General features: G+C 30.1%; 9 protein-coding genes across 12 annotated transcripts; 6 read left to right on the top strand and 3 right to left on the bottom strand.

Moving 5' to 3' along the window:
* Window positions 1-5,349: 5,349 nt before the first annotated feature.
* LOC137819454 (phospholipase A1 PLIP1, chloroplastic) lies at window positions 5,350-9,223 on the bottom strand. The gene is made up of 5 exons (XM_068623309.2): window positions 8,341-9,223; window positions 7,275-7,787; window positions 6,772-6,831; window positions 6,228-6,647; window positions 5,350-5,825 (listed from the first exon to the last, which is right to left on the bottom strand). Exons 1-5 carry the CDS (start codon window positions 9,013-9,015, stop codon window positions 5,478-5,480), a joined length of 2,016 nt encoding a protein of 671 aa, XP_068479410.1. The 5' UTR covers window positions 9,016-9,223; the 3' UTR covers window positions 5,350-5,477.
* A 28,526-nt stretch (window positions 9,224-37,749) lies between these two features.
* On the top strand, window positions 37,750-41,531 carry LOC137818640 (abscisic acid receptor PYL5). Of its 2 annotated transcripts, none has more exons than XM_068622175.1 (3): window positions 37,750-38,191; window positions 40,098-40,313; window positions 40,818-41,531. In XM_068622175.1, exons 1-3 carry the CDS (start codon window positions 38,066-38,068, stop codon window positions 41,031-41,033), a joined length of 558 nt encoding a protein of 185 aa, XP_068478276.1. In that variant the 5' UTR covers window positions 37,750-38,065; the 3' UTR covers window positions 41,034-41,531. The 2 variants fall into 2 exon arrangements, with proteins under 2 accessions (XP_068478276.1, XP_090152410.1); XM_090296284.1 differs by having other exon boundaries at window positions 37,864-38,257; window positions 38,437-40,313.
* Window positions 41,532-43,250: 1,719 nt separating this feature from the next.
* On the bottom strand, window positions 43,251-46,847 carry LOC137818639 (pentatricopeptide (PPR) repeat-containing protein). The gene has a single exon (XM_068622174.2). It carries the CDS (start codon window positions 46,619-46,621, stop codon window positions 43,781-43,783), a length of 2,841 nt encoding a protein of 946 aa, XP_068478275.2. The 5' UTR covers window positions 46,622-46,847; the 3' UTR covers window positions 43,251-43,780.
* A 3,678-nt stretch (window positions 46,848-50,525) lies between these two features.
* LOC137818650 (transcriptional regulator ATRX-like protein) lies at window positions 50,526-53,590 on the bottom strand. The gene is made up of 4 exons (XM_068622194.2): window positions 53,314-53,590; window positions 53,075-53,137; window positions 51,077-52,687; window positions 50,526-50,951 (listed from the first exon to the last, which is right to left on the bottom strand). The coding sequence occupies exons 2-4, from the start codon at window positions 53,126-53,128 to the stop codon at window positions 50,886-50,888; spliced, it is 1,731 nt and encodes a 576-aa protein (XP_068478295.1). The 5' UTR covers window positions 53,129-53,137; window positions 53,314-53,590; the 3' UTR covers window positions 50,526-50,885.
* Window positions 53,591-53,925: 335 nt separating this feature from the next.
* LOC137818888 (uncharacterized) lies at window positions 53,926-57,409 on the top strand. The gene is made up of 4 exons (XM_068622530.1): window positions 53,926-54,468; window positions 55,279-55,494; window positions 56,910-56,935; window positions 57,026-57,409. Exons 1-4 carry the CDS (start codon window positions 54,121-54,123, stop codon window positions 57,267-57,269), a joined length of 834 nt encoding a protein of 277 aa, XP_068478631.1. The 5' UTR covers window positions 53,926-54,120; the 3' UTR covers window positions 57,270-57,409.
* Window positions 57,410-59,917: 2,508 nt separating this feature from the next.
* TROL (thylakoid rhodanese-like protein) lies at window positions 59,918-65,326 on the top strand. The gene is made up of 8 exons (XM_068622649.2): window positions 59,918-60,850; window positions 61,330-61,432; window positions 61,542-61,622; window positions 62,026-62,103; window positions 62,221-62,295; window positions 63,986-64,066; window positions 64,244-64,498; window positions 64,957-65,326. Exons 1-8 carry the CDS (start codon window positions 60,216-60,218, stop codon window positions 65,002-65,004), a joined length of 1,356 nt encoding a protein of 451 aa, XP_068478750.1. The 5' UTR covers window positions 59,918-60,215; the 3' UTR covers window positions 65,005-65,326.
* A 13,094-nt stretch (window positions 65,327-78,420) lies between these two features.
* Window positions 78,421-83,338, top strand: LOC137819256 (histone H3). Of its 3 annotated transcripts, none has more exons than XM_068623049.2 (7): window positions 78,421-78,576; window positions 78,661-78,713; window positions 78,802-78,838; window positions 78,959-79,107; window positions 80,184-80,258; window positions 81,915-81,990; window positions 82,899-83,338. In XM_068623049.2, exons 1-7 carry the CDS (start codon window positions 78,537-78,539, stop codon window positions 82,952-82,954), a joined length of 486 nt encoding a protein of 161 aa, XP_068479150.1. In that variant the 5' UTR covers window positions 78,421-78,536; the 3' UTR covers window positions 82,955-83,338. The 3 variants fall into 3 exon arrangements, with proteins under 3 accessions (XP_068479150.1, XP_068479148.1, XP_068479149.1); XM_068623047.2 differs by having other exon boundaries at window positions 78,424-78,576; window positions 78,953-79,107; XM_068623048.2 differs by having other exon boundaries at window positions 78,440-78,576; window positions 78,956-79,107.
* An 18,805-nt stretch (window positions 83,339-102,143) lies between these two features.
* On the top strand, window positions 102,144-105,935 carry LOC150024798 (uncharacterized). Its single transcript, XM_090296167.1, has 7 exons — window positions 102,144-102,395; window positions 102,455-103,646; window positions 104,135-104,341; window positions 104,711-105,019; window positions 105,200-105,258; window positions 105,349-105,549; window positions 105,924-105,935. The coding sequence occupies exons 1-7, from the start codon at window positions 102,144-102,146 to the stop codon at window positions 105,933-105,935; spliced, it is 2,232 nt and encodes a 743-aa protein (XP_090152293.1).
* A 4,246-nt stretch (window positions 105,936-110,181) lies between these two features.
* LOC137818486 (putative WRKY transcription factor 53) lies at window positions 110,182-112,940 on the top strand. Its single transcript, XM_068621941.2, has 3 exons — window positions 110,182-110,929; window positions 111,027-111,152; window positions 111,990-112,940. Exons 1-3 carry the CDS (start codon window positions 110,589-110,591, stop codon window positions 112,630-112,632), a joined length of 1,110 nt encoding a protein of 369 aa, XP_068478042.1. The 5' UTR covers window positions 110,182-110,588; the 3' UTR covers window positions 112,633-112,940.
* Window positions 112,941-119,328: the final 6,388 nt, after the last annotated feature.

The following is a 119,328-nucleotide window of genomic DNA, read 5'->3' as shown; positions in this document are numbered from 1 at the left end:
ACAATTTGATTTTGACACTGGCTAAAAAATTTAATCTGCAGAAACTAATACCTTTTATTTTGTTATTACTATTAATTATTTATTTTATTATGAAATTATTTGAAAAGGAAAATAATTAATAACTTTTGCAAATAAGAAACAATTAGAGCAAATTGAGAAAGTGAGGAAGGAAAGCTTTTTTTTAACTATAAGTATGAAGCACAAGGGACATTTGGTAGAATTTTGTAGTTTTCTGGAATTTTTTACCTTTAAAACTATTTTTCCAGTTTTTTAGCTTCAAACAACTCATCCAAGAGAGAGAAATAAATGTACTTTGGGTTTTAGGCATACCCAAAATATTAAAATGTAACTTAGGTTTCTACTTTTAAGTGGGTGTATGGAAAAATTAGATTTTGAAATTATTCAAGATAAAGTTAAAGACAAAATTTGGATTGTGTTGAAAAAAAAAGGGGATAGAACAGTTGAATATGTCATTAATTATAAACAAAAATATTTTATAATATATAAATAATTTTAAATCTCATCTTACCAATAAATTTTATAAAATTAAATTAAACTTAAAGTTTATTTATTTAATAATATAATATTAAAATCATGAATTTATTATAATAAATTTTTTTATTTTATTAGATACTTATTATTTAACCATTATTAAACTACTCACAAGAGTTGGAGAATTTAAAAAAAAAAACATACTTTCTCGTAATCTGAAGTTGATTATGAGAGAATTTTTGTGAGATGATGATATGGAGATAAAATCATTTGAGCACTAACATTTAAGAGTATTTAGACAAATAAACTTAGATAAATGGAAAGTTTGTCAAATGATAGTTATATTTTTCTTTAGGAAAAGCCTTTTCAAGTCCCATCTATCTTCTCTCTTTTTTTTCTTTTCTTTTTCATACTTGACCACTCATTCTCTCTTTTTATAAGTTTAAAATATTTGTTTTTGATACTTTTCAGTATATTTGTTTTGATAAGCTACTAATTAGGATTTAACATCATGTATTTAGCTTATAAATTGTGTTCTTTTATATGTATATTTTTTTTTCATATTGGAATCTGATTGGCGTTATGAATTTTGAGATACTCTATCTAAGAATATTTCTATTTCGAATAACTTCAATTTTTGATTGGATTATGGTTCAAAACTATTTAAAAGGAAATTCTCACATTTTTTTATATATATTAGATGTATAAGTAACTTGACAGTTATTATCATATTTTTTTAATATTTTTATCTATCAATTAAGTCTTTTCAACTTTTATGTATTATTATATTATTCTACTCAAATCATTTGGGTTTACACTAGAATAGGTTACTACTAGTTTTTTCATATATTTTTTTAGAGAAACCAAGATTTGAAAACTTTAAAAGGGACAGATGACTCTTGAAATATTTCCTTTTATGATAGGGAAAGAAGATGCATTCTAAGCTTTGAATTTATTTACAAGATGACAATTTCATTTTCATTTAAGGAGATGTCAAATTTATTAAAAAAATATTCACTTTATGGATGAAGGATAACATATTTGTATTATTAAATAAAATGTTTGTATTATTATTATTCAAACCAAAATTAACTTGAATATAATTATAAATATTTATATCACCGACAATTTTTTGGACTGATAGGAAAAAAACATTTGATACTTGTATAGAATTTTTTATGAAGAAACTTTTTAACTTTTTTTAATATGAAGTTGAGAAAGAATATTTTTCACCTTAGGTTTTTCCTTTCAAAAATAGCATTATCAAGAAACATGTTTTGGGAAAATATTTTCAGACCAAGGTTTTTAAAACACATTGATATGGAAAGTTGATAAAAAAAATTACAAAAAAAAATATTAATTTTATAAAATAGTTTAAAACGATAAAAAAATAAAGATTTTAGTAAAACATATTACGATCAATAGATGAATAGTATTTGCCTGATGTGGTGTTTCAATGAAACGTACCTAATTGCACATAATCGCAATAGAGAAAGGGAGGTTCTGATGAACCTTAATTGCAAATGAAAAAGAAAAAATGACTTAAGCGTAAAAGAGAGAAAATAAAATATAAAGAAAATTTTTATTCACTTATGTATTAAAAAGTAAAATACATTGTGTATATATAACAAAAAGACTAAGACCTAACTGAAACAAAAAATGAAAGTTGAGTCAAACAAACAAAACTCAATAACTTAAAACAAAAAAACTAAATATGTTAACAAAACAGGTTAATAAAATGTTTATTTTATTTTATTTATAAAACTTTAATCCTGAAATTTGTGTGTGTAAAATGTTGATTATTCTCATAGGAATGAGATAGTGTTTAAAAGTGAATGCAAGTGAAATTTTTTCTAGTTCAAGTAAAGTCGTGAATTTGGCTAAAAAATAAGATTTCAAGGATATCTTTCTCTTTTTTAGATTGAATCCAAAGCTCAACTACTTGTATTATTATGACAACAAAACATTGATTTATGTTTGATTGATATCATTTTATTTTGTTTTGACATGTTTGTTTTACTGTAGGATGCTTAGAAAAATTGTTCAAAGTCTTTATTTATAAAAGTTAGAATGTCAATTTGTATTTTTTTTTATATTTTTTATATTCTTTTATTGTTTGATGATTAAAAAAAATATAACATTATTAATTTTGAGTTTAGATTTAACTTGAGTCAATGATGAAAATATAATGCATAAAAAATATAACAACATAATAAAGAAATAAACTTGTTATATTTAAATTTAAGTTTAAACTTAACTTGACAACGTCCAATCCTACATAATAATAGTTTTATTATCCAATTTTTCATGAAAACTTTGCATCAAATTGTGAATGGAAAAGCGTTATAATTGAATTAATTTTAAAATAAACAATAACTGAATTTAAATTCTCTCTAATCTCAAATAAGATTATAATGGAAAAGCGTAAGCTAGGTCAATCATCCAAATTTTCATGTTAATTCAATAAAAAAATATAAAAAATAATAATGATATCATTGAACAGGGACATAATTTAATCATACTGTATAATTTATTAATCTTGTAAGATGACTCAAACTTTTTGCATCAAATCAATTCTTATCCTAAAATAATAAACCAGTTGGAGGGATGAAATGGAATTGTAAATTCTGAAGAAAAATAAGAGAGATATGAATAAGGTTGTCTCAATATTAAATAAAAATTATAATAATATAAAAAAATAATAAATGAGATAATACCGTGCAGATACTATTTTATAAATCTCAATACTGATAATGTGATAAAAAAATAAATAATTTTTTTATAATTTTATAATTATTATTATATGAGAAATAAAACAGAGAAAAGTTGTGTTATTGATTTCAATAAAAAATTAATAATTAATAATAATGTTAATTCAAAAATAAATATTTTTTTTGGTTTTTATTAACAATCTATTTTTTATTTAAATGCATTAGACCCAACATTAAATACCAAAAAATATTAAATCCGTGAGTTTATTAAAAATATTTTAATGCTTATTTTTAAAAATAACATTTTATAAAATAAATTAAATTTCATCAAAAAGTTTAAACAAGCAAAACACATAAGACAAGTGAAATACATAACAATAAGAATAAATGATTTCATTGTATATTTATGATTTTTTTTCACTTGTTTAATAACAATAATGATGTAATTATGCATTATTATGTAGTTTTCATAAGAGTAACGTCTTATGAAAATTACTAGACTTAACTCCAAATTCACATTCACATTATAAAAAACTCTCTTTAAAATTCATTCAAGTATAATTCCCCTTCCTTGATTAGTTTTGGATAAATAACATACAATATAACAAGATAAAGTTGAAAGAGATTTACGTTAGGTATTATACTGTATAATTTGAACACTCAAATTAAGTCCAGCTCTTGATCAACACGATCAACAAACTAACATTATAAGATATAAAACAAGTATTATTTCTAAATAACAAGTATACTTTAGTCACAATCACTTTTGGCTGGATAACAAGTATTGTTTAGATACATTCACTCTTAGCTAAATAATAAGTATTTCTTAGACACAGACAATAAGTATTCTTTAGACACAATCACTTTTGACTAAACATAAGTATTTTGTGGACCTAACTATTATTGGTTAAAAACTTTGGTAAACAACGATGTGTGATCTAAAAAGATAACTTACTAAAGAGAATTAACGTCCTAAGACCCATATAATTTAAGAACACTTCTAGATTGTTACAAACATAAACAATGTTCTTCCTCACAAAAAGAAGGTTAAAGATTGCTTCAAAATACGATAGCATTAAGTTTCGTCAACCTTTCTTTTTCATAGAGATCTTCTTTATATAGAGTTTTGTCAACCTTATGGAGTTGTTTTGAGGTTATTCGATGTTCAACTTTCTTTGTCTATCGTTTGTTCAGCTCAAGCTTGAAGACACATTAAATGCTCTCATGCAACATTAAATGCGTTTACGCAACTCCTTTAAGGCATGTCATGACTTATAACTTCTTATTAGACTCAGGCTTGTGCGCAAATGATTGTAGCACTTATAAAAAAAATGCACTAGAGTTCAACCATAAAACTATGGTTGAGTCCACATGGGTGTGAAAGACACACTTGTGTAGAAAGAGATTCAACCACAAGACTATGACATTGTCCACGTGTGTCGTATGTGCACTAATGTAGAAAATTTTTCTTTTACTTAATAAATTTTGGATTTTTACATTGATAAGTGATTTGGAAGAGTAAAGATGTTATTATTCATGTGGTTGAGAAATGTTGTAACGAGGTCATATAGCAAGTGCCAAATGTTCTTACTAAAAAATAGATTGTCCTATATGGATTATTGAAAAAGTGAAACCCTAGTGTCGAATTGTAGATTTTAAGAAAATAAGTTTTAAATGAAGTCATTTGAGTATTGAAGAATAGTTCACCTGCAGAAAATTCTTCAATATTCAGTTAATAAGAAATTAAATAATGATAATAATAAATATGATATAATACTAATGGAGATGTTAATATATACATTTGCTTAGAATAATTTTTTATATATGATAAAATAAATAAATAATAATGTTTGTTATAATATTATATTGAAGATAAAAAAATTAAGTTATTGATATATAATAATAAGTAAATTGTTTAGTTTATGTATTTAAATATTATTGATCGATTTTGATTGATAATTATATGTAGATATTTTGAGTGATCGGCACAATATCTAATTCAAAGTTATAGTGTCACACAAATAATAAACTATTTTCTTTCTTTAATCTTTACTCATTTCAAAGTTTAAATTTTCATTTATTTTCTTTCCTTTTCAAAATAGTAAAATAAATATTACAAGTTGTTAAGTTTGCTCAATTCAATCAAAGCATAAGTAATTTAAATTTCTATCATTTTCTAGATGAAGATGGAGTTACACACAGATATCCCTATAGCATTTGCTTGCTGTAGGAATAAAAAGAATTTTAATATACGAAAAAAACTTTACCACAAGATTACTTTCTCATCTTTCTCTTAAATATTTTTCGTGGCTGCTGTGATCTCCTTGTCCTGACAACAATCTTTGAATTTTGTGCCAAAACTCCATTCACTGCTATAAGATAGTTGTTACAATCATGGTCTCTTAAAACTGTGCCATCTGAGCCATAAGCTTTTGGATTGCTTAGTGTTTCAATGGGGTGTGGTTGATTGAGAAATGTTCTTAGAACAATTGGAGAGTATCCACATCTGCTACTGTCTACAACATAGAATCCACTTCCTGATGGGAGTAAAGGATGTGGAGGAGATGTTTTCTCATCTGGTTGGAGAATGAATATTTTACCCAATGGCGAGTACAATAGCTTCTGCAAAACAAATAATTAAAATGACAAAAACAATCTGTTTTATAAAGTTGAGTGAGGCTTAAATTCAATTCTTAATATGATATCAGAAGAGTCATCCAGCCTATCATAATAAAAGTTTGTTGGACTTATCAGGTAATCCGTTATCGAACCACCGATAAATATATAGTCTCATGCACAAGTTAACTTGTCCTAACATGAAAAGGGTGTGTTGGAGATGCGATATCAACTAAAAAATAATTCAAAAATATATTAGTGGATGCAAATCTCACATGATAAGTCGATTTTATAAGGATGGGTTAGACTTAAAAGTCTAACTTCTTAATACATTATCGAACAGAAAAAATATATGTTGCAAGTTTTTCATAAGAGTTATGGAAGAACTTACACAATAATTATGCTTACCTTTTCCATCAGACAAGGATGTGATACAAATGAGCCTTTTATTAAGCGCTTAAGGACAGTTATAACATGGTTAGGGAAACTGCATGAGAAGATCCTGGGAACAATATCTCTATGCATCATTACACAGTGAATGAAGCTATCATCCAGGCCAAGCTCATTGAGTAATTTTTGGCCTCCACATAACACAAATGGTGAACCAAAAGTCACTACTGGTAGAAGAGTTGAGGGACTCACAACCTTCCTAGTCAATAGCATCAAATACACCAAAAGTGAGAGACTTCCCCCTAGGGAATGTCCAGTGAATTGAAGCTTTGCACTATCTCCATGTCTCTTTAAATGGTCCATTATTTCTGGCATGAATTGCTCATATATTCCCTTGGCAGCTTCATATATTCCACTGTGAACAAGAACATCTGTGTCCTGTAAAAGAATAGATATGAAGGACTTTTGGTAATTTTTATACTAAATCAAGTTATCAATATTTGAAGCTTGAATATGCATATAGTGAATGAAGATCACTCCTTAACATGAGGATGAATCTTACCTCAAATGTAGTTGGCTCAAATGAGAGGTTTGCCTGCCATGATGCCACGGAATAAGATCCCTACAAGCATGAAACAAATTGCATGGCAAACCTTTTAGATATGCTAGGACTACTCAGTAATGACCTAAAAGTGAATGTGGTGACATTATGCAGTTAGATGACACTTCATGTTAGATTTTTAAAGAACTAATGTATCTTCACCTAACAACTCAAGTTTATTAGATTGTTAGCAAGGTTTTAAAGAAGGGTCTGTTTGTGACTGTAATCCTAACTGCAATGTCAAGGTTTTGGGTCTCTGCAACCTTTATCACACCTCTATTGGTCTCATTTTACAGCAATTTCCTACAATATCCAAAAATGTGACTAAATCACAACCTCTACTACAGTTTAAAACCTCGATCATTGGTTCAAGTATAGAAGTGAATATAACATAGAGGTGTAACATAAAGCCATTCTTATGTTTTGAGACTGTTGGTTCGTGAGATTGTGTGGAGTAGTTTTACCTGAATGGCAAAGCATCGAGTGTGCGTGTTGGGATCATCACAAACAAACCATTCACAAGACGAGGAACGAAGTAACTGAAGGTCCATTGCTGATCCTGCTGCAGCCACAACAGTCATAGTTAATGCTGCAACATTAACTCCAAACTTGGACTTGTCAACCTGTGGAGTTTCATCAGCCTCCTCATGAGGTGAGTCTTCTCTTCCATTGAAGTCCTCATTGCCACTATTCTGCTTTGACTTAGAGGCAAGAGACAAAAGGTCCTTAGCACGTGATTGGAGATAAGAGGCAGCTGAGGCAGTAAGATCATATGCAAGCTTCATTTGATGCTTCTCTTCATTATGATCACCCTTCTCTGAACCATCTTGAGAAGCTACTGAAGCATCCATAGGCACACAAATGGAGTCCTGATCAAGTTTTGCTTTATTCTTAGTCACATCTCCTTTCTTTTTCTTTCTCTTTTTCAAAGATGATGTAACGAATTGAAGACCATAGTATCTCCCCAAGTCCTTAGCCTAGAAATTATTTCGTAGGGGTTACTTTTGTGTATATTTTTGAGATCATATAGAAAAGTGAGGAATAAAAATCCAAAATCCCATTACTAAGGTTCTGTTAGCTTCCCTTTCTAACATTTGTTATTCTAAAAACTGTTATACAAACAATACCACACTACTCAGAAATCAGTTGCTTTGTACAAAATCTATTGAGCTTTCAATATAGTTTCTGTTACTAGAGTGGACTTTAAGCCTAACTCAACCCCATAAAACCGGTTCAGGGTGAGGTTTGCACCCACTTATATACAATGAAAAGCTCTAATCTCTAGTCGATGACAACTGGGAATGTTTTCTCATCTTCATCGTTAGTTTTGATCATATTCAACATCTCCTTCAATTCCACACTCAATTATGTGTCTTGTACCCTCCTCCAACTACTTGAGCAACTTATTTACTTGCACATTAAAAACTAAAACCAGTTTTTGAAACAACAATTCAAATAGACAAATACACCTTAAATCTACATATATTGACAATGAGTTGATTAAGTACTCAACAACAATTCTCTGCATACCTTTATATGTGGTATGACATAAGCCATGTGGCAGAGGAAAGCCAGCTTCGAGAACAGTTTGGTATCAGACCAAGGAACAGGGACAAGATATTTTGAGAATGAGTCACGATCAAATGTCACTTCTTGTCCATCTTCCTCTTTTCCATTTCCTTCTTCATAACCTGCCACACAAACATTATCATCTTCATCACGATCACACTCATTATCGTGTTTAGATACTATATCTGAATCCATGCTCTCTTCAGGCCGTTTCCAATAAGTCTTAATTCCGGTTAATCTTTTTACCCAGTTGGCTCTATTTATAGTCACTTCTGCGGTGCTTGCCACCATGTTTTCCTTAAGATTGATACCCTTCTGCCCCATGTTCATTTCCCTCCTCGTTTCTGGGTCAAACAAGAAGGAGCGAAGTGGATTTGGAAGAATGGAGACTGAAAGTTGAAGTGGAAAAACTACTATGGAGTGCCTGCTTTTATGCTTTGGTTCCATTGACGTTCCTCTGAAGCGGTTAGAGGAGCAGCATAGAAGATTGCTAGAGTGAGACCTCGTGATTGTTGAATGGTTGCATAAGCCTTTGTTGGAGAGTGAGTGGAGAAACACTTTATTCTCTTTTGTGATATCCATTGTTGTGGAGGAAGTTGTAGAGGTCGTTGGAATGGAAACTGCAGAATAAGACATGGCTTGTAACTTCTGTGTAGACCACGCAAGACCCTTCACTGCACTTGTGTCTGTAACACATAGATCATCATCACTATAAGCTTTGATGTTTGCAAGTTTGGTTCTTGAGACTATACTTTCATAGGTTGATATTGATTTTAGAAGAAAACCGTGTTAGAGTTGGTTCTTGTTTTCATTTTTTCAACGAGAACGTAGTTGAAGATGTTACAAAGATTTCGTAGTTAAATTAGTATACCTATTAAAGCAAGCAACTCCTACATGGTATAGACAAAAAAACATCATTTGTTGTTTTTGTGTGTGTCTATGCCAAAGCCAAAAGATGGTTACATTCGGGACCACGTTTGGAGAAAAACAACAGGATTAAAACCATTGCGTGAGGTAAACTAACTTTGATCCAATAGACATTGATTAGTGACTACAGAGCATGACATTTTGACTTACATACTCTTTTCAGTATTTTCTACAACATGTTTTCTAATTCCTTTTCTTTTATACACTTTCTATTATTAAGTTTATTACAAAAGTTTTCAAATTTTTTATTTTTTTTAGTTTTTTTGTACTGGGACATTTTTTTTTCCAGTAACTATAATATTGGTACAAAAATATCTATCTATTTTGTTGATAACTAATCTGTGTCAAAAACATGTGTTTGATCATTTTGAATTTGATTTATTTTGATTTACTTTTTTTCTATCATAGACTCAGGATTAAATATTTATTTATCGAGAAACATTACAAAAAACTGTTTTCATCAAAAAATAAATTTATAAAGATGTTTTTAGTAGGTAATGGAAATATACGGGTGCAAATAGAAATGCCCATCTGATTTGATGCATTTTTTTTGTTCTTATAACCCTAAGTAGGCCTCTTATTACTCTGAGGAGATTTCTTTTGCACCCTCATCATTTTTTGCACACCAATAATTATGAAAAATATTATTTTGTCATGAAAAAATATTTTTGAATTGTAATTTATAAACTTTTTTGACTTACAAATTGTTTAATCTCACAGTTTTTATGAATTGAAAAATTCAGAAGTCATTTTTTATGAAGTTTTTGGATAGATGAAGATAATTTAACACTCAACACAATAAAAAAAAATATACTTAACAACATAAAATATTAATATTTTAATTATATTTATTTTATTTTTTAACTTAAAATATTATTATATTGTTATAATAGGTTCTCAATTTGAAAATCATTTTTAACTTTTGTATTGTATAATTTAAACTCTTCCCTTTTGAATTGTGTAATCTATAAGTATTTTTTTTTTCATGAAAAAACTTTCCTAATACATAATTGAAAGTTATTTTTTATATATAAAAAAAAGTTTCGGATCGTATAATTTGAGAGTATTCCATATTGCGAAATGTAGAATTTATTTTTTTACCTCCAGATGGTGTAATTCAAAAGTGTTTTCCAACTTACACAATTCATAAACTTTTTTATGCAAAAAATACTTATGAATTGCAAAATTCAAAATACTTTCTTCTTTGAGTCCTTTTTTGACACAATAATAAACAAGGGTGGTGACCGTAAAAGGGGGTGGTGGCGGTGGCGACAGCTAGGTGGCAGTTTGATCTTTTATTTTAACCACTCTAATGGGGTGCGCACGGAAACTCTAGGGGTGCAGAAAAAATGGCGTTATTTTGATTAGCAACACCTATTGGACTACCTGGACGTGGGATGCGTTGGGTCTATTAAAGGCCCAATAGAATACTTGGGCTTACCTGTAACAGTTTCTTTGTGGACTGTTTCTTCCTGCACCTCCATATATTCTTCTCCCACCTCCATACATTTTTATATTTCCAAAAATACCCCTCTATATTATTCCAGATTACGTAATCTGGAAGTTTTTTTTTAAATTCATAATTAACTTCCGGATTACATAATCCGGAAGTCTTTTTTCAGATGCATGATTAGTTTCCGAATTATGTAATCCGGAAGTCTCTTTTAAATGCATGTATGGATTACATAATCCAGAAATTATTTTATGGGGTGACACAATAAGGTTAAAAAGGTATTTTCATGTTGTGAATGGGGTGTCAGAAGAACCTATGGAGGTGCAGGAAGAAACAATCTTCTTTGTGTCCTCTTACTCTTACGCTTGTGATTTTTTTAAAAGGTAGCATTGAATCTCCAATGTTATATGTTTTTCATTTACCAGATAAAGAATTGTTGAGAATACAAATTGGGTCAATTTCACAAATTGTATCAAAATTCAGTTATCTAGAGTTTAATGAAGCTTATTCAGGTTTATCTAATTACCATAATTATGGAAAATAAATGTTTTATTTTTATTTTTACGTTATTATTTAGTGTTTAAAAACATATTTTTTTTTCCATTCCAATATGGCATCAGAGTTGAACTTTAAATGAGAACAAGTATGAACTTATGGTATTTAATTAATACTTTTTAATTATATAATTAAGTTTTTGTAGCATTTAATTGAGATTTTGTGGAAGTAAAAAAAATGAGATGATAATCAATTTTAATTTCTTACAATTTATAAAAAAAAATTATGGATATTTAAAAGTGTACAAATTTCAATGAACTTATTTTTTTACGAAGGATTTTGATAAACTTTACTTAAGTTTTTTAATAGATATATAAACCACACATCCATAAAAAAATCTCACTCAAAATCTTCTTTATTTGTTGAAAGCAACATAGACATGTGCAGTATTTGATAATTTTCTGGATGAACAATGTCATTTTGATGAGCTTTCAATTAAACAAATGTTATTAGATAGTGATGCCTTATTTTGAAATTTATTGTTCAAATACAAAAGTAAATGAGTATTCTAGTTACAATTTATTATAAAAGTACTAAATACAAATATTTCCACCAAATGATTGTTGTTATTTGGGGTGTCAGTTGAGATCTTAAGTTGCATAGTGATATCTAACATGAAAACTTTTATTTAAAAAAAAATATTTTCACCAAATAAGATTAATTATATTGATTGAAAAATAATCTCTACAAACATAAATAAAAAAAATACTATATACTTCAATTGAAAAATAAAATATATTGGTGTCTACCAAAAAAAATGTTATATTAATATTGATTGAGAAATTCTAGAAGTCAATTGATAAATTATAATGGACTATATTATCAAATAAATAATCTCAATCATTCAAACTTCAAAATAACTCATATTAACGTTGATTAAAAGACTTTGAATTGCAATGATCAAATAAAATAGTTTTATTGCATCCATAAAAAACTCTTGTTCACAATAAGAAGAAAATAACTTTGTTAATGTTAGTTAAGAAAACTTTAATTAATGTTTGTCAATTTTTTTTATTAATATTAGTCCGGGAATAACAATGACATATGTTCTTATCGATGTTGATAAAATATTAAAATCCTTAATATTTTAATAAAATTATAAAAAAACGAAATTTTTGGATGAGGTTTTACATCATTAGAATGAATAGAATAAGTTTCTGAAGCTAATTTAACCAAGGTTAATATAACCTACATTTTTTTAATTGAATTAAAATATTATTTGTGTGGTTTAATTATTATATATCCAACGTCTAATTCACCTTCTTGTTCTTTTCTAAATGCTTATGATTATAAAAAAGTAATCAATCGATTCACATAATCAAGCTCTATCAATAAAAAAAATAAAAAGAAACCAATTCACATGGAAAAACTTAATAGAAAAGAATTAAATATTTGTAGAGAGAAATATGAAATATATATTCATTAATTAATTATGAAGATGAAGGACTACACGAAATTCTAGAAATAAAAAACTACTCAAACATGAGATAAAACAAATGGTCTTCAATCATGGCTGCAAAGAGGTGAGAAAAAAACAAGTTGTTGATGGTGACAAATTTGGCTTTTCTTCTTTTTTTCTTTTGGTTCTCATTAGACTTTTTCCATTGGAGGAGTTTGAGGTGTATTTTTGTTTATTTATGGTCGTTGTAGAAGAGGTTGTGGTGGAGCATGATCCATAAGAAATGGTTGTGAGAGTTCTAGGTAAAATTAATGTGAGATAGTTACCTATTTATAATTTTACTATTTCATCTCTATTTTTCATTTTGTTAATTTAAATTTGTTTTTAATCATTCAAAGTATGTTTATGTTCCTTCAATAAAAAAATTTAATTTTTAATCTTTTGATTATGTAAGATGTTATTCTTAGTATATTGGATTAGACTAAGTTAATGACATTCCTTTTATATCATAATTATTTGAATTTACATTCAACCAACGGAATCACTTTGAAATACCAACATTATTTTTCACTTTATTCTCACATTTCAAAATTTCAATCGAATTTCAATAAAAATATCTTCATTAGAATCAAATTTTGTTCATTTTTTTTTTTTTAAATCTATATCTAAGAAATTGACTTTATCAAACCAATATATAGTCTCACATGCAGGTAGAAGATCAATATATAAGTGAATATAAACTTTATTTTATAAACTAATTTTATAAGTTTTTATTTTGTTTTTTTATAAAAAGCTTTCGTATTAGGCATCACTATGCCACTTGACATTTCAGCTAGGCTGACATCTCAAGTAACAACAATCATTTGCCATCCGATAAAAAAAAGTATTATTAAAAAAAGAAAAAAAAATACAAAAATATGGGGGGAATAGACCAAAACCCATATGTTAACAAAAACGATACATAGGTAGACTATACCTATTAATAAAGAATTATAAAAACAGACTAAATGAAAGTCTATTATACCAATAAAATGATTTTCTATGAATAAATCTTAAATTAATCAATTTATCCACACACGCATTCCCTTCACGAAATATATGAGTATCCCTAAACCTAATTTTTCCACAGTAATCAAGACAAGTATTCCATCAATTATGAAGCATCAAAGGAACATTTGTCCTAACAGAGGCACATTCCAGCCGAACATTAGTAAGTTCCAACTTAGTCTTAAAGTTCACTACTTAATAATCTATAATATTTAATTAAATAAATCTAACAAGTGTTAAATAGATTTATGATTGTGTCATCAACATCATTAATATCACTACTAGAAAATCATGAAATAAAAACTAATTTTAGATACCAAAAATATTTAGTTGCTATAGTGACTAAATTAGAGACAATTTTAAAGACTAAAAAAATGTTAGTTTCTAAATTAGTTTCTATTATTGTTAGATGGTTTATCTAATTAGCTACCAAGGTTTTTGCTACCAAATTTAGAATATAAATAATTGGTAATTAAAACATTGGTAGTTAATTAGATACCAATTTAGAAACCATTTAACACTAATATAAACTAATTTAGAAATCATTTTTTTTTAGTTTTTAAAATGGTCTCTAATTTAGTCACTATAACAACTAATTAATTATGATCTCTAAATTGGTTTCTATTTCATGATTTTCTTATCTATGGACAAAAAATTACATTAAGTAAAATTAAAGGAATAAAAAAAGAAAAATTGTTTTAATAAGAGGATCAAAAGAATAAATGTACCTAATTTGGAATACTAAAAAAAAAAATTAAGTTTTAATAAATCTTTAGAAAATTTTGTCACTGAATCCACATGTCAAATACTAAATGAATCATAATTTGTTAGATGAACAATGTCATTTACACTACCTTACCTAACCTAACCTGAAGAACTAAAAATAATTTTATACAAAATCAAAGAACTAAAAAAAAACCTAAAAGAAATTAATTAAAGAACCGAAAGAAGCGATATATTAAAAATATATGTAAACTTTCAATATATTTAAAAAAAAATCATATCATTTCATTAAATTCACGTAATAATGTCAATAATATAGTCTAACTCTATGAACCAAAAAAAAGATTTTGTAAAATTAAAAGATTAAAAAATAAGAATTTTTAATCGAAGAACTAAAATGAATAATATTCTCACTTTGAATGAGTAATAGTACATATTTATGAATGATGAAAATAACATATTTGGGAACAAATAAATTTTTGAAAGTAAAAAAATAATTGAAGAAGAGAACGGTTTAAGAAGGGATATAAATATTGTGAGATTTGAATAAAGTTTCTTAGTGGAAGAATGAGGTGAGTAATTATGAATGCTAAGAAAAATAGAACAACTTTGTCATCTTATGCCTTGAAAATAAGAAGTTAGTACAAGATAGGAAGAAAATAATCAAATAAATTTTGTTCACATGCATTATATCATAATTAAATAATTAATGATTGAATAATCAATTTAATGTAGTTGAAATAGGGATGTTTATGAGTTGTGACTAACCACCACCAAACTAAATAAGTTAATTATTTTAAATTTTTAGTTTAATTGAATAAACTAAATTAATTAAATCTAACAATGATTCATTTGAGAATCGGATTTCTGTACAAATCCAATTAATCTGAATTAAATTAATAATATATTTATATCTTTTAAATGATAAAATTACACGTACATTTTTTTAAATTATGTATATTTTTAAATAAAATTTTATATATTTCTATATAATTTAATCTAATTTATAGAATAACTTGTTTTCCTTTATCACATTGATTTGGGTTATATTTTAATTTTCTTTTTAGTCTAAACCAATCCAAATTAATAATAAAAAAAATATCGATCCAAAATCACTGTTATAGGATTTCATATGATCAACACAAATTTTAAAAACAAACACAAACAAGAAAATAAAGTATATGATTTTAGATTCAATTAATATAATAATAAACATCTAAATTATCACATGTCTTCTATTACAATGGACTAAACCATCAAGTGTCTACAAATGATCATATTTAATATCATTCATGTAAAAGATCCACTGACATACATACATAGACATTTGACTCTATTTCTAGAAGACTTGTGCGTTGAATTTAACTAAGAGATGCATCTGTCATATTATATTTAGTGTGTTATCTCTTCACATAACTACATGAACATAGGAATTAAGTCAACTCATATGATAGGGTAAATCTACATGACCTTCTAGTTCAGTTATCTTTCAAATCGTAGACTCAATCATATGAATCTCCTTCGGCTCTCACTACCTGATGATCTTCATATGTATGATTTCAATATACTAGTAGAGTTAGGATATATTCTTCTAGACGAATATCTAATTCAATGCATATCCTAAACAATCTCAACACAATATTTTCTTTCTTGAAAATACTTTCTCTCGATCACACTTTCACATGATTCATAATTCATATCACACATATATAGACCATTTAGTCACACAAAAAAAATTAGATTTTTAAAAAAATTATAAAATATAAAAAAAACCACATAAAATAAATGTTTCATATACATGTATAATTAAAATTTACATATAATTCAATTAAAGCAATAAACAACCATCAAACAAACTTTCAAAAACAATTTTTAAATTTCTTTTAGCACGAGCAAAAATATTTTCGTTTGAGTGGAAATCGTTTGAGAAAAAATTGCTTCGTTTGAGCAAAGACAAGGTCAAGATAAGGTTCAGTTGTAGTATAATTTTTGCTTGAGCAAAAATTGGATAGAGATTATAGACTTAGTTGCAATACTATTTTCACTTGAGTGAAAATCTCTCCACTTTGAGCAAAAATAGGGTCGAGACTAGACTTTTAATTTTTGTTCTATTTTCTCGTAAGTGAAAATATCAGAATGTTTGTCTCTTTCAATAGACTCAACAAAATCTTAAAACCAATTTCAAAGTCTTTACCCTAAGTCAATATAAAATTTTGCAACTTTTAGACAATCAAAAGACTTTTATGGTTTTAAAGTGTTCAAATATAACTTATATTCTCATTGAAATCACAATACAAAATATAATCCCAAGACTATAAAACTTCAAAATTTAACTCAGATTCAAATTCAAACAATCAACTACTTTTCCAATTGTTTAAACTTCATCAATTTTCATCAATTAATATATATTTCACTCAACAAATCAAACCATGCAAGAGAATTTGAAACTTATGACTATGTCACCTTCACATCTAGATCCTCTAACCTAGAGTTCTATATATTGAAAGATAAAGGTAGTTTTCCTTACCTGATTAGAAGGATAAGTACCCACAAAGAGTTCTAACCTAAGAATGCGAACCTAACTTGCACAACATATCACATACAAATATTCTAACCTAGAGTTCTATTGAAAGATAAAAACTACTTTCCCTTACTTGATTATAAGGACGAGTACTCACAAAGAGCTCAAACTCTTAAAGAACACAGGATAACCTAACTTACACAATAGGATTTTGACCAACGATCTGAATACATCACTAGGATCCTGAACTTACAAAAACTATTCCTAGAACCACAAACACCACATGCAAAGCACGTCTACCTAGGTAAACAAGAAAACTCAAAACTGACTCAAAGGAAGAAGGAACACAAAGGAATTTACTCTAAATAAAAATTGATCGAGAAACTTTAAGCCGTTCACTATTAGGAGTACAAAAGTGACATCTGACCGTCAATTTGATGAATCATAGAGTCAAATTTCTAGAGAGAAGCTGGAGGAGAAAAAAAAAATTTCTAAAAAGATGATGATTATTTTAAAATGAAACTTGATAATTAATCTTCCCATTTATATAAATTTTTTATATTAATAATAAAATATTCATGCATGTCATTTTAATTATACAGCTTATAATCTAAAACTATTTTGTAGGTCCTTACATATATATTATAGAAACTAATTAAGTTTTTAAAAATATAAATTACATAAATACCTTCAATTTAAGCAGGGTACAAATATTCCTAATTATATATAGACAAAAAAATAATATTTATTGGTTCTTATAAAATGATCATTCTAATTACAATTTAACAAATAAATCTTAAAGTTATCCTTTTAAACATTTTAAGACCATTCGAAGTCCCATTATGTGTACTATACTTTTGAACCTTACAAAAATTTTAATTTCCATCTTCTAAGGTCATAGTCAGACTAGTGCCATCAGAGTCAGTATTATCTTCAGCTAAATATTGGGTTACTTCTAACCTTTTTCTGTTGACTCATATTTCTACTAAAAGACACACAATATTTCTTATATAGGCACCTATTTGGATAAATATCCAACCCAAAACTAGTTAACTAAAGTACTAATGTACCCTTCAAAGCATTTAGGTTAATTATTACAATCCTAGGGCAAAGAATGTTTCTTTTTTCTAAATTGTAACAAGATAAAACAACAAACTCAAACCAATATGCTTTTTTTTATTCTTGGGATTTTATTTTTTTCAAATGGCAATAAGAGAAAACAACAAACTCATAGCATGCCAAGGGGAATCTCAAGAAGAATTACCCTTGATAGCTCAGTGTATGTGCTCAAAAGAGTTCAAAATAAGAGTTATTTTTTTCATGTGCACCATCATGAGATCTACCTTATTATTGACAATGAATTTTGCAAAACCCTCCAATCAAAAGCAAACACCTTTGAACTTCTTGTGCTTGAGGTGATCATATTGTTGCATGCCTTATAAATATCGATTACTACTTTATGCATTAAAGCACAAAATTGAAGGTGGTCCAAAGATAAGGATTTGAGTTCTTACTAGCTAGACACTTATTAATGCAAAGGGGTCCCTATCCAAATCTGTTGATAAACTATTGGTTTTCTCACTCTTTTTTCTCTAAGGGTCTATGGTAAAAAGTAGCTTTGATTTTTTTATCACTACAAATTAAACCCTATTTGCCAATGATAACTTTTGATGTTAATCCCAAAAGGTTGATGGGGAAGTTGACAGAGCCAAGTAAAATGGATTTTCTATGTACTATCACATGCATGACTTTGGCTGCATGCATTGCTATCATTTTCATTATTTTACACAGTCTTGCTGAGATATATACCAATGAATCGAGTCAAAAAAACTATTGAAAAACCTAAGTGTAGATTTTGAGTGTACATAGTGGCCAATAACCTGAATTACCACTCACAACTAATTAGGGTTCATCATTCCATGCAAGATTGCACTAAGTTTCTTATTATATACCAACCAAAAAAAAATACAATAATCAAAATCCCTCTTTATTATATATACATCATTACCTCACAGAAGTTCTTGAGCAAGAATCCACCCATTGTTAATATATTCTCTCACGATTCCCAATGCTGAAATTTGGCTCATGCATGAAGGAATAATGCTTGATGGGGACCAATTTATCGAAAAACGTTATATTTGATTTTGCTCGATTAAGTCAAACACTATTATTTACATTTAGGTCAAAAATATTTTAAATATGTAAGATATTTTTTTAATGGAGAGATCTCATATACCTTACTGTAAACAGAGAAAAAGGAAAAGAAATTATTGATTCTGAATATCAACAGTTGTCCACCATGCAGCCTTCAAAAGTACACCAAGCACTTGCATAGAACAAATTCATTATACCAATTCCAATTGAATACCTAGAATGTCTTTGATTGCTACAATGAGGACATAACACAAACTTTGTTTTGTTCGTTAAATTTCCTGTTTGGATTTCAGAGCATCTTTTCAGTCCAGTTTGGTCCAGTCCCAGAAGAAATCATTATACTAAAATAACATTTTTGCCAAAAGACATTAGTGAACCAATAGCTTTTTTCTGCTCTTTTTATGGTAGCTGTACCGTCTAGGGTTGTGTGAAATTTACAGGGAAAACTTAGTAGATTCTGTGTGCAAGTTACAAAAAATATCAGTATAATATTTGATAGAGTAAAATATAATGGTATCTCATAACTTTTTTGGATTATATATATATTGTAATATTTTTGGAACGGTTAAGGAAGTGTAATATGTTAGTGTAGTTCAACTTAGATACTATTTTATATTTATATATAGAAATATTTTGACTTTGATCCCTATCAAAATTATCGTTTTTGCTTGTGTTAATTTTTTTGCCTTTATATTTTACCTTACACTTAACTGTACGGTAAAGTTATTGTTGGTCACATTACAAAAATTATTAAATCAGTAAATAAATACTAATGTTATTAGAAGTTTTACTTATGAAAATTATTAGGACTAAAATCAAAAGTAACATATTTTTAAAAAATAAAATAAAATATGTCGCTGTAAAAATAGTATTAAATAACAATTTAATATTTAGATACTAATTTATAAATTATTGTATAAATTTTTATTAATAATAGTTTTTTAGTTTTTAAAATATTATTTAACTTAATTAATATAATAATTATTTATTTATTGTTTTTAAAATTAGTTATTATTTAATTATTATTTTTGGTGTATTTAGAAACCAGAAGCAAAAATGATATAGTTATAAGGACAAAAAAAAAGTTGCACAGATAAAAAGTAAAATAAAATATTTATAAAGACTAAAAATAAAATATAATATTTATAAAGACTTAAAATAAAATATAATATTTATAAAGACTTAAAATAATAAAAATAACATATTTATAAGAATTGAAGAAAAAGTCACATATCACACAAAGGTATTTAAAGAGCAGACTAAATGGATCGATAAATTTAATTAATATCAATAATGCCCCCTACAATAACTAACCATTACTTCCCTTTTTAGCACTATTTAACTTAAAAAAGAATATTAAAACTCTTTTTTACTTAAATTTTTTTGGATTAGTTATTATTATTGGATACCTTAAATGTATTTGTATGGTGTCCTAACCACTTGTTTAAAAATGACTAAATCAATCATTTTAAGCATTAACCCAATTTTTTCTTTCATATCACTCAAATTTAATGATATCATTATCCAAAAGTTATAATAGTGAATTAAATTGGTTATTTTACTTAAATTTTTTTAGTTGCTAATTATCTTGTAGGAAAATAATCCTTTTTTCTTATAAAATATTATTTTTATTGTAGTTGATATTTTTTTAAGATTAAATATGTTTATCAAAACACGAAAATGATTTTTATTTTTAATTTAAACTTTAGACCATCTAATTGTCTCTAATATGAAAATGTTTGAAATAAGTTCTTTTGTACGTGAAATTGATTCAATCTGAGATTTCACTTTATAATCCATTAAAAGTAATTATAATAAACATTTGTAATCAAAACAATAAATTTTAAAAAAATAACAATTTTTCAAGAATTAACAATTATTTCAGATATAACAAGACTCATTTAAATCATTTTCATATTATATATATTTGGATAATCTAAAGAAATCAGAAACAAAAATAAATTAGATATTATAATACAAAGATAAAAAATATATAATTTTTTTTTCAATTACTATAAGTGTTTTATTTTAGTTTGTTCTAATAGCGTTTCAAAACATAAGATGATATAATATGTAATAACATTGTCGGCATTAGCTATAACGGAAAAACTCAATAATAAAAATTAAAAAAGAGATTAACAGACTAAAATAAGATGAACCAAAATCAAAGCTTCTCTCTCAACTAATACAAAAGTTCATGTAACTTAATCGAAGTGATATCACAAGATAAAAAGAAAAATAATTAATATATAAAATAAAAGGTCTAAATATCAATCAGCATTCTCACATGCACCATAAATTAAAGATAAAAAAGCATCCTCAAACCAGCACAAGAAAAGACATACATGTTCTCTTTTATTTCTCGTAAATCGATTCCAGAAACTGCATCACCTCATCCAGTTTCGTATACGATCCAATAAAATTGTTCCACTTTGTTTAAGGTTAGTGGCTTAAAACAACGTACTATAACATCATCTTGTCGGAAACTGAAGAAATGTAACATTCCAGTGCGATTACATCAGATGGAGATAAATTATCATTTGTTTTCTCCGAGAATTGATTTATGTGTTCTGTTATAGTAACACCTGTCAGTTTTTAGTTGGATAAATTTTCGGCACATAATGAAATAAAATAACAGTAACTTATAGAACATTATTTGATAATCGAGTGGGAACATAGTTTCGTTATGTGTAGCAGTTTAGTTAATTCTTAATTTCTATTGGATACATGCCCACCTAACTTAGAAATAGGTTAGCAAAAGGTTGGACCAAATTATTAACCCAATAAGTAAAGTTTGAAATAATGATAGAAAAACAATTAATCTTTATAGTTGAAAGTTGGAGTTGTGAGAATGGTAGTTGATCATGGACCCAACCCAATGGATAAGGTTCTAATTTCTCTACATGTCACAGTTGTTCTCTTTTGAGGTGCAAAGTGTTTCCTCTACTACAAGATATTATGATTGCTAAATTATTTTAACTATTTTTTTAGTGTTTTATTAATTTAATGTTATCAGTAATACTTACTAATCAACTTTTTCATAGTTTGTAGCATTGTTATATTATTATTTTAAATAGCACTTTTTCTCAATTTTGTTATATGAGGTTTGTTTTTGTTTTTTTTCTTCTTATCACCCTCAATTCATAATGTAGTGTTATATATTTTTTTACTTTAATAGAAGTTTATTATCATATGACAACTTTACTTTTTTTATCATATATATAATATGATAGATAGATTTAAAAATTAATAAATTAAACTATGTTGAGTAAGTTGTGTAAATGTTAAGATCTATTTGAAAAAAATTATAGCAACTTGTTTATTTCTCTAATCATATGGAGCTTTAAGCTTATACGGTTTTTTTTATTGTTGTGAGCTTCTATACGTCTAAAATCTTTTGCTCTGTTGCTTCTTTATGAATAATTTATTTTTTTTACTTGTCTAATCATTTAAGCATATACATCTATTTTTGCTTTGAGTTTTTATGTGTTTAGTGTGTTATTAGACTAAGTTTACTCTTGATCATGTAAGCTTGAGAAAACATTAACTGATTCACATTTAGTGAAATTGTTTAGACTTAAAATTTACTTTGAAGTCTATCATAATAAGATTTGTTAGACCTTTTGTACCATTTGCTATCAGATCACTCACAAATATTTAGTTTCGCACCTTGAGATGTATATGTCTCAACATGAGAGGTGTGTTAGAAATCACACATTGACTAGAGATTATAAAAATTTAGAGTATGTAAATGAGTACAAACTTCACTTTAACAAGCCAGTTTTATAAAGTGAAGTTAAATTAAACTCACTTGTTGATAAAAATCATTACATCAACAAATACTTAGTAGTAATTGTTATGATCAAAGCCTCAAGTAATTTTTAAGCAAATGTTCAAACTCAAACTTGCTTCTAGTTTTGAATAAACCATCCATGCCGTAACAAAAAAAAGTTGTATTCCTTTTGCACTCATTCACTTTCATGACCTTCTTCTTCACAACCCCAATCCATTTTCTTCTTCGTCTCCATCACGAACAACGCTCACTATTCACATCTTTCTCTGCCACCACTACTCCAATAACGTTCCTCAACAATCCTTCCATGTGAACGCTTACAAGTTCAACTTTGACTTCAATAATAATTTCCTAACATTATTTCATTTTCTATAATATCTTTAGTTTTCCTTCATTTCATTTCATTTACTCTATTAACAATAAGATGGTGTTTTTTTTAGCACATTAAAGTAAGGATCATGATTCATTAACACCACTTCTTTTCTTTCACCCTAGAACCATATAAATTATTATTTTATTAAGAAAAATAGTTGTAAAGTTTTAATAAGTAGTTGTGTCAAGATATATTTTTCCTTGAAATAATGTGGAGATTGATACCATTGCTTTTGAAGATTGATATAAGTGTGATATTTTCTACAACTTTATAATGTGACATGCTTTGATTTGGAGTGACAACTAAATTGTTGATAGATATGATGTGAAGTTTGATGTTTTAGTTAATACGAGAAAAGTATTGATGAAATATTAAATAGGATCATATAGAATTTTACATTATTGAATTTCGATTATATCATGTTGCAGATCTCATATCGATTAGAGATGAAAATATTTTATTGTATATAAGTGGGTGCAAACCTCATCCTGATAAGTCGTTTTATGGGGTTGAGTTAGACTTAAAACTCACTTCATAGTTTGGTATCAAAGCCATTTAAAGTTGCTCCTAGCAAGTGCTTGTTGGGCCTATCGTGTCACCCGCTATTAGGCCACTATCGGACCACCCATAATATGTTCTCACATGCACGACCTGTCACTCTTAACATGAGGTGGTTTTATGGGATTGAATTAGTCTTAAATTTCACTTCATAATTTATCAAAATTCAAAATAATAAATAAAATTTATTATATTAATTATATGACAATCAATATAGAAAATTCATATTTTTTATATCGTATGAGTAAAACATAAATGATATAAAAATGTTTTCAATATAATTTTTTTGTTAATTTTAAAAATAGTAAAAATATTTTAAATTGAGTTAAACAATTAACACCATTTTACTTAATTGTGTTTTTAGTTTGAAAATAACATTTAAAAGCCAAAATTTATAATCCAAAATGTATCTAGGTATTGGCATCCATTTCAACCTAGTATGAGATATTGATTAACAAAAGAAGTGAGTGAATATTATTATTAACAAAAGTGTAGTAGTGTATGTCATGAGTTAAAAAGTATCCTTGGTAATGGATATAAAAGAGAAATAAGGAGAGAAAAGTGGGTATAAAAGAGAGAGAAGAAGACAAATAAAAAAGAGAGATTATATAAACTTGACATCCAATTTTATTTTTTTTATATGATATTACAAATATATATAAGTTGAAGTTGGAATATTTTAAAGTTGTTGATATATATTATTATGTTAAGTTAATCTTAACCTAGATGTTTAGGTTAGGTGGATTCTTAGCCGTCCTTTTGAGGAGGTGATGTTAGGTTTAGGACCCACAAGCTATCTTTAGTGACTACCTTAAAATATTTCCTGAAATGCTATTTTTGACTTTATGACTTTAACATTGTGGAAGTGAAAAAGAAATGGTTTCTTAAGAGGTAGGAAATGGGAGTGGAACATTGAACATGACCGAAATATCTTGTAATCCACTGAGAAAAAGACAACATGGTCCTTTGCCTCTAGCTTTGGAACCCTAAGAAACAGCTGCTAACCACACATTATTAGACCTTGCTCCCCTACAATGGTGTCATAGAAAAGAATCTATGGTGTCCTTGCACTTTAGTTTTCCTCTACACTTGGTCTACGTTCTCAGAAGAATATATAAGGCAGCTCCACGTGACTCTTCATCTCTACGACTCATTCTTTCAATCAAAACTTAATGCTTTCCATAGCCTGCTATGCACTTAGGTACCATCTCCAAATACACCCTCAAATTTCAAATCACACAACACACAAAAATAAATCTACATATGAGCATAAACATTTTAAGATACATATTATTATTAGTTTAATTTTTTTAAAAGGGTAAAATTTTATGCATTTTTTATTTGATGAAATATATGATTTTGTAATTTACAATAACTATTTTAGAAAGAATTAAAATGTGATACAATACTTAAAAAAAATAGAAACCAACTTCAAAAACATAAAATAAAATAATTAATTATTATATTGATTAAATTAAATATTATTTTATATACTAAAATAATATTAGTATCTAAATAGTTTTTAATTTTATAAATTAATTTTTAGATTAATATTTAATTAGTTAACGGTATCTAATTAGATATTATTGTTTTAGTTACCATCAGTTGGTAGCGTTAGAAACTATTTTAAATACTAATAATTTTTTTTAATTTTTAAAATAGTATATAGTTTAATAATATAATGATTAATTATTTTTAGTTTATAAAATTAGTTTTTTAATAAATTTTTTTGTATTATATATATATATATATATATATTTATCTATGTTAAAATATTCTTTTATTATAGTAATGAATCTAATGTTTTGTAATCATAATGTATTTATAGATCAACATCTCTATCAGCATTTTATTTTTATTAAAGTTAAAAGTTAAAAATCAGAAAAATAGAAATAAATTTATTTTAATGAATTGCATGAGTATCCATAAATATAAGTGAATTATAAAATATATAGACATTTTGTCTAACATCATGAAAACTTTATTTAAAAAAAAATATATATAGACATTTAAAATGTTTACTTGGAAGTCCTCAGGAATAATTTTATAGATTAAAAAGTAATTTTTGTAGAATAATGCTAGTAAGTAGAGTTAGGTAAATTGATCAATCCATCTTATTCCAATTTTCTCTACATTTTTAATGAATTGGGTAGATAGGTGCACATAATAAATGATTTTTATTTCATAACTTGCTCTAGTTTCTACATAATTTAAAGGAGTTGACTTAGACAGAAATAATTTAAGAGCTTTAAAAAAAATAAATTCTATTCTTTTTGAATTATTACTCCTTAATAATATAATAAATATACTAATAAAGCACAAACACAATTAATAAAAGTTCTAAAAATTCAAAGTAAAAGAGTAAAAAGAAGAAGAAAATATTATCATTTACTCTAACTAATATAATCAAATGCTTTTAATATATCAACCAAATATTAAAAGTCTCAACAAAATAAGTCAAACCTATTTACTAGTTAACCCCTTTAGGAGCTCCTCCCTATACATTTAACCCTATATACTAGCAAAACAATACTTTTTTTCACAACTTTCTTTAATTTCTTTACTTAATCTTTCCCAAAATCATATTTTTCTTATCCAACTATAAAAGGGTGTATTGAAAATAATTTTTTGATTAATATTTTTTTGGCCAATGTTAATTTTGAGTATTAATTTAGAAAAGAAAAGTCTTATTCAATCAAGTAATTAACTAAAAGGGAAAAAGTTAATCATTAACTATAACACTATAAAAATTATCTTTAAACTAGAATCAGATTGGTTTAGGTGATTGAATTAACCATGAGAAAATAACTTTATAATACTAATTTAAAAGTGGAAATTGAACTCTTACAATTTATTTAAAGTAATAACAACTTGAGAAAATTGTATTAAATAATAAAATGCAAAACTAAAAAAGTTGTTATTTTGAATGGTATTCTAGGTGTGATTATCTCTATGTAATATGTATACATGGGAGGAACAACAAAACTATATTTTATTATTAGTCACACTTCATTAAAAGTAATCATGAGTAAAATTTATTAAATAAAATACTTAACAAAAAAATTGTTATTTTAATTGGTATTCTAAATGTGAGAGAAAGTACTTGTACCTTGTACCTGTTTGTGTGTGCTTCATAAAAGTTAAAACAAATGGTAAGTACTATCATTATCAATTATGTTGCTAACTACCCAAATAGAAAAGTGTTGTAACTACTTAGTTTGAATTAATAACTTTGTAAAGCAAAAAAAAGTGCTATTAACCACTGGATATCATTAATTATTTTGCTGATAGAAAAAACTAATTATTTCATCCTGAACTGTATACATAAGAACTGTAAATTCCATTTTCTAGAATAACAACTCTAATATTTCATATGTATAAATAATTATTTTTAATTATTTTTTCTCATTTAATTTTGGTTCTTAGATGGAATTATTCTAATTCTCAAATGGAATTATCTAAGCGACAATTATGCCTTCTTTTAATCAATGTTTTTTGTAAATGTTTAATGACTTTTATTAAAATGCTGAATAAAAAAAATCATGAAATAAAAATAAATTTTATAAATTAAAAATAATTAATTAATATAATGACTAAATTAGAGATTATTTTAAAGATTAAAAAAAATTGGTTTCTAAATTAGTTAAATAGTTTTTAATTTGATATCTAATTAGTTACAAAAATTTTAAATACTAATTATTTATATTTTAAATTTGATAACAGAAATCTAGTAACTAATTAAATATCAATTTAAAAATCACTTAATAATAATAGAAACTATTTTTTTATTTTTTTTATTTTAAAATATCTATAATTTAATCGATATAACAATTAATTATTTTTAGTATCTGAAATTAATTTTTATTTTATGATTAAATAAATAATAATATATGAAAACATAAGTTAAGTATATCTTTAGTATAAAAAATAAAAATCAAACAATAAAAAACACAACTAGAGAAAGTGGAGAAAAAAATTGATTGAATTATTTCTACTTTGTTTTAAGAGATTTAATTATACAATTATTCAATAAAAACATGTACTTTATTGTACAACTACAAACTTCTAAAGATCTTTTGTGTCATATTTTTTTTTATTGATAAAGCAAATACTTGAATGATTGCATCACTATTCAATATATATAACCTAAGTGGGTTAAAAGTTAAATAAAAGAATTAATAAAATGATAAAATATCACTGTGATATTATTTGAAAGAATCCATCTACACACAAAAAAAGGAGTTTAAACCAGTGTATATTCATAGTTTATAATCCTTGACAAAAACTAACCCTACAATTAAACTATTATTCTAAAGAATTAGGTAGCAAGATCAAGAAGCCCTAAGCACCTTTGACATCTAAGATGGTTTTTTAAATTGAGAAAAAACAGTTGGGTACGACATTAAAGTGCGTACCATATCATATATTAATATTATTTTTATAGTGAGTTTGTCATGTTCTCTCCACTTGTTCCAATAGCTAGGGTTTCAACAAAAGTTGTCCTCCCAAGTGACTGATAAAAAAGGTCATCTCATTTTAGCAAAAAGGATGGGAAGAATAAAACAAATAATTTTCAAGTTTTGGTCGGTGGGTTCTACAATTTAATAAATGAACCAACTTTAAATTGGTGAGAAAAATAAAATATTTAAATTCATCATTTTGATAATACGTGGCTTTATAAAACACTACATGCATGTTTGTGTGGTTTCTTATCCTATACTAGATCGAAACGTAACATTTTCATGTAGGACTTTGTGCTTTTTCGAAGGAATATATAAAACTGAAAAGAAATATTAATTATATTGAAATTCTTCTCACCTTTTATTGGTAAAAGTACTACTATTTATAGATAAACATGATTTAATATGCATGCAAAGAATATAACCAAAATGGGTTGTGAAATGAATAATTAGAGAAGGAAAAAATTTTCACAATGATCTAACTTCAACAGTCACCAATGTTTTTTTCCCTTTTATTACAAGGATGAGTCTTTTTCTCTAACACTAAATTGGATATGTTTGTAGCTAAAGTTAGTTTGGAAGGTACAGGATTTTAGTCAAATGCTTCAGTCTAAGATTTTTCTTTTGGAGATAAAGTTTTGAGATAAACATGGTGGAAAATGGATACAATAAAAAAAAATTCTACTAAATATTTGTTGGAATGTTGACTGGAATTTTATCATAAACTAAAATTACAAAACTATCGTTTTAGTTTTAATTTTACATAAAATAACAAATTGAAATTTCACTTTCAAAATCATTGTGATGTATAAAAAAATTGAATTTAAAAAACTAAAACATCTCCCTCTAAAAAGTTTGAATTATTATAATGGTTAAAGATATTTTTCTTATATGTAATTTTCTATTTTTCATCCTCAATCCAAACTTTATATCTCGAAAATACACTACAGAAAAATCATGAAATAAAAACCAATTTTAGAGATTAAAAATAATTAGTTGTCATAGTGACTAAATTAGAGATCATTTTAGATACTAAATAAATTTTTGGTTTCTAAATTAGTTTCTATTATTCTTAAATGGTTTATAAATTGGTATCTAATTAGCGACCAAGGTTTTTGCTACCAAATTTAGAATCTAAATAATTGGTAGTTAAAATTTTGGTAGTTAATTAAATACCAACTTAGACATTATTTAACAATAATAGAAACTAATTTAGAAACCAAAAGAAATTTTAGTCTCTAAATGATCTCTAATTTAGTCGCTATAGCAACTGATTATTTTTTATCTTTAAAATTAATTGATTTCTATTTCATGATTTTCTTGTAAAAGTAATATCAGTTTTTTTTACGTGGTAAACAAATTTTGAATGTTGATTAGTATGCTAAAATATTTCATGTTGATTCATTATTGACATGATGATATACTATTTAATATAATTCACGCTTAAAATTGATTTGATATGTAAAATAAAACACTGATCACTACAAGAAAATGATGAAATAGAAATCAATTTGTAGAAACTAAAATAATTAGTTGCAATAGTAACTAAAAATTAGAGACCATTTTAGAAACTAAAAATAAATTTGGTTTCTAAATTGGTTTCTAAATTAGTTTCTATTATTGTTAAATAGTTTCTAAATTGGTATCTAATTAGCAACCAAGATTTTTGCTACCAAATTTAGAAACTAAATAATTGGTTGTTAAAATCTTAGTTGCTAATTAGATACCAATTTAGAAACTATTTAACAATAATAGAAAATAATAGAAACTAATTTAGAAACCAATTTTTCTTTTAATTTATAAAATGGTCTCTATTTTAGTTTTTATTGTAACTAATTATTTTGGTCTCTAAAAATTGGTTTCTATTTGATGATTTTCTTGCCGTGTATAAAAACTCAGTTTTATTATTTTGTACAAAGTTGAATTTCATGTTACACAGTATTGGGACAACAATATTATAATTTAAAATATTGAAAAAATATATATGGTTATGATGGTTTAGGAAGTCAATCTAACATAAATAAAATATATTTTTTTATAAAGTAATTAGTTTTAGAAGTGTTATGTTATTTAGTTAATTGAAAATAAAGATTTTGAGGTATGATATATCATTTTCCTTCTAAAATGTTCTATGAGATGCAATGAAAAAGATTTAAAAAAAAGATTGATTGGTGCAGGTTTGTCTTTTTGTGAAGGGACACATCTCACCCACACATGTTTTGGAAAGAAAGATGCTGCAGGATATACCATTAAGAAACATGCATGAATATTAAATAGTCTTGTTCCCAAAACAAAATAAACATATCACTCAACTTCCATGGATGCTGACAAAACCAAACCATTCTAAAAAATTACAAATAATGTGAATCTCATTAAAAATAGCCCACTTTTTCTGTGTTCTTGCCTTTTCTTAAAAAGTAAAATATGGACTTTAAATTAACTTATTCCTAGATAATGTATTGCATTTATTGCACACCCAAGTGGATATACAGTGGCCACACCCAATTGCAATAATAAGTTATATGTCTTCATCTCATTCCATGTCTATACTATACTATTTTTTTCAATTATTTTATTTTAAAAACTTAATGAAACTTTGGAGTTTAAATACAATGTTATTCATTATTTTTATAATTTTTATCAAGTACTGAAATTTTAATTAATTTATTATTCTTCTAAAAGAATTTTAAAACATATTTTTTTATCCTTGCTTTAAATATTAAATGCAGTAATTCAATTTGTTAATATCATACTTTTTTAAATTTAAAATACTTCATAATCTAAAAGACCATCTCAAACTTGACATCTCATTTTATAAAAAAAATCATTTTGTGACAGTACAAACAAACACAACTCTCTTTAAATAGGAATATGGAAAGATTTTAGTATTGAAATTTTGTATATGAAATTTTCAAAGTTTATAGAGTTAACAAATATAATTAAACAGTTGAAATTATTTTTCAAACTGAAAGTAAAAACAAACCAAACATAAAATATTTACCCACTTAAAAAAATGTAAAAGAGTTGTTTGAGAATTTTAATATGAAAAACTGAAAATCTATGAAAACTCTTGTGCATTTATTCACCACTTTAACAATATACAAAGAAAAAGTTATACATGTAGATCGGATAGTTTTTAGAAGTATGATTGAATTTATATTCTATCTTATGTTTAATGTATGAAATACATTTTTTATTTTAACTAGGTCATATTTATATAACGGTTGGCTAAATATAAAAAGACAAAATTTTACAATGGTTTAAAAACTACCAAATACTATATTTATAAAATTGTTATTTATTTATATCATATTTTTATTTATAAAATTATTATTTATTTATATCATATTTTTTGTGAATGTTACATTTAGAATATATTAGTTAAACAATAAAACTCTGTAGCTAAAAACATCATAAATATGACTTAAAAGTGAAAATTATAACACTTGTTACTATAAATCTTATTTTTTGGGTTAGAAATATTTAAGCCACAGTTTGATGGCATGGTCTTTTAAAAATGAATAAACAACATAAAAAATAATGTAACCTAAAATAATAAAAAATGTGACAATTAACTTTTGAGAATTTTAAATCATATTTAATAATAATAATTAATATCAATAGTATTAATAATAATAATAATAATTAATATCAATAGTATTAATAATAATAATAATTAATATCAATAGTATTAATAATAATAATAATAATTAATATCAATAATATTAATAATAATAATAATTAATATCAATAGTATTATTAATAATAATAAAAGTAATAATAATTAATAATAATAGTAATGATAATAAGAAATTGTCACATTTAAACAAATGTGACCTAAACATAAATGCAACACTAACAAAAAATCATAGTTTTTACCATTTTTCTTGGGAATAAAACTTATGACCTTAACACTTAAGAGTGTAGTAGTCCAAACATCACAATTTGATTGTGAGTTGACCCACTTGGTTTCTACTACAAGGCAATTGATGTCACCTACAATAACTAGTATGAAAAATGTTACACAAGCATGAGAAATACAAAATTAATCCTAACATTTGATCTAAATCTATATTTAAAATTTATATTTGAATTTCCCACTTTTATTCTTGTAAAATTTTGACTAAAGCTTGGTCTTAAGTGACTATATATAATGATCCCTTCCATTGTACAAAACACTCAGTTATATGAAAATTGGAGAAATTCTCGTTGCTCCTGTAAGAGTAATCAAATTTCTTTAAAGTCTTATCTTGATTCCTAGGATTCAAGCGACAATTCATCTTTTGATGTTTATCTTGGAGGAGGAAATGTTTCTCTAGTGACACGTCATTGCTTCCATATTCTAAGTTTTTTATCCACTTTCTCTTTTAAGATTTGTTCTTGTAATTTTGAGTCCCTCTTTGTCTCTTTATTTCTATTCAATTAAAGTTTTTATCTCACAAAAAAGTTCATTAACGACGGTGAAAAAGGTCATTAAAAGACGGTTCCCGAACTCTCGTTATGCGGGTGTCATTATAACTCAGTTGTTTATAACGACAGTTTTAGAACCGTCGTTATAAAACCACATTAACGACAAATGTTAAAAACTGTCATTATTTTGCCAAACAAATAATTTTTTTTAAATACATTTTTAAAGATGGTTCTAGTGAGGAACTGTCGTTGCTTTTTAAAGACGGTTCCCAGATGGAACACGACGAAGCAGAACTAGAGCCGCGGAGGACTAGCGTTGCAAAGGACCAGTGCCGCGGAGGACCAACAACGCGACGCGAGAATAATGTCCTTCAGTGTAGAGAGCGGGTTTGAGGGAGGGAAGGAGGAGGGAGGAAGGCACAACCTTAGGGTTGGTCGCGCAATGCAGGGTTTAGGGTTTGAGGGCGCTTGACGGAGCAACGCTGGCATGGCGTAGGGACGTTTGGTTTGAGGGCGAAGGCATGGTGCGATGGGGTTGTGTGTGATGGGGAGGCAGGACATGCGATGAAGGTGAAGGTGTAGGTGAAGGGAGTGAGCGAATAAGTGAGAGTGAGGAAGGTCAAAAGAGTAAGAGGAAGAAGATGAAGTGAGTGGAGAGAGTGAAAGTGAAGAGCTCACGCAAAAAAAAGTCCCAAGAGCACATATATAACAACGATTCAACAAGTAATCATCGCAGTTTACACAAAAATAGACATATAACGACAGTTTAGGCGGGAACTATTGTTAAAAATAGAGAAATTTTGCGAAAAACTGCAAAAATGCCACCGCCTCTTTTACAACGACTGTGCTTTACGAACCGTCTTTATACGGAGTTGTTAAATTCATATTTTGTACTAGTGTATTGTTATGATGTTCATTTTCATCTCATTTCTTATAAGTTCTTGTTCTTTGTTTTTCACTCTAAAGTTGTTTATCCTCATCTTATGAATTTGTATTTGGAATCACTTACTCAAGTTTTCATTATTTGAAATATCGAGGAGATTCAACTCTACATAACTTTTATGTTTCATATGTTAAATGTTTCTTTTGCATATTTGACTTTTACTAGAAGGAGATTAAATATAGACCATCCCATATAATGATTCTAACTTTATCTAAAGGATTAAACACTTGTTGTGCCAACTTACACGCAGATTGAAAATAAGATGATATCAAAATTGTATGTGAATCTTTTATGCCCATGTTTGAAGGAAATTGGTCTCAACAAGCACAAGGACATTATCGAGGACTTTAAAGAGATAACAATACTAGCCTTACCAAGCCAATCTAATCAACCTTCCTTATGATTAAAGGATTGTCTTCAATGGGAGTAACTTCATGAGAGAGATCATTGAAGAAAATGTCAAAATCTTTTGGCAACGATGCATATAGAGGAACCATTTTGAGACCACGGCTGATAATAGAGTCATGAGTCTCCATGTTGGATCGTTAAAAACTGAAGTTAGGCTTCTATAATTATGAGCAAATATAAGAAATTGATCTCAATGATTTGACTCTCTATCTGTCTTGTCTCTTTATTTCTTTCTTTGTGTGTCTCACGACGTTAGAATAAATTGACTGTTCAAGAATTACAATGATGCTAATTTCTTACCATTTTGTTACCCCTTAAAGTACAAATAATAATAATAAAATAATATTGAGAAAGTTTTCCACTTTTTTCAAGTTGCAACTCAAATGGTGACACATGTTCAGGTTTATTTATGTTGAAAGATGGTCAAGTTATTATTATCTTCACATTTTTATATTTCTTAACAATTAAATTAAGATATAAAGTTAAGGAATAACTCAATCAAACCTACTTTAAAATTAGAAAGTGTTGGTTAACACTCAACATCCTTTCATTTGAAAGTAAAAAGAAAACATCATTTTTTTTCCAAGCACAAATTAACATTAACATGGTCTCAACCATATAGATAAAAAAAAATTAGGTTTTTCCCAAACTATAATTAGGTCTCTATCAAACTTTGTCACCCACAGGGATACCATAATTAGATTTCTACCAAACTTTATGATTAAGAAGCATAAAGTGATTTTTATTGTTACTTTTAAAATAATGATGAATTTCTTTTTCTTTTCTATAGTGTGTAAAGAATATTTACTTATTTTAAGTGTTATTTTGTTGACAAAATTAATCAAGAGGTAGTTAACATATTTATGTGTAAGATGACATCAAATTAGTGATACTAAGATAATATATTTAGTTTATTAGTTTATCTAACTCATTTCATATAAGCTTTATTAGTTTATCTAACTTATTTGGTCTAGGTTACAAGTGAAATGAGACAATTCATCATATCATTTCTATTTTTTATTTGATATTATATGTATAGAATATTAATATTATTTTATAAAAATTAAAATTTAATAACTTTAATTTTCATATTATGTTATTTAAAATATGTAAATATATAATAAGATTTTTAACTAATAAACTCTTCTAATTTCAATTGAAATAATAGAATATTATAATTTCAATTAATGATTGTAATATTTAGTAACTTAATATATAAAAAACAGTTTTTCCTTTTATTTCACCATAAAAATTATCTAATTAACTAGTTAAAATATATAAAATATTGACTTGATTAAGCATTATTTGAGAAAATATATATATTAGAAAATAATTTTTTTTAAAATGCTCAATATTTATACTCAAAATTTGTTAGTTAAATATTATTTATTGAATAAAATATAGAGCAACTATTTAAGACTAAAATAATTTAACTTACACTGTTTATATAGATTACATTTATATTAATATTTTACTAATAACTATTTTATTAATCTAATATATAATTTTTTTACTTATGATAAAAAATAAAGAATTATGTATTGGTAGACATTTAACTTATACCAGTTGATATTTTTTCAATTTTGTGTATATTAAACATATTCATACATCTGACAGAACATTTAAATGATCACAAAGTCTAATCATCATACTAAATCCAAATGACCTCCTATATAATTTTAATATTTAAAAATACACTAACTATATAAGTGATTAAGAAATATATGATTTTTAATTTTACCCTCACAGAACAAAATTAGAAACCAACCTATGTTCCTGTAATATATATTATATGAAACCTAGATATAATTATTTTAAAACTTAAATATAAACAATTAATTCACAGGTTCTAGCATCCAATATTTTGACTTAAATATTAAATTATCTAATGACCGATCAATAGTAGATGGTATGTTTGTGTAGTGAAATTATTAAAATATTTATATAAAAATAATGCTAAAATATTTTTTATTAATTTATAATATTATAATATATAAATATATATATATATAAGAAATGTGAGAGAAAAAAATAACTAAAAATACAATCAAAGATTTGTTTGATTAAAAAATAAAGTAAAAAATATTTTTTAAATATTTAATATACAATGAAAAGAAATATTACTAATTTTATTTCATTATTATTATTATAATAAAAATAGAAATACTAGGTACAAGAAAGTTATTTTAAGAATGGAATAGAACAAAAAATTAATATTTTAAACACAAATTTGTGTTCTATTGCACAATTTTTTTATATGAATTTTATAATTGTTAATTCTTGTTTATACTTGTATTCTTTCCAGCTGTAACATTGTTTTATTTGATGTATTTATTCCTCCTCCTGATCATTACCCAACCTTTTATACACACAAATATAAATATATATATATATATATATAATAGTAAGGATTAAGATAATATTAATTACACTATAAATAATAATATATTTGCGGATAAAAAATATTTTTAATAATGATAAATTAAATAATTGTTATCAAATTTATAATAAAATTAAAATTAAATTGATATATATATACATTATTTATTTTAAAATAAATATAAAAGTGTTTCAAAGGTAAATAAAAAATATTAAATTATTTTTATGAAATAATTATATTTTAAAAATTGATTTAAAAATTAAATTTTTTTATTACTGATAATTGAGATGTCATGTTCTATAGTGATGTATAGTCTGAAAATTTTCATTTAAAAATATTTAATGATACTAAAATAAATAAAACCCAGAGAACTTAACTAATCCGAAAAAACTTAAAAAAAAATACGATTTTCAAATATTTAAATAGTGTACATTGAAAGTTAATCCGATTGACATTAACCATTGTCAAATTGCAGAATTTTTTTTGAAAATTGAGTCAATCGGTTTTGTCGTTTGACTTTAACTCATACCAAATACAAAACCGGATTGGTTGTAACTCAGACCGAAGAAGCTATATAATTGGAGACTTGTCTGCACCCGTAATTTCTCTTCTTCCCTTCCAATTTTCTCACCAATGAAAACCGAGTTTTCTAACCAATCAAAACCGAATACTGAACCAAAGTTCTTCATTAACCCTATCTCTTATATCGATTATGATACTATGTATATATATATTAAACATTCCATCATTATATTATTTTAAAATACATCACAACATTAATCTTGTTGCTTTGAATTCTATTTTTTCTGTTAACCTTTAAGTACTAATTTCATAGTTTGAAAACATAACCTTTCATAATAAATACCTTATTAATGAAAAACCCTTTAACTCATTTCTTTTTTGATGAGTCACATATCTTCTTTCTTAAATTTACAGTTTTTAAATAAATTTTAACCAGTAGCAAAAAATTAGGTTAGAGAGTATACTTTTTATACTTTTTTTTTTTTGTACATATCTATTAATAAACTATTACATATAATAATAACATAGGTAGTGTTTTACAAGATGATGAAACAGTGTTTCAAACACAAGTATTTTTACAGCTAGTAAGGTAAAAAATTATGAATGAAGCATGAAGAGTTTAGGTCTGTAATGTGAAGCAGGATTTGTTTTGTCTTTGGATGTTTAAAGAGGTAATAATAATGGGGCAAAGAAGAAGAGTATGAAGAACATGAGATAAATAAAGTAATAAGACCCACTCATAATATGCTTAATGTTTGATATTGATGTGTGCCAAGCATTGTTGAAGAAAAACAATATAATAAAACATTGTCGGTGGATTCATGGATTTTTGATGTACTGCCAAGCTAAGCTAAGGTTGACACTTTATTACACCAACTCTTCTCTCTCTATCTCTCTGTACAGCCTAAGCTTAAGCTTATCCCTCCCCCACCCCACTTGTTGCCTCTCACCTATGTTATAGGCAGAAGGGTGAGAGAAAAAAGAAACACAAACAGCAAGCATCAAGAGAAGTTAGAGAGAGAAAGTTGAGTGAGTTTAGAGAGATATTGATAGGAAGAAGATGATGAACGGGGATTCTCGCGGTGCTCTTGAGGCACAGTACATAAGGAGGCATCACAGACATGAACCAAGGGAAAACCAGTGCACTTCTGCTCTTGTTAAACACATCAAAGCCCCTGTTCACCTTGTTAGTTAGCCTTTTCCACCTTTCCTTGTTGGACGGATTGTGTTGTAAATTGGGTGTGTTTGGTTGGTAGGTCTGATTTGCTTGATGGGGTGGGATGAGTTTCTTTCCTTTTTCTTTCTTCTTTTTTCTTTTTCTTTTTTGGAGATCTGTGAAGTTGTGCTTGTTTTGGGATGTTTTCTCTGAGTTTCTAATTTTGTATACTTATCTGGGTGTGTTTTCTTTTCTTTTTGTCTTTTTTCTTGCAGATGGGTGTTTAACTGGTTGTTCTAGATTTTGGGTTTGTCAAAGTTGGATTTTCAGTCCTGGAGTTGCTGGTTTTTCTTTTGGGTTTTGACAAGATTTTAAATTGCAGTTCAAGTTGCATATGATCACAATTGCAGTTGCGATGAGTTGTAGCCTCTTCAAAAACTGACTGTGGTCAAGATGCAATTGCAGTTGTGATGCAGTTGCAGTGACTCCTGCAAGAAGTTACTGCCATGCAGTGATTTAAAAAAAAAATTAAGTTGCAGCCAAAATTGAAGTTTTCTAAAACCCTTTATTTTGGTTATGAAATAAGCTTTTGTGAAGGGTATTTTCATTTTACTGGGAGGTTTTCCTTGAGTTTTATCTGTCATACTAATTTAATTGATTTTTGTTTTGTTTTGAGCATTTCTTTGTCAAGTCTTCTATGAGTTGGATTTTTCAGCTCATGAGATGTGAGTTTTTTGTTTGATTTTGGCAAGATTTTGAAAACAGTTGTCAGTGCCGCTTTGTCACCATCTTTGCTGTTGTGAAAAATATGACCAATGCTGCAGCAATTGCATTGGGTGATGGAGTTGCAGTGATTTCAAGAATCTTGATGCTGTGGCATAGACTGGAATTATAGTTGCATGTGGTTGCCATATCTCAAAAATCTTGATGCAGTGACATCATTGTAGTTGCATGTGGTTGCAATATCTCCAAAAACCTTGATGCTGCAGTATTGATCATAATTGCAGTCGAGATGTGGCCGAATTTGTAGTGTTTTTAAAACCTTCTATTTTGGTTGTAAAATCAGTTTTTGGTGAAGGGTAATCTTCCTCAAATCTGGTCTTGGTTGAGTTTTTCCAATCATGTTTAATTTTTGAAGATTGTGTCTTTTTTAGTGTGTGTGGATTTGTTTGTCAAGGTTTACAGAACAATTGGATTTTTCATCTCATGACGCTAGTTTTAAATTGTAGTTGCTGGTGCTGCTTTGTCACCTTCCTTGTTGTGGAAAATTGTGGACAACTAATTTTGCTGCTTCCGAAATTGTAACGATGATGCTGTTGTGGTGAATTAAAAAATTCTGGTTGGGATCCAAAATAACTCCAAAAACCTTGACACTGCAGTGTCAGCCGCAATTTCAGTCACAATGCTGTTGTAGTGACTCCAAAAGCCATGACACCAGTGCTGAAATTGCGGCTATTTAAAACCTTGTGTTTTGGATAAGCCTTTTGGGAGAAGGGTAGTCATCATTTTATTAGGAGGTTCTGTTTGAGGTTTTTCTGTCACTTTATTTCTGAAGATAAAAAAACACAGTAACCTAATTGGAGGTTTTTCTTTTGTGTGAGTGGATTTGTTTGTCAAGTTTTGCGAATGGTTAATAGAGGGTGTAAGTGGAAAAAGAAGGAAATTTGAAAATTTTGGATTGTGAATTTTACTCAGCAGCTGAAGAGAGATCTTTGCCCTTTAATTCTTTGTTTTTTTGCAGACTTGTTTTCAGTTCATCAAGTAATGTGTAACATTCTTAACTTTTACCAGATTATCAACCAATTTAATTCTTTTTATGGACTTCTGATGAAGGTTCAGTGTGATGAAATGTATCTGTGATGGCATGTTTTGTTATTTGGTGGATTTTAGCGGAAAAAAAATATTGACTGACTTGGTTCTTTGATTCCCTTCTCAGGTGTGGTCGCTGGTTAGAAGATTTGATCAACCCCAGAAATATAAGCCATTTGTTAGCAGATGTATCATGCAAGGGGACCTTGGCATTGGAAGTGTCAGAGAAGTGAATGTCAAATCTGGGCTTCCAGCCACAACAAGTACTGAGAGGTTGGAACAACTTGATGATGAGGAGCACATTCTTGGCATCAGGATTGTTGGAGGTGACCATAGGCTGAGGGTATGATCCTTTTTTGTTCCTTAATTTCTTTTTCTTTTGAGTAATGAACTGGGTAGTATAATTTTTGAGGATCCCACTTTTTTCTTTAATAATTATATATATTTTTTCTATATGAAAAACAAGTCTTTGACAAGTTCTCCTGTCATGTAAGAAAATAGTTGAAAGAATTGTGATTCCAGAGTCTCCTGTTTGTTCTGTGTATTCACTCTGTTTATGGTATATTTTTTAATCATTTCAGCCTTGTTTACCCAGTTTAACTTGCAGTTCTTTAATCAAAAGGAATATTTCATTGTGATAATTTTGGCCAGTTTTAGTCTCTGAGATGTAAGCAATGGTTACCAAGATGAAATGCCATTATTTGTTTGAGTTTGGATGATGTGCACTCAGGAGAAGCTAAACAATTAAGTTTGTCACTTCATTTCCTATGCTGTTATGTTGACACTAAGAGATGAATATGGTAGCTATATTACCAGTTGTAATAATCATGTTATGTGGAATTTGCAGAACTATTCTTCCATAATAACAGTTCATCCTGAGGTGATTGAGGGGAGACCTGGAACAATGGTGATTGAATCATTTGTGGTGGATGTGCCTGATGGGAACACCAAGGATGAAACTTGTTACTTTGTGGAGGCTTTGATCAGGTGCAACCTAAGCTCTCTGGCTGATGTCTCAGAGAGGATGGCAGTCCAAGGCCGAACCGATCCCATCAACCATTAAGCATGTCTAGGGGAGAATGAAGTTGGTTCATGGATCCATTGCTCTCTGATCCTAGTTCCAGTGTGAACATGGTTGGAGTATTCCTTCCATGTTCTCAGAAGTTTTGGAAGTTTTTTCCTCTGTATCTTGGATACAATTCCCTTACCATCCCTCAAAAGTTTTGTAAGAAGAGATTCTGGGCCTCATGAGCAGATGGGGATGGGTGGGGAAACTTTTTTACCTGCTCTTTTCTTCCTGGATTTTGTGAATGGTGGTTTGTTGCTACAGTTGTCTGTAAATATTTTTGTTGGGACCAAACCAGTTTCTGCAGTCTTTCAATTTCATGTTTAGTTGCAACTTTTGCCAGATTTCTGTGCTGGCACAAGAGAATTCCAAATAGTGGATACTGCCTTGTTATTTTCTTCCAAGTAGTGTAGCTTTTGTAAGTTATCTTTTCCACCTTCTCCCTGTTCAGGACTCTGTTTTGACAATCAATCAAGTCGTTTGTGCTTCTTGCTCTCTCTCGGTATCATGTATCCTTACTTTGAGGACCTTCTAAAATAACCTTTAGGGTCATGCACCTTGCTTTGAGCAACTTCAAAGATCTACTGTTTATTCATTGCAAGTGCTTTCCAATTCAACTTAAAATTTGCACTTTATGGGCTAGAAAAATGCTATTTATAAGAAAAAGGGTTTAAAGCAATAGGTGGATCAAGTAGGCTTCTCTAATCTTACATGAGCATACAGGGCACGCATAAAAAGGATTAAAGAGTTGAAATAAAATTCAATCATATCTGAAAACTGTGGAGAAAAATGATTGAATTTTGCAAGGAAATGAATTCTGTTGGTACTTTTTTCTCATGTTTGCATGTATTGGTACAATTATTTATGAATGTCACTTTCTTCATGAGATGATATAGCATTAAATACCCTGTGAAGTTTAACTGAATCACATTTATAAGTGTTGTGCCTGAACCTTGAGGATGAGGTAAGACACAACCAATCAATACTCTAGATGTTTTCTGTTGGGTAGGGAGGGGGTGGAGGAATTTAGGAAGGTATTTTAATGCTGAAGTCACTGTTTATGGTGGTGAAGTAACAGTGGTTAATAGCAGTAGATTGCATAATTGATGTGGCTTTAGTAGAAAAAGAGAGAGCAGAATAGTTGTGAATTTCATAACCACTTATGGAAGATAGGGTGTTGTATTGAGCTAAGAGACAAATTCTGCAGATTAAAGTGTCATAGAAGTAGTTGGCAAAAACATTAATCCATGGTTAACTGCTAGTATAACTGTACAACTCAATCTATTTATCTATTTGTAGCATAAAAGACACAAATTATGGTGTTGATGTCACATCTTGGTTTGATTCTTTGTTTTCTTTTTTAAGATTGACAATGTTTCCTTTAATAATTTATCTTCTGTTCTAGATCTGCTGTTTGGTATGTAATATTTCTTCTGTTATGGTACTTCAATTATTCAATTGAGTAAATGTTGATGACTTATTTTTCCCTTCCATTGACTATGTATTACAAAAATAGGAAAAAAAAGGGTAATAAGGTTTTCAAAGATTCCTCAAAGAAAGAAAAAAAAAGTTTACATAGATAACGAAACGTGTATCAGTTTTTTAGGTGGTGATTGAGTAGATGGAAACATTTAAACCAGTGGCAATCTATGGTTTGCATTAACCTTAACACACATGCAACTTTTTTAAGAAAAATGTTTTGTCGGTACATTAGCCATCAAGTGTTCATTTTCCCCTTCTTCTCTCACCTTTTGCATTATATTTATGATTTCAAATTGAATCACTTAATGATAAAATTTGTGGTTACAAAATTAAATATAAGAAGGAAATATATATATATATATATTCCCTTTTTCTTCTTATCTTTTATCTCTTCCTTTTCATTATCACACATACCATATTTTATCTCTACTTTTGCTTCTTGTTTTTTCTTATCACTCTTATCCGCCACCCAAAAGAAATAATATTAACAATTTTCAATATATTTTATTATTATTGACTGAAATTTGTTGAAAATTACATGTGTGTGGACGTTGATGATTATCTTTTATTATTTATACACACTACTCAAACTTGATTCCACACTCAATTTTCAGTGACTAACTTGAGCAAGTCTGAAAAATTTATGCCATAATCTGCTCTGAAAATTTCCTGCATATATATTATTTACTGGTGCACTCGAATAAAATAGTGTTTCTGATATCGAACTTTATGTGAAAGATGGAGAAGAGGATGTGAATTAAAATGATGTAATAATACACAAGATATTCTATGTAAGACAAGATTGTTTTGTGTCAAAATGGATTGTAAGTTGTTTGAATTTGAAAAATATATTTCATAAACAATCTCGACTTTTTTTCATATGCTGATGAAGCCAACAGATGCTACTCTTGCAAATGGTGAATCCTGGTAGAACAATAATTTGTTGGAGAAGTACACAAGGCTCAGAAATTTATCATCATACCAGGCGCATGTTGTGTCACTGTTCAGTAACTTGCATGGTATTTTTCATCACATTGTAATGTATCTGTTCTTCTAACTCTTTTCATACTGTGGCTTGCAAAAAAGAAACTATTTCAGGTGAAGATTGCAGCTTGCATAAAGGGCATTCAGTGATCCCCAAGTAACTTAGTCATTCGTTAATTTAGCACAAAGTTCCCTTCATGCGCATACTCCCTGTGCTGATATACAAGAGCATAATAGCTAGAGAAGAAAATGCTTCATGCTTTTGGTTGTGTATCTAATTACCAACGATCATTGCATGAGCATTCTCCATTCATGAAATGGTGGAAACGGCCACCGTCTCTGAGGAAAATCTCACGGTTTCGAGCCAGAGAAATGTACTTTGCTGCTGTGTGACAGTCTTGACAAATTCTTGTGTTCTTCACTACCCTGATGGGAGATCCATCCTTAATGCTCATCAGTCCATATGTCATTGCCAACTTCTCTGTGTGACTGAGCAGAACCTTTTCCTTCTCCTTCTCATCAATGTTCTGAAGTACACAATGTGTATCAGGTACATATCCCAGCTTTCTTATCTCAGAGACTAATTGATATAACTCAAAATATATTTCTCCTTCTTGTGGATGTGATTCCCCTTCTGTGGAGAACACATGAATAGTTTGCCTAACTTGTGTCCAACTCCAAACATTTGGAATTTTCACTCCCATGGCAGTCATTGAGTCTTTAAGACGCTCTACGTCCCCCCATCTATCAAAACTGGAATATATGTTCATCATCAATACATAGTTAGCAGAGTTATATGGTTCCAACCTGAAAAGATTCCTTGCTGCAACCTCTGCTATCTTAACATCTTTGTGAATTCTGCATGCTGAAAGAAGAGCACCCCAAATACTAGCATCTGCCTTATGTGGCATGGCGTGGATGAAATCCAAAGCTTCATCAAGAAAGCCAGCTTTTCCAAGAAGATCTACCATGCAAGAGTAATGCTCAATAGTTGGAGTAATATTGTACCTCTTCATGCTGTCAAAGTGCTTCCACCCTTCCATAACTAAACCTGAATTCTTGCAGCCAGATAGAAGAATGGTGAAGGTTATAGCATCAGGTATGATACCTGTTTTGCACATGCTGTCAAAAAGAGTGAATACCTCTTCACCACGGCCATAAGTAGCATATCCCATCATCATGCAATTCCAACATGGTAGTGTTTTCTCCTGTATTTTCCTGAAAACCTCATGGGCTACTCTTAGTTTTCCTCCCTTACTATACATGTCAATAAGGGCTGTGGCCACATATATGTCATCCACAAATCCATGTCTCATACAAAAGCAGTGTAACTCCTCACCTTTCTTTAGCAGTGACGGACCCGCACATGCACGGAGTAAGCTGCAAATGGTGGTAGAGTTAGGTTTTACATTTTCTTCTTGCATTTGGCTGAAAAACTGCAGGGCATCCATGAAGTTGTTATTTTGACAGCAACCTGATATCATAGCAGTCCAGGACACCACATTAGGAGTTAATCCCAAACTCTTGATCCTTTTCATCAAGGCCAAAGCTTCCTCTCTGTGGCCCCACATTGAATAACCTGAAATCAAACTATTCCATGTCACCAAATCAGGTTTTATCCCTTCCCCCTCCATCTGGTTCAATAGATTTTCCGCATTGTTAAACATGCCCTTGTAGGTGTAACCTGATATCAATGAATTCCAAGCACAAATATTTTTGTTCTTGGAATAATGAAACACAGCTTCAGCTTTATCTAAGGAAATATTCTTAATATACATATCCACTAAAGAAGTACAAACATAGGCATCATAGTCAAGGTTACTTCTCATTATGTAGCCATGGATTTCTTTCCCTAGATTAAAGCAACCCAATTCAATAACTGCTTGCAGAGCACTAGTTATTGAACATGAATCTGGCTTGAAATTGCCATTTTGCAGGCTCCGGAAATTGGTGAGAACCATTTCATATGATCCCTGAAGAAGATGGCCAGACAAAATAGAATTCCAAGTTATAATATCTGGTTTGATGCTGGAAGACTGCATTTTTTGGAAGATATCCCACGCACCATTCAAACGGCCATTGGCTGCATAACTCGAAATTATTGAGTTCCAAGATGCCTGGTTATGATCCTCCATCGAATCAAAAACTGTTCTAGCTAGGTCAAGTCTATTGTTCCTAGAGTACATGCTAACTACAGAATTGCAAATTGAAGTATTTGACACTCTTCCAAATTTTATAACATACCCATGAAGCTGCTTCCCTTCGTTGAGAGCTCTCAACTTTCCACATGCTTGCAGCAGTTTGACCATGGTGCCATCAGTGGCTTTGGCAGAAGCAGATTGCATTCGACGGAACAACTCTAAGGCCTTCTCCCACTTCTCACTCCTCAAGTTTGCCATAACACTTGTATTCCACAAGAAATCTTCTTGAAGTGGGGTCTCATCAAACACTCGATTTGCCATATCTATTCCCAAGCACTTCTCATAGAGATTGATCAATGCACAACTCAAGTGTACATCAACATGGAAGCCTCTCTTAACCAAACAAGCATGAACTTCCATCCCAAGCCACAAGTCCATCAAAGCCAAACAAATTTTCAGAACAACAGTGAGAGCTTTGCTGTCAAATTCTACTCCTTTATCATGCAATTCCTTGAACACCTCCAGAATCTCATGCGAGTCACCTCCAAAACTAGCAAACTCCTCCAGAAAAGCATTCCATAAAAGGTAATTCCTTGAAAAACCCACAAAGAAAACTTTTGTTGCAGACGCAAAGTCTCCAAATTCCAAGTAGTTCCTCATCATGCTTCCATCCATTGTCACTGAGTTCCCTCTTTTTGGCATTTTGACCATCTGGGCATGCAATTCCCTCACAGAACTCAAAGTCTTCAACTCTCCCAAGTTATCCAAAGGGTGAAAAAATGGAGAGAAGTTTTGTGAGGAAAATTGAGAAGAAACCAGCTGGGGTTCTGACATTCCTAGAGAAACTGAAGTGGGTGAAAGGCTTCTGGGTTGCATGTGGGTTTGTGGGTTCTGAACAACATATGGATTGAGAAGGTGAAAAGGTTGTACTAGGTTATCCATAAAACTATGGCTATGAAAGGCGATGCAAAGTGTCATTGGAGTGTAATTTCAGTGATGAATGGAAGGGACTTTAACATTCTAAGAGAGCTCTAGCTGAAGCATAAACTCCAATTATCTATTTACAAATCTTTTCATCTCTTATGTTAGAAAGTTGTGACCACGTGGGATGCAAAAAGAAGAAAAAAAATGTTGATAAGGTTTATCCTTATAAATGAACTTTTGAAAGGATAATGTTACCCTTCATTCCAAATAGTTGGTGCCACCCATCAAAGATAGTTTTCCCAGCACCCACTCCTTTGGGCCCCCACCAAACTACTAACTTTGGGCCACTAAATGCTTTCGGCCTCTTGAATTTTTGGGTTATCCTTTTCTGAGTGCTTTTTCCTGTACTCCTATATTTTGCTTTCTGCACCTCATAAAAAATGTGAATTGACAAAATTAACTCTAGAAGGTTTTAAGAACCCAAGCACGTCTCCTTCTCTACCATTTTCGTTGTTACCGTTCAGAGCAAGCGACGGTGAGTAATTTGAGCAATTTTGATGATTTTAATGCGCGTAGACAAACATGTGTGCTTTCTGGAGGCATTGTGGGGGTTAATGGGTGATTTTGGAAACGTTGTTATTCGGAGAACAAAGCTAAAGTTTGTTTTTTTTTTCTTCTAGGGTAATTCGTAATATTTGCAAAAATGGAAAATCTAAAATAAATTGGTGGAGTGCATGCATGTTACATTTTGTAAAGGGCAGTCCGTAACATGTTCCTGGAAAGGGCATTCCATAACCATATTGGAATACCCTTTCCATAACACGTTTTATAATTCTGAATTTATCATTTTGCAAGTCAAAAAATGTGTTTCGGAAAGGTATTTTGGAATTTTTTTGTCTTCTAGATTTCCTATTTCAGAAACATTTTTTTCTTACGGAACACCCTCTATTCTAGAACCACCCAAAATTTTCAAGGGTAATTTGGGTATTTTGAAAAATATAGGGGTGCAGAAAGAAAAATATTGGGTGTAAGAAGAAACATCCTCATTTTCTTAGGTTGCTTCTTCTTGCACCCATATTTTCTTCCGGCATCCCCATAAATTTCATAATTGCATAAATACCCTTCTGTAAAAAAAAATTAAAAACACGAGGCATTGGTCGTGGAGGTGTGGTAGTGTTGAAGTTGTTGGTTGTTGAATGAAAAGAGTGTGAATGCTAAAGGCGTTAATGGTTGTTGTAGTGGTGGTGAGTTGTGTTAAGCGTGGTTGTTGTAGTGGTAGTGAGTTGTGTTAAGTGTGGTTGTTGTAGTGGTGGTGAGTTGTGTTAACAGTGGTTGATGGTAGTTGACTTTATCCATGTTTTTCCACAACACAATGCACAGTTTAATTAATTACAAAATTACTAAGACATAATTTGTTTTGCAAAAATCAACTCCGGACTACGTAATATGAAATTCATTTTCGAATTCAATATTACATTATGGATCACGTAATATGGAAGCACCTATTCTAAAAAAAACATATCAGATTACATAATCCAGAGGCTAGAATCAGATCTAGGATTGAATACCATATTAGGTAAGGCAAAATTATTTTTTTCATATAACATATATCAAATTACATAAACTGAAAGCTAACACCGGATCCAAATTTTGCTTATGGATTATGTGATTCAGTATATGTTGTATAAAAAAATAATTCCGCAGTCCAATTTCAAATTTCCCTTCCAACTTACGTAATGCGTAAGGTTGTGAAAAAAAAAACACAACAACGAAATGGGTACCTTCAACCACACAGTGCAAGATAAGAAACAAAAAAAAAAAAAAAACTAACCTCTTCAAGCATACAATCACAAATGTACTCCAATACCTATGAATTTATGCCAAGAAGCATCACAAATCTCGTTAAGCACAACAAATGCGACCTTAGGGGTGCAATAGAGTGAAGGAAGTGCAAAATTGGTTAGGGGTGCCACGGGTGAGAGAACATAGAAGAAAAAGTGTTCAGGATTTTTACATTTTAATTATTTATTGAAGGACAAAAAAGTAATTTCATATCTACTATGTGGGTGCTGGAAGAACATATATGGGTGCAGGAAGAAGCAATCCTTTTCTTATGTTTCCAACTTAACTAGGCAAATTTTCCTTGTACCTTCATACCTTCTTCCTGCACATGCACCTTCATACTTTTTTTTTAATTCCAACAATACCTTTATGAGGTAACATGTCTTTATCCATGTGAGGATAAAAGTTCTATGCTTTTGGGAATAGAACAAAAACTTACCCTCCCATATTTCTTCTTTGTATAATTTTATATTATTTATGAACTAAATTTTGGATCAAATAATACACATGTTTGAATTATGATGATGTTATTTATTTTCGAGATATCTCAAAATGTTATTAATATCTTTCACGATATAACTAACACGAATCATGATTTTAACATGGATTAAATTTTAAGTATTACTTAATTGATAGTGTAACTAAGATTAATTTTGATCTCGCCACTCCCAAAACGCTCTCCTTGTTCCCTACTCTATTTTGCATCTATTTTTGTTGTATACTAATGCAAATTATATCATTGCAAGGTGAAAAGATGTCGTTATACTAATACAACAAAAATCCATATTAAACAACCCAAAAAGAAATCAATGAACTACAAAAATAAAAAATACAAAACCCAGAAAAAAAAAACCAACAATGTGCAAAAATGGATTACAAAACTAAAAAAAATTATCTTCCCACTAAGGAACGTCAAATACAACAAATCTTCTTGTCAACCCTACCACTTACACTCAAATGATGAAAATACTCTCTTTCAAATGTTGTAGTTGGAAGGAAGAAATAGGGTGTGGGGATGCAACAACGATTATTTAAAAAATGTGAGGTTATGCTTCATTTAGAATTATTTAAAATTTGTAAAAAGGTTAAAATCAACTTTTCACAATTAATATAGAGGTGCAGGGAGAATGTATGAAGGTGGAGGGAGAATTTACCCTTAACTATATTCACACATAATTGCTCTCTTGCACACAAAAAATTTGGACCTGGGACCCAACACTACAAGAAAATCATTAAAGAGACAAAAATAATAAATAATTATTATATTGACTAAATTATATACTACTTTAGAGACTAAAAAAATTATTAGTATCGAAAATATTTTTTATTATTAATAATTAATTTTTAAATTGGTATCTAATGAGTTATTAATAACTAGTATAACAACGAAGTTGCACCATAAAACTCTCATCATCATGAGAATTAATTATGAAATCATCAATTGAAAAATCATGTCCTTGACTTTCAAAATCAGTATTAAGGATTCCTTGGGATAGGATAGTTTAATTGTATTAAATATTTGTGAACTTAGTTACAATTAATGATTTATGAACCTATTTCCAGTTGTGTTATATGTTGAATATTATTTTTCATATGTTAGTAACTCTAACGAATCGAATTACGATCTTTTATCTTCTTTTCGATCCTCTTACGAGTTACGAGTTTAACAACATTCGTTCAGCACAACTCAGAAAAAAACACATTTAAATGAATAATTAGACAGATAGAGACATGTCTTTCTTAATGATGTTCATGTGGATTCTTCAGCCTTAAACCTGAATACACAATCATTATCTTATCTCCTGGATAAATCAGCAGCACAAATCATAATAATAACACCATAGTCCACCAGAAAGCTGGCTTAACATGCTTAATATTATTATTTCAACAAGAATTTTCTGAAAATTTAGATTAAATCTAGAATTACCAAAAATAGGCACTTATCATTTTGCAATCAATTTTTTTTACCAGATACCTAGGATTTTTTTTTCTGTTTACCCATTCTGCCTAGCTGACAGCATAAATTGCAAATATACACACGTCAAGAAATAAAGTTGTGATGGAAAAACAATTATGTCAAATAAATTATGTAAACTTTAATTAAAACAACAACATGAACAAAAAAACTGTAACTCAAGCTGCTAATACAGAAAAAAAACATTATGAACCGAAACAAGAACATTTTGAATGGTTCATGTTACCTGCGAACTGGCTAGGCAGGCTCAGTGATAGGTTTTCCAGTCAATGGAGATTTAAAAAATTATAGACTTGGTACTGGTCCTTACAATAATCTCTGTTACCAAAAACATAGCCAATAGAGACATTGATGTAGTTCTTAGAGTTCATTCACGGATGAATCCATAGATAATACCTTCCCTTCTACGCTTTCTTGCACATGTTTCTAACTTTTCATGTGCTAAACAAGATAAACACAGTTTCAGAAAACCTTTTCTTCACCAGAAGAACAAATAGTAGATCATCGCTTGAGTTGTCTTCTAGCCAAAGCAGGGACTTTATTAGGAATATAGACCTTATAGCTAACCTGCACGTATTGACAAATTACTAGTAATAAAAAAGACAAGCAAAGCAAAGGATTACGTACCATATTCTAGGGCTATCATTATGTCAGTAACATTCAAAATATTGGAAAGTTTGTCACACACTTACCTGTACCATTTCACCATCCCGCATCACATTCATTGTTTTCTTCTCAAACTGAGAGCCGTTGTTGGATTCAACTTGCAATTTGTTTGATTTGTTCTCTGCTGATGAAACATCATCATCTCTAATGTTATCAATACTTTGGATTGCAGCTTGAGGAGTCTTAGCTGCATTCCTTTCTACATCACCCTCAGTCCCGAGTAACTTTGCATTGCTAGATTTATGTGAAAGAAATGAATCATGGCATGGACTTTGTGTTTGTTTGATCAATTCTAAATTGGTTGTATTGCAATTAGTGGATTCAGTGATTGTTCCACTATGGTTATGTGAATCAATCACTTTGTCACGTGCACTGGCCAAATCACACTTCGCAGAAGTAGATATATCTTTATTCGTGTCTAAAATCACATCATTGTTTCCTAGGCAAGCAACTAAATTTTTCCTCCCAACAAACAAATTAGTTTCTTCCCCAGCAGCGGTTCGCTTAACAAATTTTGTTCCAACAACTGCATTGTTGACAACAGACTTACCTTGAACCAGTTCACGTTTATCAGCAATTGGTTGTTTCACCTGGCTAATAATTTTATTTTTCTGATCAGGAGCTTTGGCACTACACTGCATCTCACCGCGAAATTTTCTCAAATTTTCCAATGCTCTTTGTCTTAGAATTTTCTCCAAGTCATCATCATTCACATTAGCACCAAAAGTCTCGCTTGTTTCCTTAGCAGATTCACTTGTTCCGGCACTATATGCTTTAACATTACTGTTGTCACTGTAGCTCCTATCTCTAAGTCCAGGCTCTACAAAGTTAAGATCAACATTCATATCTCCTGCCTCATTGTCAACACTTAATTTTTCTTCTGATGCAAGATGCGTATAAAGATCCAACTGTCTCCTTGTGCCCCCATCATTATTGTCGTCACTTCTATACGGGTAATCAAGATCGTTAGCAATCTCCTCTCTGGTTTCATTTCCACACAATTCCCCATATTCTTCTGCTTCTTTTGTGACAGTAATAATTGATCGGAGCTGCCTGGATTTCTTCTCACCTGCATATTTCTCCTTAGTAGCTTCATCACTATTTTCACTACTACAAGAAGAACTTCTAGCCCTGTATCTACTACTTCTTTCACTTCTACTTCTTCTTCTCAATCTTCTGTCTTTCTCTTTCCTTTCCGATCTTCCCCTCTTTTTCTTATCTCGATTGTCATCACTGCTAGCACTCCCATCCTGGCATGTGGAGCAACTTTGTGATTTGTCGCTCATCAAATCAACACTTGCTTCTCTCCTAATATTTTTCTTCTTGGAGAGTTTCTTCCTCACCTCACCACGTTCCTTTTTCCTCTTCGCCTTTTTTTTCTTCCTAGCATAATGAGAGTCCTCACTGCTGTCACGGTGGTAAGAGGAAGATCGTCCATGAGACTTCCTCTTACGACCCTTCTCATCTTTTCTTGTACGAGACCTATCCCTTTTTCTTCTGTAACTATCATCAGAACTAGAGGATGCTGATGTATCCAAACTTCTCGAATCATCATAACTCGAAAGTGAGACCTCACGACGGAGAACCTTCTTGGATTTATTTTTCCTACTCTTCTTACTTCTACTGCTTACCTTGGCCTAAACCATCAAATTAGGCACAAAATCAAGACAAATTTAGATTTGCTATGACAAAAAATAGAAAAAAAAAATCCACACTCCGGTTAAATCCATCCACCCAACACACTACATAATACTCTTTTAACACTCAACAACCAAATCAAATATACATAATCAACACACTTACAATGAAGAAGAAAAAAATCCTATAACCACAGAAAAAAGCAAACATTGTAGTCAGTTTCATGATTTACACAAATTGAAAATTTCAGTTCACACACACAAGTAATAACAGAAACAAAATATCCGTTTATTTTTCCCAAAATTAATGAGATTGTCTTGAAATAAATCCGAAACATAAAATTAAATAGCTTAAAATCCGAACAATAATAAGAAATGTGAGAATACCTTGGATAATTTCTTAGAACGTTTCCTCTTGAGCGAAGAGGAGGACTTCTCCATTGGAGCGACCTGCAAAATCAAACTTCTAAAAAAAAGGAAGAGAAATTGGGGAGGAAGAAAAAGTGTTAATAGAAAAAGATGAATTTATAAAGGGAAATGCAGAAAAAGCATTCAAATTTGATGCTTTTTTGCTTAACCACCAAACCCAATTTCCCAATCTCTCTTTCTTGCAATCGAAAACTCACTGTCAATTTGTGCCCTCTTCAGGTAAAACCAACTCTTCCGCCAAATGGGTATTTTTTCGCTTTATATGGCAAGATTCATCTTCATCGTTATATAATAATTTAAATTCTACAAAAAAAAAGCAATATTTTTTTAAGTTGTGTGAAGATAAAAGAAAATTACTTTTAATAATAAAATTCACATGTTAAACCATCATTCACATTAGTTTTTTTTTATCATGATAAAACATGTTAAAGAGAATCTAAAAATATGTTCAAATTTTATAAAAACTAAAATAATATGATTTTTTGTGTGTGGAGGTATATTTAATATTTTAGAAATTCAACAAGGATACAAAAATTATTTTATCCCATGTTAAAAGTACATATAATTTTTCTTAAAAGTTGAGTTTTAATTTATATATCCTTAGAAGTTATAGAAATTATAACTTTTTTTAGTAAATTATATTTTATTTTATTTATAACTTAATTAGATTATAAGTATTTTTATAAGCTTTTATAAATTCCTATTTTAAATTGTGGTCACATTTCATTTTCAAATTGGTTTACAAATAAAACCTGTGATGATACAAAAATTTAGCTTATTTTAGAACCATTGGTTTTTCCTTTAATTCCACATACTAAACAAAAATGAAAATGAAAAAAAATTGTAATCGATGTGGGACAAGTTCTCTTTCGCCACAGGATATTTTCCAGAAAGAACCATCCATCTTCTTGCTTCTCTTGCATTCTGTACCTTAAACCACAGTGTCATATTATCAATATCATTCTTGAACTGAATCTGTGAACACTACTCAAAATCAGAATCAGATGTTGCATTCTCAGTGTCACCACTTTCTCTTCCCACTCCCACTCAGACCCACACTCACACACCATAAACCCCCTCACTCCCTTCTTCCACCCCTTCATCACAAACCCAACACTCTCCACTTTGTTTCGGTTTCAGCCCTTCCTCCTTGGCTAGCGCAACTCGCTGATGCAGCAGACGTTGTCACAGAGGGACCCGTTGAACTCCCCTTCAATTCCACCCCTTCCATTTTCGCCACCACCGACGACCCTTCTCCCATTCAAGTCGCTTCCAGTATTCTCCTTACCGGCGCCATCTCCGTCTTCCTCTTTCGCGCCCTCCGCCGCAGGGCTCAACGTGTCAAACAATCCGTAAGTGCACCCTTCTCTCTCTTTTTTCATTCCAAGCTTCTGGGCAAGAAAAATTACATTTTTTTATGGTGATTTTGTTTTATATGACCATCTGTTGTCACTTGAGTTTCAATTTGACTTCAAAGCATGTGTAATGTTTGTTCTTTGCTTAAAAAAGATTGAAAATGTCAATTTGACTACTTTTAAAGTGGTTATTATAATTTATAATTATATGGCAATGGGAGTGTGCATTTCAATTAAATTATAGATATTGGAGATTATATGGCCAAAAAATAGTGTATATAACATTTTAATACATAATGGGAATTGTGGTTTTTGGGATTGGGTTAATCAAAGTTCAAATTCTTAGATAGTATCAGAATATTTTTGAGTGGTTGTTGTTGGGCATATCAGAGCATTCTGAATCCATATATAGATGTCCAGTTTTACAGATTTCATGTTAGTGTATGGCTAAAATAATGTATAGAAGTAGTGAATAACCTTTAATCAGTGAGTTGGTATTTTGGGTTGATTTAGGCACAAGCCAAATTCTAATACTAGAAAGAAAATGATCTTTTAAAAGGTTATTTGATTTTTGCATAATGGTCACTACTCTTGGCATTTTCAATGTCTGTAGGATAATGTGCAAATTTATGATTTTCTTCATAATTTTTTTGGTGAAAAGTGATTTCAAAGAATGGATTTTTAGTTTTAAAAAAGGATATTGGATGTGCTGGGTTGTTTTTGTTGTTATGCAAAGTTGAATTTTGGAGTGATGTTACTTATTTGTGCTGTTATGTTGTTGTCTGTGTACATGGGTTTTGTGTTTAGCAATTCAGGTCTTCAGGAGTGAAGTCAATCAAGGAAGAAGCATTGGATAGCTTGAAAGCCTTGGGATCAGCTTCTGTAGATGCTAAGGGTCCACCTTCACCTGTTCAGGCATTGCTTGGGGGAATATCTGCTGGAGTTATTACTCTTATTCTCTATAAGTTTGCCACTACCGTAGATGCAGGTCTAAACCGACAATCAATATCAGATAACTACTCTGTATGTCTCTCGTCCCTCTATTTGTTCTTCTTGTTGCACAGCATGCTAGTTGAAAACTTGGAATTAGATAAGACTGTTTCTTTTACTAATTTAACCAAAGAAAAGGTCGGAGTTTGAACACAATATTTCATATATACTGTATATTTGAAGTTATTTCTCCTTGTCTTTCTCAACAATTGCTTATTCGATGGCTTATCATTCTTCTTTAGCTACATTTCGAAAAGGCTCCAAAACACCAATTGCAAAAGATTGAAAAGTAAGCATTTCAGTTGAAGAAACAAAGAGTTGCTTCAGTAACATGAATCCAACTTTCAAAGGAACATGCATGTACTTTGATTGATGGAATGTCCTTCAGGGGCAGAAGCCTTCAAATAACTAGCTGTGTTTCTTTCACTAATTAAGAACACTTGAAATTTCTTCAAACTTATGTTAAGTCACTATTGCCTGATGTTATGACACAGTTTGACTGAAGTCAGCAACATTGTTTATCCTTACATGAATAATTCGCGTTAATTCATATTACTTCATTAGTATTCTGGGTGTATTGACAGTTTGCTTGAAGTTTTCAACATTGTTTATACATTACTTACATGGCTATTTAATGTTGATTTGTTATTAATTCATGGTTTTGTATCATTGATGAGCCTATATTCAATACTTGGTTGTGATGATTGGAATGCTCAATTGTAGTGAAGTTGAATAATTATTGGAGATTAGTAAGGAAATCTATTCCCAGGTTGAAACTAGAGATTCTGCAAAATATGCATGAATCTACTTACATTGAGCCTTGGAACTTGATAATTCCACGTTTCCTGTCAAACAACTTTACCTGATTCTAAAATACAAACTTCTAATGTGTTTTTTATTTTCTCAAATACACGAGTAAGCACAAAGAGTAGAAATTGAATGGGAAAAATGGCTAAAACTAAGAATTTATTCTTTCATTTTAATGCATTCTCTGAACTGTGTAGACAATTCAATCTTTGATACTCTTCTCTAGAGTATCCAGGGGGAAGGTATTAAGAAAAAAATGTTAATGACATCATATGTTGTAAATGAAATTATCAGCTTTTACAAGTATGCCTGTTTTTATCCTTATCATAAGTTGGCTATATCTCTTAGCACTCTTCATCTACGTATAAGAGCATTTCCCACATCATCAATTTTAGCTGATAGCCTATGATTGTGGTAATGGATTATATTAAGTACAATATTTTGGCAAATAAGCAATTGCAATTTTTCTGTGTACACAATGGCCACTTTACCCTGTGTCATATTCATTCATAGAAATAGAATTGCTTTGTCACAAATTAATGATAGAGTTGATGCAAAAGCATGTTATTGAATTAGTAGAGAATAATTACAACAGAACAGACGTTCAAGTTATTTATACTTTGAATTTGTATGCTTTTCAGGTCCGCCAGATAACCATCACTGTAAGGTAGCTTCAATCACTTTTTTTCTTATTGGGACCCTTCTGTTCTTTTTTTAAAGCACCTGACCTATCAATCATATAACAATTTTTTTACAGGACAATAGTGAATGGCTTAACATATCTTGCAACATTTGTTTTTGGGTTAAATTCCCTTGGTTTACTACTATATTCTGGCCAGCTTGCCATCAAATCTATTACGGGAGAAGATTCAACTGAAAAGAAAACTGAGAGTAAAAGTACTGAACAGTCAAATTCATCAAAGTTGTCCATTGAGAATAGCACAGATAACACTGAATTGAGCGACAGAAAGGAAGAACAAAGTTCAAATGATGCACAGTAGCTATTAGATGTAAATGTAGTGAAGATGAAATGGAGGTCAACAAATTTTATCCACTTGTAAAAGTAATATACATCCTTTCACTTTTGAGAGTAATGCAGGTGGCAAGTGATCTTCAATGCAATTGCTAGTGTTAAATGGAAGCTATATTCTCCTGTCCTCTCCTTTATCCTTTGCATTTGCCAAAATTATCAGTTTTCTTTTGATAGGAAGAAGCAGAGAACTTGAGGCGACTCAATCCATTCAATGCAACATCAAACAAATGTACTATTTCCATTTGCTGCATCTACATTTTTGCGGCCTTAACTAAAAGCTTAACCTTTATCATCACCAACTAGAGCCATTATTGGTATTTTGCTTTATAACTGCATGCTCCTGCAAATATAACAGTTTACTGTGCATGGTAGCATCTTACTTGTTCTCCTGTGCCACCTAATCAAGTTACACAAATGCTTCTAATTGGAACCTTTGGAAACCTTTGCACCTGTCACCTAATCAAGCTACACAAATGCTTCTAATTGGAACCTTTACATAGCATAGCTCAGACACTTATCTTAAATGACGTGTCGGTCGGTGTATCGGATACCGACACTCTTATGACACTTGTAAGACACGTATCCATGAAGTGTCTAATTCAATCTAACACAATTTTTTTTTAAAAACATTAATTTTTTAAAAACTCAAACTTATTGTATAAATATTTATTATGATTATAAAAATAAAAAATAAATTCTTTTAAACAAGTCATAAAAAATATCTTTCTGTTCCAAACAAATAATATGGAACATTGTTCACATAAATATTTATTGTCAATTTATACAATTCATAATTAATTATATAATATATAGATTCGCGTTCCCGTATCCTACGTTTTAGAGATTATACGTATTTTCGTATCCGTGTTGTATAAAAAAAAACTTGTAATGAATTTGTAGATGATTCATTTATTATCACATTATATATAGTCTATACTTTCAAAACAATCATTATATTCAGAAAAATATTATTAACTCCACTTACCTTAACTAAAACATGTTCTTATTCAATGATATTTTAGAATAACTTCCAGCAATCCAAATAGGTAAGTGTCCACAGTATCTATCTTATACGTGTAATAATTCTTCTTAATCCAACTCATTAAATTAAGAATGAGTATATTTACCAAAATTCTTAGATTTTTAATGTGATAAATATTAGATGGTCAAAATCTCAATTAAAGTTAGGTATAATGTAAAGAGAAATTTGTTTCTAAATCTTTAAATCATTTTAAAAAACAAACAACTAACTTCTATTTACATACTTTATTTTAATATATATTATTAAAGTACTTTAGACCTTACATTTTTTTATGAAAATACATTTAATGATTTTTATCTCTCCATAAAAATATTGTTGTTCCAATAAAGTACTTTTTACAATATAAAAATAAATAAGAGATATAAAAGAGAGAATAAATTAGTATTAATTTAGTAATTTTTTATTTTTTAAAATTTGAAAATATATAAAAAATAATTATAATATATAAAGGTATACATATTTTGGTAAATTTTTCCATGACATCATTTTTTTAAAAAACTTTACTATTTTTTCTATAGAAATATTATAAATATTTTATATTCCCACTAGAAAGTATTCGTACTTGTTCTTATTTTGATTGTTGTACTGGGGATGACAATGGAGTGTACTAACAAAGTGTCGAAGCAAAGATCTTTTTCCATTACAAATAATCATTCATTCACATTTTTCATATAAAATATTAAAATTATTCAACAATATACATCTAAATCTATTAGAAAAAAATTGGAGAGAATCTTCTTTATACCAGTTTTAATATAAATTTTTTAATTCTACCAGTACATTATTTTTTTTATTATATTAAAAGTAAAATATATAAATACTTATTATACCAAAATTACTATTCACTCTAATTTTAATAATCAAAATTTTAAATATTTTGGTAATAGTTTTTCCACTATACACATAAAGTCTTAGATAAATGAACATTAATAATTAGGATCTTATCATGCATATATCCTTATATTTTAAACAAATATATATTAAAGAAAAATCAAATTATTCTAAAAAAGAGACATTCAGCAAGTTTTTCTATATAACTTTTATAAACCCAACTCTTGCACTAAAAGTTCTTATAAAAGAGTTTATATTCTTTTATAAATTGTTTTAAAAAAGATATTTACTACTTTATTAAATAAACCCAGTTTAACATATAATATTTTAAAATTAGCAGTGAATATCAGCTACAAGATTACACATTTATCTAACATATTTTTAATCTAAAATTTAGTATATATGACCACTGAGCTGATTTAGAAATATTTATAATTACATTAATAAAAAACAATACTCCATATACAAATAGTTATTGAAAATATTGAAAAGAGTAACTTCATCAATAGTAATGAAACCATGTGGTCCTTTCTCTCTCGTTAAAAATTATATCAAATAAAAATAAGATATTTTTTTTCTTTTACATAAATATGAACTATATATTTAAAATAAAAAACTAATTAAAATTTTAAAAAAAAAATTAGGAGTTAGAAAATTGTACTACACTCTCTCTAGAATGGTACTCCTACTGTTGAACAAGTGTTGTAGTTTTTGTAAATCTCTAGGATGTTGCTGAGCCACACAATTTCAGACCATGAAACCTTAACTCAATCCTCATCAGCGGAGTCTCATCTTCATTCTCCACGTGTAATGCTCTGATTGGTAGTGTTCCTATATCCTCAACACGTCAGCACCTCCACCAAATTGCACCTACCAACAACACCACAGAGTTTCCACTCAAACCAGATAGATCAACAATCAACACCTTCACAAGGAAACAAATCCACCACCATCAACCAACCCTTTGAGCTTCCACCTCTCATGGTACAACTACTTCACATTTTCTTCCTCTGAGTGTCTCACTACAGAGTTTGTGATACCATGGAGGCCCTCAATGCTGCAGCTTTGACCCCTCTGTCTGTGCTCTCTGATAGAAAGACAACAAGGAAACAACCTCCAGTTTCTGCATGCAAGGGCTCAAGCTTTTCCACCTTTACCAACAAGAAACCAACTTTGCTACAAAGTTGTTTATCAAAAAGCCTGCATAGCGGGTTGTTTCTTGCAGCTTCATTGGTGAGTGTTGATGGTGCCTCAGCTTTGACGTACGAGGAAGCACTGGGGCAATCTTTGAGTCTCCCCGATACTGGAGATTTTGATGTGAATGGTTTTGTGGAGAGTGTTACTGGCTTTGCAACTGAGAACCCTGCAATTGTTGCTGGGGGAGTGGCTATTCTGGCACTGCCATTGGTTTTGTCTCAGGTTTTTAAGAAGCCTAAGGCATGGGGTGTTGAGTCTGCTAAGAATGCATATGCAAAACTTGGGGCTGATGGGAATGCTCAGTTGCTTGATATAAGAGCTCTGGTGGAGGTTAGGCAAGTGGGGTCCCCAGATGTTGGGGGTCTGAGGAAGAAGGCAGTGTCAATAGCTTATAAGGGTGATGATAAGTCAGGGTTCCTCAAGAAGCTTGCATTGAAGTTTAAGGAACCAGAGAATACCACATTGTTTATTCTGGACAAGTAAGAGTAACACAGAACAATTTCATCTCCAATTTTTCTCTATTTGTTGTTATATGGCCTGTTAATTATTGACAAAAACCCAAGTCTCACTTTGCCTATAGATAATACATGATAAGAGCCTATAATGCTTAGTCACTCATTATTTTACAAGTCAATTTTGTGAGAAAAGTTGGGTCCAAAATGTATGATTAGGTTATGAAGAAGTCTGATTAATCTAATCAACGGTTGCTGTGTTGTTTTATCATGAGTATTGGATATTCCTTATTGCAATTTGCAAAAATGAGTTTTGTGAAGACGAATTATACACAAAACCTAAGATTAGGTCATCTCAATTTTGCTATTAAGGGTGCGGGGATTGAAATTCTCACTAACATTCAAAGGTTGTTGTAGTATTTTACCATGAATGTTTTCTTTTTCTTATTACACTTTTCAAGAAAATTTTGTTGAAGCTGATTGAGTGAACTTGTGATGGAAGCCAGATTTGATGGGAACTCTGAACTGGTTGCAGAGTTGGTTACAGTTAATGGATTTAAAGCTGCTTATGCAGTTAAGGATGGTGCAGAAGGACCGAGAGGATGGAAGGTATTTCCTCTCCCTTTTCATTTGACTGTATTATATTTATAACTTTTGCATTTAAAATGTCAGTTATATTGTACTGATTAGTGTTCTGACACGGAATGGAATTCTGCAGAGTAGTGGTCTTCCTTGGTTAGCACCAAAGAAGACATTGAGTTTGGATAATCTGAAGGATGCTATATCTGAGGCAATTGGAGTAAGTATCTTGGTTTTATCTAATTGCAATTGTTATTCTCAATGTTAAAGCACCGGCAAAGACTACTATTGCTTTTCACATTATAAATTAGTATGCATTTTCTCTGTATAATTTAATAATACAGATAGGGTATTTGAATTGTTTTTGGTAGAAGTAAAAGTTTGATCTCTCAAATTGAGAACTTTAGTTTGCAAGAAAGGAAACTGACCAATCAGAAAAAATGAAGAATGAATTATTAACTGGACTTGCTGATAAGAAAAAAAAAGAAGAGAATGAGATATTGTTTTTCAAGAATATGGTGATTGATCCATTCATATGTGCTTGATTTTAAACTAAATAGATTTTTGTTCATGATTTTGTTTGAGTATATCTGTGTGTTTCTAATTAATGGAGGATCGCGCAGGATTCATCTGATGGTGTGGCTGTTACTCTTGGGATTGCTGCAGCAGCTGCTGGACTTAGTGTGTTTGCTTTTTCTGAGGTTGATCCTTCATCTGAGTTGTTACTTACAATTTATTCTCTTTTCTTGGAAAGAAATAATCCATTCTGTTGTGACTTTACTAACATAATTTGTGTACGATGTTTTTCGATTTTGTAGATAGAATCAATTCTCCAAGTTCTGGGATCAGCTGCTCTCGTTCAATTTGCAAGCAAGAAGCTTTTATTTGCTGAGGTAAGTATGTTTCTCAAAGCAGGATGCAATTTTTTTCCCACTATGTTATTTATTAATTATCATCATCAATTTTTTGAATAATTCAACTTTGGTTCTAGGAGGTAAGCGTTGTTTTTGCATATCTGTGCTTTAACTTTGTAATTCCTCCTTCTCATGACCTTATTGTGACATTATATCAAATATCAAGATCAGATATTTCCCTTCAAGGAATGAAGAATATGTTCTTTTCTTTTTCTAATGTTGCCATCAAAATGTACGAATTTATACAGGGAAACTAAGTAAAAGAAGTAATCATCAATTGAATTATCTATGTAAATGAGAGAAACACAATTTAAGTGTTTGTAACTTCATGTGAGAGTTAGAGGGAGAGGGATAGCACAAGGTACATTTGAGGTCTAGAAAACAGTCTCCCACTATTGATTGTAGAAGAATGTCTGAGGGAGTTTCCATTCAGTTCAAATTGTGATCTCTGGTATAATGGTTTTAGGCTCGAACTGCAATGTATGCGTTTGGAGACATGCTTTCGAAGCATGAGATTCTAGTGTGAGGAAGGGGGTTTATAAGGGCTTGGGTTTGGGCTCTTCCAACTATAACAACTATCTTTTGTAGTGTGGTTCTTTCTGTGTTCTTATCCATTGTCTTTGGTATTGGAGATTTTCACCATGTCTCTCAGTTGCTGATGGAAACCGTCCAAGGCACTCTTCCATCAGTTGCAAACTCCCATTGCTCTGGTTTAGTCAAATGGCAGTCCATGTGGGTGCTGAAGATGTTAGGCTTCAATTGCAAAATATGAGACTTGAGTCTCACACTGAAAATATGAAATTTTATAGAGGTTTATAAGGCCTTGGTTCTCCCAACATTGTTGTAATCTCAATTCTAAAGTTTTGTTTGGAGTCAGGACTCCTATGTTCAAAATCCAATTTTGATGAAGAGCATTTTCCTACTTTAGTGCATTGGTTTTGAGAATTATTGCTATAGCGTGCAGAGCTGTAGAATGTAGCATTGTTCTTTTGGGTGATTTTCTGTTCACATAAAATGGCTGTATACTATGAATTTCCACTAAAGTGGATAATGATGATCGAAGAGGCAGAATATAAAATAAAATACATTTTTCTCCCTTGAGGATGCTTAAGTTACACTGTCTTCCCCTCTTATTTAAATCATTGCATCCATTTTCCTTGAGATGAGAGATCAATGTGACAGTTTTAGTTTCTGTAATGTAAACTAGTCTATCAATGATGGTGAGAAACTATGAACAAACTTGTGAGTAGTTTTCTTTTCTATTTAAGTCACTGATAACTAATTCTCATCATTGTATTATCAATTTTTGGACTTCAATAGATGTAATGATGTTTCACACACTAGTACTATCAACTTTGAAATTTCACTCAAAATCATTATTTGACTTCTGAACTCATAGTTCATAGTAGGACTTCAAAACTGGTAGCTGATAATGTTGAATGTCAAAAGAAGGGAAGTATAAAACATACAATAATATATTATGAGTTTAGTTGCACTCAGGAATTTCTAAATTATGGCTTTTGTTGACAATGGAGGCTGACCATTGCATGCCAATTAAACCAGTTTCATTGGTCATCATGCTCTTCTTTTCTGGTTTCTTGTCAATTATATGGTTAAGGTCTCAAGCTTATTTTTCTCTTCATATTAATCTCAATTTATTTGATGCCAGGACCGAAAGCAAACCGTGAAACAACTTGACGAGTTCTTGAACACCAAAGTTGCCCCCAAAGAACTTGTTGATGAAATAAAGGTACTTGAGATTCATTGATCTATATCATAATAAACTAGCTGTAATTATGCTGTGATGCATTTTTGGAAGAAATATTATATCTGTTTCTGAATGTATATCTTGTATGATTTGTGAACCTTTTTATCCCTCTTCCTCTGACCTTGTTCTCTTTGAATGGAATATTGCTGGGGACACTAGGACATTGGAAATGCTCTTTTACCAACCTCTACCAGTAAGGCTCTTCCTGCTTCATCAGACAAAAGTTCAGAGCTTGCTACAGCTGATAGCACTGTACAGACAGCAGTAGCTACTCCTGTTGCTGTTACCACAGAAGTAGCTACTCCTGTTACCAAAGCGGAGGCAGTAGCTCCTGAAGTAAACTCAGTTCCCAAAACTGAAATCAAAGAAGAATCACTTCCTGTGCAACCAAGGCCACTTTCACCATACCCATATGTGATGTCCTAGTTTCCTTCTCTATTAGTTTTTCACTTTCTGTGCTGATTAGTCATTCTTGTGGACACCAATTTTCTTAGAACTTTTTTTCCATGCATATTCTCTTTGAAAAATGCTAGTAACACATTTTTCCTTACACCCTTTTGAACATAATATTATGGGTTGAAATTGTTTGGAAATCCCAAAATTTTGCTTGTCTCAATACTCATGATTTCTTAGTTTCTATTACATTTGAATTGAGCAAGCCTTGCTTTTGATAGAAGTAGGTGTTGGTGTCAAGTAATTGCATTGCCATAATCAAATGTCACACTGAATTTTGTAATTACAAACCAACCTCACTTAGAATCATATATCATGAATTTTCAGAATGGTTAGTAAAATGGTAATTTATGAAGACCATTCTCTGCTGTATACAGCATGCTACTGACACATTTTTCTCTCTTTTTCTTGAATTGCAGTATCCAGATTTCAAGCCTCCAACATCTCCTACTCCTTCACAGCCCTAGAACTCCACTTCTTTTAATCTTGAACAGAATTCCATAGAAGGCAAAGCAATTTCCAGCATATGTATGAAGTGATGAACAATACTACAATCTATAATCCTACCAGAAAGTCATGCATCTTAATTTGCAGATAAGATCCGTGACATAAGTTGCATAATTTTTTCAGTCTGTTATGATTATCCTTCCACTTGTGCTACTTGGTACACTTTTTTTGTAATTGATGGATGTGTTGTAGAGGTAGCTATCAAAGTAAACATTGTAGTATAACATTCAATCCTTCACTTTAGGAGTAAGCAAATAACATGTTCGCAATTCTCCCTTTGAACTGATTCATCTGTTGTCATTACTGTAAATAATCACGATGGAACAAGAATTCCATCCATCTTCCACTAACTAATCACGAATCATGAACTATCTTCAACTTAAGAACTCATTTGATCATGAACAAAATTAGTCTTTAATGTGCATATCTTTCATAGTATAACGAATTTAGACAGTGAAAAAAAATGTGGAAGAGAGGATTTAATTATAGGAATTTTTAATATAAAAAAATCTGAAACCAAGTGAAAATATTCTATCAACAAAGTGAAGTCTAAATAGAAAAATTGTTTTGATAACCATTATATTAATTTTAAATTTGTTGTAAATTTAATCAATTTAATAGAAATGTAAAAACCAAAGAGATAAACGAAATGTATAACATTATCGATATAGATATAAAATAGATTTAATGCAAAAATAGTGTGAAAAACTTTCATTTTATTTGCCAAATATAAGGCAATTTTTTGGAACAAAAATTTTGTTTTTTCAATTTTATTTACAGCAAAAATTTATTCCACATTTCTTTTTCTGGAATGTAGTTTTTTAATTTCAAATTTTCAATTTTGAAATAAAGTATAATTTTGAATTTTCAAAAGTTGATGGTGCAGATTCTGTTGGAGATCTCACATCGACTAGATATTAGGACATTTCATTGTATATAAGTGGGTGCAAACCTCATGTTATGAGCCGGTTTTATGGGGTTAAGTTAGGCTTAAAGTTCACTTCATAATATATTCAAAATCATTCAAAATCATTGGGTGGAGAGTCAATTGTTCAAATATAAATCCCTTCAGATATGTGTTTTTTTAAAGTCATTCGTATATGACAAAAACGAAGTGGGATTCAATAGATTTTATTATAGCATAATGCTCAACCCAAATAACAAAATTTAAATATCATAATATGTCTAATAGTTAATGTGTATTTAAATAAGTTTTTATAAACATAAACTTTAAAAGTAATTAATGTTTATATATAGTAGTTATGGATTACCAAATAAAAAAAAATTAACAATATTTTTCTTCAAACTATTCTTCTTGTAAATTTGATTCCAACTTGCAACACTAGTATAGCACTTTCTCTTCCTTCATGTCTTCCAATACTCTATTCATATTCATCTTCATCCTCTATAAAGTTCTCATTAAGTTCTATATGAAAGAAGAAGTCATACATTATTTTGACTGCATTTAAAGCATTATCATTCATTTAAAATATACATATATTAAAATTTATTGCATTATCATTCATTTAAAATATACATATATTAAAATTTATTGATTTATTTCTCAGAATTATTACCCTTTTCAAATTTCAAATCCTCATACTCTTCCACTAAAATAATTAGACAATATTCCTCATCTCTACAAGTGAGAAGCTTCATTCTAAAGTTTGTTTTTTTTTTTTGTAATATTTCAACCATAGTGCATTATAGTATTAGAAATATATTGTGCTCATTTTGGAATAAATAATATTCCATTTTTCTCTTGTTTTCACCCTAAGATTATTTGCTACGTTAGCAATAACAATTAAATGACATAAATTGTGTGAATCTCATAGAGAGGTACATCTCATCTCGTTTCTAGAAATTTTTAGTGTAAATTTATAGCTAACACTCCATAAGATGAGTTTATGTATTTCTATGTGATTGAGATAGAGTTACTAGTTTATTTGGATTGTTGTGGAACCTTCTTTCAGCCCCTCACAAGTTGGAGGTTTTGAAGATGTCAAGAAGTTCCAACTTGGATAAATTAGAGTGCAACAATTGTGGTGAAAGAGCTTTAGTGAGGATATTTGCTAACTAATGTGATGAAAAGACTGGTAAAAGATGCATGAGTCCAACAAGTAATTTTTCACGAACAATGTGACAATCAATCTCTAAATGTTGTTCTTTCATGAAAGACTGGATTTCCTATAATGTATAAAGCGTTTTGGCTATCACAATAGATAACATGACGCAAAGTAATAGGAATTCTCAAATCATCAAGAAGGAAAGAAAGAGATGAGCATAATTTTTTTTGCTCTTGATAACTTTACTCATAGATTATTGAACTATAATAATAAAAAAATCATTATTTTAATTAATATTCATATAATTGGATTTATTTGGATTTTAACTATTATTTTTATTAATTTTGTGTTTTTAGAGTAAATGGTCTGAATGAAGTGTCTACTTTTGTGAATGGGCAAAATATGGAAAAGTTCAAGTTGCTTATTTGAATCAAAACAAAAAACAAAATTTGAGGAGACGAAAGTCAAAATAAAATCTACAATATCTCAGAAACAAAATTAGAAGCAAATCTTCTGCAAAATACAAGAATTATGGAAAATTGGAAATTGTTAATAAAATCTAAACTACAATATTTTTCCAAGATCCTTGGAGCAGAAAAGCCTATAATAAAAAGACACAAGCCTTAAGGAGAAAAGGAAAAGCTTCATGGGGTTTTATTAGTTTCTTTTCTTCTTTGTAATTCTTTTGTTTTGCCTCCACATGGAAAGCTAGACCTTTTTGGTTGATTTTTTTGTAATTCCTCATTGAGTTCCGAGGTTTTGATCAATAAAAATTCCATTTTTCAATTCTCTATAACAGTTGTTTTTATATTCTAATCTGCTGAAAAACATGTTTTTGTGAGAGGTTGTACTTGAACGCCATGATAGAGAGTCTTCCTTATCTTAAACTTTGGTTTCTTAGTTAGTCTGCATTGTTCTAATTAATTTCTTGGGTGCATGATTGAAGAGATAGGAGATAAGCATTCCCATGGAGTATACACATGGAACAAAGTGGGTACTGATTAAATCAGTAGACACATGCTTTATTGGTGAGCTTCAGTTGAATCAGATTGTCACATGTTCAATCTGGTTTAGCTCTATTTGAGGATTGAGAAAGAAATAATCTTTAGAGAACCTGTGAGGAATTCATTAGTGGAAGAACTTGGGAGTTAAACTGCATTCTGTTTTAAATCATTATTTATATTTCTTGCTTAACAATCACAACCCTTTTTGCTTTACTGTCATTTGCTAATTTTCATTACTTGTAGATAGGTTTTGAATTCTGTTCATTGGAATCATTATTGGATTCGTTGGGAGACGACTTGGGGTCATTTAACCACTTATATACTATTATCTCTTTAGCGTTAGACGGGTCTACGCAAGAATCATCTTAATATGACAACAAAATGATAACTATTAGAAAGCCATTGAAACTCACAAGTGGCAGAGGCAAGGACCTTATACTCGACTTCTGCAAAAGATCGAGAAATAATAGGTTACTTCTTGGCTTTCCAATACACCAAAGAATTGTCAATGAAAAAATAGTAACCAATGATGGAACGTCGTATCAACACACGTAGCCTAATCAACATAACTAAATCCAAAAAGTAATGTTGACGACTGATAAGTGTCATAATTCAGTAATATTTCTTGCAAAAAGATAGACACTTAAGGACTTTAATTGTTAATAGAGTTATAATTCAACCACTAATTTGAGATTTTGAACCTTTTTACATATTTTTGGATTATAAGATGAATAAGAACGATTTATTACTAAGTTTGTGCTAATTTCAAGAATCTAAGGAAAGATGGAGATAAAATGGCCAAAAGACAATGGACAAGTTAAAGACAAGATAAAAAGATAAGGAAGATCACTCTTGAGAAAATCGCCCAATGCTCGCTTAAGCAAGTCCACTCCAGTGAAGTTGGGTTTTTCTCTTGAAACTCACTTAAGCAAGCAATATTTCGCTTAAGCGAGATGCCACTTAACCCAAGCTCAATTATGTTAAATAGAAGACATGTGGAATAATCCTGGACATAATTGGGAGGATATTGAGAGATAGAAAACCCTAGAGGAGAAACACCCTGAATTTTCTTTTCTTGCTTTTCATGCTTGTAATGGCCAATATGAGTGGTTAAGTTTTCCCTTTGGGATTGAAAGTAATCTGTTCAAACTCTTATGTATTAAGGTTATATTTATTTATAATATTATGTTCTTGATTGATGAATGATATTATCATTTTATTCTTAAAATATGAATCTTTATTCATAATTTTGATCCTTAGATGTGACTGGAAAGTACTTCTAAGCATTTGACCTAAATGTTAACATATTTAAATATTAGGAATAGATTTGAAATGCTAATTGCTTCTATTCATAATTAAAAGAAGTTTTTATAAATATACGAGGAATCAATATTTAGAAGACATTCTTAATAATTTTGTATACGAGGAATCAATATGAATGATTTTTATATGTGCATCAATGTCAATCAAGATGGAATGTTATATGTTTTTATTCATTGAAATACAGACGAGTGAGAAGGATTAACCTCAATCCCAATTTTCCCAATTGAATCATCCAAATCATTTTCTTTGTTTATTTCTTACATATTTATGATACAAACAACCTTTCAAACAAACTTTTACACATATTTTTATATTTAGTGAATATTATACTTAAGAATTTAGAACGGTTCTTTGTGGGTTCGATATATGTCCTTAGAGACAATTTATTACTTTTGACTCAATACACTTGCCGAATTAAAGAGTCATCAATGACTTGCTACTGAAAAATAAGCCTTTTCCAGAACATCTTTTCAGATATTGAATTAATCTCAAGGTATCTTGAAGATGAGTCTGAGTTGGTGTGACCATGAATTGACTGAGCTATTGGGTTGCGAAGGCTATATCACGTCTAGTGTTAGTTAAATAGATGAGACGTCCCACCAATCGCCTATATGACATGGGATCAAATAAAGTTCACTAGAGTCTAGATGAAGATGCAGAGAGGCATCCATTGGAGTGGAAAATGGTTTGCAACCCATGAGACTGTAATCCTTAATCAAGTCTAGACAATATTTGCGTTGACAGAGAAAAATTCCTTTGCTGGATTGAGCTACTTCTATTCCCAAAAAATATTTCAACTAACCAAGATCCTTTATATGGAAGTGAGAGCTTTATTCTTAGTGATTTCAAAAACACAATTTCTAGTAAGCACAATATCATCAACGTAAATAATGAGAGTAGTGAAAGAAGAACTAGTACTCTTAATAAACAAACTATGATCAACATGGGCTTGAGCATATCCTGAAGATAAAAGTAAAAGAGATAATTTTTCATATCATGTGTCACTTGCTTGTTTTAGGCCGTATAGAGATTTTTTTTAGCTTGCAACAATGATTATAAGGATAACTGGATAGTATAGGAGGAATCACTATATAAACATCCTGTGAAAGCTTTACATGAAGAAAAATGGTCTTTGAGGTAATTCCAAATGGCTACAACACTCTTAAAGAAAACCACACTTTAGGCAATAGGTTGAGACAAAGTTGAGAAATCAAGATATAATTAAGGTATTACAACGTTCCCATGTAGCGTGTGTTAGAAAAGATGGCTTTAAACTAGAGGGGGGTGAATTGTTTAAAGGGGTTTTCACAATCTTTTTAAAGCTAGAATGAACTTATTTCAGAAATCAAAATGATTAAGCAATTCAGTTAGCCAAAACAGCAAGCAAAACTGAAACACTAGAAAAAACAATCGGTTGTTTCTTCGAAACAATCGGTTGTTTATACCAGCAAACAACAAACAAACTGAAATTAAAGAGTTAGGGATAGAAAGATTGTACACAACTGTTTATACTGGTTCACTCCAATCCAGAGCTACATCCAGTCTTCTCAGAAACCCTGAGGAAATCCACTAAGCAACCACACCTTGATCACTTACAACAACAACCAAGAGAATGACCTTGAAAACCTCAAGAAACACACTCTACTTGGCCAACACTAAGATTGTTGATCTTGAACACCTCAAGAACACACAGCCAATCTCAACAACACATACAAACATAATTGTTCAGCAGTTTACACAGATTACACTTGTTACAGATGAATATCTGAAATCAATACAAGAGAATCCTATTCAGCACTTTGATCAATCTCTCAACTCTTTAGCAATCTCAAAATACTTTGAAAAACTCTTAGATGAAAACTTTGTTTCAAGATTCTTAATATATCAAAAACTGTTTTTCAGAATATATCTAAGAATATAGTTTGTTATCAAATCTTAACAAACTCTTAATTGCATTTAAAATAGATTGGTCAAAGCATTTAATGACTGGAGCGTATTCAGTTAAAGCATTTAAAGCTCAGCCAAAGAAAACAGTTTTTCTGTTATGGTTTTAAAATAAACAATCGATTGTTTCTTTGAATCAATCTGTTGTTTTGTTACTTAACAAAATCCACCATTCAAAAACAATTTTCAAACTTTCTCAAAACACCTATGTGTAAACAATCGGTTGTTTCAACTTAGTTTGAAAAACATTTTGCTTTGATAAAATTGAGATGCTAATTGCTTTGAGATTTAATCTAAGTGTTGATTACAACATAGAACTACCCCAGAACAAGACTAAAACAACACAGCAGCATCAAGCACAGCAGAGGCTTCATTATCCTTCAAAGGGTTTGGATTCTTCAAAACATTGAACACCACTTGGTTCAACAATCTCCCCCTATTTGATGAAGGCAAATCCCTGATGCTTGTGTTGTTCTTGATTAAATCTGAAGCAGTTTCTGCAAAAGAACTTTGAGCAATATTTTGAACTTTCTGATATTCTGTTAGTATACAGATAAACAATTAAAGCTTAAAGCAGTTAATATCAGAGCCAAACTTCATGTTACTCATGTTTTTAACACTATGAAAAACAGAAAATTAACAAACTTCAAACACAGCATATATCTCCCCCTATTTGTCTTCACAAATAGGAAAAGATAAGAGATAAAAATAAGACATTGTTCATATTACATCAGAATAAAACAGCAACAGCAGAAGGAAAGAAATTTTAAAAGCCAGAAACGAGAACAGCCAAAAACAATCGATTGTTTCGATTTTCAATCGGTTGTTTTTCTTCAATCTTCTTCATCAGCAAACTGAAGATCAAAGATCTGATTCTGGACAACTTCAATCTGTTCATCTAGAGTCATAAACCTTGCATCCATGTTGTCAAACCTTGTGTCAATCCTTTGAAAGTTGCTAACACACAGATCATGAAGGCTCATTTGATTTTCAGCAAAGCTATCAAGCTTATTCACCATGAGTCTTTCAAAAGGTGACATGGTTTGCATTCTTTCTCTTTGATTTCCATCTTCAGTGCTAGGTCCAGCATCTTGAAAATCTTCAGTTGGATCTTCATGTTGAACATCCATATCAGCAGCTTCATCTGGTTCAAGATTGGCAGCACCACTTGATGAGGCACCATGATCACCATCCTTACTTAACCACTTTCCACCTATTTTTGTGAAGCCCATCTTGCTGAGTGATCCATTGTTCAACTCTTGAGTTGACTTGAACAACTCAGAAGTTTCATCTTCAAGATTAACTTCAAAATAGAGTAGAAACATAGATATTAAAACAACATAGGGATAATGGTAATCACCTAACCTCATGGCTTTTTGCATATGTTCTTTGATTATGTGAATCCAATTGATCTTCACTTTCTTGGTAATGCAGAAGATGTAAACCAGATCTTCTTCAGTCAACACAGAGTGATTGCTCCCCCTAGGAGTTAGGATCCACGTTACAATGAGAGCAAGCAGCCTCTCATCTAGCTTCAAGCCACCAACCGAACAAGTGCTAACTTGAGTTTGATTATTCTTCAAGCAACTTTTGTAGAACTGAACCTTGTTGAAATCTTCTACCACACAATGGTTTCCTTTGTTGATTCTCAGTCCAGAGAACTTGAGTCCAGCTACAGCAGCCCAAACCTCATGGGTTATCTCCATCTCCACGCCTTTTACATGAGAGACCAAGTTGTTTCCCTCAAGCTTCAAGTTGGTGTAGAAAACTCTCACCAAATCTGGATATATGTTCCCTTTGAGCTCCAGAAACTTTCTGAGTGACTGGTCTTTGAGAAGCTTCCTCACATTGTCAAGCTTTTGATCCTTCAGCCAGTTGAAGCACACAACCTTGGGGTTGTTTATCTTCTTGACACTTGTTTCATATCTATACTTCTCAATGAGCTCGGTGTCACCAGAAAACCAGCTTTCAAGCCTTCCTCCAGACCTTACAGCTCTGGTTTTGACTCTTTTAGCAGTGGGAGGGGTTGATTCCATGACGGCAGAGACGAAAACAGAGGAGAGCACAAAACCCAGATTTTTCAAGAGATAGTGCAAGAGATGTTGCAATTGCTTGTTCTTGATGAAAGAAAACTGCACCTGATTTTATAGCAGTAAGAGAATCAAATTGAATTTAATTTCATTCAATGGGTACCTGATTTTCAGAGAGAGGACTTGACTCTGTTCTGCACTGAAAATGTCAGAAAAAGCTGAAAATCACATGGTCTTCACATGTGATCTTTGACTAGTCATTAAGGCTTTTGATTTTCCAAGATTTTGGAATATATTCCTTTATGACTGTTGTAAATCCTTTCTGAACATGATCAACTTTCAACACAGATCCTTTGACCAAGATTCTCCCTTTGAAAAATATCTGCAACGGCTAGAAATTCAAAAATCAGTTAAATTAATTTCTACACAGTGCTGTCAGACTCAAAACAATTGGTTGTTTTTCTGCAGCAGTTAAAAATTTGATTTTGTAATTTTTAACCATAAACAGAAACAGATTAAAGCACATGACATTGATTAAAAGACAATTAATCATAAGAAAGAACTTTGAAACAAAAATTGAGAACAAATAAAAGGAAGGTCTTATCCTTGTGTTGTTTCTTCAATGAGCCAATTGCTTGTTGATCAAGAAAACTTCTTTTCACTGTTTTGACCTTTTGCATATCATTGATTCAGCTTCAATGACTTCATTTTTCTTCAATAGCTTGATCAGATGGCTCAATTCTTCTTTTTCTCTTTATTTTTCCTGCATTAACAAATTCAAGTTGCAAGATTTGGTCCCCTTACAAATTTGGGTCCATTTGGCTTTTCTTTGCTGTTAGAAACATCACATCCCTTAGGAATCCATCTCATAAAACTTTTAGGAACATAATATTTTCTAATTTTGCAGAATCTAACAGAGTGGCCTTTCTTCATGCAATCAAAGCATGTAACAACCGGTTGTTTCGACTTAACAATCGGTTGTTTTTCTGATTTTCTCAAAAAACTTTTTGAAAACCTATCTTGCTTGTTCTGTGGATTGAAGCCTAAACCAGCCTTTCCAAAAACACAGCTTTGAGATGCTAGGACATTCTCAAAGTTTGACTTTCCTTTTGAAAGCTTGTCCACAGTTTCAACAAGATAGCGAACCTTTTTCTCAAGATTTTCACAATTTGTGCAATTGAGAGTATCACACTTGCAAGAGGCATTTTTGAAATCTTTTTCCAGTTTTTCAAAATCATTTTTTGCTTTTCTCAGTTCCTCTTCAAGTGATTTAACTTTCTTTTCAAGCCCATTGTTAAGATCTTTCAATCGGTTGTTTGAAAGAACCAATCTATTAGCTTCATCATGTGTTTCTTGGAAAGCTTCAAGCAATTCACTATAGTTTTGTTCATTTAAGGAAGCACATGAACTTACCTCACTTGAACTGCATGAATCATCATCATCATCCTCAGCAACTAAGCAAATGTTGGCTTTTTCATCTTCACTTGATGAAGAACTTGACGATGACACTTCATTTTCATCCCAAGCTATGTAGGCCCTTTTTGTTTTGCCTTTCTTCTCCTTGTAGCTTGTCTTTTTCTCTTTGCTCGTGTTATGACAATCAGCCTTTATGTGACCTTGCTCACCACAACCAAAACAAGTATAGTTATTTGAATTAAATTCATTGGGTTTCTTGTTTCCATACCTATCCTTGTTGTTGTCTTTGTTACAGTTTCTTTTGAGGAATTTGCTGAATTTTCTTGACAGCAAACTTAGATTTTCCTCATCACTATCATCACTTGAATCTTGCTTTCCCTTATGTTTGGATGCTTTCAAGGCTATGCTCCTTGTGTGATTATCTTCATTCTCTTGAACATTGAGTCTATTCATCTCTAGCTCATGTTCCCTAAGCTTTCCAAACAAAGAAACAACACTTAAAGATGTTAGATCTTTAGATTCGGAAATAGCGGTTACCTTTGGTTGCCAAGCTCTATCAAGACATTTCAAGATCTCGATGTTTAGCTCTTCTTTGTCAAAAGTCTTGTCTAGGCTCATAAGGTGATTTATGATGTGTGTAAACCTTTTCTGCACTTCAGCTATGGTTTCACCTTTAAGCATTCTAAACATCTCATACTCTTGGATGAGAGCATGCTTTCTAGCTCTTTTCACCTCATTTGTTCCTTCATGAGTGACTTCCAAAGTATCCCACATTTCCTTTGATGACTTGCATTGTGAGACCCTGAAAAACTCATCAGAATTTAAAGCAGAGGTTATAATATTTTTGGCAATGCAATCGAATTTGGCCTTTTTACTTTCTGCATCAGTCCATTGAGACCATGGCTTCTCAATGACAGAACCATCTTTTTCAAACTTTGGGATAAAAGGACCATTTTCAATTGCATCCCAAATTCCTTTGTCAAGAGATTCCATAAATATTTTTATTCTAACTTTCCAAAACTGGTAATTCAAACCACAAAACAAGGGTGGTCTATTTATTGAGGCACCTTTCCCAAAAGGTAGTCTATCAGCCATTTTGAAAGATTTTAGGATCAACTTGAATGACTTTCAAGAACCAAGCTCTTGATGCCAATTGTTAGAAAAGATGGCTTTAAACTAGAGGGGGGGGTGTGAATTGTTTAAAGGGGTTTTCGCAATCTTTTTAAAGCTAGAATGAACTTATTTCAGAAATCAAATGATTAAGCAATTCAATTAGCCAAAACAACAAGCAAAACTGAAACACTAGAAAAAACAATCGGTTGTTTATACCAGCAAACAACAAACAAACTGAAATTAAAGAGTTAGGGATAGAAAGATTGTACACAGCTGTTTATACTGGTTCACTCCAATCCAGAGCTACATCCAGTCTTCTCAGAAACCCTGAGGAAATCCACTAAGCAACCACACCTTGATCACTTACAACAACAACCAAGAGAATGACCTTGAAAACCTCAAGAAACACACTCTACTTGGCCAACACTAAGATTGTTGATCTTGAACACCTCAAGAACACACAGCCAATCTCAACAACACATACAAACATAATTGTTCAGCAGTTTACACAGATTACACTTGTTACAGATGAATATCTGAAATCAATACAAGAGAATCCTATTCAGCACTTTGATCAATCTCTCAACTCTTTAGCAATCTCAAAATACTTTGAAAAACTCTTGGATGAAAACTTTGTTTCAAGATTCTTAATATATCAAAAACTGTTTTTCAGAATATATCTAAGAATATAGTTTGTTATCAAATCTTAACAAACTCTTAATTGCATTTAAAATAGATTGGTCAAAGCATTTAATGACTGGAGCGTATTCAGTTAAAGCATTTAAAGCTCAGTCAAAGAAAACAGTTTTTCTGTTATGGTTTTAAAATAAACAATCGATTGTTTCTTCGAATCAATCGGTTGTTTTGTTACTTAACAAAATCCACCATTCAAAAACAGTTTTCAAACTTTCTCAAAACACCTAAGTGTAAACAATCGATTGTTTCGACAAAACAATCGGTTGTTTCAACTTAGTTTGAAAAACATTTTGCTTTGATAAAATTGAGATGCTAATTGCTTTGAGATTTAATCTAAGTGTTAATTACAACATAGAACTACCCCAGAACAAGACTAAAACAGCACAGCAGCATCAAGCACAGCAGAGGCTTCATCATCCTTCAAAGGGTTTGGATTCTTCAAAACATTGAACACCACTTGGTTCAACAGCGTGCAGAGAATCAATGACTGTAGGTTTAGTGATATCACCAGTGAGAAAACCCATTTTGTTTTTAGAGATTAAAGCCATACGACCATGAATGATAATTTAAGTTAGTGAGGATTGCGAAACTAAGTCCTTCACTAGGATGAATATAATAAGGATTGGAGGGATGGAGACTAGAATTTGTAATCTTGCTGGCAAGGGAAATTCGGGATCAATTTGAGAGTAAATGTCATATATGAAAAGGTATTTGTAGAACTCCAAAAAAAAGCTCTACTATGTGTAAATAGAAGGTAAGAACAAAATAGGCTCAAAGCAAAAGAATGATAGGAAAATTTGTTATATTCATTAGGAAAATGATTGTTATATTCATTATGAAAACAATGCTTTAGAATATACACAAAGAAGAATAATAAAAAAATACACAACTTAGAGATTACACCTCATTCCTTTATAAAAACTTTTAATGCAAATTCCCATTTAACTTTAACTCATGTATTTCTATATATGAATTGATGTATTTCTATATGATTAAGTTGCAATTACTAATTTGTTTGAGTTGATATGGAGCCTTCTTTTATAAATGGTGAATTAAAATTACTTGTTTTAAAAACTAAAATTCATATTATTTGATAAAATAGTAATTTTAAAGCTAAACAATTATAATTGTAATTTGCTAATATATATTTATTTTAACAAAGATGACTATACATATTTGTCTATATACATCCAATTTTTTAAGAATACGTTAGTAAAAAGTTGCACATGGAGTTATTTTAAGATGATTATACTTTTTTTTTAATGATAAGCAAATATTATTATAACTTATTACCATTTTTTTTTCTGAGCAACAATTGAAAGAAACATTTTTTTAATACTGTCTTCTAATTTTTGTTTATCATATAATTAAAAAGTTATTAATTTCTACATCAATCACTTAATTAAATTGTTATTTTACTATTTTGTTTCACAATTCTGGTCTTCTTTTTTTTATTTTATTTTTTATTCCTAGAATAAACATAATAACTTAAGACATAACAACAGTTTTTAATTCATTAAAATGTAAAAGTAAAAATATATGCAAAATTAATATTAAAAAATTAAGGATTTTTCTAAAATTTAAAATCTAAAATAATAGGAAAAAAATAGAAGATTGAAATCTCAGATTAAATTTTTTTTTTAAAAGTTATAAGTAGTCTAATTACTTTAAAATTAAAAACCTTATATAATTTTGAATTGTTACCGTGCACAGTGAGTAATTTGTCAAAAAATTAAAGTAAAAAGTAATTTTGTTTTAAAAGAGGTGTTAGTGAGTGAGATAACGGTAATATTGAAAATGGAGGCAAAATTGTTCATTTTGAAATTTCAGAAAATGCAAAAGGTGAGAGCGCAAATTGAATCCGAAGAGTGAAGCTTCGATTTCTTCATAGTTCGTGTCCATGGCGAGAGTGAAGACCACGCCAGCTTCGCGCAAAACCGGTATGTCTGAAATTCAACACTTCTCTTTCGTTTTTTCACTTCTCAAAACCGAACCCTCATTTTCTTCGCTATTCAAATTCAAAGGTAAAAAAAAAGCCGCACGCGCTTCCACGTCCACGCCACGGTCACAGCAATCGGTAACTCTCTCTCTTTCTCTCTCTCTCTGTGCGTTTCGATTTGCGAAATCCCTAATTTGGCCTTTGTCTTCTGAAATTGTGATTGAAGCCTGGGAGGAGAAGGGCTCAACAAGAGGAGCCGCAGGGTACGTGAAAAACTGTATTGTTCGTTTGTGTTGTGTTGTGTTGTGGTTGTAATTATTGTGCTGATTTGTTTTGGTGTTCTGATGTTTCATTATCATCTTGAAAATTTGAAAAAGAAGCAGAAGAAGAAGAAGAAGAAGCAGCAGCAGCGCCCGAGACTCAGGGAAGGAAGAAAAGGCGCAATAAGGCAGGAACAGTGGCGCTTCGCGAGATTCGTCAATTTCAGAGGAGTTCCAAACTTCTTATCCCGGCTGCCCCTTTTATGAGATGTGTAAGTTTTTTTTTTTTGCAACCATCACGGATTTGCTGTCAAGTGGACATTACCCCATTTTTGTGTTGCTTTTACTAGGATATTTAATAAATGGTGATAATGTGATGTTAATTTTGGGTCAGCTGCATAGTTTTCTGCTTAGCTTTTCATTTAAAAACTATAGCAATTATACCAAAGAAATCATTATTGCTATCTGTCTATCTTTTACTACCGGTGATTAGGGATGTCGGAAAAACTGTTTAGTTTGTATTGAATGGAAGTTTTACATGGTACAATGCAAGAGTGTAAAAGCAAGAGAGGTATTTGATTGGTGTTATGTTGGATGGAACGGATGCAAACACACTGTTATTATTAGGGGTGTGTTTAAAATGTCTGGTTGGCGTTGAATGGAAGTTTTACTCATTTTAATGCAACAGTAAAACAGCAAGAGAGATGCTGGATTTGCGTTACCTAAATGCATTGGATGGATATGCAAACAAACACACCAGTTACAATTACGCAGTTGAGTTAGTAGATACTGATTATATTTGCTGGACAGTTAACAGAGTTAGTTCTCTGTATTCACCACTGCTGTAGATATCTGAATCTGAAATTAATGTTCAAAATCTGGTTTTTATAAGGACAAAAATTGGATACAGTTCTTTTGGTAACGTTCTTCAATTAGGATTAGATTTTTATTCCAGTAATTTCTGTAAGGTTTGCATTTAAATTTTGTGCTTTTCGTAATTCTTCACTTACAGCTTCTCTCACTCAAAGTAACACTAAGTAAAGTACTTGGGTGTAAAATGAGCATCATATTTTGGTTGCTAACTAACACTAAGTAAATTATTTGGATGTAGAAATGAGCATAATAGTTTGGTTTTGCTGTTTTGTTTATTTTTTTCTAAGGAATGTTTTGTAACTTTTGCCACTTGTTCACTGATCGAAGTGCTTGAAGAACATGCTCTGTATGGAATTATGATTATGTTATTAATTAAGATCTGTTAGCATAGCATCAGCTACCTTATTCGGCTGAATTAAATCTTGTGAGAAGTTTGTTCACGCTGTTTGGGCAATGTTTTTACTTTTGGCTGTAGGTCAGACAAATTACACAGCAATTCTCTACGGAGGTGAGTCGCTGGACACCTGAAGCAGTGGTAGCACTCCAGGAGGTATGCAACTATTCCATATGCATTTGAGTTATCACTAGTGTGCTAGGATCTTGCAAATTAGGTTGCGAAGGTTATTTTTAATAAAAAGAAAATTCCATGTTAAAGTAAATTTGTTTTAATACAATTTCTTCCTGACCTTGTTTCAATTTATTCCTGGGTGAACTATTTAAATTTTTATGCTTAAAATAATGTGTTATTAGGTTCTACTGCTGTCCTCGAATTTTTTGTATATTTATTTTATTGTGTGCTTCCTGCATGGTTTTATTAAACATTGAAAATCTCTCCAATATTACAGAATCTGCTCAGAAAAAAAAAAGTTGATCAGTGAAAATTGAAGTTTTAGACATTCAATGTTTGACTATAAAACAATATGCTCTAGTTAGTTGCAGGCTTAATGACATGAGAATAATAATAAGTAACTTGTTAAGAGGTATTTCATCAGACTTCCGAGCGATAAATGTTTTATTAGAAAACTCTATTTTTAACTTTTTTTTATATATTATAATTTAATGTATCAAATTATGCAAGGACTCAACAATTTTTTTCATAAACCCTTATGAATTCTACAGGCATATCTGGTTTTTTTTCTTTTCTTTACTGGGTGTATTGAGGGAAAGGTAAGGGAGGGAGGCTCCACAGGGAGAGGGGGAGTGGAAAAGGGTGCAGTGTCTCAGAACTCTTCCAACTAACTTGTCTCCAAGGGTGTTTATTAATTGAGATCGAAGTGAATGTAGACTGTTTTTAACCAATATTTAAGAATCTGAACTTTAGGGGGAGGGTCAATGGAAAAGGGGGCAGTGTCTCAGAACTGTTCCCACCAAGTTGTCTCCAAGGGTATTTATTAATTGAGATCAAAGTGATTTTTACCCCATATTTAAGAATGTGAACTTTATTTTGCTATCTCTGGGGTTGAGAAGCATATGCACATGCTAGTTGCAATGTATGCTTCTGTAGACAGTAAGTAATGTTTTTGTTCTCTTATTATTGCATTCATGTAATCAATTTCGGAATACTTTATCTACAACATAGCTATCTTTGGAAAGGAAAGGGGATATTATAAAATCAAAATAGATTATGGAATGAAAAGGGGTTGCCTACCCTATGCTTGGATTATTATTATTATTATTATTAATGAGGGAGGAAAGGGGAAGGTAAGCGTAACAAATGTAAATTTTCAATATTATTTTAAGCAACTAAATTTACTAGGTTGTAAATGACAATTTTATTTTGAAATCAAATCTATTTCATCAACTCCCAAGTTTGAGGGAAATAAAAAGGAGAGTTTAAGGACAAGTGGTTCCCTCTCTTTTCCTTCCCTTTCATAATTTTTTTACTACTAATAAGCAGGGAAAACTACTCCTGACTTGTACTTTACTTCTCCCCTCTCAAAGTTGCCTAATATCAAAACTCACTCTTGATCACCCATCCACACCTTTTAAAGTGTCTCACCAATTGCTTGCCACATTTACATCCCTGATGTGTTTTTTGGATGCCTTCTATCGAGTCTTTGTCAATAGCGCTGCTGTTTTGTGATTTGTTTAAAATGCATGTCACTGATTTAGAATCATTTATTCACTTTCACCTGTTGTGTCATTTTTAACCAAATTTCTCATAAAACATGACCATTCTTTTGGAATTTATATAACCATACTGCAGGCAGCTGAGGAATGTCTAGTTCACTTGTTTGAAGATGGAATGCTTTGTGCAATTCACGCAAGGCGTGTTACTCTTAGTAAGTTGATATAATTTTTTAAATTCTTAACCAGATTTACCTTTCGTGGATCATCAAGTCACCCATGACTTTGGCTTTCATAAATTCTATACTGCTTTTATTGGTGATGAATGTATTTGTTTTTTCTTTGTTACATATATGTGAATTCTTTTATTAATTTATTAGTTACATTTAAAAGTATATTCTACTGTCTGTATGATGAAGTAAATGCTAGAGGAAAAAAAAATCATGGTGCTGTAGTGGCTGGGAAAAAAATTAATTTCTTCTATAAAAAAGAAAATATGCACTGTTTTAATTGACAAATACACTTGTAGTTCTGACTTGCCATGACCTTTTAATTGGCGTGAGCATATTTGTGAGCATATTTATAAAGAATGCTGCATTGCATCTGCTGAATTCAGAAAGTGATAAACACATGGTGGAGTGTTTATTACCTCTGGTCATGTATACGGTTGCAGAACCCTCCTTCCCATATCATAAAATGTTGTCTCTGTTCCTTCTTGTCTTATGTGGCTTGTCCTTTCTTACCTTTGTTGACAGCTTTTACTTTAGAATTTCTGGTTCCCATTTTTCCTTTTTTATTTTTCTAATAATTTTCCTTTACCTTTAACATTTTTATTTCATTACTATGTTCTTATCCCTTATAGATTAAGGGTGTGTGTGAACTGACTTATTATGATGAATTTCTTTAATTATTTTTTGTTTATGTATTTATACGTCTAGTATAATTTAAGCTTGTATTTAATAATAATAATAATAATATTTAAAGTAGCAGTCATCCCACGTAGATTTTGGTCACTATGCAAAGATGATTCTTGCTGTTTATTAATACAAAAGCTTGTATTATGTTTTTCCCCATGTGAGTATTTTTGAGTTCTCTTCAGTATTTTTTTTTTTTGCTATCTCAGTGACAAAGGATATTCAGTTGGCTCGGAGACTTGGAGGAATAGGAAGGCCTTGGTGAATGCATAATGCCAGAAGTAAACTCCATAAGTGCTTTTGTCTGTAACCCCTGCTGTCAAGTTACAGTGATGACTTGGTATTATATATTAGGAAATAGAATGTAACTCATCTTTGTAGTTGAATTGAAACAACAATGATAGAATTCAGATTAAAAACCAACCATTATAGAATGGTTGCTACTGTTATGACTAAATTGATGAGTGAAGTAGTAGTTTAACATTGTAGCAATTAAATATTTCAAGTTATGTCCATTATTGTATAAGAAATTCAAGGATGTGATTGGATTCTGAAGAGATATGTGGAGATTGAGGAATGTTAGAATGAAATTGTAAGAATGATTTATTTAAATTTGTGAATGATATGATGGTATAAGATTATTTTATAATTTTATCTTTATTATTAAAAGTATTTGAATAATAAATTATGATATATATTTTTTAAAATTAATTAAATTTTTAATATATAATGTTCACAATTTTCAGTATTTTTGAATGAAAAATTAGGGTATAAAAATTAGAAATTGTTACATAAATAATAAAAAAATGATATTTTATATTTAATGTATCATTGTTTATTTCAATTTGTATGTGATCAAACGATAAAAAAAATGTAAATATAATAATTATACACAAAAAATATACTAATATAAACTCAAAAACAAATTAAATAAAAAGAGAAGTTCAAGTAATTTGTTAAAATTTGAAATATATAATATAAAATTATAAAATAAATGAGATTTTATATAAATACAAAACACAAAATTTTTCAGGTTAAAAAAAGGTTGCAGTAAGGGAAATAAAACATAACAACAATATTTTTTTCTAAATATTAAATATAACAAGTCACTATATACAAATAAAAATACAAAATAAAATATAAACAAAATAAAAAAAATATAATAAAGTAAATCATAACTGTAAACATAATAATTATACACAAAATATATTAATATAAAGTAAAAAAAAGATAAGTTCAAATAATTTGTTAAAATTTGAAACATATAATATAAAATTATAAAATAAATGAGATTTTGTATAAAATACAAAACACAATATTTTTCAAGTTTAAAAAATGTAGCACTAAGGGAAATAAAACATAACAACAATATTTTTTAAAATATTAAACATAGCAAGTCACTATAGAAAAAAAAATATAGACAGTACAAAATAAAATATAACCAAAATCATATAACTATAAAATATAAACAAAAAATATATAATAAAGTAAATCATAACTGTAAACATAATAATTATAAAAAAATATACCTAAACTTTGCCTCCTAATTTGTATGTTATAATTTCATTGTTATTTTTGGGAAATTAGACCAGTGGTAATGGGTAATGGAGTTATTCTGCTAAGTTACATTGTAGGTTATAAATTGAAAATATCAAAGTGTGGTACCTTAACAACAAATTACAATTTATGATTTGATGACAATATAAAATATTATTATTAGTTTTTTCAAGTACATCATGAAATGATATTTTTCTTAACAAAAACACTTAATAAAGTAACTTCTCAATAGAAAATGTATAACGACTTCAGTCTTCATTTCATGTCAAATCTAATAATAAAATAGGTTCAAACATTGAGGGACCAACACTGCTTCTAATGTATAATGTATGATGTAAACTTTGCAAATTCTTCCTTCACCTTTATCTCTTTCCATTCTATCTTCTTATTAACTATTAATTTTTATTTTATTTTAAATAATCTTAAATAAAGTATAATCTCACTTTTTTTAAATATAACACCAGTTGTACCACTCGCATATCCTCATATTCATTACAACCACAATACTCTCATTATTAGTCCTTGAGTTTAAGAAAATATTTTCATTCTTCTCCAACCGTAGTGTTTGAGAGAATAATTCAATCATTTGAGTGTGTAATGCTCAATGTGAAAATAATGTTTTTTTTTAGTTTTGTACTTCATTTTTGCATTTCGTTTATTTTTTTTTTCTGGGTTTTGTGACTTCTAAAAAAATGAACAAAAAAGTGAACAAAACACAACCAATAACTTTAAAAACATCACAAACTTATCTCAACCATCATTCATCAACGTTTATCATTAACCACTACAAACAACCACCTTCACTTGAAAATGAAAAAGAAAACACCACACTCTCCATTTAGAAGAGTATTATTGAAATTAAAAAAAAAAATATAGAAGTGCAGGAAGAATTTACAGTAAACTTTGAATAAAAAGATATATGAATAAATTACATTCAAATATTTAGAAAAGCTTGACACTTAATGGGCAAGTTTAGTAAACATATTTCATGCTAAAATTAATCTAAAGTGCATGCATCTTCCATCTAAGAAAAATATCATAAAAAGTTCTATAGTATACTTGATTTCATATTTATTACTCTTGACACATATCATTGACTTCAACTCATTCCGTAAAAAAGATGTTCCCTTATCTTTCATAGAATCCTTACTTAAAATATGATAGTGCTAAAGTGTGGTTAACATTGCCCCTTGTGATCAAATCAAGTTGTGGTCCATTTTCAAAAATCCTAGACATTAATTCCTAGTCATAAGGTTATATTTGAATCATTTTATGTCATATTCAATGAAATATCACAAATCTAATAAAAGATTTCCATTACATTATGAACATGATGTTAAAGTTTAATACTTATATATTATTTAAGATAGTGATTCATAGGAATAAAAAAAACTATTTTTTAAATTTTTTTTTATTAATAATCAAATAAAAAACTAATTAAAGTATATCTTATAAAAACAAAAAATTTTAAAAAAAAATCTTAAAACTCAGTAATACAATGAGACTCACAAAAAATAAATTAAAATCTTATATACTAATTCTTTAAATAGAAATGACCTAGTGTATCCTTTAAATCAACGGGTTATTTTTTCTTTGAAATTAATAGCATAAGCTAGAGTTTACATATACTTGTGGGAAAAAATATTAACATTATGTCATATTATAAAATATGGATGCCTTAATAACATAATAGCATTAATATGGTATCAAACAAGAAAATCACTAAAACAAAATTAATTTTAAAATTAAAAAATAATTAATTATTATAATAACTAAAGTAGAAATCAATTATTTATATTATAAATTTAGTAGAAAAACTTTGATAGGAAATTTGATACTAATTTATAAACTATTTATCAATAATAAAAATTAATAATTTTTTTAGTTTCTAAAATGGTATATAATTTAGTTAATATAACAATTAAATTTTTTTTTAAATTAGTTTTTTTTAAATGATATTTTCTTAGTATAACATATATTTTAATATTTTAATATTATCTCCCTCTCAAAATATGACATTATATTTATTTATTTTTAATAAAAATAATGTTAGACAGTGTGACCACATAAAAAAAACTAAAAATTAAAAAGAAAAGTTAGACCAAATTCATGTACAAATAGCAGAGAAACTCTCATAACCTAAGAAACTATATTGTATTTATTTATTGATTGATTTTTTCTTTATCTAAAAAAAAATAACACATTTAGTTCTTTTTTTGTTTTTTATTTTATTTTAGAAGAATACATCCTATCTAACAAAAATACTTCGGCAAATTCTAGATAAAAAATGCAGGTCTATTTGATAAATATTTTTTTCTACAAGAAAACCATTTATAGATAAATATTTCAGAATAATATATGTGAAAATTTTTTTTTATCATTTATTAGCCGGTGGAGAAGTGTAAAATTTCAAAATTTCAAAATATCAAGAAATGCAAGGAAATGACTAATAAATAATTTGAACCTTTCATCACTTCTCTTGAAAGTTTCAACTGGTTGAACTATGAGCTGTGTTCACACTTCACTGTCTTCTTCTATCTGTACAAAACATCATTACTTTCTCTCATATTGAAAATAAAAAAAAGTATCTTAATTGTTCATCACAAATAAAATCAAATTTCAGCCAATTTTATATTATTTAATGACATTTATTTCTTAATGTCTTAATTTAATTATTATTTTTTTCCAAAGGTTCTTTTAAATTATTTATATTAAGTTATTTTCAGTGAAATTTGGATAATTAAAAATAAAATATTTCAACTAACAATAAATAAATAAAAATTTATGCGTTTTTTTCCCCACCAAATCTCGAAAGATTTTCAATTAAAGTGTATTAAAGTAATTTAAGAATAGAAGAACATGAAATTCATAACATAAATTGATTCCATTAATTATTATTATTTGTGTGAAATAAGTTTGATCTTTAAAATAAATTTAAAAAATTGTATATAAAATAACCATAATCAAACATAAAAAGAGAAAAAAAAAATATTTTCTTAAAAGATAATCATAAAAGTAATAAAAGAATATTTGAGTGGAAAGTGATAGCAAATAAAAATTAATAAAAAACATGATGATAAAGCAAAATGTAATGAAAGTAAAATCATTTGAAGAATTAAGATAAACAGGAAATAAAAAAAATAAAATAAAAAATATAGCATAAGTTTGTATAAGAAGTCTATAAAGGTTGTGATGAAGAATACAAATATTACTATTTCTTTTATGATTCTCACTTTTGAGTAAATAAAATTTTATATACAAATACATTAAAATAATTATTTAATTATTTCTCATAAACGTTGAAGACTCATTAGCGTTATTTTTACATATATACGTCCATTCATTAGTTTCAATTTCCCATATTTTCTTACACGTTTTTCTTTTGTTTTAAATATGAAAAAATATCTCTTTTTCAATTGATTTGACAAGTAACCTTATCTTTGACTCCTATATAAAAGAAAATGAAAATAATTTATTTAGTAATTTATTTAATAATTTATAATATTAAAAAATGCTTAACTTTATCTTCATATATTCTTAACTTTGAGATATATATGGCTGGAAACACTTCTGTGCATGCATGCAATTGTGTAACCTTATCTTTTACTCCTATATAAAAGAAAATGAAAATAATTTATTTAATCATTTTATAATATTAAAAAATGCTTAACTTTATGTTCATATATTCTTAACTTTGATATATATATATATATATATATATATAATCTTAATTACGGAGACTGAGATCATCTCAACAGTCCTTAAAAAAATAGTTTCTATTTTTTCTTTTATCATCAAAGAATAATTAAAATAAAATGAGATCTAACTGTTATAAAGATATTTTAGGGGTGTTTCAATCTTTATACACAAAGTGACAAAAGTATATACAGACACTTCAGGTGTCTCAATCCTTATACACAAAGTGACAAAATCCAACTCATCCTTATACACAAAATGACAAAAGTCAACCTGTTCAACATCTGATGAATCACGCCCTACATATGTGGTTCAACCTATTACAAAAACTAAATTTTGTACAGAAAATTACAATAAAAAAAATCAAACAAATAAAGAGAATTTTGATCAGCTAGAACTCAAAAAAAAAAAAAAAACCTTACCTTACCTACACTCCAAGAAAATCATGAAATAAAAATCAATTTTAGAAACCAAAATTAATTAGCTGATATAGTGACTAAATTAGAGACCATTTTAGAGACTAAATTTTTTGTTTCTAAATTTATATCTATTTAGCCACCAAGATTTTAACTACCAATTATTTATATTCTAAATTTGGTAGCAAAAACCTTGGTTACTAATTAAATACCAATTTAAAAATCATTTAACAATAATAGAAACTAATTTAGAAACCAAAAGTTTTTTTAGTTTTTAAAATGATTTCTAATTAAGTCATTATAATAACTAATTAATTTTGATCTCTAAAATTAGATTTTATTTCATGATTTTCTTGTAGTGAATATATAAATCAGAAAAACATAAAGAAGAAAAAAAAAACAAATAAAGAGAATTTTGATCCCCTAGAACTAAAAAAAAAAAAAAAAAACCTTACCTAAATTAAAACCTCCAACTTTCAAACCACATAAATGTGACCACTATAAGCCTTACATACACTCAAACCAATTAATTAAAAGAAAACATAATTGTGATTTTGTTAATCTATATACCTAATTACGTAAAAATTCAACACATCTTTATAAGTTTAAAATCAATGCAAATTTAAGAGTTTATATTTGTCTAAGTACGGAAAACTCGATTGTTGGAGGATTTCTCTGATCAAAGAGAAGCTGTTAGCCACTAACACAGAAGAGTCCAAGATTGTGATTTTCTCATTACATACAAAGAATCAAGAAAAGTTACTATGATGATGTTTGAAGGTCGAAAAGAGTGACGCGTTTTTAGGTTTGATTGAGAGAGGAAAAGAAGACAAAAAGTGGATAACATAACATAAGTTATTCTCAGTTTCCACAGAATAACCAAGCAATTTCATCGTTGAAATTTTCCAAACCAATGTTGGACCTGTCTTGTCACTCGTGTTACAAACACATGGTCTCATTTTATTATCCCAAACTTGCTTTGAATTCCACATTTTCTTTCAAATCGTCGTCACACTGAAACCTCCATCACAATCTTAATCAAATATCTTTTCCTTCATTACCTACGTAATTTACATGTAACTACGTGGATCATTGCCTTCATTACACTATTTTTAAATCTTAAACTTGCATGTTGCCACTCAGAATAATTAACGATTCTGACTTCATCGTTGAATTTTCTTCTTAATTAAATGCTATTAGAGAGTTACACAAACTAGTATCGTCACGTCTTTTACTTTTCAAGCATCAACAGATCCAAAATTTCAACATTAATTTGTGTGATACTCGAATCAGATTTAAGCAATGCAACTATATATGTCACTATTTTTCAGTTACTTCCAACGTTAAATGAGATAAAAGTGCAAAAAATCCACATTAATTAAAAATAAAGTCAATTTTCAGTGTGGAAATAATTTTTATTTTATAAAAACGAGTTAAAATTGAAATTATTTATAACATGATGTCAAGACTTATCTCAGTGTATAACTTTTGGAGAGTTTTAAAATTTACCATTTTGCCATTGTGGAAAATACTACAAGAATTTCGTGAAAGAATCTATCTAAAAGTTATGAAGATTTTTAAAAAGAATTTTTTTATGATAAAATAATTACTTGTTATAATTTTTAATTTCTTTAGATAAACTTACTAATAAAAGATATTAAAGGACTCTCACTAATTAGTTTATGTTTATTTTAAAAAATTTACATATATATATATTATAAAATGTTCATAGGTTAAATAATTTTGATATTATTTAAAAAGTAAACTTTAACTCAATACAATTTTATAAAAATTCTATACTCATTTATTATGAAATATTATTTATGTTTGATGTGAGATTCAACCGTATTAATTAAAAAATTATTTTTATCTAAAAGTAATTATGCAAAAATTTATATATTTTGTATGTGGACAAGGTTGGTGTCAAAAATTAAAGATAATAAAAATTTAACTTTGAAAAGTAAATTTTATTAATAATTACATTTAAGATATTGTCCCACTTTAAATATGGTTTATCTTAACTTTTATTATGATTTTATAAACTATTTTTAGTCTTGATTTTTAAAGATATGGTTTATCTTAACTTTTATTATAATTTTATAAACTATTTTTAATCTTGATTCTTAAATGAAGAAAAATTATTGGACACAATAGAATAGAACAAATTTAGAATTTAAGGTTTGTGATTTAGGATTTAGTATATTTTATTATTAGTTAATTTTTGTGAATTATAAAATGTTCTACGTCGGGTTCTAGAAAATGGAAAAGAAATATGTATCCTTTGTGCAATCATTTATTTTGAAGTGGGAACGCGTTTACAAGGAAAGAAAAAAAGAGAATACGACAATTCCATCACAAAACCAAACAAGGCATTGACTTAGACATTGATATTCTGTTTGCAGAGAAAAAATGATAAAAAGTTAACGTTGGAAGCTTCAGAATTCACGTTTTCACATTTAAGAAATTAATACAACTTATTGATGTAAATCATTGAGGCTGAACTAAAGATGCATTTGTTCTTCTAACTCCGTTAATGTTACCTATATATCATACTAAATAATTATATTAACAGCTTATTATTACGATTATATTTTATCTTTATTTATATTTTATTAAACTATCAAAAAATAAGTTTTATAAATTTCTTATTTTAATTAATAAAATTACCTTCTTAGTATTTTTAAATAAATTTCTTAAGTTTAAAGTAAATTAAACTAAAATTTAAAATATTACAAAGTAAAAAATTGGACTACTTGTGAGATTTCAAAATATAAATACTAAAATAACAAAAAATGAGAATCAAATCTGAAAAATCAAGAATAGATTATGTAAAATTTGAAAGAGTGTCACATTTATAAAAAAAATAAAAAATAAAAAAAATAATATATATATATATATATATATATTATTTTACATTTTAAACAATTTAAATCTTTTTCAAACTACAAGCAAAGTCATAAAAATGTCAATAGATTTTTAGGACCTCATATTTTCTGTGAGTCCAATAAATACTAAGTTGGAATAATTCTTTCATAATAAAAATGACAATATAGACTCTTAGGACCTCATATTTTCTATGTGAGTCCAATAAATACTAAGCTAGAATAATTATTTCATAGACATCACAAATTCAAGCAAATTCAATATACTTTGTCATTACATCATACAATGTAACTCATTGGTAAACACTATATCAACACCACACCATCAATTTCTATCAATTTCACAATATTAGTTAATTGTCACAAATTATCTAATCTCAAGTATTAAATTTTTTTTAAACATAATCATAATTCTATTAGAATAAACTAAATTATGTATATCAAAATAAACCCTCTTCAAAATTCAAAAATAACTCATAAAATATAAATAATTTTGGGATCATTATTAAAGATAACAACTCATGATTAGTTTCATTCATCTAATCATGCTTGTTGGAGATCCCACATCGACTAGAGATTAGAGTCTTTCATTGTATATAAGTGGGTGCAAACCTCACCTTATTGAGTCAGTTTTATGGGATCGGATAAGATTCTTTTATCACCCTCTCCCCCTCCCCCTAAGGGGAAGTGTGAGGTTTGCACCCACTTATATACAATGAAAGACTCTAATCTCTAGTCGATGTGGGATCTCCAACAATGCTCGAATGTAATTTATAATAAATTTTAGAGGATAAATTACAATTTTTATAAAAATTTAAAATTCTAAAAAAACATTTATTTAACTTACAAGTTAAAAAATTACAACAATTTTACCGTTCTAGATCTTTACTCACCACAAGATCATAACTAGTTCTATTTTTAAATGATTTCACATAATTTTAAAGCTAAAATCCAGGTTAAAACTTTCATATCACTAAGCCTAATTGTGACGTCTCTTTTTATCAGTGTAGTTACTAATTTTATTAATTTTTTGGTAAATAAATGAGTGTGAGTATTCCACAATCTATTTTCTTTTTATGTTTACTTATTTAATAACTTAGCTTGTAAATTACTCTAGTTACTACATAACAATTTTATACTTTTTTTTTTCATATATATATACACAAAAATATACATATACAAAAGTCCTACGTATAATTATACATTTATACTTATACTGCTACATCTATGGATTATATATTCCAAAAAATAAAACTAGTCAAACAACATAATAAAATAGGTTAACATGAATAGACTTAGAAGTGATGATCATTATCTTTTAAATGTTGTTGTATTATTTTCGACATCTATGCTCCAATGCAAAGTGGAGAATGTAACTAGTATTATGGCGGAGAACTATCAGATGTATGGAAAAGTCATCCATGCATGTGTAATATGTATAAGTATTTGTTTTTAGAATTAATTAAGTTTTAAATCTCTCATAGATTTGAGTATTTTTAATTGAGTCTCTATTAAATATTTTTGTTCTATTGAATATTAAAAAATTTAAAATTTTCCAATTGAGTCCTTGTCATTTAATTTTTCGGTTAATTAAGTTATGTTGTTGCTATCTTATCTCATCATCTTGCAAACTTGTCTCCACGTGTTAAGAAATATGAAGTTTGTGGTTAATTTAAAATAATATTGCGTTAATAGAAAATAACAAATGACTTTTATTGATTTCATTGAAAACAGGTTAAATAACGATATTGTCACACTTTAATGATTAAATTAAATGATAAAGACTCAATTAAAAATATAAAATTTTAGTACTCACTAAAAAATCTAATAAAAACTTCACTAAAAGAATCTAATAAAAACTCAATTGAAAATATAAGTAAACAAAAAAAACTTAATTAAACCTTGATTTTACCATTTTCATGAAGAAAAAAATAAAAAATAAGAACAAGTACCATATAAATGAATTGGATGATACTGTAACATCCTTAAATTTTCCCATATCTATAACCATAATCTGTATGAAATATTAAAATAAATATATAAACATAATACAAATATATCTAAAATTTCATTATTATAATGTTTTAAATTATCTCTCTCTTCATAAGACTTGAAACATTTACATAAAATTTAAATCACAATTTCAAAAGAAAAATAAACATTTTCCCTCATCCATCTTCTCACCGAGAAACTTTATCACCTGTAACATCACCTGCTCCCGTGTAAAATACACGATCATCACAGATCAAAGAAAAACAACCACAAAACAAAACAAAGGGTAAGCTAGGTATTTTTAAAACTTATAACACAAATATGACTTTAAACATCCACATAAATTCATCCTTTCTCATGCATTTCACATACCATCAAGTGTCTATCAACAATTTCAATATTCATCTTTCTCATGACAAACTTCTACTGACTCATAACACATAGACACTTGACTCTACTTCCGGAAGACTCGTGTATTGAAATTAGCATCCAGAGGCCTGCACCTGTCATACTACTGCTGTGAAACCCACACAGCCATGCGCATAATTATCTTAATATCTCCTCATCATCTTCATATGACAGGGTAAATCCATTTGATCTGCTCTGATCAGTTCTTTCAAACCTCAGACTCAGCCAAATGGACCTCCTTCAACTCTCACCAACTGAATAACTTCATCTATATGATTCCATTATATCAGTAGAGTCAGGATCGTATCATTCACAGGACACTCACAAATCAATACACCCTAATAACAATCTCAACACAGTATTCTCTTTCCTGAAAATACTATGTCTTGATTAGAATTCATATTTTGAACCTCATAATATCCAACATCAAATAATCAAATCATACAAATGTTTAGAATTTCCAAAATACACAACAATTCATCGACTAATTATATAAATGTCTAATTAAAGAGATTTTCAATTAACTATACATGAAATAAAAGTTTACATACTTTATAAGAAAAACTATATAGAAATAAATAAATCAATCTTTTAAAAGCGAATACAAATTAGTTTAATATTTTTATTTTATTTTATTTATTTTTTTATTTTACTTTAGCTTGAGCTAGAATTCGCTAGCTTGAGCTAAAATCCACCAGAGAGCACCCAGAATTTTAGCTTGAGCTAAAATTCGCTAGCTTGAGCTAAAATCCTCCAGAGAGCACCCATAATTTTAGCTTGAGCTAAAATTCGCTAGCTTGGGCTAAAATCCTCCAGAGAGCACCCCCAAAATTTTTAGCTTGAGCTAGCACTTGCTAGCTTGAGCGAAATATGCAGAAAAATTCTGCATAACTTAATATACCTATTAGATTATAAATCAATATCTCATTCAATTCATAAATTATAAATCTACACATTACATTGACAGTTTCTGTTCAGCATGATACAATCACTCTCATTGAATCATTGAGTTATTATGTCCATTTATACATATATATGATTTCATGTGAATTTTAGATATGAAGAGAGAGATAATTTGAAACATTATAATAATGAAATTTTAGATATATTTGTATTATGTTTATATATTTATTTTAATATTTCATACAGATTATGGTTATAGATATGGGAAAATTTAGGGATGTTACATTTGGTATCAGAGCAGTTCATCCTTAGGATGACCTGAGGGTAGTGGGTTCATTGTGTTTCTTTTGCTTATAAATAATTATTGGAGTCTTAATTAAAGCTATAGTGAAAGGTTTTCAAATTTTTTTTTAAAAAGGTTTTTGAAATCTTGTTTGTGCTCTAGTAAATGTGTGTTCTAAATGAAAATTTTAGTATTAAGAATGAAAGGATCTTGATAAAGTAGTGAGGGTGCACACTCATAACTAAATCGAGATGATTCTCTATCTTAATTCTAAAAGTTTGATGTTTAGCATATATTAAATTTTTGTGTGATTCATTTTATTTTATTAAGTGTTTTTGTATTTGATTGAAAGTTGTCTTTTAGATTAACAGTTTTACATCAATAATTATTTTGGTATAATACTTTATATTATAAGTATTATGAATTTGTTGATAAACTCAAATTCTAGATGATTTTGAGATTGCTTGCCTTTGTAAGATCTAGATGTTGTCTTCTAAATAAATTGATTCTTTATGAATTACATTTTATAGGAATAGGAATAGAAATAGAAAACAATAGTTCCAAAATTCCCTAGAAAGTAAAAATGGATAGGTACCCTATAAGTGTAGAGCAAGTGCAAGTTAGATTTAGTTGTGTCAAGGTTTAGTTTCAGATACATATAAGTTATGAAGAGTAAATAAGCAGTATGTTGAAGGTTTAAAGATTTAAGCACGTGTTTCCATGGGAAGTACCCAAATTAAGTTCCAAGATGAAAGTATGAATTTTCTTTGATCTGAAGCTTGGAAGATGTTAGTGTTGATAACACAACATAAGATGGCTCTAGCTGAACAACAAAGCTTAAAAGAAAATTTGAGATTTTATGGAGAAAGATGTTTACAAGTTGATTATATCATTTTGAGAAGTATCAATGATATTGAGAAAGAAGAAAGGTGAGATATCTTAATTGTGTTTAGATTATAATTAGACAAAGAAAATTGTTGAAAAGGAGCAGACAGAGAAATTACTTGGAAAAAAAAATCATGCAGAATGGATGTTGTTTAGTTGATATGGATTTGAAAGCAATGTGTGATTTGGAATCGACACACTAGCTTATGCCAAGTATGTAGGAGACGAATTGGATATTATTCCAGGAATGGATTGGCTATCTGCCAATCACATTTTCAAAGGTTGTGCTCAATGAAAGATAGTGTTTCCAAATTCCAATGAGTTAGAATCTATGTCTACTCAACAAGTGTGGTCTGAACTGAAGAAAATATCAAGTTGTTTTATAATTTTTGCTCAGATGGGAGTTAAGAATGAAGATGAGATGAGTAGTATAAATGTGGTGAAGGAATTCGTGGAAGTATTTCCTAAAAGAAATACCTGGATTAACTCTAAAGAGAGAAGTAGAATGTTACATTGATATGGTACCTGGAGTTGGACCAATGTCAATCGGACCTTACAAAATGACTCCAACTGAGTTGACTAAATTGAAGAAACAAGTAGAAGAGTTGTTAGAGAAGTGGTTAATCTGGCTCAATATATTTTCATGGGGCTTCCACTATTGTTAGTTAAAAAGAAAAATGGAGGGTCTCAGTTGTGTGTGAACTACAAGCAGTTGAATAAGTTGATGATTAAGGACAAGTATCCTCTACCCAGAATTGATGATTTGATGGATCAGTTACATGGAGCCACAGTTCTCAAAGTTTGATATGAGATTTGGATAGCACAAGATTTTTGGTAAAGGCTGAAGATGTGCAGAAGACAACCTTTAGGTCTCGATATGAACTTTATGAGTATGTATTATCAGCTCAGGGGTCTCAGTGGATTCAACCAAGATGTGAGCAGAGTTTCATAAAGCTGAAGAAAAGGTTGACAAGTGTTCTAGTGTTGGTGATTCCTGATATAGGAAAAAAAAAAACCTTTTGAGGTTTAGTATGATGCTTCACATCAGAGATTGAATTGTGTCTTAATACAAGAGAAGATAGGAGTTGCATATGTTTCAATGAAACTCAAAGTTCATGAGAAAAATTATTTTACTTATGACTTAGAGTTGCCAGTGGTGGTGTTTGCTTTGAAGATTTGAAGACATTATTTACATGAAGCTCAATTTCAGATGTTCAGTGAATACTTGTTGGATAAGAAAGAGTTAAACATGAGGTAGAGAAAATGGGTGGAGTTTATGAAAGATTATGATTTCCAGCTTATGTACTATCCAGGGAAGACTAATGTAGTTGCATATACTCTTTGAAGAAAGTCAGCACAAGTGTCAACCATGATGATTGAAGAGCAGAAGTTGATTGAGCAATTCAGAAATCTAAATTTCGGAGTACAATTCCATGTTAATCATATTAGTTGTAGTATATATCAAACTAAGGACTTTGTGATGGGAGAAGATGAGATATTGAGATTCAAAGGCAGAGCTTGCATATCTACCAATGAAGAACTGAAGAGAATAATTCCAGAAGAGGGTTATAAGGGTTATATAAGTTTACGTCCCAATATGAATAAGATGTACCAAAATTTGAAGGAATCCTTTTGGTGATCAAACATGAGAAAAGAAATAGTTTAGTATGTTGTGACAAGTTTGACATCTCAGAAGGCAAAGGTAGAACATTAGAGACCTAGTGGTTGTTGCAGTAGTTGGATATTCTCGAGTAAAAATGGGATAGCATTGTTATGGATTTTATTATCTATATGCCGAGAATAGTAAGAGACCTTGATGCAGTCTGGGTGATAGATGATCGACTAACAAAGAGCGCTCATTTTTCTTCCAGTTAATTTGAGAATAATATAGCCAAGTTGGCACAGTTGTACATCAGGGGGATTATGAAATTTCATGGAGTGCCTTCGAATATTGTTTCTGGTAGAGATGTCAAATTTACTTCATACTTTTGGAAAATTCTACAAGATTCTTTGGGGTCTAGGTTGAGAATGAGCTCTGCATATCATCCTCAAACAAATGAGCAGTCTGAGAGAACGATCTAGTCCTTAAAAGATTTGTGAGGACATGTGTGCTGGATCATCTGGGAAGTTGGAATGAGATGTTGCCTTTGATGGAGCTTGTATGGGAGGAAGTGCAAAACTCTTTTATGTTGGTATCAGAATGGTGAGACAGTATTGGTTGGGCTAAAGTTAATTCAACATATCACCGAGAAGGTGGAACAGATACTGTACCGGTAGGCACCGGACGAACGCACGTGACGGACCGACCGAATGCACAATAAATGTAAGGGCATTTATGTGACAAGCTAAGGTGGTTAAGATACACCTCCGAAGAATAAGGAATATGCGTTTAAAGAAGATATGTTTCCCGGGTATTCCGGAGCACGACTGGCAAGACATATCCATAACCACCCTGAGCCCAAGGGATAGAAAGCCCATTAGGCAATCCTATAAATACTGTGCTCAAGCCAGAGAAAGGTACGTTTTCATTCACTTACGAAACCGCGCTCAGAATCTCATACTTACTTGAGCGTCGGAGTGCCTTCGCAGGTACCCTCCCCCGCCCGACCGAAGGAGAAGAAGATCGACACGTCAGCAATCTCATTACGTCAACCGACCGTGCCTGGGCCCCATTTCTCCAAACAGGTACAGATACAAAACAAAATGAAAATTTCTCATAATAGGCAGAAATCATATGCAAATCAGAGGAAGAAACCTTTGGAGTTTATGGTTGGAGACCATGTGTTTTTTTTAGTATCACTTACCAAGAGTGTAAGGAAGAGCTATCAAGAAGAAGTTATTCCTGAAGTTTGTTGGATCCTATCAAATCCTAAATCTGCATATTGTCTTTCATGTGTCTCAACTAAGCAAGGTATATCCAAGAATTTAGTCACGCATTGGAAATGCATAATGTGCAAATAAAGGATATCATGTCTTTTAAAGTAAAAATTAGTTTAGATCGAAGACCATCAGTATGGTAAAGGTAGTGTGGGTTGATAGGTTTGCTGATTCATCTTAAGAAATAGAAGAAACCATGAGAGAAACCTATCCATGTCCTTTTATAGCAAGTCAATTTTCGAGGACGAAAATTTTTCTTGTTGGGGAGAATGTAAGGACCGAGAAAAAATAGTCTTAGAGTAGAAATGATACAATTAAAATGACACCTGAATATTTTATTATTAAAGTGAAAAGGCTATATAAATAGAAATTTAGTTATTCAGGTTTCATTTTAAAAAGAACCATTATCTCTCTAAAAAAACTCCTTTTTCCTTTCCTCTGCCTTCTCTCTAAAATCCCGACCTCCTCGCTCATCTGTTTGACGATCGGAGTCCACCATTGGACTCCTAGCAACGAGATCTACAAGATTGACCGATCAGAATCTTTCATAGAGTATGTTCATTTTTGTTCCCTTTTTCCTTTCCTCTCCCTTCTCTCTTAGATTCTGACCTCCTCTTTCATCAGTTTGATGATCAGAGTCTGCCATTGGACTCCTGGCAGTGAACTCTACAAGTTTGACCGATCAAAATCTTAGATAGAGTAAGTTCATTCTTGGCTCTTTTTCCTTTGAGTTAGTTTTGATCTGGTTGGGTTGTGATGGCATTTCATGAAGGTCTTCTTGAATCATGTAAGGAAAAGGGGTGCGAAAGCTATGAAGGTGTGTGAGCAAGATCCTCCTAAGAGTGGTGTTGATCTTGAAGGTGCATGAAGCTAGGGAGGTTCGGCCAACCCAAGGAGAGGTGAAGGAGATGAAGTTTAGAGCCTAGAATTCTAGGGAGAAACAAAGCTTGGCACAAAATGGCAACATAACTTTACTCACAATAAACTTGAAAATACAAGGTGTAGGCTCCTCCTTTTATAGGCTAAGGAGGACCATAATGCAACCCTAATGCTAGCCAAATGAAATGTAAATGTGAAGCACATGGGTGCACATGGCACATGGGTGCACAAATGAGCACATGGGGAGGGGTGTGTCTAGTTTTTATGCTCACCCCCTCCATGGTCTTTCTAGAATGTTCACACAAATATGCTTTCTACACTACTCTAATTACTAAGCACCCCTAATGGGCCTTTATGTAACAATTACAAAGGTCTTCTCTTCCCAAAACCGTAGCTTTGACCCATGTGTATGTGAAGCTAGACGGTCTAGAAGGAATCCTCATCATGGCCTAGACGATCCTTATGTAGCCGCTCCTCATCATGGCCTAGACGCTCCTCTTCATGGGCTAGACGCTCCTTTTTGAGTCTAGACGCTCCTCATCATAGGCTAGACCGTCTAGTCTTGGAGGCTTGGCTTTCATCGTGTGGTGAGCTTGGGCCCTCCTCCATCAGGTTGTCTTTTAATTTAAGTTTGCATGTGAGGTTTTTATCTTCAGAATTAGTCTTTGTTAGCTCAGGGTCCTAGTGATGTTGTTAGATTTGTGATCAGGACTCTGTGGTGCAGGTTAGGGTATCCTTAAGCTTTTGGTGGGTTTGGAGCTCTTAATGAGCGTATGCTAAAGTCCAGGTAAGGGAATCTAGTTTAAAATCTTCAATAGAACCATAGATTAGAAGATTTGAATGTGAGTGTGACGAGGTCACCAATCCCAGATTTTGTTGCAAGATTTCTTGTTCTGAGTAGATGGATGAGGGAAAATGTTTATTTTTCTTTTGAAATTGTGATTTAAATTTTATGTAAATGTTTCGAGTCTTATGAAGAGAGAGATAATTTGAAACATTATAATAATAAAATTTTAGATATATTTGTATTATGTTTATATATTTATTTTAATATTTCATACAGATTATGGTTATAGATATGAGAAAATTTAGGGATGTTACATATACAAAACAAAATATCATCATATATAATTTTTTTTAACCTATGTCTTTTTTTAATTTTTATTTTCAAAGAACAAGTGTAAATTATTTTTTACTTTAAATTCACCAAATCAATAAAAATATATAAAAAATTATTTCACCTTAATCAATTGATTTTTCTCATTTAAATCCTTAGGATTAAACTCTCTGACTACAAATTGTTTTAAACTTAAGGTATTACTAACCCTTCTTTTCTTAATTTACAACTTAAATAAAATTAATTTCCTTTATTTTAATATTAAGTTAATATATATACATATATAAACGTATACCTATTTGTGATATATAAACCCTAAACGTATAAATCTTAAACCTGTTTGTGATATATATATATAAATTTATTTTACATTACGTTTCATCGATATATGTAATAAAATATATTTACTTTAAAAATATAAATATTATTAAATTAAAATTTAGTTATGATAATTAAATAAAATTTAGGAATATAATAAACAATTATAATTATGAAAAATATATACGAACTTAACCAGACGAGGTTAAAGACATTTCACTTGATAAAATAAAATGAAATAAATAAATACAATAATATGAAAAGTGGTAAATATCTTATTCTTTTCCTTCAAACATTCTAAACATAAAACATTCTAAACATAAATGGTTCACACAAAAATATCATATACAAATAATATCCATTAACTTTTAAAATTAATATAATCATAATACAATTAAACATAATTTTTAAATTTTTAAACTCAATCAAAATTGTAAACAAACTAATACGATTTTTCTCCAAAGAAAAACTTACTTTAAAGCAAATTTTTGATTGGATAGATATCTTCTATTCCTGCTAGTTCTACTGTAGTAGGTTTAAATCTTAAAAATATGAACAATCAACTCGTAATCTTAAAAGAAATTGAGAAAATAAGTTTTGGAAACATATCATATTTGTAAAATAAATTAGAATAATTAAGTTCTTCTATTTATACTTTTTAACTAAACTAATAAAATATTCACACTTCATGATCTTGTTAAAACTACTTATACTAAATCTTAAAAATATGAACAATCAACTCGTAATCTTAAAAGAAATTGAGAAAATAAGTTTTGGAAACATATCATATTTGTAAAATAAATTAGAATAATTAAGTTCTTCTATTTATACTTTTTAACTAAACTAATAAAATATTCACACTTCATGATCTTGTTAAAATTACTTATACTCTTAAACATAAACATAATTATAATGTTAAAATTTTAATACTTTTAACGGAGGCGCGTTTAGGGTTTGCGGAGGCGCATTTAGGGTTTGTGGCGGCGCACTTAGGGTTTGCGGAGGCGCGACAGCGTTCCATCGGACCAGTGAGGAGCGGCGATCAGGGGCGGTGGGCGTGCGTTCACGTTCTCCACCAGCACAGCGGCTCTGATCGCGTTTTGTGCGAACCTCTTCACCAGGTGCAGCGGACGACGACGACCAGGGGCTGTGAGGGCGGCGCGCGACTGGGTCTGTGCGCAGTGGTGCGGGGCGGTTGTGCGTGGCGGTGGTGTGTGGCGGTGGTGCGGTGAGCTTTTGAAATGGCAGAGGGTTCTAATGGTTTCATCATCCCATGGAAGTGTTTGAAGGATAGGGAAGTATCTCCTGCGAAGACTGTATATGCTAAGTCTGGACAAAAGAAAACTTTTGCTCAAGCTTTAGGAACTACATGTGATATTCCTTTGTCCGAGTTACCCACTCCTTATATTAAGGGAGACATGATTGTGGTCCGGATCGATGAAACAAAATACTTGGCTGGCCTTGAGGATTGCAAGACTCATTTACATGGTCGGGTTATTCTTTCTAAAGGAGATAACCTCTCACACACCTAGACTTAACTAAAAAGTTGCAGCCGGTGTGGAAGGCTCTTGGATCGTGGAAAGCAATTCCTCTTGGGAAGGGTTTTTATGAGTTTGAGTTCACTTCTATAGAAGACATGCGGTGGGTTCTCGGGATGGGTTTCTTGAATTTATCTCCGGGTTTCTTGAGACTTTTTGCCTGGACAAAAGATTTTGTTCCAACTACCATGAAGAGTACAAAAACTCAAGCCTGGGTTAGAATCTATAGTTTGCCTTTGGAGTATTGGAGGCCACATGTGATTTTTTCAATCATAAAATGTCTTGGTACTCCTTTGGTTTTGGATGAGAATACTATGAGAAAGAAAAGGGGTATGTTTGCTAGAGTAATGGTGGATATTGATATGTTGTCCCCTTTTCCCGATCATCTCTGGGTTGAACGCTCAGACTTTACCTTTGTAGCTGGTGTGGAATATGAATGGCTCCCTTCGTTTTGTTCTCACTGTAAGGTGATAGGCCATGAGCTTGCTCAGTGCCGAGTGATTCATGATCAGGGTCGTGCTCCTGGGTCTCAACATAAATCTTCTCATAAGATAATTGAACGAGATCAGGGGAGGACTGAGGTCCCAAAACAACGTAAAGAGTATCGTAAAAAAGATCCGCAGCCGAAGCACGTGGAAGGTTACACTGATAAATTGAACATTAATGCTTCTGCCGGAGCTAAAGCAGGGTCACTCTTGGATTATACTGCTCTTGATAAACCAGGTGGAGTGGAGGACGATTTTACTGATATGCCTTCTCTTGAAGATGCCTCGGATCATGAATCCAGGCAGGGATTGCCCACTCACACTTCGAATTTCCCAGAAACGAGGACGCTAAGGAATTCACCTGCCCTTATGCAAGCCAAGGGCTCCGATCATGTGGAGGTCTTGACTCCTGTGGTGGTATCACCTCAGTTACGTCCCATCTCTCCTCAGCGGGTTAAATCACCTGTTCATACTACAACCCTATCCAATACTCCAATTGATGGTCATCATGCGGAGGTCTCTGCTATTGTGACTGTACCATCCCCGTCGTTGGTGCTAAAAAATCACTTCTCCTCTCTTGATGGTTTAGACACTACTGATGTGGGAGGTGATCCTTATATTGGTACGTCTAGTGCCATTGTTGAACCTCATAAGGCTAAATCTTCTGCGGATGTTAAAGCACTATCGTTGGTCCTACAAAATCACTTTTCCTCTCTTGATGGTTTGGAAAATACAAATGTTCTTTCAAAATTTTGGGCTGATCCCAACGAGATGGAGGAGGATGACAGTGATACTGAGGAGGAAATAGTTTGCACTAAAAGAAACCCATGGAGACCACCTAAGAAGAGTGGTAAGTCCAAAAAAACTGCTAAGGCAGTTCTCTCCACACCGTCGCAATGAAAGTCTCTTCATTTTTCTGGAATGTTAGAGGATTGGGAAACCACAAAACTGTGGAGATGTTGATTAGTTTACTCAAACTACACAAACCTCTTCTGGTTTTTCTTGCTGAACCTATGGTGCCGTACACTGATGTTTTTGAAGTCATTTTCAAATCTGTTAATATGCATTTGGTGGCTACGTCTCCTATTGTTAATAAAGCTGCTAAGCTTTGGTGTTTGTCGGTTCCTAATTTGGTTCGAAATTTCTTGGTAAATGAACAATTTATTTCTGTAACTTGTCATTTGCATGATAAATGTTTTAGTTTTGCAGGTGTTTATGGTGCTACCACATACGTGGCTAGACGGGTTTTGTGGAGGGATCTTAGTTCCTTCATAGGGTCTTGGTGTATTATGGGTGATTTTAATGCTGTGCTATCAGCCGATGACTGTAAAGGAGGGGTGGCTCCTAATCAAGTTTCTTGCAATGAATTCCTTGATTGGATTAATACTAATGATCTTTCTTGTATGCCTTTTACCGGTACTTGCTATACTTGGTGTAATGGAAGGAGAGGGCTCCATAGAATTCATAGAAAATTGGATAGGGCGTTATGTAACGAAGTGTGTTTGGATGAATGGGATTCTTGTACTTATCAGGTTCTTGTTAAAAATTGTTCTGATCATTCCCCTATTCTTACTAGTCTTGCTAGTAATTCTTTGAAGAAGGTTAGCAATTTTCGTTTCTTTTCTATGTGGCTTCAAGACGCTTCATGTATGAAGCTTATTCATGATTCTTGGGCTAATAAGGTTGTTGGTTGTCCTATGTTTATTTTACATCATAAGTTAAAAAGGTTGAAAGTTGAGCTACGTGACTGGAATAAAAATTCTTTTGGTAATGTTCACAATGCAGTTCTTCTTAAACAGGGTCTTCTGCTTGGTATTCAACAAAATTTAGAGACTGCTAGTATGTCTGATATTGATGGACTTCTCTGTCAAGAAAGGATTTCTAAAGAGGAGCTTGATCAGGCTCTTCACTGTCAATATTTGTTTTGGAAAGAAAGGGCTAAAATGCTTTGGTTTAAAGATGGGGATAGAAATACTGCTTTTTTCCATGCTGTGGTCAAGAGGAGGAATAATTTTAGTGGGATTCATCGTCTACAAATTGATAATGTTGTTACTGAGGATCCTACACTCATTGAGGAACATATTTTGGACTTTTGTAAAACTCTTTATGCCGAGTCTATTTCTCATGATCAGGATGCAAACAATATGGAAGATTTTATTGATACTTATATTCCTGAGCTGGTTTCCTCTGAGGAGAATATGATGTTGCTTAAATGTCCTGATATTTTGGAGATCAAGAATGCTGTTTTTAACCTTAATGGTAATAGTGCTCCAGGTCCTGATGGCTTTGGTGGTGTTTTTTATCATTCTTGTTGGGATATTATTGGGACAGATGTTTGTAATGCAGTCCAACAGTTTTTTAAACAAAACTGGGTTCTCCCTGGAATGAACAGTAATGTGGTATCTCTTATTCCTAAGATTCAGGGTGCTGAATCTATTAAAGATTACAGGCCGATTGTTGTTGCTAATTTTAAATTTAAGATTATTTCCAAGATTTTGGCAGATCGGCTTGCTCTTGTGGCTGCCAGAATTATTTCTCCTAATCAGTATGGGTTTGTGCAGGGCAGACAGATTCAAGATTGTATTATTATTGCTTCTGAAGCTATTAACTTGCTTTCTAAAAAGGTTCACGGAGGCAACGTGGCTTACAAAGTTGATATTCACAAAGCTTTTGACACTCTAAGTTGGAAATTTTTACTATCAGTTTTGTCACGCTTTGGTTTTCACCCCTCGTTTGTCGGTTGGATTAGTACTATTCTCCGTTCAGCTATGCTTTCTATCAGAATAAATGGTAGTTTGGTGGGTTATTTTCCTTGTAGTAGAGGTGTTAGACAAGGTGATCCTTTGTCTCCTATACTTTTTTGTCTTGCAGAGGAAGTTCTTAGTAGAGGTCTCTCAAAGCTTGTGAATGATAAAAAGATTCTACATATGGCTAGTCCACAAGGTTTTCTCACTCCCTCTCATATTTTATATGCGGATGACATTTTTATTTTCTGTAGGGCAGATACTAAGTCTCTTAGAAATTTGAGAAATTTTCTAAAAACATATGGTGATTTCTCTGGTCAATATGTTAATAATTCTAAGAGTAGTTTTTTCACCATGGATAATTCTACAAGATTTGTCACCAAAATTCAGCGTATTCTTTCTTGTAGTCATGGTTGTTTGCCTTTCACTTATTTAGGAGTGCCTATCTTTGTTGGTGCTCCAAGGGGTCGTTTTCTTCAACCTTTGGCTGATAAAGTCAAATTGAAGCTAGCTTCTTGGAAAGGTAAATCTCTTAGCATGATGGGTCGAGTTCAGTTGGTCAATACGGTGATTACGGGTCTTCTAGCTTATAGTTTTAATTTGTATAAATGGCCTGTTTCTCTTCTTAAGCAAGTTGAACAGTGGTGTCGAAATTTTATCTGGACTGGTGATATTCTGAAAAAAGGTATAGCTACTGTTAAATGGGATACGATTTGTTCTCCCCTTGAGAATGGAGGTTTGAAAATTATTAACCTTCACCATGAAAATAATGCTTATCTTCTTAAGCTTGCTTGGAACTTTGCTTATAGCAACAAGCCTTGGTCTCTGCTCTTGAAAGCTAGGGTCCTTAAATCAAAATATGAGTTTCGAATGGTTTATAGATCGTCATCTCTTTGGCCTGGAATTAAGCAGTTTTATTCTACTATACTTGATTATACTTCTTGGACTGTTGGTACAGGTTCTCTTATTAATTTTTGGAATGATAAATGGTGTGCTACTTCTTCTTTAGCAAATATTGCAGGATTATCTGATGGTGCTAGTATTCCGGATACAGTCTCTCAGTTTTGGACAGGTAGTGATTGGAGTATTCCATTGTCTTTACAGCAGATGCCTCATCTTTTTAGTCATATCATGGTTAGGGCGGTACAGGATATTCCTAATTGGATTCTAGATGAGTCTGGTCGTTTCACTCTTAAATCAGCTAGGATTTTTTTCTTGGATCCAGGGGTTTCTTGTGGTTGGGGTAAATTTATTTGGTCTTCATATATTCCGCCTTCCAAAACTCTTGTCCTTTGGAAAGTTTTTCATGGGCGGCTTCCTACAGATCAGCATATTCAAAATAAAGGTTTGCATATTTGTTCTATGTGTACGCTTTGTGAAAAGCACGAGGAATCTATTCAACATTTATTTTTTGAATGTGCTAATGCTTTGCGTATTTGGAGTTGGGTTCAACACATTTTTCCTACTTATCATTTCTCTAATAAGGATGATCTTCTTTCTTTTATTAAGAGTGATGGTAGTCCGTTGGTTAAATTAATTAAGCTAGCTGTGATAACTTTTTCTATTTGGATGATATGGCGTATGAGGAATTATGCTCGTTTTCAGGATAAGATTGAGGTTTCTAGGGCTATTTTGGTTATTAAAGACTTAACTTGTCTAGTGGGTAATTCGTCTAAAGCTTCAATGAAGAATGATATGTTTGATTTCAATGTGCTAAAGTTTTTTGGTATTAACACTCGTACTGGTAAAGTTCTACGTCCTCTTCCTGTTAGATGGGAGTTTCCTTCACCAGGCTGGGTAAAAATTAACACTGATGGGGCTGCTAGGGGATATCCTGGTCTTGCTACTTGCGGAAGTATTTTTCGTGGGAGTATGGGAGAATTTATTGGAGCTTTTTCTGCGTTTCTTGAAGTTCAGACTGCTCTGGTTGCTGAGTTTTATGGGGTTATACATGCTATGGAGGAAGCTCAAAAGATGGGGCTTACTAATGTCTGGCTGGAATGTGATTCTGCTTTGGTTTGTGCTGCGTTTACTGCTAGGACAAATGTTCCTTGGATGCTTTGTAATCGATGGAATGCTTGTCTTAATTACTGTGGGAAAATTAGGTTTACAGTTACTCGTATTTTTCGTGAAGGAAATGCGTGTGCTGATAAGTTGGCTAATTTAGGATTTTTTCATAGAGAACCTTTTCTTTGGTATAATAGGCTTCCACCTTGTCTGTTCTTAGAATTCTTTATGAATAGGTATAGTCTACCTATGTATCGTTTTTGTTAACATATGGGTTTTGGTCTAGTCCCCCCGTATTTTTGTATTTTTTTTTTCTTTTGTTTAATAATATTTTTTTTTCATGTGATGGTAAATGATTGTTGTTACTTGAGGTGTCAGCCTAGCTGAGATCTTAAGTGGCATAGTGATACCTAATATGAAAGCTTTTATTTAGAAACATAATTACTTATACTCTTAAACATAAACATAGTTTACTATGTGCTTACATATTCAAATTATAATTTAATAAAAATTACATGTCTTTATGTAATTCAATGCAATCTAATGAAATTTTAACCGTCATTACCAAAAAAAAAAAAAAAAAACTTCACCGCAAATGCTTTTTAAAGTGTAAGTGCATTGTTGGTTTTCAAATTGATTCAAAATATTAAAAAAATTTGCAATTCTCACTAAAAAGAAAATCATAAAATAAAAATCAGTTTTAAGCACAAAAAATAATTAATTGTTATAGTGACTAAATTAGAGACCATATTAGAGATTATTCTTTTAAAAAAAAATTTAAATTAGTTTCTATTATTGTTAAATGATTTTTAAATTGATATCTAATTAGCTACTAATATAAATTAATTTAGAAACTAAATTTTTTTTAGTCTTTAAAATGGTCTATACTTTAATCACTATAGCAATAAAAAAAATTTAATCTCTAAAATGATCTTTACTTTAGTCACTATAACAACTAATTATTTTTTTCTTTAAAATTGATTTCTATTAAATATATTTTTTTAGTGTGCAAGTTTTTTTTTTAATTTTCTTTTTATTAATAGCAGCCTTTTGCTTCTTGTAGCTGAGTTTTGGATGTTTTTCTCTTCTGGGTCATGCAGAACATTGTTGACTATTCTATATAAGTGTCAAATTGGCTATCAAATTGTGCAAATATAATATTTTTTGTTATATCAACTTCAATTTGTTTAGTAGAAAATGAATCATATGAATCATTATTTGCCTGTAACATAATACTAGTGGTACTATTTCATTTTGCAGCTTAATCTTTCAAAATTATGCATAAAATAATTTTTTAGACCTGTTATCATTCCATGTTCAGCTTTTTAAAATTGAGTTATGTAATTTAATTATAAATATACTGCTAAATGACATATATTTAAAGTCTCCAATAATTATTTATATTAAAAATTTAATGCAATATCATTTGAATTGTTTTTGTGGGTACCTCTCTATGCCTTTTACATTATTAAAGCTTATTTAAAACTTTAATAAAATTTTGGCAACTTGCAGAATTATTTTAGATAGCAAAGCGTAAAAGTTGCATCTTTTTATCATAAAATATTTCCCACTAGACATGAGGGCTTTCAATGTTGTTTCTTCTTCTGAGTCATTATGTTTATTTATAGTAACCCTCAATAAAATATTCTCTTTTTTTCAATACCAATTCCTCAAAAAAAAGTTCTTATTTTAATAAAATAAAACTAGTTTCATCTACATAAAGAAAAATAAATTAACATCTTTAAATTGCATTATTCTCTTAATATTTTTTTCTTAAATAAAAATAGATAAAATGTTATTTTTAACCAATGATAAAGAGTATATTAGTGATAGTATTGTAATATAAGTGGTCTTTATTTCATTCCATACTCCTAAATTAAAAATTAAATAAAAAAGGGATTCATGCTATTAAAACCATGTCATCATTTCATTACACTTTTAATAGCTCAACCACTGGAAGTTAATAAAATACTGCCATGCCACCACCATACAACTATCAAAATCAATGTATTCAAAATATTACACGTTAGGTCACTTTTCGCATTTTCAATGATAATATTAAATGAATTTAAACATGCTTTTAATAGTTATAAGATTATTTAATTATTGAATTTTGGCAAGTTTTATTCAAGGCATAAGTAATCATTTAGTATTAAAATTTTAAATTTTAGAAGCATAAAATACAATTAAAATTAAACTTCCATTGAAAAATATCTAAGCTTTTAAATAATTTGAAGAAGAAAATTCATCAAAACAAACAGAAAACAATTGGAATGCTTCAAAATTCTGAGATGCTTCCAAGAATCTTCTGCCCTTCTTCCGCGTTCTTTTTCAACCTACAGGGAGTGAACCCCAAGCGTGTGTGATTTGTTTATAGAGTTACCCATCTTAGGGGGTTCGAGATGAGGGCGATGTGGGACCTTGTATCATTTGAAGTGGTCAATAATTCAATTAGGATATTCATGGATAAACTCTTTGATCACTTTTTTTTTTCCTTCTCTCATCATAATGCATTATTCTAATACTGTGTGAATTGTGAGGGCTCCACAATGTAGAAAACAAACATGTGTTTGACAGTCAAATCTACCTCTTTTTCCTCCTCTTTTCTCCCCCTTAAATCCCCCCTTCCTCACACCTTCTTTGATTCATGCTTTCACACTCTCTATCACCAATCCCTTATATCCCCTCCACTAAGCACAACATAACTCGCCACTTCACCTGCAATTTTCCACTCCATATTCTCTACTGCTTGTAATTTTTCTGAATGATTGATCCATTTTGCATTCATGGATAGAGTCATCCGTTTCTAGATATAACTTCCTTGGCCTACACATTCTCTTTCCATAGTTTTTCTACAATCTTCTGCAATTTTTGAAGAACTTTAGTTTCTTGTTATTGGTTCTTCTCCACAAATGGAAGAGAGTACGAAGTGTGAACAAGTTGGTGTCATTGGTGAGTTAATGCTAGGGGAGGAGCTAACAAAGAAGCTTTATAGCCAACTATTCCCATCATCTTCTGTATCATCATCATCATCATCATCCACCTCATCTCGTGACACAAATGAAGTCTTAATTGAGAAAATAATTTCCACCATGGAGAAGGCAATTGCCATGGTGAATTGTATGGCTAATGTAGGAGAAAGTAAGGCAAAGAATGGCAGCATGATGGATTCCCATTGCTCTTTTATAAATGGTAGCCCCAAAAGTGAGGTCATGGAGCCTGAGGTTGAGCACAGAGATGTCTCTAAGAAAAGGTAGTTCTTTTTACAAATCATTGTTTCTTTTGGAGATGGGGTGAAAAGGTTCATGGTCTGATTTCAATTTGGGGTTCTTTGAATTTGTGGAATGCAGAAAGACCATGCCAAGGCGGAGAGACCAAGTGAAGGTGTGCTTGGAAACAGCAGAAGGAACTAAGGAAGATGGCTATAGCTGGAGAAAATATGGGCAGAAGGATATTCTTGGAGCCAAGTTTCCAAGGTAAAAATTCCTGTTTTTTTCTTCTGACATGCATAATTGAAGTGTTTTTTCACCATAAGGAAAACTTGCATAATTGTTTGAATATGACACAAGTTATAGAAGTGTCACATGTTTAACCTTTTTAATAACTATTAGGTAGGTGCCTCTAACCAAAATAATAAGTAGGTAGTTGTGAAATGAATGTAGGTAAGAAAGTGTTTGAAAGGATATTTTTCCAAATAAGAAATATCATTGGCCAGTTAGCCAATGGAGTTTAAAGAGGAAATAAACAACCAAACAAAACTTTAGCACGCCTAGGCCCTTGTTCCCTCGTTAAAGCCACATAATGAATAGGACAAGTGCTTTTAAAAAGACAATAAAAACTTATCCAAAGGACAATATTAGCTAGATCGAATTCACTACAATAGCAGCTTTTTAATAAATGCAGTCCTATGGCCAAACCTCCAGCATGTGTGGTGCAAGATATTGGTGATCCAGTGATACATTACAAAAATCTGACAATCTTATCAACTTGCTGAGCTTCTAGTTTTATGATGGTCTGAAAGTTTTGGCAGGTCATGTTCTTTTTTATTAAGAATTAAAAACAGTACTCTTATTTAAACCGAATTCACAATTGTACAATAGGGGGCAGATAAAAAATATATGTACTCTTAAAAGCTACTACCAAAAAGACCACAAAAGCAATTCAATAGTGTTAGTTTTGATGTCACCTATATCATCAGCATACAAAAAAGTGCACTGTGTAATGCTAATTCCTCCATCATTTACCGAAGTATTTTACATTGAAGCAATCCTTGGTGATGTTTTTTTCTGACAAAACAGTGGTTTACATTGCAGGGCATATTACAGATGCACATATAGAAACATACAAGGATGTCTGGCCACTAAGCAAGTGCAAAAGTCAGATGAAGATCCAATGGTAAACGAGATAACATACATAGGGAGACACACATGCACCCAAGCAAGTCACTTGAGCAAGGCAGTGGTATCCCCATCAAAAACCAAGACGGTAATCGAAGAAAACCAGCACCAAACCAATCAAAAGAATCAACCGCAGCAAGAGAAAATAGAGCACCCCCCAGAGAAAATTTTCTCCTTTGGATCACAAGTTGAAGTTAAAGTAGAGGACTTGGACCACAAGCAGGGCATATTCCCATCATTTTGCTTCTCTTCTCCATCAATAGGGTCAGAAAACGAGGACAACAGCAACATATTCCCGTACTCCATGATTGAGAACAACTTAATGGAAAGCTTCTCTCCTGCATTCATATCTCCAACAACTTCAGAATCAGACATGTTCTGCCACTGGGAGAGCACTGGACTAGGCCAAAGTGTGCATAGCTCCACTTCAGATATCACTGATATAGTTTCCACACCAACTTCAGTCACCAATTCACCAATAATGGACTTTGATTTCTTGCTTGATAAGATCGATTTCGACATAGATTTCCCTATGGCAACCACAGAACTTTGCACGTGATCAATTGTCTCACAAGTTAACAGCATATATATGCGGATTAACAGTGAGCTTTGTAGATCCTGACAAGCATCATAACCGAGGGAAGGTAAGTCTTTAATAATCATACACCATATCCATAAAGAAGAGAGTAACACTCCCCTCTGATGCTAGTTAAGAAGAGTTTTCGTGTACCTAGACTGCAATGTGAAAATAGTGTGCAGGTTGCAGCTATTGTCTTTTGTGGTTTCTCTCTTCACTTGTACTATAATCAAGTATCTTCTTCTGGCTCAACGGTGAAAATTTGTTAAATAAATGAATTTTGACATCCATACTTTTTGCTCTACAAAATTATTATCAACATTTTTCACAGGATCACAAGGAAAACTCATATGGAACAACAATTTTAAACTTATAATGTGACCAATGAACTATTTCACCCAAGAAAAGACAGAACTATGACCAATGGCCTAATATTTACTGACAGATTTTTAGATAGTTCCTAGATTAAGCGTCCTCTGAGGAAAAACAGCTGCTGCATATTCTTCCTTCATGAGGATTGGGACCACAACCATGATTCATCAAGTCATAACCCTCGTCTTATATAACTCTAAAAGGAATCATAAGCCCTCACAAGGAAGCTAATACAATAGGATAAATAGAATTTATATGCATCTGGACATAAAATCTTTATCTGCACATGATTTTGTCTCTTTCTGTGGAAATATGACTTGGAATGAAATAACTAGAGCAAATTTCTATTTATGCACATGTTAATTTAGGATAAACATTAGTGGAAAATTGCACAATAGAAGATAACCTCTTTTTTCCTGAACTGTTTGGTCATTTTCAGAGATCAATCTAAAACTAATTATTAATGTTATATATATCATTTGACATACATCTTAAACAAGTTTTGTATTGTTTAGTCAACTTAAAATCGGTTTACCGGGATGATGAAATTATTAAAAAATGATATTCAAATTTTGTCATTGATTTGTTGGGTAATTTTATTAAGCATATATCTAACAAAAACTCATATAAAAGCATACGTACTCATGTTTATATTATATTATATTATATATATTTGGTTATTTCTATTATTTATAACAATGTTTGGGTGATGTTACAATTATAAATCGAATACATTAAACATGATATTTGTAATTTTTTTTTTTTGTCATTGAGACTATTCAAGTATGAAATTAAGATTTTATATAACTATGAAATTTGTATTTTATCTCAAATTTGACTCAACATTTCGTAAAATAATCATTAGAAAACATCTTGTTTCATTAATTCATGTATTTTTCTTTAGAATTAGGACATATTCAAATAATATACACACTTTTAATTGTCATCTTTATTTGAAACTCGTAATTGATATGAAATATTTTTAAGAGATAAAAATACTAAATAGAAAATATTTTTTTTTTCATAAGTAAAGATTAATTTATCCAATTAAGAATACAAATTTGAAAAAATGGTAGAAAATAATTTCCTTAAACCAGTTTATATATAAATTAATTTTAGTTTATAAAATGTGAATTTATTTTTGTATTTTTATTACAGAATTTTATGTAGAAACTTTTGTAAATTAAAAGAAATCTAATAAAAATTATTATATCTCAATTAATTTTCAGAAAAAATATAATAATTATTTGAAAAGTTATTTTCAAAAGAAAACCATACTTTTGTGTGTGGTGCCAAATTGTGATTAGTGGAAATGTGCAAAAGTTATGGAGATCGTTTAAATATAAAAGTTATTTGAATTAATTATTTTTATATGTTTATTTTTTATTTATTAATATTTTTTTAAAAATTATTTATTTGTTTTTTATTTATATTTACTTTTATATATATATATATTTAATTATATGTATTATATAAATCAATTAAACTTGGAGGTTTTTTTTTTCTATGTAAAATGACTTTAAACAAGATAATAAGATTGTTTTTAAAAAAGACGTTAACATATTAAATAATAAAATTTAAGTTATTCAATTTTATGATGAATATTTTTTAAATAATTGTTTATTGATATTTTACTTTACTCAAAATTTGTGTTAATTTGTTGATATTTGAACAATTTATTTATTTACATATATTATTTATGTTTATATATTGTTTATATTAATTTTAATATGTTTATTTTATTTATTTATTTATATATACTGATGTTTATTTCTTATATATTAATAATTACTTTGTAATTTATTTATTTATTAATAATACTTCGAAAATAATTTATTGTACATTCTTTAAAAATTATGATAGAACTCATGTTAGGTTTTAGAATATCATTTATAATATATTATGTTTTAGAATGTGAAATTGAATGTAATATATAAAGAATGTTTTTTTTTAATATTATAATTTAAGTATAAAATCTTAGAAAAATAACTGTGCGTTGCACGGGTCAAGATTCTAATACAAAACAAAGTGGAAATGAAAGCAAATGAGTTGTCTTCACATGCTACTTTGCTTTTCGTAAGATTAGGAGTTGTCTTTTCCACAAAGAGGTAAACTAACATATGTAACACGTAAAATAAATATTAATAATTAATATTTTTATTAATATAACATGCTAATTTTTTATAATGTTTATTTTAAATATAATATATGTATATATATTAAAATAACACTTAACTATATAAGTATTTTAAATTTTTCAATTAATTTATTTAGGTTTTTTATTATATAAATTAAAATATAATTATATTTATATATTACATTACTTATTATAATTAATAATAGAAACTTAATTTATAAGTATTTATTATTTAAATTACAATTTTGACATATTTATATATTTTTAAATAATATAATAAAAGAATATTTAAAAAAAAAATTAATTTAAAAGAAGACGGTCAAGTATACTGACTAACTAAAATATAAACCCACACCATAAAAGTAATAAGGTTGAGACTGTAGAATAAATATTAACATTTACAATTGAAAAGAAAATCTATTTTTTCTTTTGTTTAGAAGTTATCAAATTTGAATTTTTGTGTGGAGAGTTTTAAATTAGTTTAGAAAAAAAACTTAATAGTGATATATTTAGTTACTTAAAAAATAGGTTAAAAATAAGTTTTCAGTAGAGTAAAAATAAAAATTATTTCAAAATTAAAAAAAATCAACTTTAACTTAAATATTCCATTTCGGAGGACAAAGAAATTTGTGTTATGACTTGGGTTTTTTGGAGAACTTTATTTATATATATATATATATATATATATATATATATTATATGGTCGAGGACATGTCACAAAAAAATGAGAACAATTATCAAGAATAATCCATCAACCATATCACGTATTGGAAATAAACATGAAAACTATTTAAGAAAAGAGATTGACATAATTAATATATATTTAGAAGATTTAAAGAAATGTATGCACTTAATAGTCTTCATTATTTCAAATATTGAGTACTGACTTCAGCGTTGAAGGGTATTTTGCAAGTACCTTTCATCCCTCTTGAGATCCAAGATCCAATACCTATCTTACATCCAAAAGTTCTAAACCTGCTATAGCATAAGAGGGGAGACATTTTCAATCCATACAATAACAATTGTCATTCATCGTGGAATCGAGAAGGACACAAAAGAGACTTTATGGTAACAACGAGAAACATAACAAACGAATAGACAAATATGTCAGCAAAAGCCTGAATGATTGAGACAAAACAAATGACAATGTTGATTGAACTACAAAGAGAGTTGGTCGAGCTCAAAAAGAGCAAAATGTGGAGGAGATAGTGATACTCAAATGAAAGCACGAGAATAAAATTGGCACAACGAAGACATGTGTCCTAGAATCTTGAAAATGAGTCCAGTCGAGATGCATTTGCGAAGCAAGCACCACCGTACCCAATGTATTTCCCATTAGTCATGACCCGATCACTAGAAGCTGAAAGTCAAAAAGTTGAGTCTTGGCCTAGTATCTCAGCCCACACCTTGGGAATAGTGGGAGGAACCTCACGACACCCCTTTGTCGATAAAATCATGGACTAAAATTGCCCTCAAATTGGAAAGGACTGATGATAAACCAATATGATGGAAAGACAGACTTAGATGAACATGTTGATGTTTATGTAACACAAATGACTATATACAATGGACGACGTCCTCATGTGTCGAGTATTCCCTTTCTCATTAAAAGGTGGGACCCTCAATTGGTTTACCAGAATTTCACCCCTATCCAATAGACTATTTTGATATGCTCTTAGCCAAGTTTGAAACACAATCCACGACAAGCCGACCTCATCATCTAACTTCCATGGCACTCATAAATATTCAACAAGAAAAGGGGGAGTCATTACGCCTGTTTATGGAGAGGTTAGAAAAAGTAGCATTGAATTAAAAACCTCAACACTGAGGTAGCTTTGCACCATATGGTCACAAGCCTAAGGTGTAGTTAAAATAGTTTATAAGAGTAGAGATAGAGAGAATCACACAATGTGTTTATAGTGGTTCACTCTTAATCAAGAGCTACATCCAGTCTTCAGTTAACCACTGGGAATTCACTATGTAATCAAACCTAGATTACAAAACACACACCAAGAGTGATGATCTTGAACCCTTCAAGAACACACACCACTCATTGGCAACACCATAATTTCCAGAAACACTTTTTCTAAAATTGCCTTACACAAGAACACACATAAATACAATGTTCAAGGAGAAGAAAATAAAATACACCTGGGTATTACAAAACTATAGTTCAAAAGTATACAAAACCCAATCCTATTTCACACACTTGAGATGATCCAAAGCTTTTGAATTTTTGAAAAACATTTTTAGTAATCTCTCTTTCTTAGAGTCATGAAAAGAATATCAAACAACCTTTATATAAACTCAATCAAGTGGTCAAAGTTGTTAGATAAAAAACCAAAAGTAGTTAGAATCATTTAAAACCAGTTCAAACCACTTTAACAAAAACTTGTTATGAAAACAAAGGTTGTTTTCCAAAACAATCGATTGAAATAATTTTCATGTTAAGGTTTTCATAAAAAACAACTAGTTGTTTTATAGAAATAATGGGTTGTTTCTTTTTTACAACAAAGACAAAACAAAGCAAAGCTTTTCCAAATCATTTTAAAAACCACTAAGTGTTAAACAAAAGGTTGTTTCGACATTTCAACAGGTTGAAATTTCACAGCCTTTTAGAAAACCCATCTTTTCAAAAAGATAAAGATTCAAATGAGCTTGGATCATGTTAAGGAGTGAATTAACAAGTTAAAAACTACTAGACAACACACACACTTAACAGGAAGGTATTCATGTTTTCTACACAGATTTGGAGGCATCAAAGCATCTTGTTCAACAAGTTTAGCCGCTAGCAAGCTACTGGGAACAAAAATTGTCGAAGTTCAACAGGTATACTAAATGTGAATCAAATCGAATTCTGGAGGAAGCCTTTAATGTCAAACTCATCCCTGCCCCCAAAAAGCTACCAACACCACCGAACGTTGACCAAAGAATGCCAAAATCTCAAAGACAAGATTAAAGAGTTAATACAAGAAGGACACTTCAAGAAATTTGTCAAGGAAGTCAGACACCCAACAAGACCTTGGTCCTTACAAAGAAGGAGTTAGGATGGACATGACTATAGTGAAAGTCATCGCCAATAAGAGAATAAGCAGTAGAGACCGACCCAATGACCTAGAGTAGAGGAAACTCGAGACGCCCCCTAAGAGGAGACAAACACAATCGTTAACAAATTTGTGGGAAGTTGGGTTTCTATAAAATTTTACTTATATAAAACCTTGACTTCTAATAATATTCTTTATCAAATACAATGTTTAGGAGATGAAGTAGACCATTAAAGAGTAGTAAAACAATGAAACTTTTTGGAGGTTAAATGTATTGTAAAGAGTAAAATGAATATTCTAAAAATATGGAGAATGTTGGAAAAAAATATGGGGTACACGTAGTAATTGTCAAGAATAAGTCATGCAAGCATATTTTTTTGGGCCGAAACACAGTAATTGTTGTATTTTTTATTTATTTTAAATAGCTTGTTAAAATTATGGTAGAATTTCAAGGAACAAAATAACAAGTACGTTGTTATATTGACATTTTCTTGACTGTTTCTTCCTGCACCTCCATATCTTCTTCTGCCACCTCCACACATAACATGAAAATACATTTTTATCCTTCTTGTGTCACCCCCATAGAATAGTTTCCGGATTATGTAATCCAGAAACTCATTTGGAAAAAGACTTCTGGATTATGTAATCCGGAAGCTAATTACAAATTTGAAAAATGACTTCCGGATTATGTAATCTGGAATATTATAAAGGGACAGTTTTGGAAATTCAAAAATTTATGGAGGTGAGAGAAGAAGATATGGAGGTGCAGGAAGAAACAGTCCATTTTCTTCTTGCACTCCTATACTAATAAAAAAAGAGACTAAAACATTGTCCTTCAATGTACATGTTAGTGTGGTTGTCATTTTGTTGTTCCACTTCTATTGTCCACTATACTCAAAGAGGAAGAAGGGGAGAGAGATTTTTTATGAAAAAAAACTCGTTCAAGAAGTTATTATATATGTTTTCTGAAAAGCTTGTTTTTGAAAATTCTATTCCAGAAAACTCATTCTAGAATGTATTTTATGTGTTTCGAAAAGTTTGTTATGGAAAGTTCGTAATAGAAGGAGTGATATATATTCTGAAAAACTTGTTTTAGAAATTATGTTCCATAAAACTTATTCTAGA

The sequence above is a fragment of the Phaseolus vulgaris genome, chromosome 10, assembly GCF_051622355.1.
Source record: "Phaseolus vulgaris cultivar YP4 chromosome 10, ASM5162235v1, whole genome shotgun sequence".
NCBI lineage: Eukaryota > Viridiplantae > Streptophyta > Magnoliopsida > Fabales > Fabaceae > Phaseolus > Phaseolus vulgaris.
The sequence above is the reverse complement of the archived record's forward strand: the minus strand, read 5'-3'. Positions and strand labels throughout refer to the sequence as shown.

Coding starts and splice junctions, on each gene's coding strand:
- TROL (XM_068622649.2), top strand. CDS start 60,216: ATGGAGGCCCTCAATGCTGCAGCTTTGACCCCTCTGTCTGTGCTCTCT. Junction 61,433..61,541: donor AAGGACCGAGAGGATGGAAG/GTATTTCCTCTC, acceptor GGAATTCTGCAG/AGTAGTGGTCTTCCTTGGTT. Junction 64,499..64,956: donor CACTTTCACCATACCCATAT/GTGATGTCCTAG, acceptor CTTGAATTGCAG/TATCCAGATTTCAAGCCTCC.
- LOC150024798 (XM_090296167.1), top strand. CDS start 102,144: ATGGCAGAGGGTTCTAATGGTTTCATCATCCCATGGAAGTGTTTGAAG. Junction 103,647..104,134: donor TCACTTTTCCTCTCTTGATG/GTTTGGAAAATA, acceptor TTAGTTTTGCAG/GTGTTTATGGTGCTACCACA. Junction 105,259..105,348: donor GGGATATTATTGGGACAGAT/GTTTGTAATGCA, acceptor CCTAAGATTCAG/GGTGCTGAATCTATTAAAGA.
- LOC137818640 (XM_068622175.1), top strand. CDS start 38,066: ATGATGAACGGGGATTCTCGCGGTGCTCTTGAGGCACAGTACATAAGG. Junction 38,192..40,097: donor TCAAAGCCCCTGTTCACCTT/GTTAGTTAGCCT, acceptor TTCCCTTCTCAG/GTGTGGTCGCTGGTTAGAAG. Junction 40,314..40,817: donor GAGGTGACCATAGGCTGAGG/GTATGATCCTTT, acceptor TGGAATTTGCAG/AACTATTCTTCCATAATAAC.
- LOC137818486 (XM_068621941.2), top strand. CDS start 110,589: ATGGAAGAGAGTACGAAGTGTGAACAAGTTGGTGTCATTGGTGAGTTA. Junction 110,930..111,026: donor AGAGATGTCTCTAAGAAAAG/GTAGTTCTTTTT, acceptor TGTGGAATGCAG/AAAGACCATGCCAAGGCGGA. Junction 111,153..111,989: donor CTTGGAGCCAAGTTTCCAAG/GTAAAAATTCCT, acceptor TTTACATTGCAG/GGCATATTACAGATGCACAT.
- LOC137819256 (XM_068623047.2), top strand. CDS start 78,537: ATGGCGAGAGTGAAGACCACGCCAGCTTCGCGCAAAACCG. Junction 79,108..80,183: donor CTGCCCCTTTTATGAGATGT/GTAAGTTTTTTT, acceptor TTTTGGCTGTAG/GTCAGACAAATTACACAGCA. Junction 81,991..82,898: donor CGCAAGGCGTGTTACTCTTA/GTAAGTTGATAT, acceptor TTGCTATCTCAG/TGACAAAGGATATTCAGTTG.
- LOC137818639 (XM_068622174.2), bottom strand. CDS start 46,621: ATGACACTTTGCATCGCCTTTCATAGCCATAGTTTTATGGATAACCTA.
- LOC137818650 (XM_068622194.2), bottom strand. CDS start 53,128: ATGGAGAAGTCCTCCTCTTCGCTCAAGAGGAAACGTTCTAAGAAATTA. Junction 52,688..53,074: donor GTTCTAAGAAATTATCCAAG/GTATTCTCACAT, acceptor TTGATGGTTTAG/GCCAAGGTAAGCAGTAGAAG. Junction 50,952..51,076: donor GGGATGGTGAAATGGTACAG/GTAAGTGTGTGA, acceptor CAATACGTGCAG/GTTAGCTATAAGGTCTATAT.
- LOC137819454 (XM_068623309.2), bottom strand. CDS start 9,015: ATGTCTTATTCTGCAGTTTCCATTCCAACGACCTCTACAACTTCCTCC. Junction 6,648..6,771: donor TTGAGCCAACTACATTTGAG/GTAAGATTCATC, acceptor ATTCTTTTACAG/GACACAGATGTTCTTGTTCA. Junction 5,826..6,227: donor ATCCTTGTCTGATGGAAAAG/GTAAGCATAATT, acceptor TTTGTTTTGCAG/AAGCTATTGTACTCGCCATT.
- LOC137818888 (XM_068622530.1), top strand. CDS start 54,121: ATGTTGCATTCTCAGTGTCACCACTTTCTCTTCCCACTCCCACTCAGA. Junction 55,495..56,909: donor CAATATCAGATAACTACTCT/GTATGTCTCTCG, acceptor TATGCTTTTCAG/GTCCGCCAGATAACCATCAC. Junction 56,936..57,025: donor CAGATAACCATCACTGTAAG/GTAGCTTCAATC, acceptor ATTTTTTTACAG/GACAATAGTGAATGGCTTAA.